Source organism: Hippopotamus amphibius, chromosome 2 (assembly GCF_030028045.1).
Source record: "Hippopotamus amphibius kiboko isolate mHipAmp2 chromosome 2, mHipAmp2.hap2, whole genome shotgun sequence".
Lineage (NCBI taxonomy): Eukaryota > Metazoa > Chordata > Mammalia > Artiodactyla > Hippopotamidae > Hippopotamus > Hippopotamus amphibius.
This window is the reverse complement of record NC_080187.1, coordinates 207,990,169-208,134,347: the sequence shown is the minus strand read 5'-3', so window position 1 is coordinate 208,134,347 and position 144,179 is coordinate 207,990,169. Positions and strand designations below refer to the sequence as shown.

Genomic DNA, 144,179 nt, shown 5'->3' with positions numbered 1-144,179 from the left:
ACAGATGGGTGATCTGGCTGGCTGACCACACAGGACATTCACTCGGGCAGGTGACCGAACTCCAGAGCAGCAGGAGAGCGTGGACGAGGGGCTAGGTTTCTTCACTACGTTCTGGTGCTGGGCCCTGGGCTGTCTCCTAGTTTTCCTCTGTGACATCTATCATGAGGGGCTTGCCTGTTTCCTGCCTTGTGAGGTAGGTGAATCTGGTGGCCGGTTTGGCCCAACACAGAGCAGGAGTGTTTGTCCCTGCTTCTGGCATGTTCTTCCCACCACACGCTGCCCTGTGAGGACACTGTGACCCCTGTAGGACTCCCCTCCCTGCGAAGGAATCCACTCCTCATCCTCCAGGTTACCGTTGGAGACTGAGGCTGAGAGACGGGTATGTCTTTCCCAGAGTCACACAGGTAATTAGTGATAGAACAAGGACAAAATTCCAGGTCTCTGGATCACGCCCTTCCACGCCCATTGGCGGGTCTTCTCAGAATGATGAAGAAAGGGGTCTCCAGAACCTGGGCCTAACCTTCCTTCAGGATCAAATCACACATATTTATTGCAGTCTTAACATGTGTTCAACTGTGCCTGGCCCTGTAAGGGATGTCAAGAGGTGCAATTTGCAAACCCTGTCTTCAAGGGAGATGAGTCTGGTTACGAGATGAGACAGAAGCCAAGCCACAAATCTATAAACAAAATGAGAGAAGGAAGGAGGGGAGGGAGGTACCATGGGTAGCCCCGCAGGTGGTTCTGGAGCTTTGGAACACAGGTGGAAGGACGGGCTCCAGGGGAAGGTGATGACTCCATTTGAGCCCTGCTGATGTGCAAGCCCCGTGGGATACCCAGGGGAAAGCCAAGTGGCCAGGTGAGAAGCTCCAGCAGGATTCTGGGCCTGAGATGGAGATTAGAGGGTTTAAAGATGGAGATGGAGAAGGACTGAGCTGAGGGAGCAGGTGAGGAGGCATAGGGAGGGTGTGCAGAAGGAGGGACCCCAGGGAGGAGGAGCTGCAGGGATGATGGAGAAGGAGCAGATGGAGAGGAAGGGGGAAAGCCCAGGGTGGGCAGTGACCCCAAAGCCAGAGTGTCCTGCCAGGAGGCCCGTGAGATAAGGATGGAAGAGGAATATCATTAGCAACAAGGAGGCACTCAGGACCTTATCAAGAACAAGTGTATGTGGTGCTGGGGGCAGAAGCCAGAACACAGCGGATGGAGGAGGGAGTGGGAGGTGAATACAGACTCCCCCTTCAGGCAGCTTCGCTGTGTGCATCTGTTTCATATATAGTAGCCATATACCTGTTAATCCCAAACTCCTCATTTATCCCTCCTTCTACCTTTCCCCTTTGGTAACCTTAAGCTTGTTTTCTATGTCTGTGAGTTGATTTGTTTTGTAAATAAGGTCATTTGTATCATTTTTTAGATTCCACATATGAGATATCATATGATATTTGTCTTTCTCTGACTTCATTAAGTATGATAATCTCTAGGTCCATCCATGTTGCTGCAAATAGCATTATTTCATTCTTCTTATGGCTGAGTAGTATTCCATTATATATACACCGTGTCTTCCTTATCCATTCATCTGTTGATGGCCATTTAGGTTGCTTCCGTGTCTTAGCAATGAACACTGGGGTGCATGTATCTTTTTGAAATAGAGTTTGCATCTTTTCCAGATGTCTGCCCAGGAGTGGGATTGCTGGGTCATATGGTAGCTCTATTTTTAGGAGTTTGGGATTAACAGATACACACTACTCTATATGAAATAAACAACAAGGACCTACTGTATAGCACAGGGAACTGTATTCAATATCTTATAATAACCTATAATGGAAAAGAATCTGAAAAAAAGTTATATATATATATATATATATATATATATATATATATATATATATATATATATATAAAACAATCCCTTTGCTGTATACCAGAATCCAACACAACATTGTAAGTCAACTATACTTCAATTTTTAAAAACAAATTTTTTTAAAAAAGAAGCTTCACTGTAAAGGAGAGGAGGGAGGGCAAAGCTTAAGGGAAGGTGGACTCTCACTTTCAAATTCCTGCCACTTGACCATCAGAGGAACTGGAAGATGGGGGAAGCCCCAAGATATTTCCTCACTCAGCGGCCAGAGGCTGCTTCCTTCAGTGGTTAATTCTACTTCCTCTGCTCCAAGCCCACTGCTGGTGCACCTCTTCTCCCAGCCATGGCTTTTCTGAGTTGGCACCTCTCACCCTGGCTTGGCTGTCAAGTGCACAGTGAAGAGGCGGCTCAAACTAGGTGATGAATGAAAGACGCCCTGGGGTTCTCCGTGTACTCAAGGGAGTTCGGATCCTAAGCTGGAACATTTTTGCCAACACCTCGTCCAAATCACCTCAAATTTTTCCAGTGAAGGATCCCTACTGGCACACAGGAAAGAGGTCCTAAGCCAGGGATCAGGGGTCAAAGTGGAGTACAGAACGGCAGCCACAAGCCTAGAGCTTCTCTAGTTTTTCTAAAGCCTCATGCTTAAAAATTCATGCAATTTTGCATTCTCTTCTGTGATATACTTGTGTGTTTTGGAGTTTTAAAATCACATTCCACGTTAAACTGACACTCAAGGAAGATGTGCCAGCTTTGTCCCACAGAGCTCCCAGTTAGGGTAGCAGAGTCTGACCGCTCTGCCTCCACCTCCCCATATTTGCATGCACACACACAATTTTACAATTGAGGAAACTGAGGCTCAGAGAGGGACAGTCACACACCCAAGGTTACACAGCAAGCACAGAAACTAGAAGCTAGGTCCATGGACTCCCTATCCAGTGCTCCTACTACCCAACTCTGTTGCCAAGGAAAGTGAGGATCACATAGCTTTCTTGGGGGATCTTGGATTTCACATTAGATTTTGGCAGATGAAATTAGGAATGGGTAGCAAGAAGTTTAGAGTTGAAAATAAGTAACTTAGATCATCTAGGCTCCACAGCTAGGTTCTGATGCTTTTAAGGCTTAACACTATTAGAATTAATAGCCATGTCCCAGGAGGGTTTGACAGATTTCAAGGAGGGCTTTCTGCTCCAAATTATCTTGTCTCTACTGGTGTTGAAAGATACGAAATCTACCTTTCAGCTAAGCATTACCTTCTCTCCCTAGGGCGTTTTTTTTGTGGTGAATTGTGTATCCCCCAAAACTTGTATGTTGAATTCCTAACCCCCACTACCTCTGAATGTGACCTTATTTGGAGACAGGATCTTTACAGAGGTAATCATTAAAATGAGGTCTTTGGGGTGGACACTAGTCTGATATGACTGGTATCCTGATAAAAAGGGATTTGGATACAGAGATACACATAGAAAGAAGACTAGGTGGGACTCCCCTGGTGGTTCAGTGGTAAAGAATCCGCCTTCCAATGCAGGGGATGTGGGTTTGATCTCTGGTCAGGGAACTAAGATCCCACATGCCATGGAGCAACTAAGCCCGTGCGCCTCAGCTACAGAGCCCACGCACTCTGGAGTCCGCACACCACACTAGAGACAGAAAAACCCACACTCCACAACTAGAGAGAAGCCTGCGCACTGCAACGAAAGATCCTGTGTGCTGCAACTAAGACCCAATGCAGCCAAAAAATAAGAATAACATAAAGAAAGAAAGACAGAAAGAAAGGAAGGAAGGAAGGAGGGAGGGAGGGAGGGAGGGAGGGAGGGAGGGAGGGAGGAAAGAAAGAAAGAAAGAAAGAAAGAAAGAAAGAAAGAAAGAAAGAAAGAAAGAAAGAAAGAAAGAAAGAAAGAAAGAAAGAAAGAAAGAAAGAAAGAAAAGAGAAGAAAAGAAAGAAAGAAAGAAAGAAAGAAGAAAGAAAGAAAGAAAGAAAGAAAGAAAGAAAGAAAGAAAGAAAGAAAGAAAGAAAGAAAAAGAAAGGAAGGAAGGAAGGAAGGAAGGAAGGAAGGAAGGAAGGAAGGAAGAAAGAAAGAAAGAAAGAAAGAAAGAAAGAAAGAAAGAAAGAAAGAAAGAAAGAAAGAAAGAAAGAAAGAAAAGAAAGAAAGAAAGAAAGGATTAGGTGAAAAGACACAGGGAAAAGACAGCCACCCACGAACCAAGCAGAGAGGCCTGGGACAGATCCTTGCCTTATAGCCCTCAGTAGGAGCCAACCCTGCTGACACCTGGACTTCAGACTTCTAGCCTCCAGAACTATGAGACGATACATTTCTGTTGTGGAAAGTAACACAGTCACCTTTGCGGAGCCTTGTGATCCCAGGAAGGGACGCATAGCTGGATTTGTGCAGCAGAAAAGCATGATCTGTTAGCAAAGGGAGCTTCTATTTTTGAACTGGACCCTTCGTGAGGTGCCTCCACATGGCATCTCATTTCGTCTTCACTGCAGAGATAATAATAACAAAAATTGTTGTCCATCTTTATTGAGCATTTACTATGTACTAGGCAGTTTTAATGCTTTACACTTAAAACCCCCTACCAGAAGGTCCGAGGCAGCATTATTCCCACTTTATAGGTGAGGAAGTTGAGTGCCAATGAGGTCAAGTGCCTAGTCCAAGGCACTCAGCTAACAGTAAGTGATTGGACCAGAATTAGAACCCACTTTCCACCCACCTTCCTATCTACTTTCAGGGTGAATGAGCTTTCCCTGGGCTTTCCCCCTGAGAGATGGATGGGGAGTTTACCCCAGGCACAGCTGGATAATGCAAAAGAAGAGAATGGAGGGATGCCTCCTGATGCCTGAAACCCTGCATCTTCTGATCTGCCCACAGCCCTCCCTCAGGGCCCCCTGCATGTCCGATGAGCTTGGCCGGAGTCTAGACTGACGTCAGTCACTGGAAATTCCTCTGCCCAGCGATCAAGGCTTGCAGAACAAAAGCTCCCACTGCAGGAAAAAACTTCCTGCTCAGCCCCTAGCGAGAGGGTTCGGGTTTCAGCCACAGCCAGTGAAGTCATCGGTCGTGGGCCAGCAGCAGAGGTGCTCCCGAGGGCACGAAGCAGCTGGGCGGAAGGCCTCACGGATCTTCCCCTCTAGGCAGCAGGGAGGGCCTGCGGATGGTGGGGAAGGGCTGCAGCCTGGCCTTGTCAAAGCCCTTTCCCATCTCTGACCTCGGCCAGTCCTCTCATCCATAGCCATGTCTTTTGCCATTGGGGAAACTGAGGCTCAGAGAGGTGAAGTCAGTGACTCAATTATTCCATAAATTAGACTTGGCGGGGAGGACTTGAACACAGTCCTTGATACCTCCTAGAATCCTTCTTAAGAGGAGCTGAGCTCCTGGTCCTTTGACTGCTAAGCAAAGGGGGAAAGAGAGGTCCTCCAATGGAGACCTGCGTGAAAAGGAGATAAATTCCAAAGACCACCTCCCCACCCACCCCAGCTGTCCATCTGCCCCCAGTGGAGCACTGAGGGCTGGGTGGGAGAACATTCACTTATTCATTCATTCATTCATTTAGCATATCAGGTACCCGCCAGACGTGTGGGTCAGGTGTTGAGCTGTGGGTGGGGTTGGCCTGGGTACCATGTGTGCCCAGCTAACTTACAAGTCAGCTCAGCCAGGTGGGGCCCACGATCAAAGCAAAGGGAGAGAAGTCACTGAGAAAATAGACACCAAGCAGCTGGAGACATGAAAGACATTATCATTAGCAAGTAATTCCTCATAGTCAAGCCCCAGCTATGAACACAGCCTGGTGTCCCAGTGCTGCTTCTACACCCAGGCTAGGCACCAGCTACTTGCCGCGGAATTTCATTTAATTTCACAACCAACCTATGAGGCTGTGGGGTGGATGCCAGGATGCACAAGCGCCTCTTTCTTTGGGACTCATACTCCTCCTCCATCCAGATGAGAGGGTCCCTGATGCCATGCTTGTATTGAGTGACCCTGCCCCATGGTCACAGATGATTGGATTGGGAGTGGACACATGACCCACGCTGGGATGATCAGATTCTCCTTCCTGAGATTTGGAATTGGGATGGCCTGTTAACGAGGCTCACAGGAGTCAGGGCTGGAAGGAGAGAGAGAGGATGAACAGGGCAGCAGGTATGCTGGGGGCAATAGAATGGTTGGTGGTGCTCCCCATCCTGTGGCCCCCAGATTTGCCTACATCCTTCTAACGCATTCTGGTTTTGCATAAGCTGGCTTGAGTCGGTTTCCGTCATTTGCATCCGAGGTGGCTTACGTAGACAGTGAGTTCCATGATGACAAAGCCCAGGTCTTATTCACCAGTGCGTCCTCACAATGTGGCACATAAAAAGTGCTCAGGAAATATTTGTTGAATTAATGAAACGTGGAGGTTCAGAGAAGTTAATTGATTTGGACCCAGGTTACACAGTAATAGCTGGGATTTGAACTGGGTTTTCCAGCTTCAGAGCATGTGTTTTCTCTACTATACCACAGCCTTTTATGATTTCAAATTGGTTTTGAAATCATAGGCCATCAGAGCTGGAGGGGATAAGAAAGATTAGAAAGTCTGACTTTTTTGTTTTATAGCTGGGAAATTGGGGCCAACGGGGGGGGGCGGTGGCGTGCCAGAAGTCTCTTGATTCCTAAGCAACTTCCTAACTGGGCCTGGCGTTCTGTCCTTGTGTGTGTGTGATACGGCTGGTTGTTGGAATTCTGAAAGACTTCCTGTTTTGCTTTGTTTTTATAAATGTATTTATTTATTTATTTTTTATTTGTTGTGTTGGGTCTTTGTTGTTGCACACAGGCTTTCTCTAGTTGTGGCAAGCGGGGGCTACTCCTCATTGTGGTGCATGAGCTCGCTGTGGTGGCTTCTCTTGTTGCACAGCATGGGCTCTAGGTGCATGGGCTTCAGCAGTTGCGGCACATGGGCTCAACAGTTGTGGCTCACGGGCTCTAGAGCGCAGGCTCTATAGTCGCGGAGCATGGACTTCGTTGCTCCGCGGTATGTGGGATCCTCCTGGGGCAGGGATCGAACCCGTGTTCCCTGCATTGGCGGGCAGATTCCTAACCACTGCACCACCAGGGAAGGCCCTGAAGTGCTTTCATACCTGTTGGTGAATAGCAGTTGCTGGGAGCCCCTAGACCCCCCCTCTCTCCCCAGCCCTTCCCTTTGGGACCCCTGGGCCTCCCATTACCCACAGCAAAGAGGTGATGCTTAGCCCAGCGAGAGTCTCCAGTGCATGGTCAGTACTGACACTGCTCTGCCTGTTAAATATTTTGAATACAGCCCTCCATCTACCTAGGGCAATCTGAGGAATTCTGGTCACCGTCTCTCCATTAAAGAGATCCTCCGCCTCTGTCTCCCCTCACAGCTGAAATTCCACCAGTCAGAGATTTCGTGTATCCATTCATTCTTGCGTTCCACAAATATTTACTGAGTGCTTCTTCTGTGCCAGCTTTCAGTCCCCAGGAGCTCTTGCTCCCCACTACCTAAAATGCAAATATGCCTGGGGAGGGGAAATCTGAAGTCATTACGGCCCCGATGTCCCAGGGATGAGTTGGCAGCGGGCTGGGATTACCCACCAGGCTGGCTAAACTACCGGAAAAAAGGCCAGTAGCAAATAGAGGAACCAAAAATTAAGCAAGAGTGAGAAAATACAGAAATAAGTGATTGTATTTTGCAGCATATGAATAAATTTTGTGGCACATCAAAACACCAACTTTTATCTTATGGACTGAGGCTGGTTTTTTTTTGTTTTTTTTTTTTTATTGGCTGCTTTGGGTCTTCGTTGCTGCACGTGGGCTTTCTGTAGTTGCGGAGAGCAGGGGCTATTCTATGTTGCGGTGCACAGGCTTCTTATTGCGGTGGCTTCCCTTGTTGCAGAGCATGGGCTCTAGGTGTGTGGGCTTCAGTAGTTGCAGCACATGTGCACAGTAGTTGTGGTGTGCGGGCTCTAAAGCGCAGCCTCAGTAGTTGTGACACACGGGCTTAGTTGCTCCACAGTATGTGGGATCTTCCTGGAAGCAGGGCTCGAACCTGTGTCCCCTGTATTGGCAGGCGGATTCTTAACCACTGCGCCACCAGGGAAGCCCGGTGCTGTTATTTTGACTCACATATTTTGGAGGTAGGTGGCATCGTGAGCTTCAGGGTGTGGGGCCATCTGAAGATCTTAATCTGATCTAAATGGCATGCAGCTGAGAGTAAATTCCATGAGCATGGATATGGGCTGGGCACTTGGGCTGGGCTGAAATTCGAGAAGTGAGAAATTGAAGGTGGATTAAGGATTTCTACACACCAAGCCCCATCCTAGGTACTTTCTTGTGCAATATCTCATTCCCCCTAAGCCAGACTAAGCAGTATATTTTGTTACTGCATTTTACAGATGGAAGAAACTGAGATTCAATATTGCTAAGCGATTTTCACAAGGTGACATCACCAATAATTAATGGAACTGGGATTTGCACCTGGATCTGGCATTGGTAAATATCTGTTGAATGAATAATCTCTTCTGTTCCAAAGCCCATGCCCTTTCTACTACAATTGAGGGAAAATGATGGGAAGGCACCCCATCTACAAATAATAACAGCTAACATGTATATAGTACTTACTATGTGCTAGGTACTATTCCAAACTATATATATATATATATATATATATATATATATACACAGACTATATATTGAGTCTCTCTATATATAGACTCATTTAAAACTCATTTGACAGATGAAGAAACCAAGACACAGAGAGATTAAGTCACTCATGGTCTTAGAAGTGGCCCTTGGTGGAGCTGGTATTATAGCATCCTGACTCCAGAGTCTCTGCCCCGAACGTCTGTATACTATCTTGCCTGTTTCCCACAGCTCTACCAACACAGGGTTTTGCCATTTTATTTTATTTTGATTAGTTTTATAAGCATGTGCTGATACCTCATAGCCAATTTGTTTGCATTTCTCTCATTTCTGGTAGAGTTATGTACTCTTTCATGTTTTGATTTACCATCTGTACTTCCTGTGTAAACTGTCTGTTCATCTCTTTTGTTGCTTACTGAGTGGAATCTGTGCACTGATTTTAGCTTTTTGTGCAAAAGCAAAAATTAATGTATTTTAGATGTATTGGTAGTTTATTTTTTTCCATGCTGATATTTTCCTCTTGCAATTAATTGTCCTATATTTTAACAAAACATTCCTATTTTTTAATTTGAAAATCTTTGTTGTTTCTGGTGAATGGATTCTCTTCCAATATGATAAATGTGGAATTATACCTTGTCTTTTTATGGTTTTTCAGATGCAAAATCTCATCTGCAATTTATTACAGGAAATGGTATAAAGTGTAACTTTTCTCTGTATTAATTATATTTCTCTCCCAAACATTTATTATATGGTAATTACTTTCCTCCTTGTTGGATTATTTCTAGTTTTACTATAGTTTTACTGAATTAATTTTGGATCATTTAATCTCTTCCACTGATCTTTTTTTCGCATTGTTACCATATGGTTTAGATAATTGTATCTTTGTAATATGTTATGAAATCTGGTAAGTTAAATTTACTATCATACCCTTTAAAAAGAAGCTTTTAACCATTTAATCTGGGTAACTAAACATCACTATTCATTTCTCAAGCTCTTGTAAAGTATCCCTTGGGAGCCCTTAATAGGTAGTGCACTAAATCTATACAGAAACTCAAGGAAAATTGTTGCCTTTGCTATTTTTAATCTTCTAGCCTGGTGTGGGTAGGCTTTCCATTAATTTTGATCTTGCTTTATTTCTCCCAATAGGGTTCTATAACCTTCTTTGAAAAAATCTTATGACTTGAAGTAAATTCATGTCTAAGTACTGAATATTTGATGTTAAATGAAGGAAACACCCTTTCCTGTGTATTTCCTATCTATGGAGGCCTGGTATATGGGCCAAAATGGGAGCTCTTGGCTCAAGGGAAGGTGTCAAGGACTTGGAAACTGGGCACTCACATTGGAGAGTGGCAGGGGCCTGGACAGCTGCAGGCAGTGGGAGGAATCTTCCCTGTGGGGGCGGGCAGATCCTGGAAGCCTGTGGGAGTCCTGCAAGTGGGAAAAATCCACTGGGGAGTGTGACCACATGAACAGGCATGGCCTGTCACAGAGGGCCCATCAGGAGGTAGGAGTGGGGAGCAGGAGGGCTCTTTGGTTGAGGCCTCAGATGTAGACTCTTGACATTAGCTCCAAATGAGATTATTTACATTATCAGTGGGTACTTTTGAGATGTCCAAGGGTATGACATCCTCAGAGTCTCTGTTAGGCTCTTACCCAAAATGCTCTCTAGTATCTCAAAGCTGGCTTCAAGGGGAGATAGGAGTCTGTAACTTCTGTTGAGTATCTACTGTATGTACCAAGTCCTGTGCTTGAAGGTCTAGTCTTGCTGTCTTATTTAATCCTCATGACAGCCTGATGAGGTAAATATCATTGCACACATTTTGAGATGAGGAAACTAAGGCTGCAGACCAGGGGCTCGAGAGGATGAAGCCCAAAGTCATACAACTAGTAAGTTTCAACCTGCCATTGAATTTGATGGTGGCTTCAAAGCCCACATTCTTTCCATTCACCATTCTGCTTCTTCATAGTGCAAGGGCTCAGTGAGTGACTGTCACTTGGGAAGGAGAGAAACACGAGTAAATCCCAAGACTTGGCTAGGACATTCATTCATTCATTCATTCACTCAGCAAGCATCTGACAAGCATCAGTTATGCCCTCCACTTCTCCTGGGGTGAAATCGTCCTCTCCACAGTCTCAACCACCAACATGTTGAAGCTACTCACATCTATCCTTCCAACCCAGACTTCCTTCCTAAACTTTATACTTGAACAGCAAACTTCCCGTTGGTAAATCTAGCATGAGGTCTCCTGCCTCAACATGTCAGAATGGAAGTGGCCATTTCTCCTTCATCTCCCAAATGTGTTCTTCTATGTTCTTTCTCAGTGAACAATGCCACCGTCTCTCCTCCCTCTAGTTCATTCCTTATATCCAATTTTTCACCAAGGCATACTGATTTTCTCCCAAATCTGAATCTGTGTCTTCCTCTCTGCCTCTGCAACTGCCCCCTTACTGAATCCTGCCCATTTGGTGTGAGTCTTCCCCTTGGCTACTTCCCCCAGAGTCTGATGGCTCTGGTATCCCTCACATGTCTCAGATGGACCTTCCTATGCCATGACTCCAAAACCTTCCTAAGCTGAGAATTGCAAATTCGATTTTGGTGTGAAATTTCCGAATTGGACTTTTATGCCAGCCACATCAATCACAGCACCTGCCCTTTAAGCCCCTTTCAAGGGGAACTGGCCTACTGTTACCACCTGCTCAAAGAGCAATTGCGTTTTAGGCCATGCCCGCTAATCGAACCAGGGTCGGCCACCTGGCCCAAAGGCAGCTGGCCGATGGCCTGGCCATCAACACGTGACATGGTCTGATGTAAAAGAAGCATGTTAGGTCAATCAGATTCTCTCTAGAAAACGTGAGCAAAGAATATTGAGAGGATGAGGTAGTGAGCCGTGGAAACTGAGACTGGTACGTCATGAAGCCACCATTAGTGCCTTGTGCAATGCAGAATATGCATAAGAAGAGGAAGCTGGTGAGTGCAGAGAGGCAGATGGAGCAGTAGAGAGCACAGGAGCCATGAAAAGATGCTGAGCATCACAAATAGGCTTCTGCAAGTGGAATACTTTCAGCTTTAGGAAAAACTCTCCACATTGTCCTTATTTTCTTGTTTTGCTCTAGGCCAGAAAAGATCACAGTGGGATGTTGAGGGGTCCTCCAGCCTGGCTCACATCAAACAAGCCCTCTTTCAGACTAGGGGCTCAAGAGAGGCGGCAGAAGTCTTGCAGAACTAGAGAAACAGCTTCAGATCTTCCCCCTGGGGAATCGAGACAATAGCAACTGCCAGCTTTTTTCTACTAAAAGATCACCACACGTGGTGAGGTGCGGATGCTCCAGTTCAATATTTAGACTTTGGTGCCGTGGAAGTCAGTGGTGTTTGTTATTCTGGGGGCTGGTATTTGGAGAAGCGCATTGTCTCCAGGGTGATGCCTGGTGCTCACAGGTTGTTCCATTGTCTCAAAGCCCCGCCAGCATGAGATCACAGGACTGGTCCAGCACGTGCTCCCTCTGATAAGGCCCCAGGAGGTTGGGCTGCTCTTTTCCCCAAGAGAAGCTGGTTCTCTGACTCTGGGGGGTCAGCCCCAAGACTGTGAGCACAATTCATATTAGTTTCTGGAGAAGGGATTCACAAGCACAGGCTCTGAAATCAGACATCCTGAGTTTGTAAACTGGCTCCATCACTTACCAGCTGTGGGACCTTGGGTAAGTCACTTAATCTCTCTATGCCTCTGTCTCCTCATCTGTAAAATCAGGTGAGTAATAGTATGAGTATATACTTCATAGAGGTTTGTTTTCCTTTTTTTGGCCATGCTCTGCAGCATGTGGGATCTTAGTTCCCCAGCCAGGGATTGAACCTGCACCCCCTGCAGTGGAAGCGCTGAGTCTTAACCATTGGACTGCTGGGGAAGCCCCCCCTTTACAGAGTTTTATCATAATTAAATAAAGTAATGTATTACTTTGAGCTATATGAATTTTCAAAATTTGTAATGGCCAAAAATGGTTTATCCTCATACAGTCGTGACTAGCACGTTGTAAGGGCTTAGTAAATGCTAGATAAAGTGTAAAAAATAGAATTAATATTTGTTATTATTTCCACCCTTCTCTGACAGTGAGTACCTGTCATTTTTGATCAGACCCTGCCCAGACTGGTACAGAGAGGGCAGGTGGTATCAATGCCCACTCTGTGTTGGAGGCACCAAGAGACTGTGGATTCCTTAGTGCTAGTTCAGCTCTGTCACTATTAGCAGATGTATAGCCTCCTCTCCAAGCTTCTTCCTCTGACAAAATTGATGATACTGGACAAGCTCGTAAAAATCCCTTCTAGCTCTGATTATCTGATTCTAAGTGTTCTCAGACTGTAGCAATCTCTCCTTTCCGCTTCTCAGCTCTTTGTGCCACTTGCAAATTAACAGCTCAAAGACCTAGTCTCGCATTTGCCCCCGGGTCACTGCCATGTCTAGCTTCGGATAGCCTCTCCAGCCTGTGACAACAAATTAAGGCTATAGTTTCTTTTGTTACCCAAGTTATAGTTTAGGCCACATTCAGCTCTGCTGTAAGAAATACAGGCTTTTTCACTTCCCCTTCCCCAAATACAGTAATTATCACTTATTCCTCATAGTCTATACAGCAGGCATGGTTCTAGAAGCTTACATGTGCATGGTTCTAGAAGCTTACATGTATGAAGCCATTGAACTCTCACAGCAACTTCGTGGAGTATGTACCTTGATCCCTATCTTACTGCTGAGGAAACTGGGGAACAAAATATCTGTCGGAAGGTTACACAGCCAGTAAGTGGCAGAACTGGGATTTAAACCGGAGTCCATGTTCTTGGTCACAAACTCTACTCTCTTGGCAGTTCCTGTAAATTCTGAGTGTTCCATACATCCCCTTCTTGGTGTCCCTTGCCACCTTTTCAGATGTCTGGCTCCGGAATCTTGTCCTACTTAGTGATTCATTTCTAGTGACTCACACCCTTAAAATCTTTAGAGGTAGTGTGACAGAATAGGACTCTCAGGCACCACCTTTGGCCTTCCTGAAGTAGTAATAAAGGGTTTCATGGTCATACCCTCCCTCAGCTTCATCTTTAGACCATGATTTCCTGAGAGATCCCTGGACTTGCTCAGAATTCACTTTTTAAAAAAATTTTTATTGGCGTATAGTTGCTTTACAATGTTGTGCTAATTTCTGCTGTACAGCAAAGTGAATCAGCCACACGTACACATACATCCCCTCTCCTCCGGATTTCCCTCGCATTCAGGTCACCATTCATTTATTAATTTTAACATTGTTTGCTGTCTGGGGAGGTGGGGATCTTTATAAGCAGCAAATTCTCTCTCCTTTTTAAAAAAGTCTTTCCTTTAGCTTATTTCTTCCCTCTAGCGTTTTGCCAAAAGCAGCAAGGAACCAGGCAGCACCTTCAACAGTCTGGCTGGAATTCTCCTTAGCCCAATTGCCCAGTTCATTACAATCATTTTCTACTTTCCATATAACCACAGGTGACACTGTTGCTAAACTTTCTCCAACCAGATATCAAGAATCTCCCTTCCTCTAATTTCTAATAACATGCTCCTCCTTTTCCCTTAATCCCTCACCAATAGTCTCCTCAAAGTCCTTTCATACCCTGCCCATTTATGTTACTAAAACACTCCCAAATTTAAAGTTTTTGTTAATAGTAGCACTCAACTTCCAGATACCAATATCTGTATTAATTATCTACCTCTTTGTAGCAAATTACCCCCCAAAACTTATCAGCATAAACAATAAACTTCTATTATCTCACGTAGTTTCTGAGGATCAGGAATCTGGAGTTGGTTGGTTCAGGTTCAGGGCCTTCCATGAGGTTGCAATCCATTTGCTGTCTAGGATGCAATCATGAAGATGAAGTGGGGATGGAGGATTCACTTCTAGTATGGCATCTTTCACATGGCTGTTGGTTAAAGTCTCAGTCCCTCATTGGCAAATGTCAGGAGGCCACAGTTTCTTGCCACATGGGCTTTTCCATAAGGGCTGCTTGGTATGGGATCTGGCTTTCCCCCAAACAAGCCATTCTAAAGACAGTGACCAAGATGGAAGCCACAGTGACTTTTTATGATCTAGTCTGTGAATTCGTACAGTCACATCCTTGCTATTAGACACACAGACCAATCCAGATACATAAAAACTAGCAAAGACATGAATTCCAGTAGGTGAGGGTCATTGGGACCATCTTAGAGATTGACTACCACAGTGATAAAACACTGAATATGTTCCTCTAAGTCCTGGAATAAGGCATCGATGTGTACTTTCACCCTTTCTATTTACATTGCAGTAGAAATTCTAGCCAGTGTAATAAAGCAAGAAAAAGAAATAAAATGCATACAAATTGGAAAGGAAGAAATAAAACTCTTAATTTGCAGATTATACAATCATCTAAGTAGAAAACTATAAGGAATCTACCCCAAAAAGCTACTAGAACAAATAACTGAATTTAGGAAATTCACTGGATACAAGATTAATTTTTTTGATAATCAATTATATTTTATATACTAGTAACAAACAAGTAGAAATAAAGATTTAAAAAGACATTGTTTAACAAAAGGAAGCACATGTTTGCAACTGAGCAGTTTTCCCAGCCTGCCCCCGCCAGTAGAATTTTAGGAGTCCAAAAAGCTTCTTTTCATTTTGTACTGTCTCTTTCCCTTTCAATCTAAACTGGAAGTATTTCTACTGATATAATTCTTTTAAAACTTTGTGTATCATCAAAAGTAAGAAATACTAAGGGATAAATTTGACAAAGTATGTGCAAGACATTTATACTGAAAACCACATGACACTGACAAGAGAAATTAAAGATGATTAAAATAAATGGAGATGGATCAAAATACTCAATATCATTAAGGTGTTGATTCTCCCAAAGCTGATCTACAGATTCAATGTCATTCCCATCAAAACCTCAGCTGGCTTTTTTGTAGGAAATGACAAACTTATTCTAAAAAAAATAAAAGATCTAAAATAATCTAAACAATTTTGTAAAAGAAGTTGTTGAAATTACATTAGCTAATTTCCAAATCTATAAAGTTATAATAATCAAGACAGTGTGGTATTGTGTCAAGACAGACAAATAGCTCAATGGAACAGAATAGAGAGTTCAGAAATAGACTTACACATATATGATAAATTGATTTTTCAAACAGGAAACATATTCACATGTCATATAATTTACCCACTTAAAGTGTACAATTCAGTGGTTTTTGGTATAGTCACAGTTATGCAACCATCACCATAATCTATTTATAGGATATTTTCATCCCCCGTAAAAGAAATCCCATACCCACTAACTGTCATTCCCCATTCCTTCTACCAACACTCAATGCCAGCTCTAAGCAACCACTAATCTACTTTCTGTCTCCACAGATTTGCCTATTATGGCCATTTAAGATAAACGAAATCATATAATATGTGGTCTTTTGTGACTGACAATGTTTTCAAGCTTCATCCACATTGTAGCATGTATAAGTACTTCATTCTTTTTTATTGCCAAATAATATTACATTGCACAGATATACCCATTTTATTTATCTCTTCATCACTGCTGGACATTTGGATTGCTTCCACTTTGAAGGATATTATGAATAATACTGCTGTTAACATTCATGTAGAAATCTTTGTGTGGACATAAATTTTCATTTCTCTTGGGACTATACCTAGGAATAGAATTTCTGAGTCATATCATAACTTGTTGAGAAACTGCCAAATTTTCTTCCAAAACAGCTGCACCATTTTACATTTCCACCAGGAATGCATGGGAGTTCCACTGTCTCCACTTTCACCAGCACTTGTTATTGTCCATCTTTTTTTATTGTAGCCCTCCTCGTGGGTGTGAAGTGGTATCTTATTGTGGTTTTGATTTGCATTTCTTTAATGACTAATGATACTATTGCCTAGCCAAAGGTAATGAGGATTTACTGCTATGTTGTCTTCTAGGAGTTTTTTTTTTTTTCCCAAGCTCTTTATTGGAAAATAATTGCTTTACACTCTTGTACCAGCTTTTGAGGTACACCAAAGTGAATCAGCTGTATTTATACATATATCCCCATATCCCCTCCCTCCCACGACTCCCTCCCGCTCTCCCTGTCCTGGCCCTCTAAGGCATCACCCATCATCGAGTTGATCTCCCTTTGTTTTACAGCAACTTCCCACTAGCTATCTATTTTACAGTTGGTAGTGTATATATGTCTATGCTACTCTCTCAATTCGTCCCAGCTTCCCCTTCGCCCCCTGCCCCCATACCCCGTGTCCTCCAGTCCATTCTCTGCGTCTGCATCCTTATTCTTGCCCTGTCACTGGGTTCATCAGTATCTTCTAGGAGTTTTAAAGTTTCAGCTTTTCCATGTAGGCGTATGGTCCATTTTGAGTTGTTGTATATGTATGACGTAGGGTTCCAACTTCACTCTTCTGCACATGTATATTTAGTTATTCCAGCACCATTTTTTAAAAAAAATAAACTATTCTTTCCCTAGTTCAATCGATTTTTGACAAAGATGTCAAGGCAGTTCAACGAGAAAAGAGTATTTCCAATAAATACTGTTGGAACAACGGAATATCCATTAAAAAAAAAAAAAAAGAGGAGCCTTGACCCTTATCTCATACCAAATACAAAACCTAACTCTAAATGGGTCATAAACCTAAATATAAGAGCTAGAACTATAAATCTTCTATAAAACAGATGAGAAAAATCTTGGTGACCTTGGTCTAAGGAGGCACAAGTGATGAAAGTAAAAACTGATGAATTGAACTTCATAAAAGCTTATAAAATTTCTCTCCAAATGACTGTTCTGTGTTAAGAAAGTGAAAAGGCAAACTACAGACTGAGAGAAAATATTTGCAAAATATATCTGATAAGGGATTTTTATTTGGAATATATAAACAGATTTTATAACTCAATATTAAAAAGAATAACAACTCAATTTTAAAATTGGCAAAGATTTGAACAGACACATCACCAAAGTTATACAGATATCAAATAATCATCATTAATCATTAGAGAAATGTATATTCAAATCACAATGAGATACTACTACACACCCATTAGAATGGCTAAAATTAAAAAGACTGATCACACCATGTGCTGGCAAGAATGTGGAATGTTTACATTCCATTAACATTCATACACTGTTGGTAAGAATGTAATATGGTAAACCACTTTGGAAAAGTTTGACAGTTACTCAAAAGGTAAACACTACTATGAACACTATTATGAACATTTATACATCAACAATTTGGATAACCTAGAAGAAATGGATAAATTCCTAGAAATATATAACCTACCAAGACTGAATCATGAAGAAACAGAAAATTTGAACAGACTAGGAGATTGAATCAGTAGTCAAAAATCTCCCAACAAAGAAAAGCCCAGGACCAGATGGCTTCGTTGGTGAATTCTACCAAACATCTAAAGAAGAATTAATGCCAATTCTCTTCCAAGAAATTGAAAAGGTAGAAAAGTTTCCTCCTTATGAGATCAGCATTACCATTATACCAAAATCAGACAAGGACACTACAAGGAAAGAAAATTATAGGCCAATATCCCTGATGAACATAGATGCAAAAATCCTCAACAAAATACTAACCAGCCAAATTAAACATCACATTAAAAGGATAATACACCATTATCAAATGGGATTTATCCCTGGGATACAAGGATGCTTCAACATATGCAAATCAATAGATGCGATGTCACATTCGCGAAATAAAGGATAAAAACCATAAGATCATCTCCAAAGATGCAGAAAAAGCGTTTGACAAAATTCAACATTCCTTTATGAAAAAATTCTCAAGAAATTAGGTATAGAAGGAATGTACCTCAACATAATAAATGACATATATGACAAACTCATGACTAACATCATAGTCAATGGTGAAAAGCCAAATGCTTTTCTTATATGATCAGGAATAAGACAAGGAAGCTCACTCTTGCCATTTCTATTTAACATAATATTGGAAGTCCTAGCCAGAGCAATTAGGCAAGAAAAAGAAATAGAAGGCATCCAAATTGGAAAGGAAGAAGTAAATCTGTCTCTGTTTACAGATGACATGATCTAATATATAGAATACCCTGGGACTTCCCTGGGGGCTCAGTGGCCCCCTCCCAATGCAGGGGGCCTGGGTTCAATCCCTGGTCAGGGAACAAAATCCCATCTGCGTGCCACAACTAAAGAGCGCACATGCTACAGCTAAGGAGCCAGTAAACTGCAACTAAGGAGCCCGCAAGCCACAACTAAGACCCAGTGCAACGAAATAAATAAATAATAAACAAATATATAGAAAACCCTAAAGACTCCACCAAGAAAACTGTTAGAACTAATAAATGAATTCAATAAAGTTGTGGGATATAAAATCAACATACAAAAAATCAGTTGTGTTTCTATAAGGGACAATACAAAAGAGAAATGAAGAAGACAATCCCATTTACACTAGCATCAAAAAATACTTTTAGAATAAATTTAACCAAGGAGGTGAAAGATCTATACACTGAAAACTATAGAACATTGATAAAAAAAAAGTTGAAGACGAAAATAAATTGTAAGATAGCCCATGTTCATGAATTAGAAGAATTAATATAGTTAAAATGTTCATATTACCCAAAGCAACCTACAGAATCAATGTAATACAGTCATAATTCTAATGGCATTTTCCCACAGAAATAGAAAAAAACAATCTTAAAATTAATATGGAACCACCAAAGACTGAATAGCCAAAGCAATCTTGAGCAAAAAGAATAAAGTTGAAGGCATCATACTGCCTGATTTCAAAATATAATACAACACCATAGTAATCAAAACACATAAAAAGAGATATATAGACGAATGAAACATAACAGAGAGCCCAGAAATAAATCCACTCACATTTATGGTCAATTGGCATTGACAAAGATGCCAAGAACATACAATAAGGACAGTTCTTCAATAAATGGTGTTGGAAAGACTGGTTATCTATGTGCAAAAGAATGAAATTTGTCCCTATTTTACCCTATCTCACTCTATATACAAAAATCAACTTTAGACGCTTCCCTAGTAACACAGTGGTTAAGTCTGCTTGCCAATGCAGGGGACATGCATTTGAGCCCTGGTCTGGAAAGATCCCATACGCCACAGAGCAACTAAGCCCGTGTACCACAACTACTGAACCTGTGCTCTAGAGCCCATGAGCCACAACTACTGAGTCCATGCTCTGCAACTACTGAAGCCCGAGTGCCTAGAGCCCATGCTCGGCAACAAGGGAGGTCACTGCAATAAGAAGCCTGTGCACAGCAACGAAGAGTAGCCCCCGCTCTTCGCAACTAGATAAAGCCTATGAGCAGCAATGAAGACCCAATGCAGCCAACAAATAATAAATAAATAAATAAATAAATTTATAAAAAAAGAAAAAAATCAACTTAAAATGGATTAAAGACTTAAATGTAGGACCTGAAGTTATAAAACTACTAGAAGGAAACATGGTGAAAAGCTTTTTGATATTGGTCTGGGCAATGGTGTTTTTGGATATGACCCCAAAAACATAGGCAACAAAAGCAAAAATAGACCAACGGGATTACATCAAACTAAAATCTTTAGCACAGAAAAGGAAACAACCAATGAAGTGAAGAAACAACCTACAGAATGAGAGACAACATTTGCAAACCATACATCTAACAAGAGGTTAATATCCAAAATATATTCAATCAACTCAACAACAAGAAAATAAATGTCCTGATTAAAAAAATGGGCAAAGAACTTGAATAAACTTTTCTCAAAAGAAGGCATATAAATGGCCAGAAGGTATTTGAAACAATGCTCAATATCACCAATCATCAGGGAAATGAAAATCAAAATCACAGTAAGATATCACCTCACAACTATTAGGACAGCCATTATCATGAATAAATAAATACAAACAACAAATGCTGGGGAAGGATGCAGAGAAAAGGTATCCCTTGTACACTGTTGGTGGGAATGTAAATGATGGAAAACAGTGTGGAGATTCCCCCCAAAATCAAAAAAAGAACTACCATATGATCTGGCAATCCCACTTCTCAGTATATATCCAAAAGAAGTAAAATCAGTAACTTGAAGAGATATATGTACTCCCATGTTCATTGCAGCATTATTCACAATAGCCAAGATATGGAATCACCCTTAGTGTCCATCCACAGATGGATGGATAACGATCACACACACATACACACACACACATGAATATTATTCGGCCTTAAAAAAGAAGGAAATCCTGTCATTTGTGACAACATAGATGGACCTGGAGGACATTATGCTCAGTGAAATAATTAAGGCACAGAAAGGCAAATACTGCATGATCTCACTTATATATGGAATCTAAAAGTGTCAAACTCATAGAAGCAAACAGTAGAACGGCGGTTATCAGGGGCAGGGAGGTGGGGGAAATGGGGAGATGTTGGTCAAAGTATACAATGTTGTAGTTATGTTAATAATAAGGTACTGAATACTGGAAATTTGTCAAGAAAGTAGATTTCAGGTGCTCTCATCATACCAAAAAAAAAAAAAGGTAACTATGTGAGGAGATGATATGTTGACTAGCTTGACTGTATGTACATGTATATTACCGTACATTCACAGCAGCACTGTTCACAACAGCCAGGACATGGAAGCAACCTAAATGTCCATCGACAGAGAAACAGATAAAGAAGATGTGGTACATACATACAATGGAATACTACTCAACCATTAAAAAGAATGAAATAATGCCATTTGCAGCAGCATGGATGGACCTAGAGATTATCATATGAAGTAAAGTAAGTCAGACAGAGAAAGACATATACCATATGATATCACTTATATGTGGAAGCTAAAATATGACACAAATGAAGCTATTTATGAAACAGAACAAGACTTACAGAGGACAGACCTGTGGTTGCCAAGGGGAAGGGGAGAGAGGAGAGAAAGATTGGGATGTTGGGATTAGCATATGCAAACTCTTACATATAGGATGGATAAACAACAAGGTCCTACTGTATAGCACAGGGAACTATATTCAATGTCCTGTGATAAACCATAATGGAAAAGAATATGAAAACGAATATATATATGTATAACTGAATTACTTTGCTATACAACAGAAATTAACATTGTAAATCAACTGTACTTCAATAAAATTTTAAAAATATGTACATCAAATCATCACATTGTACACCTTAAATACATACAACTGTTATTTTAAAATAATAGCAAATTATAACAACAAGAACTGGTTCACAGTGAAGGGGGAAAATAAAATTAAACATGCACCTACCATACAGTGCATCTCATCTACTCCTAAGTATTTACTCAAGGGAAACAAAAACATATGTCCACACATGAAATATTATAAACATAAGGTATAATTATCATGGAATCTATTTTAAAAGTGGTTAATAGATTGTTCTAAAGTAACACTATTTAGGGCTTCCCTGGTGGCGCAGTGGTTAAGAATCCGCCTGTCAATGCAGGGGACACGGGTTTGAGCCCTGGTCTGGGAAGATCCCACATGCCACGGAGCAACTGAGCCCATGCGCCACAACTACTGAGCCTGCAGTCTAGAGCCCATGAGCCACAACTACTGAGCCCGTGCTCCTCAACAAGAGACACCACCACACTGAGAAGCCCACTCTCTGCAACAAAGAGTAGCCCCTGCTCGCTGCAACCACAGAAAGCCCGCACGCAGCAATGAAGACCCAACGCAGCCAATAAATAAAAAATAAAAAATAAATAAAATTACTAAAAAAATAAAATTAAATAAAATAACACTATTTATTAGGCATGTGTGCTTTGATGGATCTTCAGCTGAACATGGCCATTTTATTCAGCCTGTGATTGTAGATGAAACTCACAGAATACATTAAAGTATTATTTGAGCAAAAACAATATAACTACACTAAGAGGAATCAAAATGAAATGGAAAATTCAATCATGATCCACTTTCTCTGACAAATCAACTCATTTATTTCTCCTTGTTCCCATCTGGTACTTGTCTGCATGCATAAAACATTTTTACATAGTTGTAAAACTCCAATTTTGCATTCAGCTTTTCGAAAACAATTGTAATATTGTAAACTGTTTTCCATATTGCTACTTAGTCTTCTCTATTGTTTTTAAATGACCGTGTTGTTTACTTTGTGGATTACTACTCTATAACATTTCCTGTATTGCTGGACATCTATATGTCTTTTTTAAAATGTTCTACTAAAAAAGAATGTGGTAATATCTTCCTGTATAAAAAATGTGCTCTCTCTCTCTATTTTTTTTTTGATAACTTCCTTGGGATAAATTCCTAGAAGTGGGATTATTGGATCAAAACATGAACATTTCCATAGTTCTCAAAATATATTGTTAAATGCATTTCCATTCCTTCATTCACCAAATATTTATTGAGCACTTTCTTCTGGCCAGACACTGGTTAAGCACTGGAGTTACAATGGTGAGGAAGAACATACAGTCTCTACTCAACGGGCCCTACCCTCTAGCTGGGGAGATGGACTCTGTCAGGTCATCACACAGATGGATGAAGTTATAACCATGTTAAGCGTTACTAAGTAGAGGCACATGAAGCTATAAAAGCACTTCATGGTGGAACCCTGCTGTGCTTGGTGGTTAATGGAAGGATTTCCTAAGGAAAAAGTGACTGAGCTGGGGAATACGGATGACTAGGAGCTAATTTGACCAAAAGGGAGGAAAGAACAGCATTCTAGACAGAGGGAGCCTCATGTACAAATGCCTTTCGACAGAGCTAAGGAGACCACAATAGCTGGAGCTCAGATCTCTGGGAGAGCCTGAGGCAAGACCGGGCAGGGCCTGTGGACCATCAGAAGGGGGTTGGTCTTTATCCTGAGAGCAACGGGACCCTCCTGAACTGGGTGTGGGCTTTGAAACACTCACTCCGGCTGTAGTACGTAGTGGGAGGGAGTTTGAGAAGGGATGGGGGTACCGATGGGCAGTCAAGGTAGTCAAGGTGAAAGATGATAGTTGCTTAGATGATGTGAATAGGGATAGGAATGGAGATAAGGGGACACATTTAAGAAACATTGAGGAGGTAAGATCGACAAGACTTGGTAGCGGATTTGATTTAAGAAGGGTGGGGAAGAGGAAGGAGAAGGGTATATGAAGGGTAACTGCCAGACTTCTAGTGTAAGGAACGGAATGAACATTGATGCCCTTCACAGATCCAGAGAACAATGGAAGAGGACCAATATGGGGTAGTTTTTGTACATGAGGAGTTCAATGTGTTTTTGAGATAAGCAAGAGGAGCTGTCAGGTGAGCAGCTGGACTATGGGTCTGAAACCCAGACCAGAGCTCGGGTTACAGCCATAAACTTATGAGTCATCAATGTACAGATGGTGACTAAAGCCACAGGCATAGGTGAGCTTGGCTGAGGAGAAAGATTGAGGGTGAACAGAGTCTAGACCAGGTGAGTGAGGAACCTTCACTTTCAGGTAGAGGCATACAGCTGGCCAAGAAGACTGAAGGAGACACAGGAGGAAAGTCAGGAGGACATGATGCCACAGAAGCTAAGGGAAGAATGGTAGAGGAAGGAGAGAGTGGTCACCAGTATCAAATGCTGCTGAAAGGTCCCAATGAGTCAAGATCAATGGTGACCTTGGCAAGACCTGTAATGATGGAGGGACTAGCATCATGAATAAATGAATGGGAAATAAGGACACAGGGATAGCATGTCTATACAGACCTTTCCAGATGCAGGGTTGAGATGAGGAACCGAGAGACTAGCTGGAGAAGATGGAGGGAAAGCTTGAGGGAAGGTTTTTGGTTTGGTTTTGCTTTGTTTTTCAAAAGGGAGGACTTGTGTGTATGTTGAACGCTGGTGGGAAAACTCAGTTGTGAGCAAGAGAATAAATTTCAAGAGAGAAGTGACAATAGATAATATAGTCCCCGAGCAGGTGGGAGGGGATGAGGTTGGAAACACAGGTAAAGGGATGGACTTTGGGTGGGAGAAAGGACACCTCTTCTCCCATAACAGGGCTGTAGTCATTTATACGACATCCAACAAGGACTTATAAGAGTCCAGCATTTGGTTTAATGCTCTGCTGCTGCTGTCCTGAAATTATTAATAATTTTTGAACAAGAGATCCCGCATTTTCAGTTTGCACTGAGCCCTGAAGATGTTGTAGCTGGTCCTGCCTCCCACAACAGTGTAACCATCTAAAGGTTTAACCGCCTGAACCTTTTTGCCATGGCTGTTAATTTAATAGGTGGAAATGTGCTCCTCAGTTGATTCAATTTGCATTTCTTTGATTACTGGCCAGGTCGACTGTGTTCCTTCATGTTTGTTTACTAATCATATTTCCTTTTGTGTGACCTGCCTGTGTCCTTGGCCCATTTATGATGTTTTCAAATGCCAAAACCCGGTTTCCTTTGTGGGAATAAATCTCCAATTTGTTGAAATATATGGAGAGTGTTTTCTGCAGAAACAGCATGGGGTTTCAAGAAGGAGGGCCCAGGCCAGGAGTTAGAATCCCACGGGCACATGTACACAGTGGTCTTTCAACCAAGCACGCTCTCCCTCAATCCTCTGTCTGAACGCAGGAACTCGCCACTCTGTGCCTTGCCTAGGCTGTTCCACCTGCCTGGAGGGCCCTCTTCCCCTTGACTTCTCGTGACCAGATGCAGCATGGACTCTATCTGTGCAGATATAGTCGAGGATGTATACATCACATTTTACTGTAATTGTTGATTTCACATCTGTTTCCCCTTCTAGGCCATAAGCTCCTTCCTGTTACAGACTGTATCTTCTCTCTTGCTTTCCCTCTCTCTTGCTCTCACTCTTCCTGTCCTCATCCTCAGTGCCTCACAGGGTGTCTGTACATACCAGGCACTCAGCTTTTGTTGACAAGTGAATGAAATCAACCAGTGAGTGATTCGTATATGAAGCTTTCTGGACTGCTTGCTTCTCCTCCTCCACAATTCTTTCACCCTTGACCACATCTGAGCAGTGTGTTCTGTCTGGGACGCCAGCTTTAAGGAGTGAAGGTCCTTGAGAGCTAGGTCCTAAGAAAAGAAGAGAGCTGGGACATTGTCATGAAATATGTGAAATGTTGTGGGTTGGAGGGACAGGTGGGTGGGACACCAGAGCTAACATGTGCTCAAATCTAGCTCAGCCACTAGCTGTGTAATCAGGGCAAGCAGCTTAACTCCCAAGTTTCCCTATCTATCAGAAGGGACTAGTTTATTTCACAGGGTGTTGGGAGGATGAAATGAGATGCAATGTGAAAGCACATAGCCAAGTGCATGGTTCATACTAGGTACTCATTCATTCCAAGTTGGTTTAGAAAACTGCCCTGTAGATACCTCTAGTTAGCACTGGAACCAATACAAGAAAAGAAAGATTTCAGCTAGAACTTTCCAACTGTCAAGGCTGTTGATGGAATGAGCTCCTTGGAGGAAAGTGAATTCCCTGTCAACAGAGATATGAACATAAAGACTGGGATATTATGGGGGGATTCAGGCATCACATCCCAGGTTGGAATAAATGATCTTTAGGGTCCCATCCGACCTTGAGGGGCCTGGATTCTGTGACTGATACTGGGAAGTCTGATGTAGTAGACATCCGTTGGGTGCCTCTGAAACATCCCTTTTCCTCTTCACCTTTCCCGAAAGGCCTCCGGCCTCCTTATTAAGCCAATCAGTACTGTCCCCTCTTATTTACAGGAGCTACTGTTGCTGGGGAAAACCTGGCCTCTGTTCAATGAGGCTGAATAGAAATACGGAGACAGAGCTCTGGAGGAGGAGAAAGAAAGAGCTTTATTACTTTGCCAGGCAAAGGGGGAACACAGTGGCTAGGACCTCAAGAACGGTGCCCCCCTCTCTGGGGAACAGGGAGAAGTCTTACAGTTGGGGCTGGCAGTCAGGGGTAGGCGATAAGGACCAAGGCAGTAACAGTCCTGCTCTCTTCTCATGGGTTGGTGGTGAGCTAAGTAGGAGTCAGCATCGTCCACCTTCAGGTCCAATTGGTCTGGGGTCTACATGCTTGTGGGCAGCATACCCTCATTCACTTCTTGCACCTGGAGGGGGTTTCAACGTCTGCAAAACAGCTCAAAGATATTGCGGTGTGCATTGTTGCTGGGGAAACAGGACCTGCCCCCAGGCTGCTCTTGCCTGTTTCTCCCAGGTCTCGTGCAACCCCACCCTTCATGAATTAACAACTGCTTGAATCTGCCCACCGGAACTCAGGGCAGGTCATGGAGGCTGAATGAAGGCTGTTTTCCTATAATCAAAGACATGGGGGACACAGAAAGGCTTTGTGCCCAGGAGCCCCACAGGGCCCTGCTCGGAATCACTACCAAACGAATGAGGGGGGACTGGGCTTAGGATAGGGTTGTCTGATAAAATATAAGACACCCTGTGAAATTTGAATTTCAGATAAACAACAAATAATTTTTAGTATAAACAGGTCCCAAATGTTGCATGAGACATATTTATACTAAAAAATTTCATTGTTAATCTGAAATTCAAATTTACGTAGACAGCCTGTATTTTTTTCTTGCTAACTCAGATAACCCAACGATTCCATGGAAGGCAGAGAAGAGAGAGACAGAAAGAAACTGGATTCTTAGTGCCATATTTGAACCACTGGATCAAGCTTTCTCTGCCGTTCACACTTCTAAAATTTTCATATAAAAAAACCTCTACATTCTTTTTATTGTTTAACTAGATTTGAGTCTCGTTTTCAGTTCCTCAGAACCTCCCTTAATCTAACAGATTGATCAGAAGCTAAAAGCTCTGATCTTATTGGGATGCAGATCTCTTTAGGAGAAGGCTTGCTTTGCACTCTTTTCTCAGTCTGGCTGCCCTAGTAAGGAACGTCTGCATGGCTCCAAACCTTCTTGTGATGTTAATTTCATGTGTCAACTTGACCGGGCCATGGGGTGCCCAGATGTTTGGTTAAACATTATTCTGTGAGGGTCGTTCCAGATGCGATTAACATTTGAATCAGTACCTAGTAAAGCAGATTGCTCTTTCCAACATGTGTGGACCATCATCCAATCCACGGGAGGCCTGAATAGAACAAAAAGGCAGGCTAAGGGAGAATTTGCTCTCTGCCTGTCTTTAAGTGGGAGATTGGTCTTCTCTTGCCTTCGGACTCAGACTTGAGCTTATACCTCTGGCTCTCTTGGTTCTCAGGCCTTTGGCCTTGGACTGGAATTACACCATAGGCTCTCCAGGGTCTCCAGCTTGCTGACTGCAAGATCATGGGACCTCTCAGCTTCCATACTGTATGAACCAATTCCTTATTATACATATGTATTAGTGTGTATATATCTATATATGTTACATGTCTATATATACATGTGTCATATATCTATCTACGTGTATGTTATCTATTTACATGTATATACTATTATGTCTGTATGTATATGTTTATGTGTACATATAAGTATATACATGCAGATATATATCAATATAACATACGCATGTATATATTCTATTAGTTCTGTTTAACTGGAGAATTCAGACTAATCCACTTCCCTACTCAAACGAGCATCCCTGCGGACCCTCGCTAGGCTAACTCTGTCTTTATTTTTAGAGACCTTTACGAGAAGCGCAGTTGTGTCTTCGACTTCCTCTCCCCCACCCAAGAGGTCTGAGCTGAGGCCAGCTCCCTCCGAGAAGTCGAGAAGCTGTTACGAGCCGGTGGGTGCTGCAGCCTCAGACCTGCACACAGACTGCCTACTGTCTGCTTGGCTCCAGGGCAGTGAAGAGCTGCCTTGGGACCGACAGAAAATTGACCAGCTTGTTTATCTTTGGGACCAGAAGAAACCAGCTCCTTTTCATTCTCAATAGCCAAGCTTGGAAATGTAGCTTGCCAGAAGCAGTCCTTTGGGGAGGCTCTGGCCAGGGCACTAAAGAGGCAGGACTTTGCTGGAAATTGTGCTCTCTGGCCAAGACCAGGTGGAAAGATCAATCTGGGTTTTATGAATGAGTCCCTTCATTTTTCTGGGTCTGCTTTTCCTCATCTGTAAAACAGATTGGGCCATCAGGCTGCAGAGTGTGGGTACCAGTCAGGGCCCAGGGGGATGACATAGAATTCCAGTTATCAAGCCTTGGGCTTGAGGCAGGGGTTGGGTCAAGGGCAGGAGGTAAAAGCCAGGTGTGAGGCAGGCCCAACTACAAGAGCAATGGCTGCAACCTTCAAATTAGGTCAACTCACGAGAACAAGCCAGGCCTAACTGCACTGCTTTCAGCAGCCCCTGGTGACCCATACCCTCCTATTTCTGACCCCACCTGGCCCAGCTCCTAACCCTCAACTTCATTTACACCCCACAGAGCTTTCATTTCATATTTAGGCACCTTGGTCACAACATCTTGCCTCCCCCCAAGGATGCCGATTGAGAAGTGCTCCTTTGGCCCTTCCTGCTTCCGTCCTCCTCAGGTGGGAGAGCCCCTACTCCGGTGTATTAGTTAGGTATTGCTGCTGTAGAAAATAGACCCCACCATATAATAGATGAACATAAAGGAAGTTCATTTCACGTCTCATCTAACAGTCCGGGGCGGTTCTAGATTGGAGTTCAAGGGTGGTGAACGGGGAAGGGGGCATCCTTCTCCATGCAGTCAGAGACTTTGGCTGATGGCAGCTATGCCATCTTTAAAGTCAGCTTCCAAATTCATGCTGGGGGATCGTTATCAGTTGACCAAGAGAAAGAGTATGGAAGGGTTTTATTGGTCAGGCCCTCAAAGAGGACACATCTATCACTTTCCATTGATTAGAACTATGCCGCATGGCCTTGCCCAGCTACAAGGATGGAGTCTAGCTGTGAGCCCAGGAAGACGAGGAACAGCTGGCTAGTCTCCACCATGCCCAACTTCAGCCCACTGGCATCTTTTGCAACCTGGGTGCATGGCTCATGCTGGCTTAGATGCTGGGCCCAGCCCAGGGTTCCTGAAAGTCCTCCCACTGGGAATGGGAGTGGGTTGGGATTTCGGGAAGTGCCATTTCTATCTCATATGGATTAAGTGGAAGGGTGTGGAGCAGTGAGCCAGGCAGGATGTGGCACCACTGCCATCACCACCTTCTCCAAACACCATCATTAACCACATGCCCTCCAGGCCTAAGGAATCTAGCTTTCCCCAGTGGTGAGGACAAGCTCGCTGGTGAGCTCACCAGAATCTCAGGAAGTGTTTCTCAGCCCATGGCTCTGACCTTTCTGGGGAAACGTGTGTGTGTGTGGGGGGGGGGGGGGGGGGGAGGGGGGAGGTGGAGAGGAAGGGTGTGAAGATGACAACACAAAATAGTCACACTAATGCAGAAGTATTATCCCCATTTCACAGATGAGAAAACTGAGGCTCAGGGAAACTGACTTTTCTAGGTGCAAATTGTAAGCCAGGGTTTGTAAACAGGTCATCTGACTCCACGATCCATATTTCTTTCCCTGTATCACACTCCTTCCTTCCTTCTCTTGCTTATGAGTCCTTAAGCTTATTCAAACGCCACCTCCACATGAAGTCTACTGCTTCTGTCTCCAAATGCCCATTGTGCTTCATCTGTGTCTCTTTTAAGTCTGCCTTGTGATAGGATTCTGTGTGTGTATCTTGTTCCCCTGTAAGCCTCTTGAGGACAGAGACTGTATCAAATTCACCTCTGAACCTCTCCCTCCTGAATTTATATACATATAAACACACACATATATATACACACACACATATAAATATTCATTCAGTGAATGAATACTTTAGTCACAGAATTCTTGAATTCAGTTAAATGGAAAATCTAAGCCAACTATGAAAGAAAGATCAAAGGACGATTTATAGTAAACCACACACTCGCTCCTGTATTTTTTCTTCACACCCTGTTCCCTTCTCTCATATCCTGGTTTTCCCAGGCGGGCTTCCATGGGGCTTGGCTCATTCACTCCGGCTCGAGAATTTCCTAACATTTTGTTTCTTAGTAGTAGTAGCAGTAGGACTATTACTATGAATAGCTGAGATTTACAGAACCTCTAAATGGTATCTTCCTTGAGCACGGGGCCTGTGTAGCCCCTCAGCTCCAGCATAGTCCTGGCCCACTCTATACTTTCTTTCCTTCTTTTTTTTTAATTGAAGTATAGTTGACTTACAATGTTTCTAGTGTACAGAAAAAAAAATATATATATGTTCTTTTCAGATTCTTGTCCATTATAGGTTATCACAAGATATTGAATATAGTTCCCTTTGCTATACAGTAGGTCCTTGTTTACCTATGTACACACTTTCCATATGTGGGAGGCTTTTTTGGATAAATAGACCCATTCGGTGCCAGGCATTTGGGTAAAATTCTCTAAACACATTACCTTTAATTTTCAAAACCACCCAGCAAGGAAATTATTATAATCATTATTTTACAAATGAGAAAACTGATGCTCAGTGAGGTTACGTAATTTGCCCAACATCACACAGCTAGGATGCTGTCGAACCAGTCAGGGACCATCCAGCCTCAGGGTGCACCCTTTGTTAAGGAATCACACTGCCTCCCGGCACCCTTTGCTGGTTGCATCCCAGTCTGTCTCTTTCCTTTACCTATTTACTCACCCAGGAAATATTTCTGAGAATCTATTACATGGGAGATGCGAGATAGGGATGAACAGTGCAGACGTAGTTTTTGCCCTAATGGAACTCATGGTCCAGTGGTCAAGGTAGATACTAAACACGTGAAGGCATAAGTAGAGACCCACCTTCAAGTATGGTAAGTGCTATGCGGAAAGTGGAGAAGGCCATGAGGGACTTCCTTGGCTTGGATGGTCAGAGAAAGCCTCTCTAAAATTTGGACTTGATAAAGAATTACAAAGAGCCAGCCTAGTGAGGAGAGGGTGTTCCAGGCAGTGGGAACAGTACTGGGGTGGCCCTGAGGCAGGAAAGTGATGGGCACAGAGAGAAGCACAGATAAGGCCAGTGTGGCACGCCGTGGTACAGAGGACTCCGGGTGAAGATGAGCTATGAGCAAGGACAGATGTCCGGGTCATTGGCTGAGAAAGGCTTTAAGCAGGGGAACTACTGTGCAGTGAGGGGGTTGGATGAGACCAGAGTGGAAAGAGGAGGGAAGCTATTGCAGTAATCCAGCAGAGAGAAAGGTGGTTTCAACCAGGGAGAGGTAGTAAAGGTAGAGAGGAAGGGACAGATTGGCAATGGAATCAAGAGGGCTCAGTATTGGAGCCTTTGCAGAGGAGTCAGGATTTCCATACAGGCCTGGGAGGCTGAATCCAGTCTGTATGAACAGGGAGGCCCTATGTAGATTTTCCAAAAAATCCTGATGAAGGGGCTTGACTTTATCCTATCAAGTCAAAGCAGTTGAGTCCTCATTTTGAGCATCTGTGATAGAAGGCTACTCGAGTGAGTGCTGGTTCTGCCTGCCAAGGTATGATTATTACAGAGTAAAGGCCTCACACTGAGACGCGTAGGATCACCATGTCCCATCAGAGGAAAAGACAGGTCAGTGGGTCTGCCCCACAGAGCTGCCCATTTGTTCAGGATGAGCTGGACCAGGATGAAGGGTTGGAAAGAGAGGTATTTTTATCCTGGCCCAGGGGAGGGGTCCAGATATCCAGACAGAGTGGCCACATGTCAGGAAGCAGGCTGAGCCTGCGATGTGGAGATAAGCAGCGAGTCAGGGGACAGAAAGCCCAGCCTGGGGTCCCTGGCTGATTGGAGTCACGATGCTGCTCAACGGAGCCCAAGGAACTGGGAACGTTTTCATGATTCATTTTCCAACTTGAGAAAGTTTGAGTCCCTTCTACTTCCTTTCCCATAAATTCCCCAGTGGATACCCCAAATGCCAGTCATATTTGGGGGAAGACTTGTTAGGAATGCTTTCATTTAATTTCTGGGTTTAGCCAAACCCACTGGATTTGCCCAGCTGCGGGGTGAGATTGGCTGTCTGTGGCTTGGTCGTCCCTGGGTTCCAGTTCAGTGAAAATAATGGGAGTTCTTCAACTAATGTCTGCCCTCAACCTCCGTCTCTTCTCCTGGCCCCTTCACAGCTCCCTGACTCTGGCTACACCCACAGCCCAGCTCTGAGTGGGATACATTCCCTGCCAGACCCCTCCCCAGCCCTGCGCTGCCCCAGCCTCCCACCAGGGAAGGGGCTTGGACACCCACCACACTCTCCGAGTCCTCCGTGGTCAAGAAGCAGGTCCCGCTAGCCCACACTCTCTCTCCTGGGGAAGCCAGGCCCTTTGAGCAAGGCTGTGCTGGGCCACATGTTTCCCTCTCCTTTAAAAATAAGCACTCCCTGTGGCTCGAGTTGGCCTTCACCCTGGTGAGGTGAGTCCCTTCCAAAAACCTGTGTCAGAGCATCCTTTGTAACACTCGGGAAAGCGTGAAGGTGGAAAAAAAGGCTTCTATTTATCCGGATGTTTGACATCCAGAGAAGGAATATTATTGTTTCTCCAGTCAAATACTGGGGCTCCATTGAAAAATATTTTCAATCTGCCAGACTGAAGCCCAGCGTCTTTGTGAATCTCAGCCAATACACGCAGTCCAGGTGTTGGATGCAGGCCCATTTCTCCCAGGCGGCCACATTCCTGTCTGATGTCCTGAATATGGCATATCTGGTCTTGGTCCCAGAGGCAACTGCTGTGACATTCTCCCATTCTATCGGTGGATAGGGTTAAGGAATTCTCTCCCAGTCATTACAGGGAGGCGAGGGGCTGCCAGAGTAAGGATGGAGTCATGCCAAGGAAGGGCCGTGCCCTGAAGGTTACAGAAATGATGTGGCTGAAATCTGCTTCCCGCCAGCCAGTATCCTCCCAGATGTAGGAGAAGCCTGCCTAGGATGGGGAATGCAGAGCTCACCGAGTCTTTCCCTCTGCCTCTCTCCATTAAAAACATTGGGGTTTATTTGGAGGAGAGGTACGTTTTTTTACACTACAAATGCAATACAAAGACACTAAAACAAATTATTAGAAACTATAGGGACTTCCTTGGTGGTGTAGTGGTTAAGAATCTGCCTACCAATGCAGGGCTTACGGGTTCGAGCCCTGGTCCAGGACGATCACACATGCCGCGGAGCAACTAAGCTGATGCACCACAACTACTGAGCCCACGTGCCACAACTACTGAAGCCCACATGCTCCAGGGCCCATGCTATGCAACAAGACAAGCCACTGCAATGAGAAGCCCACTCACCGCAATGAAGAGTAAGCCCGCTCACCACAACTAGAGAAAGCCCATGTGCAGCAATGAAGACCCAACATAGTTAAAAATAAATAAATTAATTAATTAAAAAAAAAGAAACTATGGACAAGCGAAAAGAGAAAATGAAATTCACCAATTTCCCACCTCTCAGGGATGATAATAACTATGTCCATTATACTTTACATAATTCAAGCATTATTTTTATGCATGATATATAGCTTTTAAAAAACAGTGAAATGGGAACTTCCCTGGTGGTGCACAGATTAAGAATCCATCTGCCAATGTAGGGGACACGGGTTCATTCCCTGGTCCGGGAAGATCCCACATGCCACGGAGCAACTAAGCTCACGTGCCACAACTATTGAGCCTGCGCTCTAGAGCCTGTGAGCCACGACTACTGAGCCCACGTGCTGCAACTGCTGAGGCCAGCACGCCTAGAGCCCTGTGCTCCACAACAAGAGAAGCCACCACACTGAGAAGCCCTCTCACCACAACAAAGAGTAGCCCCTGCTCACCACAGCTAGAAAAAGCCCACGCACAGCAAAGAAGACCCAACACAGCCAATATATAGATAAATTTATTAAAAAACCCCACAAAAAACACTGAAATGAAATCATCCAGCATATACTATGTTATAACTTGCCTTTTTCACTTAATACTGTATTGTGAATATCTATTTAACAAATACTCCTCTAAAACATAGATAGCTACAGACCATTTTATCCAACTGATGCATAGGAATTTTTTTAAACAATTCTCAGTTAATGGATATTTAAGTAGTTTCCAGTTTTTTACTACTATAAACAACACTACAATGAACATGCATGCAGCTGAATCTTTGGGAGCACCTGTAATTATTTGTTAAGAATGATGATGATATACCACAGCAGTGGGAACAAACCAAAAAAAAAAAAAGAGGGCTGATAATAGCCACTGTATTTTTAGTGTTCACTCTGTTTGGAAACAGACGTGTAGCTTACCCCATCCGCGTACATGTCAGAGTCAGAATGCACACCCAGGTTTGTCTGAGTCCGAGTCCACACCTCCAAACGGCATTCCCCCTGTCCTGTTAGGCTGATGCTTTAGAATGACGGGGAACACGGTGAGACCAGCCACTTCTACACGCACAAGCCCATGGGTGCACTTCATTAGCTGTGAAATGAGTTCCCCGGTCAGAAGCAATGCTGTGTGAAATACCAGGACAGTAAATAAGATATTCTGTAAGTCTACAGATGGTGATATGGGCAGAAACCCTGTGGGCAGGGAAGACAAACCCATATCCAGAATATTCATCTCCCCCAGTGGAAGAAAAAAAAAAAGTGCTTCCAAAATGAAAGTGTTCCAATGTAACTGACCTGCCACCAGGTGTTTGGCTGGTCTCTCCAAATACTGGTGCCATATTGGGAGCTCTGTGTTGGTTTCTGCTGTTGTAGGTATGCTGGGGACTCAGAAGTGATTGTAGCCAGACTGGTCTTGATAAGTGAAAGTCCATGTTGCTGGGCAAAATCTCCATGCATGCTGTCATGGCTACCTTGTGTATGAAGATGTTGACATACACAGAATGAGTCATCTTGTCGACCTGATGATTAAGATCATTCCATGCCGAGCTTGCTCTTTGGTGAGTATTCACTTGGTGTGCAGATATCTTCACCTCTGAGCCTATTTTGAGAGGCCCATCCAAATACCTCTTTCTCAGACCTCCCTGCCATCAAATTTCCAACTGTGTTCCTTACAAGTCCCTGAGCAAACCACTAGCCATGTCCATGAGTGAACATAGATCCAAACCTCTAGCCATATTTCCTTCCAGGCAAGATAAACGTCTAGGTGTTCTGCTCAAAGTCCTGCCCACTGGGAGGACTTCCCTTCACTACTGTCCTTCAGGGAATCTCTGAGTGGAGCTATAATGCTGGAGAGCTGCCACCAGTGGCCTCAGCACAGCTCTTATGTCCCTTACCCGTGGACCTCTCTCCACATGCCCTCCCAGTGGGATTCCCAATGAACTCCCTAAGGGCAATTATAACTGAATAATAGAAAGTGCCCAAACCCCTCAGATTTGTCTCTGGGAACAGCCCCTCAATGACCCAGACGTTGGGCTGCTTTCTCAGCTTCATCCTGGTGATCCTAAGGCAGAGACCATGTCTACTGACCTCTTTTACCTAAGAATCAGCTCTTTTTCCACCAGGGATATTCCCCAAGGGGGGCAGGGACAAATCTACCTCCCTATCCTGGTAGCATCCGGTTTCCAACACTCAGAGCCCTCAGCAAAAAGCTCAGGTCCCTGTTCACATATTTTTCTCCCTAGGATACAAAGGCTGCATGCAAATCAAGCTTCTCAGCAGGAAGGGTCACAACTAAGATGTCCCTACCCTCCAGGGCAGAGAGTTGTTTGGGCTAGTGTAGCTTGGGGAGTTGTCTGAATATTTCTAATTTTCTCAGGGCTAAGGACAAATCCCACCCACCTGCCACTTTATCAGTTCTGAAATTGATGTATGTCTTAGTCAGTGTCTGCATTTACTGTAGGTTCCCCACCCCTCCCCAAACAAAACAAAACAATTATATTAATGGTGAATATTTCTTTCAGTCAAGTTAGTTCTTGCATTGAGGTATTAGGGGAAATGATAGCCAAATTCATAGCAATGGGTGAAGTTACCTAAGGCGAAGATGTGAGATAGGAAGAGAAGAGAACTAGGAAATAAGATAAAATAAAAAATTAGCAGTATTGTAACATTGGTTAACTATTGATTGAATGCATACTGTGTACTAGGGACTGTTTTAAGGGCTTCGCAAAGATTAAGTACTTTAATTCTGATTATAACCTTATGAGCTCGGCATTGCTATCATCCCCGGCATCCCCATTTTACAGATGAGAAAATTGAGGAAATTGCCCAAAGCATACAGCTAGTCAGTGGTAGACGTGGAACCTCAGCTCTGGCAGTTCTGGTTCCAAAGTCCTCTCCCAAGTTCCATGCTCTGCCCACATCAGGGGTAGGCACTTAATCAGGCATTTTCCAGCACCAGACTGGGTACCCTGGATTGATCTCTCAGAGTTCTTAGTTTCAAGCAATAGAAACTGACTTCTTTCTTTAAGAAGGCAAGGGATTTATGAAGAGGCTGTTTGTCTAGGCATCAATCAGCCACAGCTGCTAATGTTAACAACATGTCAACCCCTGATCAATTTCAGTTCCATGAAAGGTGGGATGTCTGGACATTTATGTGTTCTGACCTGATGCACCACCCTGCCAAAATAATGAACCCAAATCTGACCAAGCTTCTGACGTAATTACCAGTTTCCAGGGAATGCAGAGGCCAGAGACATTAAACAAAACTATAAGGTGGCAATCAGCCACGACCAGAACACAGAAAAGTCTCTAGGAATACTGAGCCTAATTCTTCAGGAAATAAGAGGCACAAAACCAAGAAAGAAGGAAATCTTCTATAGGTGGAAAGTCATTTAATACCATGTTAGCCAAATACAATGGGTGAATATTGTCTGGATCCTGATTTAAATAAGCCAAGCATAGAAATACTTTTTCAGACAATTAGGAAAGACTGAATATGGCCTGGGTATTAAAGGATATTAAAGAATCATTGTTGGTGGTGTAGGTTGGCATAGAGGCAATGTAGCTGTTTGTGTGGTTATTAAGTCTGTATCTGTTAGACACATTTACTGAAGAATTTATGAGTGAAATGATAGGATGTCTGGAAGTTGCTTTAAAATGAATTACCTAGATACTCCACTCGAAAGAAGGAGGTACACAACTCCCCACTGTTTAAGTGTGGGCTGCGCAGAGTGACTTTCTTCCAAAGAGTACAGTGTGGAAGGGGTGAGTGGGGAGAATGAATAACTCTACAGTGGAGAAACCTAACAAGCTCTGCTTCATCCAGGTGATCAAGGCCAACATCAACTACAGTAAGTCATGTTGATGGTATGTACCGGTAATATGGAGTGATGAATAGCCCTTTACCTAGGACATCTTCCTCCCCAAAACCCATCACCTCAGTCGAATCATGAGGAAAACAGTAGACAAATTCCAGCAGAGGGGCCTCCTGCAACGTACCTGACTGGTACCCCTCAAAACTGTCAAGGTCATCAAAAACAAGGGCAGTCTGTGAAAGAAAAACTGTTTCTCTACCCACAACACTTTGGACACCAAGTGTGTGAATTTTCCACACCAAGAAATTCCCCAGTCTTCTGTGGACACCAACTAGGTGTACTACAATTTAATTCCGTTCTGACATTAACGCAGGCCCCGCAGGTTAAGGGCTCAGTCCCACAAGACTGCCCCCACTTCAAGGCCAACCACAAGTGGTGAGTGGAGCAGTAACCCACATTCCTGTCTAATTTGGGTACAAATCGAGGGTATCCACGATCCTCTCCTCAGGTTCGATAATCTGCTGTAACAACTCACAGAATTTAAGGAGACACTTAAATTTACTGGTGGCATTTAAAGGAACAGTCAGTTGAAGAGGTACATTAGGATAAGGTCCAGAAGGGTCCCAAGGGCAGGTGTTTCTGTATTTTTCATGTGGACATCCCAGCACATGGATGTGTTTACCAACCTGGAAGCTCTTTGCACACCAAGCCTGGCTCCTGAGAGGTGTTCATTCAAAACTGAACAGTTGAGAGGATGTAGTTGTAGAAATGATCTTGCCCCTTAGGGAAAGGTGGTGAAATCCTGGAGTTGTGAAGCCGGGGTTCTAGCCCTGACTCTGTATCCTACTGGCTGTGTGCCTTGCAGGGAATCCCTCTCCCTCTCTGAGCCTGCCTTCGTTCCCCCTGCAATAAAGGAGGTGGAGCAAATGGTTTTTTAGCTTGCCCATTCCTCAGCCTAGGTCAAGGTCACTGCTGGACAAAGAGTCCAGTCCATTGGGTCTTGCTGCCAGGAAGGCTGGCTGAGAGCTGACTCGGTGACTCCCCATGCCGACCCCGCCCTCTTTACTGCTGGAGGGGAGGCAGGTGTCTGCCACACACTGGCAATGGGACCTTCAGAAGGAGCTCGAGGGCACTGGGGACTCTCTCCAACACAGGAGAGATGAGGGTTGCTGACCAGTCCCCAAGGACTTTCCCTGCGCTGGGATTCTCTCGGTCATTACTAAGCCCACCTGTGAAGGCCTCAGTAACAGATGTCCTGGCCCAGGGACACCTGGAGAGAAAGCCCAGCAGGAAGGGCCAGGTCACGGTGCTGTTTGTTCCAGACCTAGGGTCCGTCCAAGGCGAGCCCCTCCTGGCCCAGGCACTGGCTCTGTGGGAGCGCAGGAGAGCCAGGGTGGATGACACATGCTTCTCTCCAGGGGGAGGGAGCCTCAGAGAGGAGCGAATCCACGAATGTAAATCAAATGAGGTGTAAAATTGTTCTGAGCCACGCTTCGTAAAGCTGCTGCAACATGTCTTTAGCAGCGGCCCCAGAGCCAAGGAGACACACAGGCAGGCACCTGGCGGGCAGATAGGGTGGCAATTAGTCCAGGAGTGATGATGTGGGGGCTCACAGCTTATCTGGGGGGCACTGTTGACCCACCCTGGACCTCATTAGCCCTCTAGCAGGATGTGAGGAAGGGGGCTGAGGGGCAGATCCTAAGGCTGGCTTGTGCTCACCAGCCCCTCCTCTTTGAATTCTCTGAGAATCTCACTGTGGGCACCTTAAGAGTCAGAATGGGACCTGAGGTCACCCCCACCTCCAGCTCAATCTACAGAAGGGCTGAGGCCCCAAGAAGGGCTGTCAGCAGGCCATCAGCTGTCCCGAATGTGGCCAGGGCCCAAGGTGCCCAGTTTGCCTGCTAGGCTGAGGTCAGCAGTCCGCGAATCCTCCCCTGTGATCAGGCATCTCGGCCAGAGGCACAGGGAGCGGCCTACTTGGAGTGATTTGGGACCTGTTGGTGGTCCCCAGACCTAGATTTCCAGGATGCAGAGCTTCTTTTGCTTGCTCTTTTGACAAGTAAAGGTATTTTTTAAAACCCCACAATCTGTTATCAGCACTATGTAGTCACTTTATTCGCAAAAAATTACAATCAGCATAATCACGTCCCTAAATTCACTGTATCATCCCAACTTTTCTCATTTCATTGTGAATTGTGAAAACTCCATTGCCACCAGCAGACGTCAGTGGTTTGACCAGCACCTTGGTGGACCACCAAGAATCCGGTCGCTGCTGTGCATAAAACGCGGCTGAGGGCTCTCAGGGGTCTTCTAGAAAGAGGTGTGAGTTAGGGCATGTAGCTCTTCTCACCTTCCAGCCTGCATTTCATCCTTTCTGCAACTCTAACGACTCTTATTAGGAAAGCCGCCATCCAAACTGGACTGTATTTCCAGATCTATAGGGATCTGAGCCAGGTGTTAAAGGCCCTATTTTTCAGGGATGGGTGGTTCAGGCCCTGGGGATTGCATTCTCTATGTAACAAGGATAGTTGTGTTAGCAAGATAACCCTTCTTACTGTACAGCTTTTGCAGGCTGGGTTCCCCTAAAGCAGTTGGAGGTGGAGTTTGGGGTGCAAGATGTTATAAAGACCATCAACAAAATGAAAACACAACCTACTGAATGGGAGAAAATATTCGCAAATGATGTGACCAATTAGGAGTTAACATCCAAACTACATAAACAGTTCATACAACTCAACATCAAAAAAGCAAATAACCCAATTGAAAAATGGGCAGAAGACCTGAATAGACATTTTTCCAAAGAGGACATGCAGATGGCCAAGGGGTACATGAAAAGATGCTCAACATCACTAATCATCAGGGAAATGCAAGTCAAAGCCGCAATGAGATGTCAACCTCACACCTGTCAGAATGGCCAGCATCAGAAAGAAAGCAAATAACAAACGCTGTTAGGGATGTGGAGGAAAGGGAACCCTTGTACACTGTGGGTGGGAACGTAAATTGCTGCAGCCACTACGGAAAACAGTATGGGGGGTTCTCAAAAAACTAAAAAGAGAAATATAACCCTGCAATTCCAATCCTGGGTATATATCCAAAAAAAAAAAACCTGAAAACATTCATTCAAAAAGATACATGCACCCCAATGTTCAGAGCAGCATTATTTACAATTGCCAAGCTAGAGAAGCAACCTAAGTGTCCATCAACAGATACGTGGATGAAGGAGATGTGGTATATATATACCATGGACTACTACTCAGCCACAAAAAAGAATGAAAATTTTGCCATTTGCAACAACATGGATGGACTTGGAGGGTATTATCCTAAGTTGGACAGAGAAAGACCACTTATGTGTGGAATCTAAAAAAAATACAACAAACTAGTCAATATAACAGGAAAGAAACAGACTCACAGATATAGAGAACAAACTAGGGTTTACCGGTGGGGAGAGGGAAAAGCAGAGGGAAAATATAAGGGCAGGGGACTAAGAGGTATAAAATATTATGTATAGAATAAGCTACAAGGATATATTGTGCAACACAGCGAACATAGCCAATATTTTATAATAACTATCAATGGAATATAACCTTTAAAAACTGACTCACTGTGTTGTACATCTGTAACATACTGTACATCAGCTATACTTCAATTAAAAAAAAAAAGATGTTATGAAGGATCAACACATGTGAGAGGAAAAGGGAGGAAGGAGACCTCGATGCAGGTCTGATGAGGAAGGCTTTGACAGTGCCCATCACAGTGTCCCAAGAAGACCCACTTGGCTGGATCTTTATGCCCCCGGGTTGCTCCATCCCTGGCTGCAGCCTGCCCCTGGGGAGGGCATGACCTTGGGTAGGGCAGGTCTCTGCAGCTGAGACCAGCTGAAGGCACTGACAGTTGGAGGCCACCTGACCACTGACTCCACTCCTGACAGCACCCTGGAAGGGGAAGTGCGTGGTCATCTCCGTGTCCACCAGAATAGTTTTCAGCACATACACATCTCTTGAATCTTGCAGTCACCTTGGAGTGTAAGCAGAGCAGAGGTTAACTTACCCAAGTTTACAGATGGGCAAACTGAGGCTGCACATCAAATGAGACAGGGCTGAACAGGTCCTCGAAGCCAGGTCTTCAGAATCCTCCTCCAGTGCGTCTATAACCAAGAGCAAGGACTCAATGAAAATAATAACTATTATTACTGTAAATGCTAACAGTATTACCAATTTAGCATTAAGTGAACACCCAGGCACTATGTCATAAAGTTTGCATTTTAGTTCATTTAAACTTCCCAAAATCCTAGTGTTATCCCCATTTTGTAGACAAGTAAGCTGAGTCTCAGAGAGTTGAGGACTCTTGCCCAAGGCAGCGTCACAGACTTAGATCCAGGACTGTCCGGTCCCAAATCCTGCAGGGGCTGTGCTCTCAAACACTGGGGTGATCCGAAATCTCTGGGGGGCTTTGAGGGCTGCAGGCTGGCACTCCAGGTGTGGGCAGGCTAGAATGGAAGAGCCCTAGAGACAGACATTGCTTACTGGCAGTGCTCAGACTGGGGGCTGGAGCAGCTTCTGGTCGTGGTGATGTGGCCTGAAGCAAGTCCCTCCCACTCAGGGTGTCCGGGAAAAGTGAAGGTCTAGCCCATGTGCATTCTGAAAGCTCTTCCCTAGAACTCCTGATGGTCTGGGTTTCTAGTTTGAATTCACATCTGAAGCCACCCGTGGTTTCGTAGGTTTCTTAAGAAACCCCTTGTGTGGCCTGGCCCCTCTCTCCTCCCAGCTCCCTGTCCTTAGGTTGGCCTGGACCGTGTGTACTATATCTGGTTCTGGAGGGTGACAAGTCAGTCTCTGCCGTCTCTCCCTTCTCCATCACACTTGTTGTTTATGAAGCACAATTGGCCCTGGGCCTGGCGAACCCTGCCTCCCCCAACCCTCCTTACTCCTGGGCTCTAGTGAGCCCTTCGGTCTGGGAAGATACAAAGAGGGGTGCGGGGAGGAGGAAGCAGGGAGCGGGATGTGTACATGTGTGTAGGGGGAATGGGGGTCCCTGCAGGGGCTCCACGTTCCTCAGGGAACCTCCTCCAAGAAATTTCATGCTCCAGCGAGAATCCACAAAAATCAAAGATGTGCTTCCACATGCAATAATTTACCCAGAACAAGTGATGAAAGCTTCCCTCCCATTAGTCACTGGGCAAGAGGCTAACTGATTTACAGGCATGTGGTCTGTGCAACGCTCTGGAGGGTTACGTGTGGCGTGGATATGGATGTGACATCATCCACTCTCCAGCCTGGCCTTCCAGGTTCTCCCCAGGCACGGCCGGGCCTGGCTCTCCCCACCTCCACCTGCTTACCCACGTCCCCGCAACTCGCCACGCTGCACCCCAACTTCTGATATGTTCTTGAAGCTGCTCTTGTTGTTGAAAAACCAGAGTCAGGGGTTCTGACTGTGCCAGACAGGTTTTGGCTGCTTTAAACCAGTCACAACAGGCTCAAACCACTTATAACCAGTCCAAGCAGGTTCTAGCTAATTCCAGCTCTGACTAGATCAGGATGAAAACTGAGATGAAAACTGAATTCTAAGATGATCTGATGGGATCACTCCAATGGAGACCTTTTAAAGTAGATGCTGGCTAAATCTAACTAGATCAAACCAGCACTGTTCAGGCTGAGCAGTCTCACTGAGCTCAGGTAGGGTTCAGCTCAGCCTACTTCTTCTGCTCTAAAGCTGTGACCATTGAAACAGGCTCTCTCTTGGCCTACTCTGGGAAGCTGTGACCCTGCTGATTGTTCTTGAACAAACAGGGAGTTGGTTATGTGTTCTGAGACCACCTAGAGAGGGAGGCTGTTCTTTTACTATTAACTGTTTATAGTTTGCTGGGTGCCTTTGCACACACTGGTTCACATGACCCCGACAAGAAGCATCTGGGCCAGAGGTTCACAGCCTGTGACCACTGGGTCTTTAGTGGGGCTGAGAGAGAGACTGGAATCTCAACTCTCCACTCAGCTTTGTGACTTCAGTTTCCCTTTTCTAAGCCTCAGTTTCATCCTCTGTAAAATGGGAGAATAGTAGTGTCTACTATTGTTGTGGTAAAGACTGGGAAAGATAACTTAGAACAATGCTGGGACGCACAGCGAGAGCTACTTATTTCTCTTTTTAAAATTATAATTGTTGTTGTTACTGTACTCATTACGGTCATCATGCAAACAGAAGACTATCTGCACTGGTCCTGCCTTTCAGTCTCACTTGAACTCTAACCCCGCCTGGGCCGCAGCCTCCACGGGAAGTCAGAGAATTGATTTCCACAGTGTTCTCCACTCTGCCCCACCAGGTGAGACCCGGGGCTGTCCTGGGATGTGGTTTTCAATACTGCCCCTGGGAATTCATCACTTCTAAGTTGCCTTCTGACAACTGGCCGAGGCTTCCTCTTCACAGAGGGCTTCCTGCGGTTGGGTGAACTCCCCTGGGACAGAGGAAATGGAGCGAGCTGGCATCTGCAGGGATGCGCAGAGCCAATGCCCCCGTGTGGGGAGTGGGCCTTGAGGGGCCTCTCCTTGGGCTGACGAGAGAGCCCTCCGCTGAAGACTTGGGTGCTGGGTGTCCCTGCCCGCCTCCAGGCCTCTGTATGGGGTGGGCGGGACTGGTGGAAGGCGTAGGGTGCTTTGTGGGCCCTGGGGGGTCTGGGGAGCTGGGTCTCTGGGCCTCTCGACCCTGCTCTGACAGGGGTCGTGAGTGGGAGTGGAGGGGGTGAGGGGGACAGGGTGTGGAAGGCACCTCACTGCAGGAAGGAAGTCAGCAGGACCCCACGCCTCTCTCTCTCTCAGTTCCTCTACCTCAAAAACAGATTATACGCACTCTACTAAACACTCAAAAACCAACAGTTCATATGAATCACCTTTCTCGAGGGTTCACTGTGTTCCAAGCACTTCCCTGCACCCGTCACTTACTATCCCACCAACCCCGCCAGAGAGGTGCTGTTATCACAGCCTCTTGGGAAGGGTCACATGGGAAGACACGGGCTCAGGGAAGGGAGGGCTAAGCTCTGGCTTTGACCTTAACCCTCCACTGCCCTTCTTTCCCACTCGTTCCTCCTCTCCCTACGTGCCCCGCCCCCCACCAATGCCGCAGCTTGCCAGCTGGTTCCTCCATTGCTTACCTGAACCCATGAGAAACTCCTGCAGGGCGAGGGCCTCGCCCGGGGAGGCCCGTGGCCCGTGCTCAGGACCTGCCTGGGGCAGAATGACCAGGACGTGAGCACAGCCGCTTAAGATGCTGGTGGGACAGGGCTCCGATACTGTCCGAATCCCTGGTAGAGAAGGGAGCTCAGAAGCCACCCCCACAGCAGCACTGGGCCGCCAACCTCCGCTTGCATACCGTCTTTGCCAGGAAGCTCACCACCTCCCACCTCGGCCCTGACCCCACGAGCAACTCCACCGGCTACAGCTGCATCTAATCTCCACTGCCGCTTCAGCCCCAGGGACCACCCTCTTATGAAAAGGGACAGGAAGGAGGGGTAGGATTTATTAAGTGTCCTTTTTACTTCACACACAGAGCGATGACGGTGATCACCTTATTTAATTCTCACAACAACCCCATGAAGTAAGAGCTCTTGCTGGCTGCATTTTTGTTTTTAGATTTAAAAAAATTTAATTGTGGCAAAATACCCGTAAAGTACAATTTACCATCTTAACCATTTTTCAGTGTACAGTTCAAGGGCATCCAGAGCATTTACATTGCTGTGCAGCCAACCTCTAGAACTCTTTTATCTTGCAAAACTGAAATTCTGTGCCCATTAAACACCCACTCCCCATCTCCCCTCCCCCGCCCCTGGCAACCACTGCTCTACGTTGTCTCTGAATGTGCTGACTCCAAGCACCGCATGGACGTGGAATCAGGTGGTTTTTATCTTTCTGTGATTACCAGCACCATTTTATTTTATTTTATTTATTATTCTTTTAAGTTGAATCTTAACTTTAATAAGCATTTTTTTTACTTTTTTTAAGCTCTTTATTGGAATATAATTGCTTTACACTGTTGTGCCAGTTTCTGCTGTACAACAAAGTGAATCAGCTGTATTTATACATATCTCCCCATATCCCCTGCCTCCCGTGACTCCTTCGCACCCTCCCTATCTTACCCCTCTAAGGCACCACCAATCATGGAGTTGATCTCCCTGTGTTATGCAGCAGCTTCCCACTAGCTATCTATTTTACATTTGGTAGTGTATATATGTCAATGCTACTCTCTCACTTCATCCCAGCTTCCCCTTTGCCCCCGACTCCATGTCCTCAAGTCTGTTCTCTACATTTGCATCTTTATTCTTGCCCTGTCACTAGGTTCATCAGTACCATTTTTTTAGATTCCATATATGTGAGTTAGTATACGGTATTTGTTTCTCTCTTTCTGGCTTATGACAGTCTCTAGGTCCATCCACCTCACTACAAATAACTCAATTTCATTCCTTTTTATTACCAGCACCATTTTAAAGCAAAGAGATGGAAGCCAGAGAGACTAAGCCACTCACCTATTGTCACCAGCTACTGCGTGACACAGTCAGGACCTGAGCTCAGGCTGCCTTTGTCTGCACGGGCCCATGCCATCCTTCTGATTTAGCTGGGCCTCGCCATCCCTGCTCAGGTGGAATAGCCCAAGGCCTATTCCACAGGTGAGGGCAGTTGTGGGGAAGCCCCGACACCTGGGCCAGGGCCTAGAAATACCAAGGAGAGTGGTTTTTATGATCACGCCCTTGAATTCAGCCTGAAGGTATTCAGCCTGTCCGGGCAGGGGGAGTGCCCTAATCTTCCTCAGCTACTCCCTGAGGCCCAACCTGCTTTTCCAGGCCCTTTTCCTCCAGAGATGGTTAGACAGCCTCTCAGAAAGGGGCATGGGGAGACTTATGCTCCCGAATCTCCACTTACAGCCAGACGCTTATTGTTCACTCTGAGATCTTTGTGGGTCCCCATCAGTCAGGATGTCTAAGTCCAGGGCAGTCAGAGAGCCTCAGGAAGAGACCCTGGCCTCAAAGACCTCCCTGAACTAGGAGGGGCGGTGTCACAAGCATAAGTGACTGCAGGCAAGCGGGGCTAGTCCCCACTCCACGAGAGGGACAATTATAGCACTAAGGGAGTCTGTGGGCCGAGGCCATTTCCAGGTGGGGCAATCAGAGAGGCCTTCCTGGAGAAGGGGGCACTGAGCTGGGAGGATCCAGACGGGGTGAGGAAGGGAAGGGAGTGGAAGTGTAGCCCAAATGGTGGAAACAGCCTGAGCATAAGCACAGAGGCCTGCGAGTGTCTTGTCCCCACCATTAGGGCAGATGCCAGGTCCTCACCGTCTGCCAGGAAGTGCTCAGTAAGTATGTACAGAGCAGGAAGTTTCCTGGAGGGGGGAAGGGAGGGGAGGAACCTTATCTCCTGATTGGCCTGTCTTCCTCTTCTCCCTCCCTACCCCCTCAGGGCGCAGACTTTGCAAAGGTGGTCCCCCTTCAGAACGGAAGCTACCTCTCAGGTGCCTGCAGCCCTCCCTGGGGGAAAAGAACACGTGAGGGCACCAAGAGCCCCTCTTGGCTCCCTCAGCACCTCGCACATAGCAGGTCTCAGAAAATGCCTTCCTTATGACTTCTATTTGGACGGAAAGGGCACAGACCAGGTGCTGCTCCTGTTTGTTGCAGAGTGCTGGCTGTGAGTCACCTGGAATTTCCTAAGTGAGTGAGTCAGAAGGTGGAGGAAGGGGCAGGGACAGGCATGTGGAAAGAGAATAAAAAAAAAACAAAACGATGCACTAAACTACAGAGGAGGCAGAGGGCACCCCCATGGTGGGGAACTGCGAGGTCGTCGAGGAGGCAGGAGGCCTTTGAAGAGAGAAAAGGTCTTGAGAAGTTGATTTGGAGAGTGGAGGTGAGGGCAGGCACCCCACGTGGAGGCAGCCGGGTGGGCAAAGGCCTGGGTGGGACAGTGTGGGCCCCATGGGGAAAACACACGTTCACCTTGGCTGAAACCCAATGGGAGTGAAGAGGAGTCTGGAACTCGAGTCTGGAGACGAGCAGAAGGGCCAGATCACAGACTCTCTGAAATTGGACTCTCCTGGGAAGCCTGCAAAAGACTTTTAGAAGTTCTTGAGCTGAGAACTTTAGGAAGAGCACGCTGGCAAGCTGCTGCTATGCACTGGAGCCCAGAGAGGAGAACCGTATGGGGTCCCTGCAGAGCTAACATGAGACAGAGCTAACACGAGGTGGTAAAGGGAGCAGAGAAAGAAGAGAGACCATTCCACAGAAACGCAGGACTTCTAGTCTATCTTCCTGTTTTTCGGAGGGGAAAACTGACAAGAATTGTCCCAGGTTACCCAGCTGTGTAGGTAATTGACCTCCCTCCATTTCAACAGGGATGGCAATCATCAATCGATCGGTAGTGGCTACTTGACGGGCTGTGCAGAGAAAGATTCTGAACTGGAAAGAGTGATGTGATTGATTAATGATGTCTGCCATGAGCAAGGGAATAGAGGAGGGCCGCTGAAGAGAAGGTGGTTCGCTATCTCTGCACTCTTAAGCCTCAGGGTGAATAGTTCTGCTCTCCCTCGCTTACAAAATAGCTGCAGGAATCAGTAAGATCACATGCACAGAAATGTTTTGAAGCTTTCAAGACTGCATAAGTAGGAGGGGTTGTTCCTATGGTTATCCATGCCTCTCTTAGTCAACCTGATCCTGGTGCCAGAAAAAACACACAGCCCCCCGATATCCTCGACAGCTTTCACCCACCAAATGTCTCCAGCATGTTGACTTGCTTTTTTGACTAAGGCGGAGTTAGTCACAGGTGGCTGCACAGGGGCTGAGTTTGGGGAGCATATGGAGGGATGACATATTTAATAACCACAGACCAAGGGTGCCATGAGTCACCTAGCTCCCTGGAACATGGAATTGAGGGTAGAGTCCCTTCTGTGATCAGTAAGGGCCCAACCCCGCTAGGATGTACAGCCATGTTAGCCACTTCTGCCACATCTTGTCAGCTTCCAGCCTGAGCTTATCATGGGCTCCACTCTGTCCCTGAATTCCAGTGTCAGGATGGATAGAGGCTCATCCTTGAGTTTGTACATGTGGGTGATGTCCCCTAACCTGCTCATTTGCTCCCAGAACAATGCATCCCGAGGCCTGGAGAAGTCCGTTCCTGTAGGGTGGAATCCAGATGGATTTTCTTTTTTATGGGGGTTTTGTAGAGAAATGGCCTGGTGAAGCAGAGACTAGATTCAGATTCACAGGATTCAGACTCTCTGCCACTCATTGCTTGTGGGATCTTGGATAAGTCACCTAATCTCTGTGTGCCTCAGTTTCCTCATCTGTGAAATGGGGATAAAATTATCTTCTCTGCCTAGCTTCCTAGGAAGGGTAAGATTTAATTCTGAAATAAACTTGTGTTCTTAAAGGACTGCCAAATTTGGAGAGGCCTTTCGTACCCACTTTCATATTTGAGCCTCACAGGGCTCCTGTGGGGTAGGCAAAGAGAGTGTTTATCACCCGCATTTTACAGACAAGGAAACCGAGGCCCAAAGTCACATGGCCAATTAGTGGTGGAGCCTGGACTTAAATCCAGGTCCTGTTCTCTTATCACAGTGGTGCCAGGAGGAGGAGAGACATCAAGATCCCATCACAGGTGGGAAGGGGCATTGCAGAGACAACAGGGCCACAAGAATGGGATGTAGGGACAAATGCAAGCACCTGCCACAGCCCTGGGTGGAGGAATAGTGGGGAGGCCCTGCCTGAGAGCTCCAGGCCAGATGCTGGGACTGCCACATACTCCAGCCTCTGCAGCCACCGCCGTCCTGCTGTGGGGCCCTGCCCAGTGGTCCCCACAATCTGCCCTGTGCCTTCACATGCCCTCTCTTGCCCACATTTGGCCCCTCTCTGTGTTTTGGCTTCTGCTGGTCCTCCTGCCAGAAACACCTTCCCTCTGCCCATCTTTGACTCCATGAGAGCCTCCTTTCCTCTCAGAGGGACTACCCTGGAGTTTGAGGCTAGAAGCAGGAATGCCATCAAGCCTACTTCCACGCTTATCCCTGTTGTCGATTTGTCACTCACACGTCTGGTCCTGGTGATGCTCAGACCTCCCAGTGCCTGCCACGGGGCTAGGCATGCAGGAGCCCGTCAGGAAAAGTTTGACCCATTGAACCAAATTGAGGATATTGCTTCCCTCCTTGGGCCTCGGTTTCTACCCCCTTGGAGTCGGGTTCTCAGCAGCTGCTGTGCCCATTCCCCAGCCAGCATCAAACTGAGTATACAGAAACGCAGGGGCTTATCAGACTGACAAGTAGTGAGTGAATTCAAGGTGATTCTTCCCTATGCACAAGCCCCGCTTAGCCCTCACCTTTGAATTCCCCCCAAACCCAACCCAGGATCAATGTTCCCAGAGGCCAGTGCTCTTTACTTGGGGGGTGAGTTTTCTCCCCCATGCCTAGACTGAGGGTTCCTGGGGACAGGGACCTGGGCTCTTAGCCCCAGTGGCTCCTGCATAAAGAGCCTTCCCCAAGGCCAGACGGGGCCAGGTGCCTATCAGCTGCACAGGCCTCTGGGCTTCCCCTGCACAGGCATTTTAACCTGGGCCTGGAACCCCCAGAAAGTATATGCAAAAAGAGGGTGTGTGTGTGCAGATGCTCATGTCTGCCTTCCCAGAAAAGAGGCCCATAGCGCTTGCTGGAGTCTCCAAGGGGCCCAGCACCTCCAAAGTGTCAGAGCTGCTTCTGTGACCTCCTGTCACTGTCTTATCACGTAAGCTGGTCCCCTGTGTCTGTGACCCCAACCAGACTATGACTCCCTGCCTTCATATCATGAGCACTGGCCTGCAGGCCTGCCACACAGTGGGGGCTCAATACACAGAATTGGAAGCTGAATAACTACATTTATTTGCCCCCAAGGGCGACCATGTCAACCCTTTAGGGACCTTTGCTTCTTGTGTCTGGATGTGGAACAGGCTGCCTGAGTCATATGCTCCCTCTCAGTTCTCCTTGAGTCACCAAAGAGATCACATATGTCGAGTACTTGCTGAATGCCAGACAGAGCCTGTGCACATTCACACATATTGCCACACAATCCTCACAACTCTATGAGGTGTATCAGTCAGGGAAGCTAGGTTATGCTGCAGTAACAAAGAGCCCCTCACCTTTCCATGGCCTATACCAGGTGTGTTTCTCACTTATGACCTTGCAGGTTGGCTGGGACTTCTGTCTGACTTCATCCTTGTTCTCACTCTGTGACCCATGCTGACAGAGCAGCGACCACTGGAAATACTACTAACCAGGGCAGCAGAGGGGAAAAGACTCTGGAGGGCCTTGCATCAGTGATTACACAATCAAGCTGAGAAGTCATCATCGAGAACTAGTCCATGGCCCCACCGAAGCACACAGATGCTGAAAAACATCTGGAAGCAGGAGGAGAACAGCACTCATCACCCCCATCTTACACTTGTGGGCATGGCAGTTGGAAGCCCACCCAAGAGAGTGCAAGGGAACAGCTGGGCTGGGAGCTGATGCAGTCATGACCACTGCAAAGCTGGGCCCATTCTTCAGCACCATCCTGCCCCTGAGGGGGGTCTGCCCAGGGTCTAGGAACGGCCTGGAGCTGGTTGAAGAATCTCCAGAAGGCAGGATGAGGTCAACAGGCCCTTCGGGTCAAAGCCCTGGTGGGGATGCTCTAATTTGTGGAGTATTGAATGAATGGTGGATGGCAAGATGTCACAGATCCCCTCTTGGCCAGACCTTTGCAAATATCTGTCCACCAAAGGTGTACTGCATTTCTCCCAGATGTCCAGCTAGAGTCTCACAGTCTAGCTGGAGAGCTGGGATGGACACAGATGACAACTCAGATGTCAGTCTGTTGTAGGGAAGAGGGAAGGGGAGTGCGTCATTGTGGCAGATTAGACACACATCCCCTTTTGCTGCCCCCTCAGTCCTCACCACAGTAACCAGAAAGGGTGAGTTTTTTAAAAAGTATAAAGACTGGGGGACAAAAGAAGAAACTATGGCAACAAAACATTGGAAGATGGAAACCCAAGAAAATGGAACAGTAACACAGTAGTGTTACTTGGGGAAAGCCAAGCACCAACACAGCTTGGACTGCAGAATCTTTACAAGGCTCAGGACCTGGAGGCTCCAGAAGCTCTGGAGGGGCAGAGAAGAGAGGAGCTAACATAAGGAGAACTGAGGGAAAGTCTAAGAAAAAAACATTCCCGGCTTCTCTCTCTCCACATCTAAACAGCTGGGTTATATTCTTGAGGGGGCAACGTCGGTGGGTCTCTGATGGGTGAGCACCAGCAGAAGTGGAGGGCAGGGTACATATCTCCTGCTGGAGAACTGAGTGAGCATGTCATATTGTGCCAATACCACACCCACCCTAGCCCACTGCCCCTATTCAGCCCCTGGAGCCCTGGCAGCCAGGCTTCCCCCTCCAGGTAGAGACGGAAAAGTCTTTTCTGCAGAATCTAAGCTGCTCAAGAAGAGTGGTCTAAGGTCCAGACATCAGGAGTTCCCCAAACCAAATGATCCAGAAGCCCGCCACAGGGATTCTCATAGCTGATGAGCTCTCAGAGCTTCCAGTGAGCTGGTTTATTCCTCACCATGACATGTGAGCCTGTGGCCAGGGATTCCCGGACACTGAAGAGAGCCCCTGACCTGAAAGACCTCTATCTACCTATTAAACAAACAAAAAGGCAGCTTGGAGGAATCAGACTCTGCAGTTAGAAGAAACTGTAAAACAAACAAGCAAAAGCTGTCAATACCCTCAGAAATATACAAGATGAGATTACTATCATGAAACAAAAATAGGATATTATAAAAAAAACCAAACCGTTAATAAGACATAAAAGTAGCTCTTCCTCTTCACCTTCTCCTCTGCCCCTCCTCAACAGTTCAAAGGTCATCAGGTGGAGCTGCATAACAGGTGTCTTCTTGGGGTCAGGGACTGGGGTAGCCCAGAGAGAGGGGCTGGAGCCTGTGTGGTGTGAGGAGGGCACCCATGTGGGGATGGCGGCTGCACAGAGTGTTGAAAACCACGTGAGGTGAGGTGGGTACCCCCACTGAGGGGCAGCCTGGTGAGCTGGGCAGGACAGCATCCCTGTGGAGGAAGGTGGCTGCAGTGACCTGTAGAGGGGAGTCAAAGCCTGGGTGAGATGAGGGGAGCATCGGTGGTGGGAGGTGGCAGAGGTGGGAGATTGGTTACATAAAGAAGGATTAATCCAACACGTATATATACAAGAGTGAGTCGAAAATTATCTGCACTCTGTAGAATTATTTTAATTAACTTTTAGAAAAGACAAATACATCATTTTTGACATAATCTCCTTGATTTTCAATACACTTTGTCCATCTGTCAGCAAGCTTTTGTATTCCCTCATTAAAAAATGTTTTAGGCTGAGTTGTGAGCCACAAATGCACATCCATCTTCACTTCTTCATCAGAAGTGCATGTTCATCCTCGTAGCACAGCCTTTGGGGGACCAAGCAGGTGAAAGTCCAATGGAGCAAGAGCAGGACTATAGGGAGGATGCTTTAACATCTCAAAAAGAAGTAATGCATGACAGACTTAGGTTTCGAAAAGTCTGTGTGAGATGGGTACCAAAACAACCCATGGAAGAGCATAAACAGAAGTGTTTGGATATCTGCAAACAAAATTTGGACCCATACTCTAAGGAAGGTGAAAGTTTCTTAAAGAGAATCATTACTGGTGATGAGACATGGATTCCTCACTACCAGCCTGAGAGTAAACGGCAGAGTATGGAATGGAAACATCCTCAATCACCGACCAAGAGAAAGTTCAAAAGTCAACCATCAGCTGGAAAATTGATGCTTAGAGTTTTCTGGGATTCTCAAGGGCCAGTATTGGAACATTATCAGGATAAAATTTCAACAATCAACAGTGCTCGTTACAGTGGGATGCTTATTGAAGAGCTGAAGCCTAAACTTCGGACAAAACACAGAGGACTGCTATCCAAGGATGTTGTGATTTTGCATGACACTGCAGGTCTGCACACTTCTGCCCACACTATCTACACTCTGCAAAAACTTCGTTTTGAGGTGTTAAAGCACCCTCCCTGTAGTCCTGATCTTGCTCCATCAGACTTTTACCTGTTTGGTCCCTTGAAAGCAGCCCTACAAGGACGAAGATTCACTTCTGATGAAGAAGTAAAGATAGTGGTGTATTCGTGGCTCGCAGCTCAGCCGAAAACACTTTTTGATGAGGGAATACAAAAGCTTGTTGACAGATGGACAAAGTGTATCGAAAAGCAAGATTATGTCAAAAAATGATGTATTTGTCTTTTCTAAAAGTTAACTACATTCTACAGCCAGAGTGTGGATAATTCTTGACGTACCCTTGTATTAAAGATAATGGGAGGTAGGTTCCTCACCATCAGAAAAGGGGTTACAAATATGGAAAGGGACAGCACTGGATGGAACTGTGGTGGTGGGACTGGGATAGGAAGTTTCAGGTTAAATTCATGGGTGGATGGATGGATGGATGGACAGAGAGATAGGTGGATGTAAACACATTATGTATTGATATAACTTGTAAACACACGTAAATACACATATACCCCTGGCCCCAAGCACGGACAGGGCCTGGGAGCAGCGGCATCCCAATAGCAACAAGTGCACCTAGCACCCAGATCTTGGCTTCTAAACACATTCTCCACTCTGGGATCCAGGGCTCCTTGGAGAAATGGCTGATTCCAGAACTGGGGCAGAGGAAGTACCAGATGAGCCTGAAACATCTTGTAGTGCCAGAAAGCAAGGACATGCTCAAAGGATGAGGGGGATGTGCCAAAAGGACATAGGTGCCACCTGGAAGGGACTCCCACTAGGCAAATCTGTGACAATTTGAGCATCAAATTATGTAATGTTGGTAACAGATTACAACCCATTGTGCAGAATCAGAAACCTTGAATCCACATTTACACAAACAAACAAATTGAACAGAATAGTTACATGATGTCAAAATACCTCCCACAAAATACTTATCAATTACAGACAGCAAGAGAATAACACTGCAGTGAAGAAATCTAGCAGACACCACCCTAAGTAAGTAATCAAAGTGGATGTCATCAGGAATTGGACAAATTGAATCCTGTCCATTGGTAGGATGCCATGAGAGGACAGCATCAGAGAAGAGCATCGAATTCCTGCCAAAGACACAGGATCTGAATCCAGTCATGAGAAAGATCAGACAAGCCCCAACTGAGGGACATCCTCCAACAGCACGGTGGTCCTGAAAGTCAAAGAAATACGAGGAGAGACGTGACAACTACACGCAGGCATGTTTCTGTTTTGGTTATTTTGCTACGACAAATATCATGGCAGAACATGAAAGGAGGCTGAAGATTAGGTGACAGAGATGCTTCAATGTTAATTTGCTGATTTTGATGGCTCCCGTGTGGTGAGAGTATGCCCTTGTTTGTAGGAAATACACACTCAAGAATTCAGTGGACTTGGCGAATCATTGCAGCAACTTATTCTTAATGGTTGGGGGAGAAAACAACTTGTACTGTACTTGCAGCTTTTCTTTATGTATGCCACTGTTTCAAAATGAAAAATATCAAAAATGAGAAGAATCAAATAAGTAACAAAAAGTGATAGGCCTTTCTTGGCTCGGTAGCTGTGGGAGAACTTTTTAAGGCATCTGTCTTTGCTGGTGCGAGGGTGCCCTCTTGTGGTTTTTATGGTACAATACAGCACCCCACACTAGGTTGGGTCTGGGCTTTTGCTAACTCTTTCCCAGATTTAGATGTCCTCAGAGGCCATCTCATCCAGTCTCCAGTCTCAGGCCATGGTTGCTCCTTACCTAGACCATAAGGATACCTGTGTCCTCTGGCTTCAAAGTTCCAGAAGTGTCCTCTTCTGGCCCTGCTGCTGGAAACTGCCCTTAGCATTGGACTACTTGAAGGTTCTCTGGATAGATGGGGAGATGTGAACTGGCGTGATGAGGGGCTGGGCCAGTGACAAAGGCTACAGAGGATGGCGCCCAGCTGGAAGGCCTGAAGCTGCTCCTAATGGTCCAACTGGCCTTGGGTCATCACTTCCCTACTCTCAAGCTCAGCTTCTTTATTTCTGTATTGGAGACCATGGACTTGCCCAGATTTTCACAGGAGCTAATGAGATAAAAATAATAGATCCCAGTTCCCAATTAATTGGTTACCACATGTCCAAGGCTGCCTGGTAAAAGTCTGGTTTACACCTGCTGCCTGGCATAATCACTAATGATCTCTCTCTCTCTGTCTCACACACACACACACACACACACACACACACACACACACACAAGCATTCCAGTTTGAATGATAAATCATTTGGTCACTACCAAGTATAGATAATCTACCAAGTGGATGATAAATTATATGGCCACTTGCCGCCTGTGGGCTCACTTCTTAAAGGATTTTCAAAATCCTTCAGGATTCTGAGCCTTTGTGGTTTCTTCTCACCCCTTCTACTAGCTATGATGCTTGTAGGAGCAATGGGTGCAAACTCATGCTTAGAGAATCACGGAAAGCAAATCCTGGTCTGAGCTGAGCCTATCTTAAGTGGCTGGGTACTGGCTAGCAGGGAACTGGCTCCTTCTCCAGAAATCCAGGAGTCTGGGCAGGTAAGTGGGCTCTAGGGGCCTGGGAAGTTAGGTTACATGTAATTTATTGAAAAAAAAAATTTAGTATCATACTTTTGTGATGGAAGAAAATGAAAGCATCTCTCACCATCTCCCCAGGAAGGGGAGTCCAGGACTTTGAGTTCCAGGGTTGGGGAGAGGTGGGAAGAGTAACCGCCTTTGTACATTTCAGGTGCTATGGTAAGTTTTGGTCCATCCTGAGGGTGGACCTGGCTTTCCCCAGGGTTGGAGGTGGGGGTGGGGAGCCTGGGGACTAAAGTGCCTTAAGGGTCAGAGAAGCAGTAACCTGGTACCTAGAAGATGGTGGGTGCCTCCCCACCCCCTGCTGGGAGAGGAGAGGAGGGGGTTAAGTTCCGAGGTAGAATCCTGGGCCTGCTCCCCGTGTGGAGAGGACCTTGATGGGCTGGTGGTGGGAATTAGGGGGCTGGACGGGGGTCTTTCAGTGTCTGTAAGTGCGGCCAGCGCCACGCAGCAGGAGACAGAGGAGAAAGACCATGAAATGATCTGCAGAGGAAGGGGCAGAAGCAACGTCAACAGCCACAGCCCAGGCTACGGGCCAGGCCCTGCCCTACGTCCCCAGGTGCCACGTGATCCAACTTCCTATAGGCTCTGAGAACGGGGTGGGAAACAGGGGGCTATAGAAATACACAAATAGGCCCTTATCAACAGGTTCAGGCGGTGTGTGGATTCAGGCTGAGCTTGATTTAGGAACGCAAAGAACTGTGAGGTTTCTGAGACCCAAGCGTAGAGGAGACCTCAGACCAGTCACTAAACGGGTTCCTCAGAGAGGGACTGGGCTCCGAGGGAGCTAGGGATGGGGTGCAGCAGATATCTGAAGTTAAAACTTCAGCTTTCTTTATTAAATGTACATTCATCTGAAAAGGGTATACGGTCTAGAAAATAAGTAATATGAACGCTCCCGTAAGCGGTAATCGTACCGTTGACCATTGCAGGGGTAGCTTCCACGGCCAGGCGCTTTAGGACGTGATCTCAAACCCTCACAGCCACCCTGTAGAGAACTACTATTACCTAAATTTTCCAGATGGGGAAACGGAAGCTCCGCGGGGGGCGGTGGCTCTGCTGAGCTCTCACGGGTGGGTCAGTGACGGGCTGCGGCGAGCCCATCTGTTCTGGCCGCTACACCCCCCAGCCTCGCTGGCAGGAACCGTAGTCCAGCTCTGCCCCTCACTCCCCGTGTGTCTTTGGGACTCGGGCCCGGGTGTGGTGGGCAGGCCCCAGCCTGCAGGAGAATTGGAGAAGTGGGGCCGTGGAGAGAGAGTTCGTGGAGAGGTCTGCGGAGGCTGCTGCCCTGTGGAGGTGACTGGTGGTGTCCTGGGGACCGCTGATGGCTGAAGCTGTCAGGAAGACAGGTCGGATGCAGGACAGGAGGGGTTGAGGATAAGCGGAGGCCCACCAGGCACCCCCACGTGTCTGGCCCGACCCCCAGCTCTGGACTCCACGTCCATCTTGCAAATCTTACCAACTCAAACCCTGCAGGGAAGGGGATTCTGGGAAAGGCAGTTCTGAGCTTTATGGGAGGGAAGCAGACGTGCCAAGCTGACAGCCCAACCCAGAGCAGTGAGCCAAGGGCCGCGCCTCGCCTCCGGAGGCACCAAAGTGGGGGAGGTGCTCTGGAAGCTACACATCTTTGGACCTCTCTCCCTGCCGCCCGCCTCTCACACATGAGACACAGACACAGCCAGCCTGCGGGGCCCCCCCGCCCCAGGGTCTTGGGCCAAAGCGGATGGCCTGAGGGTCAACGGTGGTGAGGAACGTGGCTGGGCCTCCACTGTACCATCCAGAAGGGAAGTGAGGCTGGAGGTGAGATCCTAGAGAAGTGTCCTCCTCCCGCTGGTTCCCTAGCCTCTGCTCTGCGTTCTGACTGTTGCGGAAGGGCCCTCCACACCGCCCAGAGGGTCACAGAGTCCGCCTTCCCCGCAGGCCCCACCCTGGGTGAAGGACAGAGAAGGGAGGCCCCCGCAGGGCTGGCCCTGCCTGGGGACGGGCTCCAGGGGTCTGGGTGTCTGCATTCTCAGAGCTGGGTCTGCTCACTCGGCCTCCTACATTCTCTTCTCGGGGAGAAGCCAAAGTCCATCCCCCCTCTCTCCTGCCAATGCCTCCCTCGCTCCACGCACACTCCATGACTTTCCCATGAAATTAGCCAATTGGAAAAAGTACCTTTTCCACGTGGCCCGAGCGGGCAGCCCTGGGTAGAAAGTGCTGGGACAAGAGTCACGATCCAAGGGTGAGCCCAGCCCCCACGGCTGGGTGGCCGGGAACCTTCAGGTGTGTCCCCCCCAAGCCCTGGACTTGGGTTTCTGCCTGGGATGAGCAAGAGGGTAGCTGCCTCGTCCACCTGTCAGGGCAACAGGAAGAGCCCGCCCGCAGCAGAGCGCTGGGCACGTGGTCCACACACAAGAGAGCATCGAGGATTATTAAAGAAAGAAAACGCACTCAGGGCTGGCGGGGGGGCCTGCTGAAGACGGAGAGACTTGACAGGCTTCCCGTGGAAAGAGTGGTGGTGGAAAAAATGGTGGCTGGTCCCTGTGCGGGCCCTGCAGGAGCGAAGGAACAGGCAACCGTGGAAAGATGCTCCCAGCGGGCGGAGGGGCAGGTCTGGGAGCCGTGAGGGAGTGAGTAGGGGCAGAGCAGCTGTGAGCCGTTAGCACACCATGAATGTTAAAGAAAAAGCGAAGTTCTGGGCTCTGGAGTGGGGAGAGGGCACTTAAGGACAATGAAAGGCCTCAAGAGAGAAGCTGGGACGACAGAGGAGAACATTAGTGATCCATGAGTGTCGCATGTGGTCAATTACAAACATTCACAGATACGTTTTTGTTCTCCGTCTTTCTCGCAACCCTGTGAAGCAAGTCTTATCAGCTCCTCACCTTCATTTTCAAGACCATGCATGGCAAACCCCTTTTATAGAGGAGGAAATCGAGGCTCAGAGGGGCAAGGATTTCCCCCAAGGCCCCCGCAGCAGCATCAAGATTCCACCCCACGTCTGTGGTTTGGACCTCGTGATCCCGGGAACCCGGCTGGGTGAAGGCTGGGAGCTGCAGGGAGCTCTGCAGGTTTGGGTGACAAGGCGACCACGTGGGCTGGAGCAGAGGTCTGCCCCGGGGGGCCCCTGGGGGAACCCAGTGGTGACCCCCGAGGAAGATGGAGAGGTGGGCTGGGAGGCAAGGCGGACATCTGACAACGTGAAAATGCCAAAGCCATCCTGCCTGACTTCCTGCACTGAAATGTTCAGTGTGTATGCAGCCTTCTGGGATGGGGGTGGGGGTAGAGCTGGCCCGCAGGGTCTGGTGGACAGAGCTCGACTCAGATATTGCCTCTGACATTTGGTGAGCCTTCCCTGTGCCAGATTTTTCACACAGCTCAGTTTCCCCAAGAGGACGTTATAATCTCTACTCTACAGTTCAGAACACGGAGGCCATGAGAAGTGAAGTCACTTGCCCAGTGGCTCAGAAGAAAGTGGTAGAACCATTCCTCAAGTCAGGATTTTCTGTCTCTAATGCCATATTCTTTCCAAAACATGATCCATTGTTAATGAGAATTGCTGACAACTGAGTAAGAACCAGGTACAGTGCCAGGTGCTTTATCTGGATTACCTTTAATCTATATGACCCTTCCTCATCTTATGGAGTAGGAATCTCTGGCTCAGAGAGGTTAAGTACCATGCCTAAAGCCACACAGCATTCAACCCAGATCTTCCTCGACTCCAAAGCCCATATTCTTTCCTCTATAGCTTGTTTCCCAAAGTGCGTTCCATGGGATGTCCGTTGGTGTCCTGGAAAGGGCGGGGGCAGGGGGATGTTGGTGGACGTACATTTTGGAAGCATTATGTTAAACAACCATCTTTACATTACGACTTCTCAGAGGCTGTAATAATCCTTTTTTTTTTTGAATCTGTGACAGTGAAAACTGGTGTGCTCACACTTACTTGGTCCAAAGTCCCCTTTTATCACAAAACATTGCAATAGTTAGGAATGTGCTGAGCTGCAGATAGAGAAACAGCTCCCCAATACTAGCCGGGAAGCAGCACAGAGATTGGCAGTCCAAGGCTGATGTGGTGGCTCAGACATGGCACTGGGGACTCAGGCTCCTTCCAGCTTCCTGCTCTGCCATCCTTAACACGTAGCTCCTACCCCCACAGTGGCAAAATGACTGCAGCCCTTTCAGGCACCACAGTTACATTCCAGGCAGGAAGAAGGAGAAAGTCAAAGAGCAAAGGTGAGTTGAACCTTCATATCCCAGAAGCTCCCCCCAGCAGACTTCTGCTACATCTCATCAGCCAGAAGAATATCACATGAGCACCCTAGCTGCAAGGGAGCCTGGAAGGTTGAGTAGTTTTAAGAGCCCATTATCATGCAGATGGAATTGGGTGAAGAACAGGAGAGTGGATACCATAAAACTGCTGGGACTGGTGTTCCATGAAACTGCTTTGGAAAATGCTACTCTCCCCTCATGCCATCTTCTCTTATTTTTCTGCCAGTGACAGTCAACTCATTCTTTAAGGACTACAAATGGCCCTCTGTGACCAAGGCCTTCAGATGCCTCCATCTCCTACTCCCCACCCCTCGCTCACAGACAATGTGGTCCTAATCAGTCCACTGCAGGTTGTGCCAGGGTGAGGAACAGGGATGTCCACCTCCCCTGTGGATAGGCTACCTACCTATCGGCCACTGGAGGGCAAGGACATGACACGCTCGTGTCTGTATCTATCACACGGCAAGCCCTGGCACAAATGTCCAAAAATTGCATCAGTTGCATGAATCAGATGAAGAAGTAGTTCAGGATGCTTTGCTTGGTTAGTTGAAGCAGGTACCAGTCTGAGCTGCCATAAACAGAAAAGCATTATAATAAGGATTCAGGGGGCTTCTGGGAACAGAGGGTGGGGATGTGGTCAGGGCTCAGGAAAGGATGCTGCAGAGTCCAGAAGGGCACTGGGATCCCAGGCAGCCTCTCTCCACATGGGCTGCTTCCGCCGCATGCTCTGAAGCCCAACCTTTTCTGCTTCTCTGTCCAGGGGACAGAAATAAGACTCCACACTTCAGCTCCCAGTGAGATGAGCTCCAGATGCAAGCTGACCCTCTTAGCCCAACTGCCAAGTCAGGGGGAAAGACTCTGATTGGCTCAGCTTGGGTCAGGTGTCCCCCTGGTCCAATCAATTGTACCCCTTAGCAGCTAGGGGAGGGGAGGTGGGGCTCAGGTAATGCAGTGGGTGGGAGGGTGTAAACGCAGACACCGCAAGATGCGACGACCTGAATCTAGACGCTAGCTAAATTCAACCTGCCACCACTTTTATAAATAAAATATGATTAGAACACAGCTATGCTCATTCATTGAGGTACTGTCCACGGCTGCTTTTGTGATACGACTTTCAGAGTGGAATAGCTGTGCCAGAAACTGTGTTGCCTGCAAAGCCAGATATTTACTATCTGGCCCTGTGCAAAACAAGTTTGCCAACCCCCGTATTACAGGGAGGAGCTTGTTGGCAACTTGAGGGCAAGGATGTGTCATTCAGATCTGCACCCCCGAAGGCCACAGAACAGGTAGCTGGGGGAGCGAAGGAAGGAAGGACAGAAGGAAGGGAGGGAGGGAGGGAGGGAGGGAGGGAGGGCAAAGGCAGAAGCGGGTGCCCTTGCTGGTTCCTCTTCTCTGGCTTTAGAGCAGAGCGGAGGGATGCTGGGGAAGGGGGTTTCTCCTTCTTGGTTCGTTCAGCCCCGCATCTGCTCCTAATTGAGGCGTAGTGGTACAAGCCTGATTGGGAATGGCAGGTGCTGGGACGCGGGCTCTGGAGCTGCCGAGACGAACGTGTGCCGATGGGCCAGATGTGCACTCATTACCATCCGCTCTTCCTCAGAAACGTTTTAAGGGAACATTTGTTTGTGGAGGAAACACAGCTGTTCCCAGGGAAATGGGTTTCCCTCCTTTGGGCAGAGAAGCGGGGGAGGGGAATGTCGGGCGAGGGACCCCGGGGACGTCTCGGGTGCGTGGCAGCTACAGACTCTGTCCACTCAAGGGCAGGGGTCTGTGAGGACAGCTCTTCAGGGGCTGGACCGACCTAGTACGCCCATGGTGACCTTCTCCACACTGGTGTGAAAGAGAAAGTTAGCCCCATTTCTCAGAGAAGGAAGCAGAGGCCAAGGGAGGCCAGGTGACCTCAGCCAAGGCCACACAGCCACTTAGGGACCCATCCCAGCCCTGAACCCAGCCTCTGTTTTCCAAGACCACTGCTCTCACACAGGCCCATCTCCATGCTCAGCTCCATCTGCAACGCATCTCTGATCTCAGTCTTAGAATCTCCATTTCCCAGCCTACACGTGTTTCTGTCCCTGCATCTCATTGCTAATTTCCTGTCTCTCTGTCTCCAACTCCCCATCCCTGGGACTCTGTGTTTTCCACTTGATTTCACCTGTCTCCTTCTCTGCCCTTCTCGGAGTGTCACGTTGGCATCCGTGGGTGAGTGGCTTTGTTTGGTCCTTCCTGCCCATCTCTCTCCCTGCTTTTCCCTCTCCATCTCTTTATGCCTGAGGCACCTTGGTGACGTCTGTAACATCTCAGGGTCTGAAGCCAGGTCTGCGTGATTTTGTCTCCTTGGAATTGCTTGATTCTGTCCCTCTAACTCTCTCTCTCTCTCTCTCTCAGGCATCTATTTCTGTATATTTTCAGAATAGTGTTTTTCAAATTGTGTGTCATGACCGTTGGTAGGTCATGAAATCAATATATTAGATAGTGACCAGCAATTAAAAAAGCAAACAAAAATAAAATAGAAAATACCAGAATGTGTTGCACGTACTATCTTATGAATTGTTTGTTTCAGTTTTCTATATGACTGTGTGTACTGGGTTCCAATGTAAAATGTTTTCACTACGAGATTTGCTAAAACAACATCTGAAAACCACTGCGTGGAGATGCTTTGGCTGCAAGTGCAGAAATCTCTGACTCAGATAAGCTCAAAGAGATTATCACCACTATAAGAAGTCCCAGGGCAGGGTACCTCCAGGGCTGGTTAATCAACCACCAGACAACATCATCAGGAGTCAGGTACTTTTCCCCTTTGCCCATCCTCAGTAAGCCAGCTCACTGTCCTCATGGTCACAAGGTGGCTGCTGGGGCTCCATCCACCCCTGACAAGTCCATGAGAGAATGAGGGACTGTCTGGTCCCATACACCCTTTTTAGAAGCCAGGAAACCTTTCACATCTCATTGGCCAGGACAGCATCCCATATCTACCCCTTAACCAATCACTGGCAAGGGAGACAAGGCTCACCATGTTTGGCTTAGGCTACTCTAGAGGGAGTCTCCTCCCTGCACAGAGGAGGGTGGACATCAGAGGACTTAGGCCTTCTCCCACCAGGATGAAGTGAGAGAAGTCTATGAGCTAGACTGTCACCTACATCTGCCACAGCCTCTCACTGTCGCCTCTGCCTGGGTGCCAGCCTCAGTTTCCTTCCTAGTCCTGAGGGGAGGCCATGGTAAGTGTGGGGTACCATGTAGGGTCTTTGTTTTCTAGGGCTGCTGTAACAAATTACCACACAATCTTGGTGGCTAAAAACAACAGAAGTGGATTCTCCCACCGTTCTGGAGGCCAGAAGCCCAAAGCCAAGGTGTCTGCCAGGGCACACTCCCTGTGAAAGTTCTAGGCGAGAAGCCTTCCTTGCTCTCCTGGCTTCTGGTGGCTCCGGCTCTTCCTTGGCTTGTGGCAGCACCCCTCCTGTCTCTGCCTCTGTCTTCACATGACCTTCTCTCCTCCCCATGTCTCTCCTCTGTGTGTCACTTATAAGGACACCTGTCTTTGTATTTATGGCCCACCTGAGTAGTCCAGGATAGTCTCAACTCAGGATCCTTAACTTAATTACATCTGCAATGACTGTTTTTCTCAAATAAGGTCACACTCACAGCTTCCTGGACGTGGACATATCTTTGGGGGCCACTATTCAGGCCACTACAGGGCCTCTGCTCACCCAGGCCCAGCCCAGCCCAGGCTCTTACAGGGGCAGGGCCTGGAGTCAGGGACAGTCTCCCCCTGGCCCCCAAGAGGCTTGACCTCTGAGCTGCAGCATCCTCACCTGCCAAACAGAGACCTGAATGAGGGAGGCGAAAAGGCCTGGCAAAGATCAGGAGGCAACATGTTTTCCCAGTGCTTCTTGTCCCCTAAGAGAAAAAGCTGGTTGCCATTCCCACCCATTTTCCAAGGAACTAAGGCCTTTTTGGAACGTGGGCTGAGGCAGTAGGGCCTAGTGAGCTGTTAGCAAAACACCCCCAAGTCCCCTCTGAAGGTCACAGGACCTTATTCAGCCTCCAGCTCCCAGTCGCTCCCTTGAGTCAAAGCATGCGGTCTCTAGAAGGCTCCTCTGATAAGGCTGCACCTGTTACCTGGGAGGAGCTATCCTGGCCCCAGCCACAGCTGTGGTAAGAGTAAGACGCACAGCCCCTCAACCCTGCCTGACACCTCACAGCTCCCCAAGGGCCCCCATACATTGGACTCTGGCAACAATTCTCATGGATCAAGTAAAGTGACTGAAGTATACTCATTCATTCAACAAATATTAACTGAGCACCTCTTTTGTGCCTGCCAGGCACTGTTCTATGCCTTGATGATTCATCAGTGAACAAGACAAACATCATTGCCCTTGTGGAGCTGATGTGTTGTACAAAGAGCTTAATTAATTTGCCCAAGGCCACATGGAGCTACATGACAAGACCAGGCCCAGACCTGGGTCCCCAGGCAGTTCACCAGTGGATGGGTCAGTGGTCTTCTAGGAAAGCCTCTGGCAGTAATGTTGGGAAGATGTGTAATAAAGAACTTGTCTGGCCTTTGTCCCCTGTCCCTGGGAGGTAATCCTAACCCCTTGGAGTTTCCCCAGTGATAGAGGTGTCTTCATTACTCACGGTGGGCCCCCCGGACCACACCTGCTAGTTGGTGCTAACGAGGTGATTCCTGGTGGGCCTCTCCATACTTTATGCTACTGAGATGGCTCAGGGTAGGGGCGGGCTAGATCAGAGCGACCAACCACGTGATTGGAGGGTCGGGGCTTTGAGTCAGTGATGTCAGCCTGACCAGGGGTGTGGCTGGGGCCTGGAGATGGAATTCAATCACGTGGCCAATGATTTGACCAATCACGCCTGCATAATGAAGCCTCAGTAAAACCTCTGGACACCAAGCTTGGTGAGCTGCCCTGGTTGGCAATACGCTTTGTTTGTCACCCTTCCATACAGATGGCAATGCATCCCTGAGGATGATAGCACTTTGCTTTGAGAACCTTCCCAGACCTCGCCCTATGTGTCTCTCTTTTAGCTGGTTCAAATGTGTAACCTTTGCTATGATACAACTGTAATCATCAAAAAGAAAAATACGTACGATCCCAGGTATGAGGTACCTAGAGTGGTCAAATTCACAGAGGCAGAGAGCGGAGGGTGGTTGCCAGGGCCTGACGGGGAAGGGAGGAATGGGGAGTTAGTTTGTGATGGGTACACAGCTTCACTTTTGCAACAGGAAAAGAGCTCTGGAGATGGGCTGCATAACAGTGTATGTTAGTGAACTGTACACTTAAAAAGGGTTCCAAGGGTAACTTCTAGGGTATGTGTATCTTACCGCAATTTTTGAAAAACTATAATCATAACTATAGCACTTTCCTGACTTCTGTGAGTCTTTCTATCAAATTATCAGCCTGAGGGTGGTCATAGGAACTCCTGAATTTGTAGTCACTTGGTCGGAGTGAGGGTGGCTCTGGGGACCCTTGAGCTTGCAGCTGGTGTCTGGAGTGAGTCTTGTTGCGGACTGTGCCCTTAAAATGTGAAATGTGGCCCAACTCCAGGCAGATGGGGCAAGGGGAGGCAGAAAGTGGGAGCTGGCTGGTGAATCAAATGGCTTTTGGTGTCCCGTCCAGCCCCAAGTTTCTGTGATACCCCTATAAAGACCCGCAGGCCCCAAGCACCTGCCCCCCGCCCCCACTGTCTGTTCCACTCACTCGCCACTTGACTCTTTCCTTTTTGTGTCCTTTTCAGGGTGGTTGTATGTGTGTGTGTGTGTGTGTGTGTGTGTGTGTGTGTGTGTGTGTGTGTGTGTGTGTGTGTGTGTGTGTTCATTCCCCATCAAGGCTGTGAGTGCCTCTAGGCCTGGAACTACACTTTCTACTATTTTGCTGCTTCCACCACCAAAAGGTTTCCTTGTGGATGAACGGAACAGCCTTTGTCTTCGCAGCCCGAAGCACTGGCCTCCACGGGGCCCCTAGGGTGGATCAAACCCCATGGCCAGAGTTTGCTTCCTTGACTTGGTGCTGGGTTGTTCATTGAAGGCACCTCTAGTGGTCGGGCACAGCAGGAGGAGGAGAGTTTTCGGCTGTAGCACATTGCCATCGCTGCCTCCCAAGCTCACCACCCCACCTCCGGTCCTGAGGCCGATGGAAGAGATCAGACCCTCCTTCCCGAGGATGACCTCGCCCCCCTGGGGATGCGGACCGTTTAATTAGAACACCTTCAGTCGGAAATGCTCATTTATGGGAGTACAGACGCCGGCTTTTAAGGACATGCCATAAGTTTTACAGTTATTGGATTTTTCAACTTGTTTACAAAAGCAATATTGTTAAATGGCCAACAGCCAGGCCCAGTTGTCTTTCCTCCTGTGCCTTCTGACGACAGGAAAGCGTATTATCTCCCCCAGCCAGCTCCCAGGAGGTGCGGGGAACAGCATTCCATTTTGCTGTCTGTTTAATTATCCATTCAGCCGGGCTTACACTAAAGCTCTTCCTCGTTTGTTCACAGCCAGATCTGTTCTGGAATGCAGCAAAGAGCTCCTTCCCCTTTCCACACCTCCTGCAGCAGCTCCTGAAAGCAGCTTCACTCAGAGAGAATGCCAACCTCCTAAGAACCTCTCCCTTTGGAACAATGCAACCAAAAGGGGATGCAGGGAGTCTGGATGACCTTGACACTTGACTTCACATCCCTGGGTCAAGGGCTCCTCCTTGTTCAAAGAAAGAAGATTGCTTTGGAAAAGGCTTTCCGAACCAGGCTGATGGACACCAGAAGCCACTGGGGAGGTTTTAAAAATAAAGCTTGCCATGCCTGGCACTTTCACATTTAGAGGGTCTGGGGCCTCAAATCTGGATGTTTTTTAAAGCCCTCCAGGTGATTCTGATAAACTAACAGCTAGATTTAGAGGCTTTTGGACTGGAAATTTCTGCCTGCCTTTGATGCTGAGGTTCTGTGATGCTCTGTCCTGGTGGAGGGAAGTGGGGGAGATCTGGCTTTCCTTCTGCTCTTCATGTCAGACCAAGTAGGAGTCCACAGTCACTCAGCTGTCTGAGCTTGAAGAAGCTCACACCTGGTGAAAAGTCATCTCGGGGAAGCATCCAGCTGGACAGGGCTGTAGAATCATCCAGTAGCTATAAACTGGGAAGTGCCTACGAGCTGATGCAAGGCTTTTGCGAACGACCTTATCATGGACTACCTGCACTGGTTTAGCAGGGGTCTGAAGGGCCTGGGAAAATGTATCCCTGTCCAGCTTTCATGGGGAAAGTGCCTCTGGATAAAGGTGGACGCCACACCTGAGGCGGGCTTGGCTGCGGATGCAGAAAGGAGGGTGAGGGGCGGAGAGCTGGAGGTGGGACCCCTCCCTACTCCCCAACCTCCCCCCTCAACACCCCAACCCCTGCCGTACAGGTTTGTCCCCAAAGAAGTCGCAGACTCAAACTTCCCCACCCATCCCATCTAGAGCGGTTAGAGTGCGGACAACCACAAGGGCCGTCACACTCAAACTAAGGCTTAACCTCTCTACGGCACTTAATCTATAACATACTCGCCACCAGCCATTTCCCTCCATCCTTACAACACCTCTGTAAGGTAGGCAGGGCAAGCCCATTTGATAGTCAAGGGGCTAAAAGGTCCAAGACAGGACTGAGTGACTTGAAAAAGGTCACAGGGCTGCCAAGTGGAGGAGCCAGAATCTGCCTTCAGATCTTCTAAGTCCAGAGTCCAGAGCACTTACTTGCCTCTCACCTTTCTCAGAGTGCTTCCATATACAGGACTCTGACTAATTGAGGAAAGTGGGGAAGGTTTCAGATCCTCAACCGACAACTGAGGAAACAGAAGGTCCAAGAAGTTAAAGGGACCACACAGCTGCATCCCTTGTAATCCGGGATCCATAAGCTGGTAAAGCTGGCAAATGGGGGTGGGTAGCGCAAAGAATGTAAGGTTTTATGTAAGTACTAGAAGAAAAAAATAAAAAAAGAATGTAAGGTTTTGAATTGCATTGTAGCTCTTACAAGCTGTGACCCTGAGCAAGGTATTTACGTTTTAAGTCCCATCATCTATGTTCAAGGATAATTTTTAAAATGTAAAATAACCACTTGAATACAAATGTAAAGAGGAGCAAATGTCAAAAAGATTTTATTTAACTAATCAATGAGGAAGCCAGTAAGGTATTAAGTACTGGTTCAAAGGAGAATGCAAAGACCTTACCCACATAAGGCAATCTGAAATAAATTTATAAACCGTTGCAAAACCAGTCAATATCCTCAGGGCAACAGTCATTTGCATTCCAACAGGCAAAATTTATTTGCATCCCTGGACAAGAATCGTTTGCATTATCAGTTTGCTACAACTTCTAGAATTGTAAAAAAAAAGCTTAAAGACAATAAAATGAACAGATCACCCAGAAAGGGGCCATCCAAGACATTAAGCAATCTTTTTTTGCTCATTTCAGAGACTTTCACAATTTTTCCTTACATTGTAAAATAGGGATGATGCAAAAGGGCTGTTGGGAGGATTACATGAAATGGCATGTTTCCTGCCTGGTGTGATGTGGATGCCTGACAGGGTTCCCTTCCCTGCCCACGTCAAGGACCTTCCCTTCTAGGATGGCTTCCTGATTACCCAAGCCCAGGGGCTTTCTCGCTCCACTGAGTCTGGTACCCGGGAAAGGGACTGGGCCTTGAAGTCACTCAGACTCGGGGTCTGGCCCTGGCCCTGCCGCATCCTCAGGCAAGTCGTTCCTCTGCTCCTCCCGCTTCAGCTCACCAGCAGTAAAAACAAGCAGCTGGACCAGATGACCTCGAAATTTAGCTCGATAAATCTTGGCTGCACATCAACTTATACAGCACAGCCGGAACTGTGGATTTTCTGAGACCAATTCACAGGATAATTGACAAACATGAACTTTGGAGCCACACAGATGGATGTCTGAATCCCAGTTCAGCTCCTACTATCTGTGTGACCTTAAGTAAGTAGCTTAACATCTCTGAGCCTACACTGCTTACCTGTCCTGAGGTTACAACAGAGGCTCCAAAGGTTACTCTGAGGATGGAGGTGGATAATATGTTACGTGCTACCACATAGTTAATGCCAAGCATCAGTTTTCATTCTCCACTTCCCTATACCCATCCCACCCTGCTTTGTGTCAAAGGGTCAGATATCCCATCTCTGCCCATGGTCACTCAGTCGGTCCAGGAACAAACCCTCACTGAGCGCGCCTCTAGCCATGCATTGCAAGAGCGACTACACTTGACTCCTGCACTCGGGCAGTTTTAGTCCTGCCATGGATCTAGGCTGAGGACACGGCTAACACCAGGGGAAAGAACTCAGTCCTTAGAGGGGGCAGGCAATGGGCTGGAAGAGGTCCCAGGAGGTAGAGCTCACTTTGGCAGTGGTACTAGGGTGGGCTTCCAGGAGGAGGTGACCCTTGAGTGGGCACTGCAAGACTCAGACTCAAGAAGATGCTTCACGGGCACAGGGTCACTCAGACAAAGACTCGTCGACCAGCACCGCCCTGATGGCCGGCCTCCCCAGGTGCACTGGGAACTGCATGTGGAAAAGCACTGTGAAGGATACACTTGACACCCCTGGCGCCAGCCACGGGGGAGCTGCTTCACAGCATTTGAGAAATGAACAAGGGGCCATATGCAGAGCCCACACCCATGTATAGATCAGTGGTTCCTAATGGGGCCATGTTGCCCCCAGCGACACCAGGGATGTCTGGAGACATTTTTGGTTGTCACGCCTGGGCTGGAGGGGTGAGAAGGGGCTGCTGGCATCTGGAGGCCAAGGATGCGGCTGAATGTCCTCCAGGTCCCAGGACAGCCCCCACACCAAGGTTTCTTCAGCCACAAGTGCTGAGACCGTCAGGGTTGAGAAAACTTGGTGTGGGGGGACAGTGAGTCCATAGAGACACGGTAGTCCCAGGGGATGTTGGGGGGGCACTGACAGGGTTTACTACAGAAACCGAGACCCAAAGGGGGTGAAGTGACTTTCTCTGGGTCACGTCACAATTAGCAACAGCCTGAAAAGAGAGGCCCATCTTTGGACGCATCAACCAGGGCGCTTTCTGTCACCACACCCTTCATAGCCTCTTCACCCCTGTTGTCACGTCTCAGAATCATCTTTGCCCCACCTCCCCGACACAGTTTAATACGACTGCTTCAGTAGCAGTGTCTTGAAAAACACCAAAATGGTTCAGATCTTTGAGACTTTGATGAACACGTCACTGACAGCAGGACTCTGAAACCTTTTCCCAGGCCTGCATTTGTGGAAGCATTCCCACACTAGAATTAACTTCAGAAAAATTTAAATGTTAACCAATAAGTAAACGCAAGCCGCAGTGAGCTTGGAATAAGACATCTTGGGATGTTCATTATGCTGGATTTCTGGACAGTTAAACTGGTTGATGCACGTCCCTTTAGCCTGTGGATCGACCTTGGCGACTGTTGGGGACACGGCAGCCACCTTATTATACGTTACAGCTTAAATGCCTCGCTGACACTACTGAGGTCCTGCTCCCCAAGTAGGAGCCTGATCCATGGACAGCAGAGTGGGAGAAACAGATGACTCTCTGCCCACCATTCGAGCTGCCTGGCAGGCCTCCCTCTCTCTTGCACTCTCATTTGCATGCAGAGCTCTCCCAAACAAGCAGTTACATACATGCAAGTGAAAGTGATTTACTCAACTAAATATCACCTGTCATTAATGCATTAATTCCCATAATCAATTATTTCCTGTAATTCATGGGCATGGGAAAAAAACCTCATGTCCTCTCTCCATGGGGAGTTTCATTTGAGAAGCCACAAGCGGTTGGCACGGCCTAAGGAAAGAATGCTCAGAGTGGGAAAGTGGGATGGTCACTGGGCAGAATGTGTGCAGCCGACATCTGAAGCCGGTGGTATCCTCTCTCAGGGGCAGGAGTGAAGCTCAGAGCTCAGAATCATCATGAAAACCTGGCCCGGGCGGCACCTCTCTGAGTTGAGACCTAGCTCCCCTTTCAGTTGCCTTGTCTATTAAACAGGATATTAAATAACCATCCTTCCACCCATTGTCTCTTCCTTCCTGGTGTGTGCAGACTCTGGGCTGGGCACAGGGAATACAGCTGCAGAAGAGGAAGAAAGAAGAGGGATGGAGAAGGGGGTCAAAGATGGTGAGGCCCCAGAGAGAGGGTGCAAGCTGGGTGAGTCAGGTGGGCATATTATTCAATTGGGACAAACCCCCAGGTCCAGGCCCCAGCTGTGAACTCATGGCCTTCCCCCCTGGCCCTCAACACCCATGACCTGCCACTCTCCCAACTAGGCAGTAACCAAGGCCAGGCTTTCCCCTGAGGTCCCTGCCTCCTGGGATGTCATGTCCTCCTATATCTGAGGCATCCTTCACACCTCACATACTCCTCTTTCTACCATCTGCATGTTCCCTGCCTCCTCCTCATGGTCGTTGATGTTTCCACTATGTTATTATTGGCTAATTTTCACAAGCACTCAAAAGCTAAGCTGTACCACTTCACACCCATTAGGATGGCTATTATAAAAACAAAAACAAAACACCAGAAAATAAATGTTGATGAGGAGGTTGCAGAGATTGGGACCTCTGCATTGCTGTTGGGAATGTAAAATGGTACAGCCACTGTGGAAAACAGTATGGCAGTTCTTCAAAAATTAAACATAGCATTATCATTTGATACGGCAATTCTACCTCTGGATATATACACAAAAGAAGTGAAAGCAGGGACTTGATACTTATGCACCCATGTTCACTGCAGCATTACTCACATTAGCCAAGAGATGGAAATAAGCCAAATATCCATTGATAGATGAATGGATAAACAAAATGTGGTATACACAGACAATGGAATATTGTTCAGCCTTGAAAAGGAATGAAATTCTGGGACTTTCTAGGTGGCGCAGTGGTTAAGAATCCACCTGCCAAGGCAGGGGGCATGGGTTTGATCCCTACTCCAGGAAGATCCCACATGCTACAGAGCAACTAAGCCCATGTGCCACAACTATTGAGCCTGTGCTCTAGAGCCTGAGCCACAACTATTGAGCCTGTGTGCTGCAACTACTGAAGCCCATGTGCCTAGAGCCTGTGTTCCACAACAAGAGAAGCCACCGCAATGAGGAGCCCATGCACCACAATGAAGAGTAGCCCCTGCTCACCGCAACTAGAGAAAGCCCGTGTGCAGCAACGAAGACCCAATGCAGCCAATAAATTAATTTTTAAAAAAGGAACGAAATTCTGATACATGCTACAACACAAATGAAACTTGAAGACATAAGTGAAATAAGACAGACACAAAAAGACAAATATTATATGATTCCACTTATATGAGGTACACAGAATAGTCAAAAACACAGAAACGAAAGTATAATGTAGGATACCAGGGGCTGGGAGGAGAGGGAGATGGGGAGCTACTGTTTAATGCAGGGATCCCCAACCCCTGGGGCACGGACCGGTAGTGGTCTGTGTGGCCTATGAGGAAGCGGCCGCACAGCAGGAGGTAAGCGGTGGGTGAGCGAGTGAAGCTTCATCTGTATTTACAGCCGCTCCCCATCACTTGCGTCACCACCGGACTTCTGTCTCCTGTCATATCAGCGGTGGCGTCAGATTCTCACAGGAGTGGGAACCCCCCTGTGAGCTGTGCACAGGAAGGATCTAGGTTGCACGCTCCTTATGAGAATCTAGTGCCTGGTAATCTGAGGTGGAGCTGAGGCAGTGACGCTAGTGTGGGGGAGGGGCACTATCAAATACAGAGTATCCTTAGCAGAGAGGTTCGACTGCACAGAGACCATAATACATCAATTGCTTGCAGACTCACATCAAAACCCTATCCATGAGTGGCAAGTGACAACAAGCTCAGGGCTCTCACTGATTCTGCATTATGGTGAGTTGTATAATTATTTCATTATATATCACAGTGGAATCATAATAGAAATAAAGTGTACAATAAATATAACGCATTGACTCATCCCCAAACCACCCCCTAGACCCCCGTCCATGAAAAAATTATCTTCCACGATACCGGTTCCTGGTGCCGAAGTTTGGGGACCGCTGGCTTAATGGGTATAGAGTTTCAGCCTGGGAAGATGCGTAGAGTTCTGAAGATGGATAGTGGTAACCGTTGCACAACGTGACTATACTTTATGCCACTGAACTGTATACTTAAAAGTGGTTAAAATGATAAATTTTATGTTATGCATATTTCACCACAATAAAAAAAAACCAGAAAAAAATAAACCTAAGCTTTGAGTTCCTTGTGGGCAGGGTCTGCATTATTTACTTCTTTGGATTCTGTTCCGTGATACCAACAAAGGCCATGCCTGTACAGAGAGAAGGGGAGGAGAAACGGAGGGGCATCTCTGGGTTACCGGCCCACCAGGCTCAGAGATGGGAGCTGTAGGGTCCATCCAGCTCTCTGCCGCCACAGCACGCATCTCTATGGGCCCTTCTCCCAGACCCGCAGCCCTGGCTCCGTCCTCTCCTGGTCTCAAGCAGGCACTGTAGCCACACATCCCAGGCCTCCTCGTACCCTAGCAGCCTTTCCCTGCTCCATTCCTGCTGATCTGGAAGGCCACATTACTCACCACTCCTGTGCCTCCCTGTGCTCAAATCACACCCAAAAACGTTGTTCCCAGTTGTGCCATATTCTCTCCACCTCCATGTGCCTTTGCAAGGACCATAACTTTTGTCTGGAAAGTCCTGCCTCACCTGCTACTTGGTAACGCCCACCTCATCCTCATGTCTTGGTTCACACCCCACCTGCTCCCTGATGCCTCCCCTGAACTTGTGTGCCTTCTTCTGTGCTCCCAAAGCGCCCTGTTCAGCATCTCAGCACCTAACACCCAGATCTGTAATTGGCTGGATGGCAGGATGGTGGAACAGTCAGCACTGTTTGGATCCATCCCTCCATTTTCTTCCTTGCTTAGAGCCTTGTTTTTGTTCAGCTGATCCTTTTCTGCCTGGCCATGTCAGTGATGGCAGCAGGAACCACAGAGCAGCTCCAGCAAGATGAAGCCTGATAAGTTTACACCGATCATAGTATCTCATTCCCCTCCCCAGGTATTGGCTGGAGAAGGGGCATGTGATCTAGTTCTGGCCAATGAAATGTGAGGGGAAATTTGCATGTCTGTGCTTAAAAAGACGGGACAGGAACAAGAGGAAGAGGTCCCTTTCTGTCTGGGCCTGCTCATCAGTATTTGTCAACCGGAATTACAGCAGCCACCCTGTCACCCTGAGGAGCACCATCACCTAGACATTGGGGGTGGCAGTGCAGAAAGCTGTGTTATCAGGCAGGGTCCAGGCAGGAGGTAGGAACCATACCAGTTATGTTAGGGAGAATTTATGGTGAATAATTGTTTACTAGGTATAGAGAATGTTAACCAGGTAACAGGGTGAAAAGGGAGGTAGCAAGATACTACTTTTAGGGTTGGGCGAACAAAGAAAAGAGGCTGGAATCGTTAACACTTAGAGGAGGGGTGCGTGGAGCTGAAATGCCGACCTCTGGGAAGGGGCTGCTGCGTGGCTGGTGCTGGCATCTCTGAGCTCGAGGGAAGAGCCCACTGGGGCTTGGACCCAGGCTCTGAGGAGGGGATGCAATGACGCTGTATCTATGAGAGTCGGAAGAACAGCACATTCATTCGGTCTTCAGAGGAATGGTCTCTGCACCATGGGAAGTGAGGCCGGCAGGAGCGGGAAGCCCCCAGGAAGTCCTTCCTCCAGCCTCGCGAGCGCCCTCCAGCGCCCCCTATTGACCGACCCTGACAGGGAGCCGCGGGCAAAGCAGAAACGGGGTTGGTGGCGTTCCAGCCCCGGAGTCGCCAAACGGAGCGTAGGAGGGTGAGTTCGGACCTGAGACGACAGCCTGAGAACGGATACAAACGGAGAGCACCTGAATCCTGGCAGACAGCGCGAAGACACTGACGTAAAAAGCCAGGGAGCTGCCCTACCTCAGATTTCCTGCCATGAGAGACAATAACGTCCCCGTGCATACGCCACTCCTGGTCCTGTAGCTGACCCAGCATCTGCACAGCCACAGCCCTGTCCCCCCACAGATCTGCTACGGGGCCCCACCGTCTGGAAACATTGATGAGGTTGAACTGAAGCCCCCCTGCAGCCAGTGTGGTGCCAAGGGGCCGGGACTCTGACTCCTGGGTTGAATCTCTGCTCTCAGTATGCCATTTCAGACCTGCTTTCACCTCTGCCAGCCTCCATTTCCTCATCTACACGATGAGGGCATGAAGGACAGGTGTCTCACTGGATCCTGGTGCAGACCAAGTGGGAGGGTCTGTGTGGGTGCTGATGCGGACTCCCTCACATATACTAAGCCCTCTGTTGGCTGCTGTTATCAGTCATCCGCTCACATGCTGCTGTTTTGACAAATGGGCTTCGAATTGGCTCCCAAAGAAGCCGGTTCCACCCCATGCCTCACAGGTAGAGCCGGGCTCCGTGCCTGACCTCCCTGGGCTCCTGTCCGTGGCTCTGTAACCTGCCTAGTGCCTGCCCCCAGGCCGCCCCCAGACCCTGTGTCTCCGGGTCAGGGAGACACCCTCCTGTTGTTGTGGCTCTGTCACATGTGCTACGTGAGCTGCAGATGCCATGCCTGCGGTCAGCCTAGCCTTCCTTTCCTTGCAGCCACATCTGGTCCTGTTCTGTATCCTGCTCCCTTCCTGGCAGCTTGTCCTCTCTCTGTCCCGGGATGCTCGGTGGCCTCCACGAGAGGGGTCGGGGTGCTTACTTCCATGGAGTGCTCTTCGATAGCGTAATGATTTCTTAGGGCTGTTGTAACAAATAACCACAAACCTGGTGGCTTCAAACACCAGACACTTCTTCTCTCACAGTTCTGGAGGCCAGTCTGAGATCAAGGTGTCAGGAGGGCCACACTCCCTCTGAAGGTCTTAGGGGAGAAGCCGTCCTTGTCTTTTCCAGCCCTGGTGGCTCCCATCATCCCTTGGCTTGTGGCAGCTTCCCTCCATTCTCTGCTCTGTCTCCTCCTGGCCTTCTCCTCTGTGTCTCTGTGTGTCTGTTCTGTCTCTAATTGGATTTAGGGCCCACCTCAATCTCAATCCTCACCTTAAGCACACGTCTACAAAGACCCTATTTCTGAATAGGTTACACTCTGAGGTCCCAAGTGGATATGAATTTGGGGAGTATTCAAAGTGGCAAGGTCCAGATCCAGAGAGGAGAGCTGAAGATGAAGCAGTGGCTGCCCCACCCAGACACAAGGGCTCCTTCTGGAACCAACTGTCACCTGTGAGGCAACCCTGACATTTCAGCCCCTGTAACCTCCCAGGCTCTGGGGATCAGTGGTCACTGCTAGACGCTCTCAGGAGGTTACATGATGTCCTCCCTTGCATCTCCCCTACAGGTTGTTGGTAAGGTCTGTCAAAGCACACACTGTAAATAAAGCCTTTTCCATTTGGGGCCTGGTGGTAGAGCAGAGAGAAAAGGAAAAGAATTAAATAAAGGCAAAATCTTCATCACCCACAAAACAATACGCAAAAACCAGGGCATTCCTCTGGACCATCAATAAATAATCCAGACCACAAAAATAACACATTAGACAGCTTGTGCAGTGGTAGCATGTGAAAGACTGTGGAACTTTCTAAAATTAATTTTCTTCATTTTGGTTTATTAAAATTGCACTCATCTATCTCCCCTGTTAAATATTTTATTTTTTCATATTAATGGCTGCAATTTCAGCTTGTGCCTGTTTCTGTCATTAACACTGTACAAACTTAATATCATTAGTAATTTTTCCCTTAATTATGTGACTAGAGAAGAAAAACATCAAAGTTTCCGTGAAATTGGAATAGTATATCTAAATTGCCTCATGTTTATTTTAACATTAACAGTAAATGAAGCTAATGGGCTTTTATATTATTAAAAGCACTCATTTGTGTCCTGCCTGTTCTAATATATAACAAAGCTTTAAAAGATGTTAAATAATTAGTTATTTAATAGGGATGGGTAGGATAGATCAAGCAAAAGGAAAAGTTGAGGGTAACCCATGCACACAGTTGAGGGGTCTGTCCCTCTTAGGCCTTTCAGATAGGATTCCCTCTCCGCAGGTTCCCTGCCCTGCTGTTAATGTGAGAACTCTAATTTATAACGACCCTGGAGAGTTGAAGCAACAAAATCTATGGCCGCAGCCTCGCGGAGGACACACATGTGGGGGACAATAATGTCTGCAATTATTTCTGGGCAACTTCCATTCATAATTCAATACCTGCAAAGGCCCATGTTAGGCTGGGGCTCAGGAGATCCTCTGCAGGAGGAAGCCACGTAGCTACTGCTACTGGGCCACCTCCTCCCTTACAGCCTCCTCACTGCCTCCTGGCAACTGGGTCTGCTCGGCTTTAGAGGATGCTGCTGGATGGAGGTATCACTCTGCACAAGGAGCCCAGTGAGACCTAGGGAACGACTCTGGCTGGTGGGTCTAAAAGAGGTGCCAAACTGTTGTCACTCTCCTGCTCAAAAACCTGCAAGGACTCCCTGTGGCCTGCTCATCCAAGGCCAAGCTCCTTGCTCGGCACTTGAGGCCACACCTATCTGACCCTAGCTCTTGCTCCTTCCAACATCGGTACTCTGTACCATCCAGTTGCTTTCCCCACTGGGCCCAGGACGTGCCAAGTTGTCCCACCTTCTTGCTTTTGCTCACGCTGTTGCCCTTACCTGAAACCACTTTCACCCCTTCTTCTGTCTGTCCAAACTCTAGTCATTCCTAAGGATTCAAATTCCAGATCCTCCATTAGTCCTCTCCTGGTCCCTCTGTCTCCCCAACTCCTAGAGCAGGGGTTCTCAAACTTGAGCGTGCATCAGAATAACCGAGGGGGCTTGTTACAACACAGACTGCCAGGCCCCACCCCTAGAGTCTTTGATTCCACAGGTCTGGGTGGGGTCTGAGAATCTGCATTTGTAACATGTTCCCAGGGGATGCTGATGATCTGAGGACCACACTTTGAGAACTCCGAGGGCATATGCAGCCACACCAGACATTAGGCACTATGCTTGTACGGGTTTGAAAGGTTCTCTGATAGTACATGTGCCCAAGATTTGTCTCCTCAAATAGACAGCAGGTTCTTTGAAGGCAGGGACTCTGGGCTACTTCTCTATATCCCTCGAGACATCACTAGCTCAAGGAGGGGCTCATGGTGTTTGAGCCAATGACTCCTGATGAACAAACTGACCGATTGCCATGAGTTTCATTCAATCCTTGATGAAATATCCATTTTATAGGTGAGGAAGTTGAGGTTTAGAGAGATGAAATAAGTCACTGAAGGTCACATAGCTATTAAGTGACAGACAAGATTTGATCCCAGTTTCATTTCCAGAGCCCTGGCCAGTGTTTCTTAGTTGAGTGATTTCAGACATGAGGACTGTTGTGCTAAGGATTTGGGGCCTCCAACAGAGTTATACCTTGTAAGGGGGAAAAACTGAGATGATTTTCCCTTCCCTTTGCAGATTTAGTGATCCCCTAGTCTAAGGCAGAGTACACATGGTAAACAAGCTGCTACTCTCCTGCCCTCCTCCAGTCAACTAATGCACTTGGTCACCCTGATGTAGGTGCAAGACTCAGAATCCTTCACACTATACCAACTGATTGGCATTTCTATGGCAGGATGAAATATATTTGCCACTCATAATTTAGTCCAATTTCTCTACCATGTTGGTGAGAAAACTAAGACCCAGAAAGGAAATGCAACTTGGCTACACTGCAAATTAGTGATGTGTATTAGTTATTCCTTGCTGTGTAACAAATTATCCCCAAACTCAACAGCTTGAAACAGCAGGCATTTATTGACTCATAGTTTCTGTGTGACATGAATTTGGGATCAGCTCATATGGTTGGCTCTGGCTCAGGGTCTCCCATGTGATTACAGTCAGGATGCTGGCAGGAGATGGAGTCATCTAAGTCTTGCCTGGGGCTGGAAGACCTGCTTCCAAGGAAGCTACTCTCTTAGCTGTTGGCCGAAGGCCGAAGTTCCTCATCACATGAACCTTTCCATAGGCTGATTGAGCCTCCTCTTGACATGGCTTCCCCCAGAAGAAGAGATCCAAGGAAAACAATGAGGAATTTACAGTATTTCTTGTGGCCTGGTCTCTGAAGTCACGTATCATAACATCCATTTTATTCTATTTGTAAGAAACAAGTCACCAAGTCCAGTTCACATTCAAGGGGAGGAGCATTTGGTTCCATCCCCGAAGGGAGCAATGCCAAGGAATCCATGGACATCACATGATGGAACAGGGTCTAGAACTCAGATTGGCCCAATTTTTTTCAGTTTGAAAATAAATCATGCAAACACACATTACATATACATATACAGTGTAAATCATAACTATAAAATGAACACCTGAGCAGCACCACCCAGACTCCTAGACTTAGAACTTCGTCACCCTGAAAAAAGGGTGCCCCTTTTTTATTACAACTGCTTTCCCCCCAAGATATAACCTCTAGGCTGACTTCTATGCTTTTTATTTTCTTGCCTTTCTTTATCATTTCACCACCAATTGTGAACCACTAAACAAAATAGTTCAATTTTTTCTGTTTTTTGAACTTCATGCAAATGGAATTGTACCGTAATGATTCTTTGGTGTCTTGCTTCTTTCACTCATCATTATGTCTGTGAGTTTCATACATGCTTTTGCATGTAGCTATATTTTGTTCACTTTGGGGGGTTGTCCAATGGCCCTCTTTATCTTTAAAATTTCTTTTTGCCTTAAAGACTATGCTGTTTGATATTAATATAGATATACCCGCTTTCCTTCCGCAAGCATTTGAAAATGATTTTTTTCATCCATTTGGATGTATCCTTGCATTTTAGATGTTTTTCTAGTATTCTTTAAAGTAACCTAATAATCTTCAGTTTTTTAACTAGAACATTTACTCCACCTACATTTAATGTAATTTCTGATATATTTGGATTTATTTCTACTACATTATTTTGTGCTTTCTATTTACTCCACTTTTTCTATATTTCCTTTAGTCTCCTTTCTTACCTTTTTTGGATTAATGGAATATTTTTGGCCATTCAGAATTGCTCCTTTAATTAGCTTGAAAGGTATATTTTGTTTCTATTCTTTTAATAGTTAACCTAGAAATTACAACATGTGTTCAAAATTTATCAATAGCTACCATTAATCAATACCGTTATCCTCCTCCTAGACTATACAAGCATCTTAGAACACTTTAAATCCATTTTACCCGATTTATGTGTTTTTATATTTTAGTCTATTTTTTTATATAAATTTATTTATTTGTTTATTGGCTGCATTGGGTCTTCGTTGCTGCACACAGGCTTTTCTCTAGTTGCAGCAAGCGGGGGCTACTCTTCATTGCAGTGCATGGGCTCCTCACTGCAGTTGCTTGTCTTGTTGTGGAGCATGGGCTCTAGGCATGTGGGCTTCAGTAGTTGCAGCACACAGGCTCAATAGCTGTGGTGCATGGGCTTTAGTTGTTCCATGGCATGTGGCATTCTTCCCAGAGCAGCGTTTGAACCCATGTCCCCTGCATTTGCAGGCAGATTCTTAACCACTGTGCCGCCTAGGAAGTCCCCTAAAGTCTATATTTTAAAATCTCACACAACACTATTATTATAGCTTAAAGCAGCTGACGTTCATTTAGCCTTATCTACACAGTTACCAATTTCTGTGCTCTTGATTTCTTTATACACTTCAGGTCCTTCTTCTGGGATCATTTTCTTTCTCCTTTCAGTACAATCTTTGGCCTTGCCTTTAGTGAGGCACTGCTAACAAGTTTCTTTCTTCTTTTTTATCTGAAAAGCCCTTATTCCCTGAAAAAAATTTTCACTGACTACAGAATTCTACATCAGTGGTTATTTTAAATCAACATATGCTAAGCTATTCTATCATCTCTGGCTCCCATAGTTGCTGCTGAAAGTCAGCTGCTAATCTAGATATTTCTTTTGAAAAGATTGTAATCTAGTTTTCCCCTTCTCTGGCAGCTTTAGAAATCTTTTCTTTGTTCTTGGTGTTCTCCAGTTTTACTATGATTAATCTACATGTGAATTTCATTTATTTGATTTTCACAGGATTCATTAAGCTTCTAAAGCTGTGGATCAATATCTTTATTTAGGTCTGGAAATTCTTAGCTATTATTTCCTGAATTATAGCCTCTTCCCCATTCTCTTACTCTTTTCCATCTGGAACTCTGATTTCATGTGTATTAGATCTTAGATTTTATTTCCCATATTTCTTAATTCTTCTTTTTTATTCCCCATCTCCTTTTCTCTCTGTTGCATTCATCTAGTTCACTGGTTCTCTCTTCAGCTATATCTAATCTGCTATTATACACATCCATTGAGTGTTTACTGCAATTGTTGTTTTTTATTTCTAAATGTAATATTTCCTTCTTTTTAGAATCTGTTTCTCTTTTTTAACATTTTTCTGTTCCCTGCAGACATTATCTTTTCTTTTGACTCCTTTCAAATAGTAAGCATCATTTTATATTTTGTATCTGGTAATTCCAATATCTGAAATCATGTAGATCTGTTTCTGCTGTTTTGTCACAAATTCATTTCTGGAGCCTCACTTCCTTGTATATTTGGCTATTTTATTTTTGTCTGAGTTGTTCATTTTCCTTGGAAAATTATTTTTGGTAATTTTTTGAGATCTGGGATGAAAAGATCTGTGTTTATTTCTGCCAGGTACCATAAAGACATTACCAATCCAAGACACTTTGAATTAAGTTCATGGCTATAGTTATTCTGACCTTTCAGGTGATAGACTTGGGCTGCAAATCCACTTTTCAGGAATGGCTCTTTTCCCTCCTGCCCTGCTCAGAACCAAGGCAACTCCTCTTACAGTCCCTGGGTGTGCAAGGGATGAGGCAGTCTTCCTTCTGATTCACACTTACCCTGAGGGTTTCCCTTTGGAGTCTCACTTTTTTGAGAGAGGACATCCTATTAGATTCCACATCTTTGCTGAGCCCTGAGTTTTATCTTCTCTCCCCAAATACCCTCAGCCACGTCAAGACTGAAACTCAAGTTTGCTGGTTGGGCAAATGCCCACAGAGTACAAGTATTATAGCTTTGGTGTTTGTGGAGTTCCCACTCTCACTTAGCTTTTGGCCTTGTAGCTTCTTATTATCTTGTTGGCTCTTTAATGCTTTTAGGAAAATATTTTTCATTTTATTCAGCATTTCTAGCTGTTTCTACCATGAGGATTGATCTAAATAACCCAACCTGCCATTAGCAGCTGTTTTCTAAGTTAAAGAAACCAAAACAAGAAATGGGATGGTCCAGTCCAGTGGGTGGTGGGGTGATAGGGTGGTGGCTGTTGTGCAAAAAGTCCCCCTGGGCTGGCCCTAGGGGCCCTGTCTGCAGGTGCCAGGCCTGACTGCTCTGCTCAAGTTTCCTCAAGCACTCACCCTACCTCTTGCCACCACACTCCAGCCGTTTCTAATCTAAAACCCCTGCTCCTAGGGTTCCCAGAGGCTGCCTTCAGCAAGGGCAGCACCCAGGCAGCTGGTCACAGGAGAGCGGGGAGCTGGAGGGAGCCTAGTTTTCAAGGCCAGAGCCAGGCCTGGGGGTTGCGGCCCTGCTGGCCTTGACTCCAGCCTGAGTGGCCAGGAGAACAGGACTCTGCCAAGGTCTGAGAAAGCACCTGAAAGCCCCCCTGGAGCCCCAGTTCAGGAGATTAGCCCTGGCCGGAAGTGGAGAGCCAGTGCCGAAGCCCGAGGGTGGGCCTGAGGTGCCACTGTCACTGAAGCAAGAAGCACAGACTGGGTACCAGCACAGTGTCAGCCGCTGGCTCTTACCACATCGATCATCCAGTCCTTAAGACATATTAAAATGGATTTAAAAAGACATTTTGCATTTTCTCTCCTTAACACCCACATTATTGCCACACATCGGCTTTTGTTTTAATTAAAATCGGTTTTGAAATCCTCCATGAAACTTCAGTGGGATTGTTAAAGGCAGCAATTTCCTTATCGGCAGTGCGTCCCCACAACATACTGTAATAGTTATTTTGCAACAAAGCACAAGTCTTATTAATTTAGCTCAATCAAATCAGCACCATGTTAATTTATGGGGCTGTAAAAATCTGGCAGTGCCGCTCTAGATCAAGGAACTTAGGGCAGGCAACACACCAAGTGGGATGTTTATTTTGTACAATGGTCCCTAACTGCATTTCTGTGATTTAAAAGCTTTCCGAGGCGTGCGATGATAATATTACATGCATACAGAATTGTGTGTTTGCTCTGCCTCATTACTCCCCACAGAGACCCAAAATCATTTGGTATTCAACTCCTACCTAAAATATTTCCTTTTACATACAAATATTTTTTCTGCTTTAAATGGCTTCTCTATGTTAAATTATTTTTCTGGGGCTGTGAAGCAAGATCGTTTCCTACGTGGGATTCTATTTTGGTCCAGTATTGGTCTTTAGTGGTGCTTATGAAGTGGGGCTGGCTTTTCCTCCTTCTTTCCCTCTGGCCAATCCCTCCAAATTCGAAGCAGGTGAAGGTTTCCCCGGGTTTGATTTTGCATTTTCTGCCCTTTTCCCCCATTTTATTTCCTGATTCCTGCTCCCTGGTTTACTTTCACTGAAGTCTACTTCGGCGATTAGGAATGCTTCTCTTTTGCTCACATCTTAATAACAAAGATTCACAGTAATCATTATGATTTGCCAGGAGATGCAGCATAGCAGCCAATGGAGGATTTGAAAAGCAGTGTGGAACTCCGTGATGGGTGATGCCTTAGAGGGCCAGGACAGGGAGAGTGGGAGGGAGTCGCGGGAGGGAGGGGAGATGGGGATATATGTATAAATACAGCTGATTCACTTTGGTGTACCTCAAAAGCTGGTACAAGAATGTAAAGCAATTATATTCCAATAAGGAGCTTTAAAAAAAAAAAGGAACAAACAAAGGGGAAAAAAAAGGAAAAAAAGAAAAGCAGAGTGGGATGGGGAACCGCAGCAGCTGTGGGGTAGAAATGGGGCGATGGAGGCTCAGAGAGGGCAAGTGACCTGAGCAAAGTCACACAGCAAGTTAGGAAGAGCACTGGAGTCTGGGACTCAACCCAAACCCTCTGAGTCCCAATTTTCTCCTTAGAATAAAGACCCTAAGAATTGGAAGGAGGTCACTCATGAGAAGGGCCTAGTACAGGGCCTGGCACCGAGCAGGCTCTCAGCAGTGTTAGATACGGATATTATTGTATTGTCCTTCCTCCGCAAGGGGAGGTCCTGTCTTTCAAGCACTTGGCTCTGAATTGCTGGACGATGCTCGGATGTAAGCTAAGGGCAAGAGACATCTCACATGCTTATGCCTACAGAGCTTCTCCAGTGTACAAAGATGCTTCCACCTGCTCCAGGAGGGCACGCACCTGCTCTGGGGATACAGACTAGGCGCTGAAACACAATGCTAACTGTTGGACTCAAGACAACCTGTCAAAAGACAGGCGTGAAACCCCATTTAACAGAGAAAACTGAGACTGGCAGAGAGTTTGGGTGACTGCCCTCAGGTCACACAGCTGATGACCAAGGAGAGATTCCAACCCAGGGCCACGGACTCTAAGGTCAATGCCCTTTCTAGCACACTGGACACCCTGGGCTCCCTGGCTGGTCCACAGGAGCCCAGGGAGATGGCAGCTGAGGCTTGGGCAGGAAGCATGTTGGTGGTATAAACAGCTGCTGATGGAACAGCATTTGAGAGGCCCCAGAAAGCACCCCTGGTTCCCCTTGTGACTGTGGCCAAGCCTGAGAGAGGAGTGTCCTCTCGGTTAAGTCTGGTCTTTTCCCCACATACGTATTTATTTTAATTGTATAACCCACACTGTCCATCAACATTCCTTCTTTGTCCCATTAGTGAGCACGAATTTCTGGTTAGTCTGGACAGCAGGAGAGCTCCCAGTTTCTGGCAGGAGCCTTTGTGTTGGGGGTGGAGACTCTGATGTGTGACTCCCAGATGCCATCATGTCTTTAGTGACAATGACATGGAACTCACTAACTTCAGACACAGTCCACGCCATTGCTGGACAAAGCTCTGGTTTGAAACTGACCTTGCCTGGTGGAACCCAAACCAACATTGTCAGTAAAGCATTATCATTTCCTTATGAACGGCCAGGCATGTGCTCTTGACCCAATGCCGAGAGCTTCCAGAGTCACCTGGAGAGGGACAGTGTGACAGCCAGGCCAAGCGCCAACCCACGTGAGTTAGTTGAGGCCAAGAGAGCCGTCTCTGTGGACCTGGGCGAGCAAGGTCCCATGTGCTAGGAGGGTGGAAAAGCAGAGGTGACGTTACAGGAGAGGAGAAGACATGGCAGGGGTGCTAGGCCGAGGGCAGACACACGTGTGCTGTGTACACGGCCCGGAGGCCTCCAGTGAGGAGTGGAGCCAGAAGAGTCACAAGGCGCCAAGTTCTAGGCAAACCCAAACCCTTTGGTTAAATTCCAGAAAAAGACCATCAGGAAGGCGAGCGGCGAGGGTCTGTGCCACGAAGCTTCAGAGGAGGCTTCCTGACTGGGCAGCAACGTCAAGACTGAAAGCTTCGCTGTTGGCTTACCTCCACAAACACTTTGAAAAACCTGCTATGTGCCAGCCCCGGGCGGGCTCTGGAGAGAAGAGGAAGCAGAGGGCCTTCTCCATACAGACCCTGTCCCCCCGGGGCAGCCACTGGCCCCAAGTCTGCAGGCTCGGGGCCCACCAATTGTCCTGCTGAGAGAGTCAGTCCCCACTCCTGCCAAGGTTGGCGCCTCTGTCTGCGCTGGCTCTGGCGGCTGGGCCCAGGAGGAAATGGAAATGTTTGCAAAAGAGGCTGCTCTTTGGACATCCTCGCTCAGCCTCTGCAAACATGCTAAGTCTGTGCAGGGCTGGGTCCCATGCTTCAAACAGCCTGGGAGGCATCCGTCACCACAGAAAAGAGGCAGCAACTTGATTGCTTTCGAAATGGCTTCTCTCAGATGAGGCCACGAGGTCACAGAGTGCCTCTGTGTAAATTCAAAGAAGGCACTCCCTTGGGGCAGACACAGCCCCCTAGGACCTCAGACTGCAGCATGGATCACAGGAGGGACTTCAGCCTTCACAGCCCCCTGGGCTGGGCACACGTGTGCAGTGAACAACTTGAACAACTGTAGTTGGTGGCTTTGCCCCAGACCCCAACCGCATGGCCAAAATCCCCAGACCTCTGCAGTTGTTGGTGAGAAGATCCAGGCCTATGCTCCCCCTAGATCACCCCAGATCTCAGCCAGGACTCCCCCCAAAAGAGGAAGAAAGCTGTGTTCTAGTCCTTCCACCATCCACGACCAGCTCACTCAGAAACTCAGCATCACTACTTGATCCCTTCCGTCATTCCTTCATTCCTCTCACGGAGGGACAGGTGGACATGGCTGGGAGGAGAGGAAAGACCCCCGAAGCCCCTTCCCGCAGTCAGGGCCAAGCCTTCCCCTTCTTCTTGCGGCTCTTTAAGAAGCTTTGTAAAGAAGAGGAACCTCCCGTGGTAGCAGATGGCGGATAAGTAGGAATGGTAAATAGTTTTAATTACTGCATAATGTAAGTGAGACAATAAAGGGGAGACAGTGGAAGCAAGCTGCTGCCGCCGAGGCCCTGAAACTGTTGTGGGGCCCAATTTGTCTGGCATGTGCTGTTCTCAGTCTTGGGAGGGCTTTAAAGAGAACGCCGAAAATATTAATTGCCCGCCTCACTGGTCCATCCATCTTCACAACCGAGTAACACGCTTTTTTAATTTCAGGGGAATCGTTTTCAAATGGGAATCATGCAAATGAGTATTTTAGCTATTCATTTGTTTTACTGCGAGCGCTTTGTGAGCAAATGGCCTACAGCTTGCAATGAATTAAAAGACATGGGCACTGGAGACCGATTTTTAATACAAAGTCTTGACTCGGAGACGACCCCGACCAGCAGCACAGAAAATGTTGGCATAGCAACTTTGGGCATTTTCATGCAAATTGGCTTCTATATAGATGATACGAATGCAATGTTTTCCTTCAACTAATCATCATAAAATTAGTTTCACTATATTTAAATGCCTCCACTTAATGCATTATATCCATATGCATGAAATTGCCTCCGCTAATGCAGTACATAAAATGCCAAAGATACAATGAATAGCCAAATTGCAAGCAGTTATGTTACCTCCCATAAAAGCGACTCCCCTCCCCCCTTCTTTTTTTTTGTGAGTGTGGGTGTTATTGAATGTGTGGGCGCCAAAGGCATCTATCACAAATTGCTATTAACACACAGACTCACATACACACACACATACACACGTACGCATCCCAAAGTCCTCTACAGTTAAGTAACGTTAAGGTTGTAACACAATCTAACAAAAGCCTGACAAGGTCGGGGCTGGGCAACCTCCCTTCACGTGGAGCCAGCAGTAGCCAGAGGAGACATTGGAGCAAAGAGCACTTGTCTTATCTTGGAATAAGCCCCAACAGGGGGTGGTGCCCCTCCTCACGTCCCAGTCAGTCATAAATTGGGAGGCTTGAGAGGGATGTGTCTGAGCTACTCTGGAGAAGACCAGTTGGACCAAGAATTCAACTGGAAATAATCAAAGGGGGGGCCAGTGTTGGTGAGGACAGCCCCCCAACGCCGGCCCGGGTAGCTTGGAGAGATGCAGACTCCTGGAGGAACATGAACAAAGTCCATAACCGAGAAACGACTAGCAAGGAAGGAAGGAAGACGGGTCATGTCCATGGAACCCCTGTGTTCTGCTGCACTTGGTACTCGACACCTCCTGTGTCATGTCATCTTTACGGCAACAGTGAAAAAGTCAACGTGATCATCTGGTCTCGCGCACTCTGAAATGAGTCTCCGTGAACCTGAGGAACATGTCTGAGGTCACATGACCAGTAAGCACCAGAGGAAGGATTCAAACTCAGGTCCCTCCGATTCCAAAGCTGCACTTTCCCCTGTGCCAGGCTGCCCCCTGCAGGGGGCACTGAGTAATGGCAGGAATGGGCTCTTGTTTGGTAATAGTTCTGTGAGTCTTTTCTTCAACACTGAGGCTTGAGTCTCCTTCTGTTTCTGATGAGCCATCAGTATGGACCCCAAATTCCCCAGAGTCAAGAGGATTAGGCTTCATGTGGACAGAGGGCATCACTCTCCAACTCACTAACTGGGCCCCTACCCCTTCCAATCTGCCAAGAAAGTCAGGGTTTTTCTCTGAGCCAGCCTTGGTGGATCTGAAGTTTGGTTTAAATATACGGGTGCTCATCAGGTCCAGGGTGGGGGTTATGAGGGAGGGAAGCAAGAGGTGAACTTGGAAAAACACAAGTCCTGCCTTCCCACCCGGAGATGGAGTTCCACCTGAGGGGTTCTCCAATTCTCATTCCTTGGGGGACTTTGTATTTGGCTTAAGCAGGGGTGGCATTTTCTCACAAAAATGCGTGAGGTTGTGGTGGAAACAGTATGGTGGTTTCTCAAAAAATTAAAAATAGAGGGACTTCCCAGTGGTTAAGACTCCACACTCCCAACGCAGGGGGCCTGGGTTCAATCCCTGGCCAGGGAACCCCACACGCCGCAACTAAGAGTTCACATGCTGCAACTAAGAGTTCACATGCTGCAACTAAGAGTTCACATGCTACAACTAAGGAGTCAGCAAGCCGCAACTAAGGAGCCTGCCTGCTACAACTAAGACCTGGCACAACCAAATAAAAAATATTTTTTTAAAAATAGAATAACCACATGATCCAGTGATTTCATTTCTGGGTATACACCTAAAAGTACTGAAAGCAGGGCCTCAAACAGATATTTGTAAAGCCATGTTCACAGCAGCACTGCTCACAATAGCCAAATGGTGGAAACAACCCAAGTGTCCAACAAGGGATGAATGGATAAATAAAATGTGGTATATCCATACAACAGAATAGTATACAGCCTTAAAAAGGGAGGAAATTCTGACCCAAATTATAACATAAGTGAACCTTGCAGACATTGTGACTGTTAAGTCAGCCACACACACACACAAACCTGTATGATTCCATTTATATGACGTACCTAGAATAGCCAAAATCATGGAGACAGAAAGTTGAATGGTGGTCACCAGGGGCAGGAAGGAGGGGGGATTTGTATTTAATAGTTACGGAGGTTCAGTTTGGGAAGATGAACAGAGTTCTGAAGATGGATGGTGGTGATGGCTGCACAACGCTGTAAATGTACTTAAAATTACTGGATTATACACTTAAAAATGGTTAAGGTAGTAAATTTTGTTATATGTATCTTACCCAATTTTTTAAAAAAAATTTTTAAATGCATGAGGTAGAACGACATATTCCCCAAGACCCCAAGCATGTCCAGAATTCAGGGGCTAAACTCTCTGAGCAGCTTGAGGAAGAAGTGAGGACAGCTCTTCCTGATCACTCAGGACTGCCCACCTCTTGTGAAGCACTTCTGTGTTCAATACAGGCTTGTTGAATGAAATTAAGTTGAATTAAATTAAGTGGTAAAGTGAGAGAGATCCTTAAGAGTAACAGGATTAACTGAAGTCTAAGGCATAGATCAGGAACTCCTCCAATCTCATTAAGTTGGTCCATCTTCCTTTCCTTCTAAATTTCTCCCTCTTGTCTTCTGTCTTGTGTGGACAACCCCCTCCACCCATCCCCAACACACACAGATACTCTTATGACATGTCTTTCCATCAGCCTTTTTCCTTTGTTTCCCCTCCACAAGTGGTTTTTCTCACCACCTGAAATTGTTTATGGCTACTGTGACTTTACAAACACTAAGGCAAATTGGCATGCTTGCTTGTAAATGGAATGTTTTATCCTTTGCATTGTTATGCTTACCAATGCTTTTCCATAACATTGATCCTATGATTCTGACAGCAGCCACCAGATGGCACGTTTTGGAAAAACCTAACCTCTATCAATTATGGCAAATACCGCCTCTGGCGGTTGTAGTGAGATTTGCAGGTAAGATGTCTAGGTGGCAACTAACCAGGACTTGAGGGGGCACATCTGTATTTAAAAGCCAGCTCCTTTCAGTGACAGCTAGGGGAGCTGCTCCTGAAGATGTCCCACAGCTCTGGCTGCTGTCATGTTTCCTCTGGTACCCTTAGCTCCCAGAAGAACCAGTGCCACATGATTCTTCTTGTGTATAACTTGCCTTAGGACTGTACACTTCAGTCCTAGCAATCCTGGATGCGCTGGATCCTGAGATGAGATCAAATGTTCCAGCTCACTCTATTTCTACTCTTTTCCAGATTCGGTTTTTAAATTGTGCCCTCGTGGAAAACATCTTGTGGTGATGTTCTTGGCACACTCTCCCTGATGTAGCTTCCTTTGCTAGTTTCTTCCATGTCTGTACTTCCTCCTGCTGCCCATGGTGGAAGCTGGGTCTCCTGCTGCAATGGAAACATGTCATCCTTGGTCTGTGAAGTTGTTGCTTCCCTTTGTAGAACTTCCTTTTGCAACTGATAGTATCCCCCTATTTCATAAGCTATTAGAAAAAAAGAATTGGCAACCACTAGGAATTAGTGGGGATTCACTAGGAAAAGCCATGCCAAGCTTACCTGATTTCCCTTCTGATGGAATGCTTCACACATAATGCATTTTGATTTCTGCAAAACATTTTGCAAGTCTTTCTTGTTAGCCTTTGAACAAAAGGGAAAGATGGGGCAAGATGAGAGTTTCAATATGCAGATTCACAGCTGGTTAATCAACCCCACACAAAGAATATGGTGCAACTGATTGGGAGGAGGTCTGTGGTGAAATGTCACAGGGCCCATCCTTAACTCTGTTCTATTCTGCATTTTACTGCCTTGAATGAAGACTCTTAAAAGCAGACTTTCCACATTACCAGGCATTGCAGAAACACTTGAGTGACAAAATATAGGTTGGAAAAATATTTAACAGGCTATGAAAAATAGGCTGAATGCATATGGTGACATTTAACAGACAAAAATGTGAATATTTCCATTTAAGTTCAAATAGTCAATCGGCTAAGCATAGGTTGGGAAATAATTGGTTTGACAGTGGGTTCTTGTTGAAATTCTCTGTGGTTTTAACAATACATCAACTGATTCCTTACTAAAGATGGTGTCTAGCTGCTAAAAGAACTAGTGCCAGATTAGGTGGTATCAGTGCAAGTGTGGTAAAGATGGTGGTGGTGCTGGACCCCCTAAAGACTCTAGGATGAGCGACCAAGATGTCAGGATGCTGTAGTCATTTGATATGAGTAACCTTCTAACTTGAGCTACAGAAGGAAACAGTGACAGATCTAGTCCCTGGTGGACAACTCCGAGGGAAAGGACCACATCCTTTTTACTTTTACATCCCTAGCATCTACTACAGCCTCCTTCACAGGGTCATTGTGAGGATTTTAAACAATGGCATCAGTAAAAAACCTGGCACATAATAAAGGCTCCCCCAAAACTGTGCAGAATGAATGAATTTCCTCTGAACACTTCTCACGCACCCACTGGTTTCCATGGATAACAAAGACCCCTCTGCCCATTAATTCTGCTCTTTTTTCACGGGCAAAGCCTCGCCTCCTCCAGGAGGAAACCTCCCTGACCACACCCAGCCATGATTCTCCTTGCCTCTTTTGGTTCCCCAACTCACTGTCTGTTCCACACTCTGTTCCCTGTCTCTCCTAGGAACTAGGGGGGGCACCTAGGGCAACTAGGGACGGCCATCTGGCTCTGACCCTCACTGCTCGACACCCTGCTGCTGTGAGCTGCACTGGACAGAGTGGAGTCGGGAGCAGGATCCCGACTGGGGGCTCAGGAGACCGGGACGCTAGCCCTGGCTGCTACAGAATGGGGCACTTCCAGTCCCCTCTACAGGCCTCATGCAAAGTCCTCCAGACTGTCCCTCACACATGGTGCTTCTCTGTAATACGCTGGCTCCATGGTGCTCTCCGTGAGTACAGGTAAGGACGGGTCCTTGGTAGAATGGGGTACCCACGTGGTGCCAGTTTTACCTTCCGCGGAAGACTCGGGCACTTGGAGACAGTGACACGCGGCCCCTCCCATCACATTTGTCCACATATTTTCTTAACTAAGGAGGAGACTCAGTTCTTTAAACCCCTTCAGGATGCACTGATGGCCCATGTCAGAAGGCCATCCTCTGAGGCTCCTTGAGTCTCCTGCTCGTTTTCTCAGAAGTAGCAGCACCCTGGCTTTGAGTCTCTAATCTCTGGGGACCTTGGGGAGGTCCTTCCTCTCTCTAGGCCTCATTTTCTTCGCCTGTAAAATGAAAGGATGCGGGTGGAAGGGCTTCGAGGCGCCTATCAGCCACAATGTCAAAATTATTCTTATTGCCCTACCCCCAGTAACTGAGGCAGAGACCCCAAAATAGGATCTGGGGTTAGGAAACAAAGCTTCTTAAGTGGAACCTTCAAACAATTATTCTTCCAATCTCAATCAAGAGACCCAAATAATCTGGCATCTCAATTTGCTCTAGCAATTTCCCTGAATGTCTGCCGTTGATTAGTTCGGGTAGCCAGTTAATGGGGTCCGGCATGCCAAACCCATTCATTTTGCTTTCTTTGAGGCTCCATCTTGGAAATCTGAACCAGGAGGTAATGGCTTTTGATGTACTGTCAACAGGAGAGTCAGGCGTTCCCAGGCAACATCATCACTGCTTGTGATCCCACAAGGACAATGGCACTGCGGATGAGGAGGATGAAGGACAGGGAAGAGGGTGTCTGCCATCACTGGCGATGGGCAGGGCGGGTGTCCCGCGAGACATGGCTGGCAGCAGCACAGCCCAGGGGCAAGATAGTTGGGATCCAGGGTGCCCAAGGGTGTCCTGACACAGGAGCAGAGGGGTCAGTGATGGGAATTCATGTTGGGTTGTTGTTTTTTTTTAACTTTTGGCTCATTGGGTCTTCATTGCTGCACATGGGCTTTTCTCTACGTGTGTCGAGCGGGGGCTACTCTTCATTGTGATGCGTGGGCTTCTCAGTGCGGTGGCTTCTCTTGTTGAGGAGCACTGGCTTTAGGGCGCGTGGGCTTCAGTAGTTGCAGCACACAGGCTCAGCAGCTGTGGCTCACAGGCTCTAGAGTACAGGCTCCGTAGTTGTGACGCACGGGCTTAGTTGCTCCAAGGCATGTGGGATCTTCCCAGACCAGGGATCAAACCCGTGATCCCTGCACTGGCAGGTGGATTCTTAACCATGGCACCAGCAAGGAAGTCCCCATATTGGTTCTGAGAGGCTGAGCCAGAGAGAAAGCAGAAATCCTAATTCCAGAGACCAAGTTGACTTGTGACCACCGAGATGTCAGAGGCAAAGGCTCAGGGCCTGACTGGCTCAGAGAATGTCCATTCATTCTAACAATATCGATTGAGGACCTACTATGAGCCAACCACTGTTCTAGGCACTGGGGATATAGCCATGACACAAGGCAGAAGAGCCTGACTTGCACGGAACTAATTCCAGTGGAGGAGACAAAAATAATTACATAATATAATGTCAGGTAATGATTGGATAAGGCCCATAAAAAGTAACATAGGGCAAAGGGACGGAGAGTGATGGGAGCTGCTATGTTAGACAGGGTGGTCAGGGAAGGCTTCTCTGAGGAGGTGACAGGAAGCAAGGACCTAAATGAAGCAGGGAGTGAGCCACGTGAATATCAAATGAATTTCACCAAAAGCTGCTCTTTTCACCATGGGTGATGGAGCTGCTAGGATTGCATTCAAGCTGTGAGCATCAGAAAATCCAGCTAATTGTGGCTTGAGCAGAGAGCATTAATTTCAACTCACTGAAAAAAGGATGTAGTAGGCAGCCCATGGCTGGAACAGAGGGTTAAAGGAGCCTCAGAACCCAGGCTCCTCTTTTCTTTCTGCTCTTACATCCTTAGCATGTGGCTCTTGTCCTCAAGGTCATGGGGCAGCTGCTCATCTCCAGACACAGATGGCCAATTCAAGACATGAAGGGAGAAGAGGAACAGGCAAAAAATGCCAATGGGACATCAGCTGGGTTTGTTCCCATTAGCCCCCCTCAATGACTTCTGTGTCTTAATGGCCAGAACTGGGTCACGTAGCCACTTCTGCACCAGTCACTGGGAGAGAGAAGGGGCTGTGCGTGGGGACTGGGTCAGCCGGTCAACATCATCCACCCTGGGTCATGTTATTAGGGCCTCCCATTGTGGAGGCTGCTCTTTGCTTTAATGGTCCAGGGTGCCAAGTGCGCCCCCGTCTCAGCTACCCATAAAATCTGCCACTTCGACGCCCTAAGAACCGAGCTGCGTCCCGGAGTGGCACACAGAATGGCCATCTTACCAAATAAGACACAAACTCTGAGGGACAACCCAGCTGGCAGGGCTGGGACGAGGGTTAGGAGACTGAGGCCCTCGCCTCCGGGAACAGAATTTAAGGAGGCATCGAAAACCACAATAATCAAGATATGTGATATTTTAATGCAATACTTTTAAAAATCAAAGTCAATGCAACAATGTTCACAACGAACAAAATCTCAAACTTTTAAAGACAAGATCAGTGTTACTGACTGTCCCCTCAGCTCTAGACTCGGATGCAGCTCAGCGTGGCATGACACTGACACTAACCCCATCTTCATTTCAATTCTGTATCTGTGTTTATCATCATGTTTTGCATTCACTTCCATTTTTTTTAAAGAAAGTGGAAGAATTACTTTTATTGTTAACACTGTTTATTAAGAGATGTTCTTTTTTTAATTAATTAATTTATTTTATTGGCTGTGTTGGGTCTTTTTTGCTGTGCACGGGCTTTCTTTTAGTTGCTGTGAGTGGGGGCTACTCTTCGTTGTGGTGCGCGGGCTCCTCATTGCCGCGGCTTCTCTTTTTGCAGAGCACAGGCTCTAGGCGCGTGGGCTTCAGTAGCTGCAGCACATGGGCTCAACAGTTGTGGCTCATGGGCTCTAAAGCGCAGGCTCAATAGTCGTGGCGCACGGGCTTAGTTGCTCCGCGGCATGTGGGATCTTCCTGGAGCAGGGATCGAACCCATGTCCCCTGCATTGGCAGGCAGATTCTTAACCACTGCGCCACCTAGGAAGCCCCTCACTTCCATTTAAAAAAAATATATATTGCATTAAAATATTATTTCAAGGCTGAGTATTTTGGCACCCATTTAAATTTTGTACCCAACGCCAAGGCCTCACCCACCCTACCCTGGTCCCGACTGTGCCCCTGGAGGGCTTTAGGGAGCCCTTGCTGGACAGTGGCCAACCTGCCCAGCCAGGCATTTACCACATCTGGGGACTTCGGGGTCACACAGTGCACATGTGTAATTTTTAGCCTTTTGCCATGAGGTGTTTGGATTAAAGGCCCTGGTATTTCTTTAATAAGAAAAACCGGCTGTAGCCATTAAAAATTTAGTCCCACAAATTAGTAGCTCCTCTCTGAGGTGCTATATTTATTTAATCCTAGTAGATTTGGGCCAAATCCTCTCCTGGGGCTTCCAGCACCTGCCTCCGTACCCCTAAGGAGTTTGTCACTAGGACCGTGCTATCCGCACAAAATCCCTCTGCCTTTGGCTCCCCTGGCCCGCCGGCTCACAGGGAGATAAAACACCTTAGCCTCATTACTCAGATGGCTAATTGCGAACTGATTTAATTAAAGTATACAGATATTTCCCCAAGTTAGTTACATTTCATATCACTCCATTAGGAGTAATTGGCTGGAATGAGGAGCTGCAGAGACGGAGACTGGCCAGGTGGGTGGGGAGTCAGGAGCCCCCTCGGTTGGTGGGAGTCTTGCCGCCTGACTACTGGGGCCGTCTGTAGGTGTTCCTGATGGTACAGGGTCCCCGAGAGAGCCACCTTGACTCAGCAGCCTACTGGGGATGTCCCTGGGTCATTTCAATCACATGCTCTGAACTGCCCACAGCCAAGGTTGGGAACCTGGGTTTCAAGCCCATTCCAACCCTTACGAGCTCTGGGACCTGGAGCTCAGCCTGTAAAATGGGAATAATAGTAAGGCCCACCTTAATGACGGTAGCAGATTGAATGGAACAAGCCTGGAAAGCCGTTAGCATAGTATCTGGCACATAGTTAATGCTTGATAAATAATAATAACCTTATTATTCATGAACAGGTGTGGCTACAGAGTGAAGCAGTAGAGACAGGGGAGGAAGCATCTGTCTCAGGGTCAGAAACTTTGGAGTCTGGTCTCAGGCATGCCCCTAACTTTCTGTGTAATTTTAGGCAACTTCTTTCCTCCCCTGGGCCTTAGTTTACACAGATGGCAAATTAGGGGAAGGAGGCAGAGACTGAGGTTTAGCCACCCTATATCCATTCTCCCCTTCTTCCTTGCTAGCACAGCCCTGATTGGGGCAGCAATTGTACTACATCCATATTTCCCAACTTCCCTTATAGCTAGGGCTAGCCCTGTGACCAATTCTGGTCAATGAGATGAAAGTCAAAGTTGTTCTCTTCTTGGATGGGGTTCCCAGGAAGTCTCTTTTAAAAGGGTGCTGACTCAGCTGGCAAACACCCCCTTCCACCCATCTCCTTCCCAACTAAAACGTGACCCTGATGGTTGGCGCTCCAGCAGCCATCTTGTGACCATGAGGTGATCTTAAGGGTAGAAGCCACTTGCAGAGCCACTTGGGCAAGCAGAAAGAAGACGCCATCATGAAGTTGTTGCCCTAGCCCTGACCACCCTGGATTTCACAGCACATGAGAAAAAAAATAAGCTTTATCTTTTGTTTTGTTTTGTTTTCATTAAGCCTTAGCTTCCCCCCAAGTCTTGGTTACTTGCTGCCAAATGCTATTCCTCACTGATATAGGGTTTCCTTCTCTTTCAGAGTGTTAAAAGCTTGATTTCTGAGTGGGTCAGAACTGCTTGCTCATCCCCTTTCTGCACCAGGAGGCACCCCTCAGACTGCAAAAATGTCACCTCACCCTCACCCTGATTCCAGCCCCAGTCTGCTCACCCAGCTCAGGATTCACTACAGAACCAAGGACCCCATATTTCTAGCCTGTAAGTCTCAATACCCAAGGAGATAAGTAGTAGCTGCTTCTCACAGAGAGAAAGGCCCCTGGTCTACATGCTTGCCAAGGCCTGTACAGGAGCCCATTTGCTGATTGCCCATGGCAGGAGGAGACAGACTGGGGAGGAGGTTTATTTATGACAGCTCTGGTGTAGTGGAAAATTCCAGGATTTGCTCCTGAAATACCTGGTTTGAATCCCTGTTCTGTCCCTTACTGATTGTTTGACTTTCTAGACTGAATTTTTGTGTCCCCCCAGAATTCATATGTTGAAACCTAAGGGTTAACATTTTGGTATAGGAGGCAGGGCCTTTGGCAGGTGATTAGGTCATGAGTGCAGACCTCTCATAAATGGGATTCGTGCCCTCAGGAAAGAGGCCCCAGAGAGCTCTCTAGCCTTTTCTACCCTGTGAGGTTACAGTGAACAGACAGCCATCTATGAGGAAGTGATGCTCTTTCCAAACACCTCATCTACCAGCACCTTGATCTTTACTTTCCAGCCTCCAGAACTGAGACATGAATTTCTGTTGTTTATAAGACACCCAGTCTACGGCAGCCCAAACAGACAGAGACAGTGACCTTTGGAAAGTCGCTAAGTCTCTCTGGACCTTGGTTTTCTCATCTATACAGAGAGAATAATAATAATAATAATAACAATAATAATAATAACAATAATAATACTGTTTCCGTTCTGTAGGGATGGGGGCAGGAAATGAGACGGATGTAAAATGCACTGAGTCGAAAGTGCAATACACTTACCAGGAGTTGTGGTTATTTTCAGAGACCATTTTTTTAGCCAATCTGCATGTCTTTCCTGAGCTCCTTCTCTGAGCCCAGCCCTAGTAGGTATGGTGAGGGGAATACGCAAAAAATCACAAGCCAGTGTCCTCCATGTTACAGAGGAGGAAATGGAGGCTCAGAGAGGGGAAGTCACTTGCCTAAGGCCACACAGCTAAAGAGTGGAGGTGCTGGGATGTGAGCCCAGCTGTCTGATTCCAAAGACTGCCATTCCAAACACTGCCTCACTACACAGAGGTCAAGAGCTGTGGCCAAATCCAGCCATCACCTGATTTTATAAATAAAGTCTTACTGGAACAGAGACACACTCATTTGTTTATACCTTGTCTATGGCTGCTTTTGCATTACAGGGACAGAGTTGGGTAGCTGCAAAAGAGGTTGTATGGCTTGTAAACCTTAAAATATTTACTACCTGGCCCTTTACAGAAAAAGTTTTCTGAAACCTCATCTAAAGCATCCAGTCTACTTGCTCATCATCTTACCCCCACTGAACAACTCTTGCATGCCTGACACTGCTGGGTGCTGGTGATTAGGAGATGAATTAGTTGTGGACCTGGCTGCTTCCCAGGTTAGCAGTGAGGCTGGCCCCATTTCACAGATGAGGAGACTGAGGTCTGGAACCACTGTGCTTCCTGAGATTCCTGAGACATCTGTGGCTGAAATGGACCAAACTCCAGTCTGGCATCTCGCTCTGTCCCACTCTACCACGTGGGAACTCCACAGGCTCCAGGGAAGGGCCAACACACCCACATCCGGGCCCAGCAAGGGGAAAGGGATAGAGAGTGTGGAGGGATTCGGTCTCCCTCTCCTTCTGTCTCTTATAACCCCCTCCGCCAATTCCCACTTATTGGAAAGCCAGGGTAGGTTATAGCACCTTGTTTGGGAAGGAAAACAAACTATTGGCCACTAATTCATGGACAGTTGCCAAGTGCTGCTGTGTGCTAAGCATGGTAGATACTTTCTTCTAATCTTACAGCCACACTGACAGGTGGGTGTTGAAATTCCCCTCCCCATTTTCTAGCTGGGGAAATGGAGACCACAGAGATCAAATGACTCATCAAGGTCACAGAGGTCACAGAAGTAGGAAGAGGTAGAGCTAGAATTAGAATCCAGGTCTGTCTGCTTCTGATGTCCAGAAAGGACACTCCTCCCATCTTTACACTCAGGGTTCAGAATTGGGGAACAATGAGAATGGCTTTGCTCACTTGGAAAAATTTACACAGGGGGAAGAGTTTGTTCCTGGGTCCCTCAGTCATGCTGTTTGGAGGATCTGACCCTCAACCGTGAGCTCTCCTGCCCAGTCTCTCACAGGTCACTTCTGCACTCTGGGAAGGCAATGACCAAGAACAAAGCCCCCTCCCAGGAGCATCTGCTCTTTAAAGGGGATTAAACTACAAAGGTAGCCGGTTTTAAGGGTGGAATCTGAGGCCTCTGCTGGCCAGGCACGTGCAGCAAAGCCTTCCTGGGTCCCTGAAGAAACACCTTAGAGGATAGTCTCTGCGCTTTCTCATAAGGCAGGCCTCAGGCTTAAAGCCACAGGAAGGCAGCAGTGGTGTTGGGAGCCAGGCTCCTGGTTTCCCTCTGCCTCCAAGACCTTGGCTAAGTCCTTCCACTTCTCTGAACCTCAGATTCTTCTTCTAAAACAAGAAGATGTTGGGTTAGTGAGCGTTTGTGTGGCTGTCAGATTGTGTGGCCTATCAGCAAGCCGGGGGACGGAGAGAGAAGCTAGGTTTCAAAGTTGTTACAGGTGAAAGTGTTAGGAGAGGAGCAGACTTCAGGTGGTAACTTGCTTGCCCAAGCATCCTGCCTTCCCACCCTTAGTCTGCACACGTGGGCTGTCCCTCTCACTCCTGCATCAAGACAATCAAAGGTAGTCCTTGATTGGGAAAACAGTTCACAGTCCTGGTCCGCTGCCTCTCTCCTCCCTCTTCCATCAACAGACGTCACCTCCACTCGACAGCCAGGCTGGGCACCAGCGCTGTGCACAGCCTGGGATGCCTGAACCCACATCCCCGCCCTGCCTCCATCCCTCAAGTACCAGATGCTCCACCTTGCTCACCACCCAACCCCCCAGAGCCCTTCCCAGTGCCCCTGCCCCCACCCGCCTCACTGGTGTGTTTACTTAAGGCTGAGTTCTATGTCTGGAAGTTCATTAATTTTTTTGTGGGTGCCAAAATGCGGATCATTTGTGCTTATCCTCAACTAAGTAAGTCAGGTCATAAGAGGTAATGCCATGGGTACTGGAATGTAAACAAACACATTCTACCTCAATAAACATGCTAATTTCCAGCTATAATATTCACAAGTAAAAGATCCATCACGCCGACCCTATTTGGCAAAGGCAGCGGGCCTCATCCGTCAACGAGGGAGGCCCCCGCCAGTTCTCTGCGGGAGGGAAATAGTACAACTTAACTTGCTTGATGACGCCCTCGGGGGGGAAACATGAGCCTCATAAATGAGTCTGGAAATGTGATAAAAGGATAATCTTGCATAAATGAGCCTATATCATCATTACCTGCACCGACCAAGGCCAGGCGCAGGCTTTGAGTGATGGAGTCCCATTTCATATAAATGAAGGCCGAGGAGTCTGTGCGCCAAGCCAGCGGGAGATCCCCGTCCTCACCATGTTCCACTGGCCACCCTCGCCCAAGGCTGCCACCTAGGATGCGGGTGGGGCCAAGCAGCGGCTTCAGCCCTGACTGCGGATGGGGGTGCTGGGGTGGGAAGAGCAAGGGCTGCCCAGGCCTTGCCTGAACACGAGGGCAGCCTTGGCAAATGTTGTCCCCGGAAGGGGCCTTGGCCCTTTTCACCACCTCGTAGAAAAATTAAGGAATCTATTAGCCTAGTTACTCAATAATATTTATTGGTCACCTAGTAAAATGCCACGGCACTGAGATAGGCACTTGGAAAATCAAAAGAAGATGAAGGCTGCTTGCTTTAGGTGTATATTTCTCTTCTTTTTTTAGTTCCCGAAGGTGAAAGCTTAGATGTTTGGTTTGAGATCTTTTTTCTTTTCTAATATGAGCATTTAATACTATCAGTTTTGGGACTTCTCTGGTGGCACAGTGATTAAGAATCTGCCTGCCAATTCAGGGGACACGCGTTCGATCCCCGGCCCAGGAAGATCCCACATGCTGAGGAGCAACAAAGCCCATGTGCCACAACTACAGAGCCTGCGCTCTAGAGCCCTCGAGCCACAACTGCTGAGCCCGTGCTCCGCAACAAGAGAAGCCCCCACTCACTGCAACTAGAGGAAGCCCGCACGCAGCAACAAAGGCCCAACGCAGCCAAAAAAAAAACCAAAAAATTAAAAAATAAAAAGATGAAGGCTTTGCTTTTAAGAATTTACAGTGGCTCAAGGAGGCAAAGAAAGTCCTCACAGCCTGCTTGGTCTGTGGTCAAGTGCAGAGCGTACTCAGAGGATGGAAAGATCCCATGGGCCTTGGTGTGGCTGGGAAGGTCAGGGCCACAGGTGCACAAAGGACAGCAGGGCACTCAGGAGGCAAGGTGAGGGGTGACGAGCCGGACCCGCCCTCTCCTCGCTGCCCTTCTCAGGCCCCATCCCATCCCCAAAGCTCTGAGATACTGGCCCTGCCCCCACCCATAAGTGTGCACCTCTGTCCTTGCCTGCGAGTCCTTTTAGCAAACGACAAAGAGAGCACAGGTGCACAGAACTTGTACGCCATTTTGGAAAAGACCTGGTGGAGATCTTGATGCTCCTTCCTGATGCTCCCCTCCCCCCCCTCCCAGAACCATGCTGTGGGTGCCCCATGCAGGCCCCGATACACGGCTCAGGCACCCATCCCCCACTGCTGGGAGTGTTGGCAGCTACAGCTGACAGCCACCCTCTTCCACAGAGAATTGCCTTTGACCAAAGAGGAACCACCTCACCTGGGAGGTTACCCCCGCCTGTCCCTCTGACATTAGACAAAGGGACTCAGGGGTACAGAGGCTGGCCCCTTGACTGAAGGGGTTGCGGGGTCACGCTCTGAGGTGCAGTTCCCGCTCCAGAGCTCCCCGTGGACCAGGCTGAGGCTGGACTCCAGCTGAGCCCACATCCTTGCTGCCCCCTCCTGCTTCCCTCACTCTCTTCTCTGGAGAACTTGCCTTTAATAAGCTGTGCGTCCAAACAACCCAATCAAAAAAATGGACAGAAGATCTAAATAGACATTTCTCCAAAGAAGACATACAGGTGGCCAAAAAGCACATGAAAAGATGCTCAACATCGCTAATTATCAGAGAAATGCAAATCAAAACTACAATGAGGTATCAGCTCACACCAGTCAGAAAGGCCATCATCAAAAAATCTACAAACAATAAATGCTGGAGAAGGTGTGGAGAAAAGGGAAGCCCCTACACTGCTGGTGGGAATATAAACTGGTACAGCCACTATGGAGAACAGTATGGAGGTTCTTTAAAAAACTAAAAATAAAGCTACCATATGATTCAGCAATCCCACTCCAGGGCATATATCCAGAGAAAACCATAATTCAAAAAGATACATGTTACCCAAAGTTCACTGCAGCATTATTTACAATAGCCAAGACACGGAAGTAACCTAAATGTCCACTGATGGAGGAATGGATGAAGAAAATGTGGTACATATATACAATGGAATATTACTTAGCCAGAAAAAAAGAACAACATGGATAGACCTAGGGACTGTCATACTGAGTGAAGTAAGTCAGACAGAGACAAATATCATATGATGTCACTTATATGTGGAATCTTAAAAAAAAATGGTACAAAGGAACATATTTACAAAACAGAAATAGAGTCACAGATGTAGAAAATAAACTTATGGTTATCAAGGGGAAAAAGGGGGTAAGGATAAATTGGGAGATTGGGATTGACATATACACACTACTATATATAAAACAGGTAACTAGTAAGAATCTGCTGTATAGCACAGGGAACTCTATTCAATACTCTGTAATGACCTACACAGGAAAAGAATCTAAAAAAGAGTGGATATATGTATATGTATAACTGATTCACTTTGCTGTGGAGCAGAAAATAACACAACATTGTAAATGAACTATACTCCAATAAAAATTAATCGTAAAAAAATTTTTTTAAAAAGCTAAAAATAGAACTACCGTATGATCCAGCAATCCCACTCCTGGGCATCTATCCAGAGAAAACTCTAGTTCAAAAAGACACATGCACCCCAATGTTCACTGCAGCACAATTTACAATAACCAAGACATGGAAGCAACCTAAATGTTCATCAACAGAGGAATGGATAAAGAAGATGTGGTACATATATACCGTGGAATACTACTCAGCCAGAAAAAAAGAATGAAATAATGCCATTTGCAGCAACCTGGATGGACTTAGAGATTGTCATACTATGTGAAGTAAGTCAAAAACAAATATCATATGATATCACTCATATGTGACCTAACTTTTAAAAAATGATACAAATGAACTTATTTACAAAACAGAAACAGACTTACAGGTATCAAAAACAAACTTATGGTTACCAAAGGGGAAGCATGGAGTGGAGGGATAAATCAGGAGCTTGGGGTGAACATACACACACTACTATACATAAGACAGAGAACCAACAAGGACCTACTGTACAGCACAGGGAACTCTACTCAATATTCTGTGATAACCTATATGAGAAAAGAATCTAAAAAAGAATGGATATATGTATAACTGAATCATGTTGCTGTACACCTGAAACTAACACAACATTGTAAATCAACTATACTCTAATAAAATTAAAATTTTAAAAAAAGATTTGAAATGATTGCCCTAAGTAGATAAAAACAGCTGTGTATTATGGGCAATGCATATTCCTACACTCACACGGATATATACAACTTACTTCCTATAAACATTTGCCAACATTTTTTCTAGTTATGAAAAAAAGAATGGTGATTAATATTGCTTTTTCTTAAGAACGTAAAAAAAAAAAAAAAAAGAAAGCTGTGTGTGTCCAGATCTCCATCTCAGGCTCTGCTTTTAGGGAGCCCAACCTAGGCACCCCCTTTTCCCTTTCAATACCCAGTACTTGTGTGCTGTCACCTCACACACAGACTTGGAAACAGTCCATTACAATGCAGTGCACAGTGGGCAGTACCCCCATTATGACTAAATGCTAGGGGTTCAGAGAGAGAGCAGTTACATATGCCTCAGGGAGTCAGGGAGGGTTTCTCAGAGAACAGGTAGGTGAGCTGGGAAGGGTGTTCTAGGCAGAGGAAACAGCATGCTCTTGAATTTCCAAAGCACTTTCAAGTTTCACGTCACAGCAAATAGAACCAGGGATGTAAAGTGGGAAGAGCTTGCTTTAGATGCGCCCATTACCACCAGCAGGGGCAACCGGTGGCCAGGCTCTCCTCCTGCGGTAAATGCTTATTGCAGGAATGGGTGAATATATGTAAACAAGTGAGCAAAATCATTGTGACTCTCTCTCTCCCGTGGACATTTTATCCACCTGCCGTTTTCCCAGTGATGTCCGCTCCCTCACTAGACCAGAAATTCCTTTACAACAGGGACAGGGCTTGGACATCAGGGATGTTGCCACAAGGCCTAGTTCTGCTCTTTGCCAAGAACTGATGCTCAGGAAATACTTGTTCCAGGGCTTTCAACTGTTGCCTTAAGAGGAGAAGAGGGTGTTTAGGTGTATCAAGACCTTCATTCATCCACCAAACAACTTTGTGATGAGATTTTAGAATCAGTGACCAAGAAATAAGGAAGAGAGGAAACTACTGTGCACTTACTGTGTGCAGGAATTGTATTAGGTGCTTTCCTGTGCTGCCATTTAAACATCGCGATAACCTGGAGGTGGGTATTTTACAATATTATTGCCATTTTACGGATGATGAAACCCCGTAGCAGCAGGTGTGTAACTGACATGTAGGTGTACCTAGGTTCAGAGTCTGTGGTCCTTCCATCTTCTCTCCCTCCCTTCAACCCTATGAGAGGATATTTTAAAATCAAAGTTGCAGAGGCCTGGGACGGGTTAACCAGATCTCTCTGGAGGCAGAAGATGCGAAAGTCCTCTGAGATCCGTTTCAGCAGAGAATCCTCTGATTCATGCCACCTGGGCCCGAGGAGCCCTAATGGGCAGGAGATCCCCCTCCCAGGTGGAGGCCAGCTCTCCTGAGGCCCATCCAAAACCATGCCTCTAACAAAGAGAGCCATGCTTCCAGGTATTGTATGATTCAGAACCGACTTTAGGGTTAATGCTCTGAAGGAGGGAAAAGAACGTATAAATGCTGTTGAAAAATTGAGCTTCTGGGAAACCTGAGCCATACACGTCTTAGTCCAAAGCGCTGGCTGAGAAATCGCCGGCCCCTGCCAAGCCTGGCGAATGGAAGCCTGCACATTCCCGGGCTGCGTGTTTCAAATACTTTCCGTGGTTTCGCCAGTGGAGGGCCAGGAAAGAAGAATCTGTCATTACCAACTTGGGTCTGCAAAACAGCTTGGCTCAGGGTGGCGGGCGGCTGTGAAATTGCAGGAGGCGGGAAACCTGACTCAGAGCGTCACGGACTTGGGAATGTGTAGAGCGGAGGGGGCAACCTGACCCTTGACCTCGGGGACATGCAGAAGGGGGGTGGTTTGCTGGAAAGGGTGAGGGAGGGATGCGATCCTTTGACTCACATGGTTTGAGCTGGCTCACCACCGTGACTGCCCCTCCCTCTGGGGTGACAGCCTATGCAGTTTCCTGAACATTCTTCATCAGTCCAAGCCACTGTTGAGCACCTACTAGGTGCCACGCGTCATGCTGAATATCTCACACAGCAAGCCCAGGATGTTAGTACTCCAGCACCGCATGCCTATTTTTCACACAAGCAAACTGAGAGCCATAAAGACATAGGCATCACCCCATACCATACGAATGGCCCAAACATACAAATGCCTCCTTTGTGTATCAAGAGCCTATCATGTGCAAAGATGGGGATGCAAAGATGGGGAGAAGGCCTTTTTCAGAGAAGGGCTCAAGTGTTCCACAGATTTAAACCAATTGATGTTTTTCAAGATATCTTTGCTACCAAAGTTTTATTAAACCACGTAAAGGAGGAGGGACAAGGATTATTGACAGACCTGACAACACAGAGGTGGGGGAGGGGAGGGGTGGGTGGCAGAAAGAGCCCTGGGTGACGAGTCTCAGTCCAGCCTATCGCTAACGCAGTGTGACCCAGGGACAGTCATTTCCAGTCCCTTTGGGTCTTGGTTTCTGAAGAATACGCTGTCCATGCATGGACAACCTTCTTTTGTAAGTGCTGTCTGCTACACACCGTTGTCATCACGCCACTGGCTTCCTACTGCAGCCCCTGCCACTCTCTGCCTGTAGGCCTCCTCTGGCTGCAGGCGAATGCTATGCCCACGGGTGGGGCAGGCCAGAAGCGCCAGGAGTTCAGGCCCCCAGGAGCAGCCCTCGACAAAAGACAGAGAGGAGTTGGGGGATGAAGACCCGGCTTCCTGTCCCCCTGAACAGGACAACTCTGAAGGTGGTACACGGAGCCCCGGTCGTCTGCAGGGTCCTCTGTTCATCAAGCATCCTGTGTTCTCTTCTTTCCTTCCCCCTCTCACATCCCCACAGGTGTGTCCTGAGATCACCTCCCAAATAAACTACTTGCTCTCAAATCCCGTTCTGGGCTCCACTTCCTGGGAGGAGCCAAACGGAAATACTTTCCTTGTCTATAAAGGAGGAATCCAGGCCAGAAGAGGCTTCAGCCATCATCTGTGACAAGCCCATTACTGTAGAGCAGGAGTGACGGAGGCCTGAAAAGGAGGCGCTGCTATCTCACCAGCTGTGACTCGCCCCACCTCGTCCCCAGGTCTCAGGAAAGCAGCCATGAGCCTCACTGGTCCTGCCTGCAGCCAGGAGCAAGGCCTAGGAGGTGAGGCCCAGGGTATGGGGGCAGTTGAGCACCACTGCGGGGGCGCCCCTGGGTCAGGAATCCCATGTTGACCCCTACCCACAGCCTACGTGGCCCCCTGGGGAGCCCTGAGGACAGGGGCCCTGTGGAGGGAACTGCAGAGCAGAGCAGGAAGCAGCAGGCTTGAGCGCCTCGGCCCCCTGCTTCGGCACCTTCACCTGGTGGCCGCCCATCCTCCAGGCCCCACTCCTCCGCTCTGCCGCATACGAGTGGGGGAAACCACACGAACTGCCCTCTGCTCTCCCGCCTCGAGCCCCGACACGTGCCACCCCCTCTAGCCAGACAGTGCTTCCCTCCCTCCCGCCTCGGCCAACTCCTCCTCCACCCTGAGAGGAGCCTGGGCTTCTCCAGCTACGTGTGCCTCCCCTGACATCCGCCACGCCCTCACCAAGAGGAACCACCCACTCCTCCTGCCCCTCCACGGGGTCTGGAACACCCTCCAGCACGGCGCCCCGCGTGTCGTCCCTGGAGAACCACTGTGATGAGTCTGTACTGTCTTCCCACCAGCTCTCCGAGGGCCAGGCTCGGGCTCGGGAACCTTTTTATCCTCAGATGTTGGCTCTTACAGCTCTAGAAATGTTTGTTGAGTGAAGAAGGGTAGGAAAATCACTCAAAACTTGTGGAGACGCAGAATCGTTGTCCTCTTCCCATTTTCCTTGGTTGCTCATAGAAACGATGGAGCCAAGGAGACGTTCTTACAGGGTAGCGAGAAGGCTGCTGGCGGGGCAGGGGCGCAGCGGGCCAGCCAGGTTCGGTGCGGGAAGGAACGAGCCAGAGGGGCTGGGCAGGCAGCGGGTCCCAGGCTTACCTGCAGTGAGCTTCATGGAGAGACCAAGGCCAGGGATCTGGGACCCCAGAGCAGAGCCTCAGAGGGCCAATTCTGCCACATTACACAGCACCACAGGCCTCCACTCACTGTCAGAGATGTACAAAGAAGTGGTCCTGTGACAGGTCCCTTCCTGGGACAAGTTTCTAAAAGTGCAGTGATTTGAAAAGCTTTTCTAGCTGTGGAATCCAAACAAAATCCCACCTAGACGTCCAACATGTAAATAATTGCCCTGGCTGATGTGGCGGACACATGGGGTAAAGTGGCCAGTCCTCTCAATGACCCTTTATCCTGAGGCAAGCCACTCGGAGAGTCCCCTGGGGCTTCACAGAGCTGTTTAGAAACCACTGGCCAAGTGGCAAGAGCTGGATTGTGTCTGAGGACCCAGGTTCTAGTTCCCCTCTGCTATTTCAGGCTGTGTGACTCTGGACAAGTTACCTCACCTCTCTGGGCATAGTTTCTTCATCCCCACAATGGAGAAGTTAACATCTGCCTCACAGGTTTGCTGAGAGGCTCAAAGGGGTGATAACCAGGGAAGCTTTGCACCTTCCTGTGGCCACACATATAATCTGTTGTCAGAAAGCCCAGAAGGACATGAGAAATTCTGTGTCATCTTGAAAGAGGAGCTCTTGGAGGCGCTAGGACCTGGGCTGCAGAACAGATACATGGCTGTGAAACTCTCTGTGAAACTCGTGGCTGCCTTTCTTCCTGGAGTTTCAGGCCCCAAGTGTTCACAAGGTGCCCCTTCGCCCCAGACCTCATTACCCAGCCAGCTGGGGCCCTCGCACAGTCATTGTTTCTCTTCCCTGGCTGTGGGGCTGGGACACGTGAGCATGGAAAATTCTTCCCCTCACTGCTCCACCAGCCAAACCCCAGCAAACCTCAGTCCCAGCCCAGGCCCGTGGACCCCTAAAGGGAAATGGAGGCAGTGTTCTGGCTCCAGGAATCAGCTAATGGAACCTTGTTAATTACTATGTAAATTACTTTAATAGCCTGGATCCCCCCCAGACAATTGTTTAGGGGCTTCAGGCCCTAGACTGGGAAGATGGGGTCTCCGTTGAGGGGAAGGAGCAGCCTTTCCTTGGCCCAAAACTCCCGTGTGTGGTTTCCCACTGGGCAGGCATAGATGCACAGATGGGGAACTGGAGGAAAAGATGGATTCACATCTGCCCCTGGTCCATGGGATCCTGAATGTGACACTGAGATGCAGGAACCGAGCCCATCGTTGAAGGCTGGAACTGAAAAGGTCCTCGGATGATCTCTAGTCCACCCTCCCCTGCTTGCTGCTTCCAGGAGAAACAGAAGCCCAGAACAGGTGAGTGACTTGTCCAAAGTCGCACAGCAAGATGACTGGACAGGCAGTGACTAGTCTCCCACCTCCAGCCCAGGGGTTCTCAAACTGGCACCTGTAGGATGAGCTGGACCAGGGTGTCCTGCCTAAAACATCATATAGTGAGACTTTCCTAGTGTACAGGAAAAAATAAAAATAAAGAGGTGTTCTCTTGATTTTAAGTTCAATGTATACTTTAAAAAAAAAGATACACTATCCTACAGACATGATATATAGTTATATTTTCTTCCATAAACATGCTTTTGTATTTTGGAATTAAGTATGCCAGAATGTCATATTGTCTAAGAAGAGTACCATGACCTTATGATCCTCTGACCTGAAGGAAAACCTCAGTCCTGAGGCACTTATTTTTATCTCAGTTTTGCAGATGGGGGAAGAGACACAGAGATGCTAAAAGACTTGCCTCAAGACTTCTGACTGATCTGTGCTCTTTCTACCACACCACTTATTAGAAGCACGTGTAAACTAAGAGCGAATAGGTTCTGGGAAAGGAGGTGGGGAGTCGTGAGGATGATAATACTATGAGGCTGGTGCCAGGATGCTGAGCTGGTGAGGAAGGCATGTGAGTATTAAACAGGCTTCTCCTGGCTGCTCGGGGTACACGCTCCTCCCTGCAGCACAGGCTGCGTTTCAGCAGGTCTGCTGGAAAGATGAGGGTGGAACTTGAAGTGGTTTTACTGTAACTATGAAACCGAGTTCCCTTACTGAGTTTAGGATTAACCTCTCCATCCAAAACTTTATTCCCTTTCTTGTCCTGCCCCTGTTCCCCTCAGGACTGAGGAGTATCACAGAAAAGGGGGAATTGAAACCAAGCAGGGCCCTCGGGGCCCTCCTGGGTACAAAAGCCCCTCCGTGTCCCCTGTTTCTTGTTTGTGTATAAAAACCTAGGTTTCCCTGAGCTCCAAAGAGCAGACTCAAGCATTTAACTATTAGGACAATAGAGTCGAAGGCCTCCTAGTTCCTCTTGAGTTCAGGGACAGAGATAACAATCTGATGCGTATCTTTGAGTTGTTCTACAGAAACTGAGACCCCCACCCAGGCGGAGGGTGGTGACTACAGGCTGACCACAAGCACTAGGGCCCAGACTGGTTGGAACCAGAGGCTGAGGTTCTTCAAACATCACTTTGCTACCTCACCCCCAACCAATCAGAAGGTCCATGAGCTGATCAGCTTCCTATGACCCTTTCCTCTCACACTGTCTTTAAAAACCCTTGCCAGGGGACTTCCTGGTGGTGCAATGGTTAAGAATCTGCCTGCCAATGCAGGGGACACGGGTTTGAGCCCTGGTCCAGGAAGATCCCACATGCCATGGAGCAACTAAGCCCGTGCACAACTACTGAGCCTGTGCTCTAGAGCGCGCAAGCCACAACTACTGAGCCCGTGTGTCACAACTACTGAAGCCCTCTCGCCTAGAGCCCGTGCTCTGCAACAAGAGAAGCCACCACAGTGAGAAACCCATGCACTGCAATGAAGAGTAGCCCTTGCTCGCCGCAACTAGAGAAAGCTCGCACACAGCAATGAAGACCCAACCCAGCCAATCAATCAATCAATCAATAAAAAACTCTTTCCTGAAAGCCACTGGGGAGTTCGGTTCTTTGGAGCATCTCCTGGCTTGGCTCCCTGCAAACACCCTCCCGTTGCTGCAAACCCCACTGTCAGAGTTTGGCTTTCTGCACCTCAGGCACACGAGCCCTTGCTCAGTAACAACGTGGCAGCTCTGTGGCCACTAACTATACAGTGTGACCCTGGCATGTGGCATCACCTCTCTGAGTCTTGGCTCCTTCATCTGAAAAATGAGAATAAGAATACTTGCCTCACAGGATGGTTGAAACAATGCAATGAGATGGTACTCGGCACCTGGTGCACGAAGTAATCACTTGCCTTCTCCCTCTTTCTGTCTGAGATGTAGATATAAATATTTTTAAATTAGGTCAGGCTCACCGACTTGGGGTGTGTCACTGGGGACATGCAGTAGGCCATCAAAGCTCCCCCAGGCCCTTCCTTACACCCCCAGTGCAATGCCTCTGACCAGAGGCCCTTCGTGCCCAGAAAGGCTCCCCTAGAGCCTCCCTCACATGCCCTGCAGTCCCAGCTCCCTCTGCCAGCCTCCAATCCTCCCCTCAGCACTGTTACCACACCTCTGGACACCCCCCAACCCCGCTCAGGAAGCCTTCTGTTGCCTCCGGAACCAGGGGCCCTTGTCCTTGTCACCTCTGATGAGGACACAGGTACCTCCTCCTCCGCTTCTCTACAGCCTCAGAGGCTGCCTCAGCACCACCTCAGCCTGGGGTTCTAGGTTCTGAGTACTTCCAGGAATCTACTGGTAGAAAAGGTAGGGCTGTCTGAACCTTGGGCTCTACCCTTAGAAATGGGGGAATAATACTGTCTCCACCACGACCACAGGAGGGGAGAGGCACGGGGGCAGGGAAGCAGCAGGGATTGTTAATGTCTGTGATCCGGATAAAGACAGAGATACGGATGTTCTGTATAAATCGTGCCAGGCTCCCTTTAGGGTGTCTGATGAGCTGTGTTCCCTGCTGCGGCTGCCGTCACCTCCCTTCCTCACCCCAGAGGACATTTTTGTGGAGAAACCCCTTTCCCCGCAGCCAAGCGTGGCTCTGAGTCCCTCCCCCGTCCCAGCACTTTGCAAAGGGTGGTCGTTTCCTGTTCGCCTCCTATCTCTGCACCGGGCGGGTTGAGCTCTGGGAAGGGAGAAGCCACGTCACGTTCACCCAGCTTTGGCTTCATGTAACAGAATCCCTCTAAAGCTACTTAATCGGAAAGGGGAATTTGCTGGAAGGTCATGAATGTGGTTTAGGAGGGGCCCAAGGAGCTGCAGCTGGCCCCCTCTGGTCTTCCCCTTCATCTCTCAGCACTGCTCCTTTCTCCTCTCTCTGCAGGATTTTGTAACCGAAGTGAATGCTCACCCCTCTAACGTGACCGATTTACCATTTCCAAAATGAGAAACCAACAGGCCACGGTGCACAGTTTAAAAGTGGTCAAAAGCTGCTTAGAAGACCACAGGCCTTCCCATTAAGCCCTTCCCCACGCAGAGGTTATAAAAAGGTAGGAATCAGAGTATAGGAGTTTGAGGAGGACGTTTGTGGCACTGGTCTGTATGGTGTACGTCCTCACCACCATAACGAGAAATGCTGAGAGCTACCCCTGATGGCGTGCTCATCACGTGCCAGGCTGCCACGCTTAGCACTGTACATGGATGATCTCATTTGACCCTTGCAGCAGACATCTGAGGGAGGGTCTATTATTACCCCATTTTACAGATGAGAAAACGGAGGCTTGGGAAGATTAATAACTCCCTAGTTAGTTGCAGAGCTGACTCCGAGGACCTGAGTTATGCTATGTCATGTCAGCCTGTGGGTGTGGCACACATAGTGTTCTTGTGTGTGTTAATACACTACGAATCAATCCATCTGACAGTGTTGATAGGCATACACACACATCTGTACCCTCGAGGGGCTCTATGCACACATGCGTGTGTGTGGGCCAGTGCACGCCTGCAGGGGAGACTTTGGAGGGAGGCACCCCCACTTCTGGGTCTGGCCGGTTCACATCCCAAGCAGTGCTTGTGAAAATTTACCCAGCTGCCGCTCTCTGGTGACCATTTTTCTTAATGAAAAATTCAGCCAACAGGAATGGTTGTCAAGCACGGGGGAGGCCTGACTGCTTGGCGGCTTTGGCAGATGAAGCCCCACAGAGAGGAGCGGCGCCCACCGCACTCCCTGTTCCCACCCTCGTCAGGGGGCTCCCGGGAGCCACCACCACACAGGGAGAAATACGAGGCTTCAAGAGCCCCAGGAGACTTCAGCAGCTGCCTTCTCTCAGCCTTTCTCACCCACCCGGCAGGCTCCCCCCAGCCTTGTTTCCAGCCCGGCTCCTCCACGTTACTGCCAGAGCTGCCTTCAGAAGAACCCGCTTCAGCCCCATCACGCGCTGCTCCACAAACCTCCGTGGCTCCCTACCACCCTAAACAAAAAATGCCCCTGTACCCAGCTTCCCTCCACCACCGGGCCTCACCCAGCCTTTCCAGAAAACCCTTCCAGGAAGGTGCCAGAGGCGGCCCCAGGTTGAGGGGAGAGCTGTGCAGAGCACAAAATTTAAGAAGGCCCTTGCTCTCAGGGCCAGCTCACCCCACTTTCCCTGGGTATCCTCCACCACCCCGGGAACAGGAGCCGGCGTACCCGTGGGCTGCTCAGGCTGAACTCAAGGTGCTGCAGAAAATTCAAGTCAGGTCCAGCAAAGCCTCAGAGCGCCAGCGCAGGGCTGGACTTCCCCAGGCATCCTGTCACTCGGCCTCTCAGCAACCCCGTTCTGAAAGCAGGTACCTCCCCGCCCTGAATCTGACGCTAAAGCCACAGAACCAGCGAGCAGCAAACAACAAGCTGCAAGACTCCCTGGGTTGGGGCCCCACCATGGGGAAGCTGCTGAAGGCCTCTATTACCTTGTTAACGCTTGCGACGACCCAGGGACGTTGGCCTCCATCCTTATGGTTCACAGATCCCGGATTCGCCAATGCGCCTGCTCAGTGAAATGTACTTTAACCCCCAATCAGCGCTCACCGCACCCTCAGCGTCGCTGGCGGACATGCGCAGAGTGGCCCCACGTGCACACGCGCAGCTGAAGTCCAGCAAGCCAACCGACACTCCGCCTTCCTGAGTCAGCTCACACTGTTAACTTGTCCTTTCCGTAGTGCGTCTAGTGCCATGCTCTTCACATTTCTGTGCTTTTTGTTGATTTCGCTATTTTAAATGGCCCCAAAGTGCTGAAGTGCTTTCTGGGATTCCTCACTGCAAGAAGGCTGTGATGTGCCTTACAGAGAAAACAGGTGTGTTAGAACAGGTGTGTTCGCTTTCAGTAGTATACATTAAATAAGGTATCTGAACAGAAATGCACATAAAACAAGGTTAAGTATTGATCAGTTGAAAAAATGTGACCAGAGGCTCACAGAAACCTAATCCTGTATTTTCCCTAGGAATAATGGCTCAGTATTCAGTGTTCCTAGCTACTTTACAGAACATAACTATCACCAATAACAAGAATCAGCTATGTTTTCATCCTTGGCTGGTGAAGAAACTAGGGCTCAGAGAGGCTAAGTCACCCATCTGGGCTTGCACAGCTAGTGAGTTGCAGATCATTCCGAGAGGAGTCAGAGGAGCCCTCTTGTCTTTGATGAGGTGGGAGTAAATGCTGGTGGCCTGGGACATAAGTGAGAGGGGCAGACGCAGACTTGGCATTAAATGGCATTATCTAAAGTGCTTTTTCATTTATCTTTCCATCGCTATGATTGGATATAAGGGAAAGCCTGGGAGTGGTGTGAGTAAGCCTTAACACCCCTCAAATCTTTCCGCTAATTGCCCTTTTTAATAAAGAAAGAACAGCCCTCAGGTCCAGAGCCTCCAGTAGGTAGTAGGATCTAGCTGGAATTTAGTAACAATTATTTTTATACTTGCCCTTAAATAGAATACTTGTCACAAATAATGGGTCATTATAATGGTTTTTAACTTTCAACAAAGTGATAGAAAGTTTTTTTTCCAGTTAACTAGAGGTGTAAATATTTAAAGAAAAATGTTAATAATTGTAAGAAAAATGCCAAAGGTAGCATGTAGTGGTACCTAGATGAAGCAAAAATCAGGAAGGTGATCTGTGAGTGACTGATATTTTGGGGGTGGCAACATTCTGTTTCTCAGTCTGGATGCTGAATATAAAAGGTGTATTAAAACATTTAATGATCTAAATCACAGTGGCTTAAACCAACAAGTGAATTATTCTACAGCTCTGGAGGTCAGAAGTCCAAAACGGGTTGGTAGGGCTGTGTCCTTCTGGAGACTCTAGAGGAGAATCTGTTACCTTGTCTTTTCCAGTTTCCAGAGGCTGCTTGCACTCCTTGGCTTGTGGGCTCTTCCTCCATCTCCAAAGCCAACAGAAAATCTCTCTCTCTCCTGCCTCCTTCTTTCCTTTATAAGGACCCTATGGTTACCTTAGTTCTACCTGGATAATCCAGGATCCTCCCCCCATCGCATGATCCCTAATCACATCTGCAAAGTCCCTTTTTTGCCAAGTAAGGTAGTATCTTCACAGGTTCTGCAATTAGGATGTAAAAAATCTTTGAGGGCCATTATTCTTCCTACCACACACGGAAGCACGTGTAGGGAGGATGAGAGTCTGTACATGTCTGAATGTGTGCAGCGCCTGTGGAGCTGGGCACTTGGTAACTAAGGCTCCTCCATCCACACAGCATTCCAGGACAGCCAAGCGTGCAGCTGCCATCTGCCATTGTCCCCTCAAAGCCTCCCTCTGCAGCCTAGCTGCAGCCAGTGAGGTCATCTTTCCCTCCCAGCTGAGACCAGGGAGGAGGGGAAGGCTGGGGAGCCATGTGCTTGGGGGGCCGGGCAGTGCTGGCAGCGGATGGCCTGGGTGGGAAGGCGGCCCCAACCCACCCTCACCCATCACTCCTTTCAGTTGCTCTTTAATGAGCTCCCCCAGCAAACCTGCAGCAGGTTCGTCGTCTGAATTCACAGGGAACCATTTGGTCAAAATTCTGGGCACCACCAGCCTCCCCCATCCTAGTTTGGCTGGGTTTGGGGGGTTTACAAACTGCCAATCCATCTGCCTTGGTGATCGCATCATTTACTTTTAAAACTGAGGGGCCCCTTGGAACATGTCTATTAGCAATAATAAAACACAGTAACAACAAGCTATTGTTTACATGCCACTTACCTGCCGTGTCAGAATGATAAACCCTTTACACACGTGAGAGCCTTTAACCCTTATGCCAAGCCCATAAGGGAGCTATTATTACTGCCCGTATTCACAGATAAGGGATCTGAAACTCAGAATGGTGAAGTGACGTGCCCAAGGTCCTGAAGCATGTGAATGGGGGAGCTAGGGTGGGGGTGCAGGCCCTAACGGTAACCCATGTCACCTTGTTCCTGGGAAGGGAATACCTGGGTGAGGCTGTGACTGGAGATCTGTTCCAAGCAAACACAGGCCTGGCTCTCCTGGGATTTCTCCTGTAAAATTCCCCTTGCCCTGGGGAGGGGAAGAAAAGAGACCCAGGTTTGAAGCCCTGCCTCTGTCAGTTTCAGTGTGAGTTTCGCGGTGTAATGGATGGCTCGGGGAAGGCCTGGGCTGGCCCCTGTGACCCTGAAGAAGCAGTTTGCCCCCACGGAGCCTCTGCCCCTCATCTCTGGATCGTGGGGAGCTGGACTCAATGACCTCTCAGGGCCTTCCAGGGCTGGCCCTACAGGGCTCTCACAGGAACTGCGGCCAGCCAGAGGGCTGCTGGGGGCTTGCTGAACCCCTGGGGTAGTCCTAGAACCTTGATGACATCCATGTATCATCCTCCTCAGCCCATGGGCCCCAGGTCCTGGAGAGGGCACTACCCTGCGGCACTGGTCTCCAGCCACTTTCAAGGATAAGGATAAAATCTTAGACTGGAGATTTTTACACTTAATTCTCCTTCCTAAAAATCAAACGGGACTTCCCTGGTGGTCCACCGTGTAAGACTCCGTGCTCCCAATGCAGAGGCCTGGGTTCAATCCCTAGTCGGGGAACTAGATCCCACATGCATGCCACAACTAAAAGATCGCACATGCTGCAACTGGGCGCAACCAAAATCAATAAATCAATAAATCTTAAAAAAAATCCATCAGTATACAAAATATAATTGCCAGGTTGTCTAAAATACTACAATCCAAATGCTCCCACAAAAACCGCACAACAGGACTTCCCTGGTGGCGCAGTGGTTAAGAATTCACCTGCCAATGCAGGGGACACGGATTCGATCTCTGGTCCAGGAAGATCCCACATGCCGTGGAGCAGCTAAGCCCCGTGTGCCACAACTACTGAAGCCCATGCGCCTAGATCCTGTGCTCCGCAATAAGAGAAGCCACTGCAATGAGAAGCCTGTGCAATGCAACGAAGAGTAGCCTGTGCACAGCAATGAAGACCCAAACAAACAAACAAACAAAAATGCACAATAAGGGCTATGTCAGAAAGATACAGGCGCCAACCAAGAGAATGGCCAGAGCTGGAACAATGTAAGCAAGCAAGAAAAGTACTGCATTGTAACCCAGAGTACAAAACATACACCTATGAGTCCATAGTGCTATAAATTAATGATTGATTAAATAAATAAATAAATAAATAAGGGAGACAAGACAAATCTCTGGTGCAAAAGAATTCCAAATAATTTACGTAAATACTCTCCCTTTGAGGAAGGAGAACATAAGCCCCCAAACCTTAAGTGTGGGCTGTGCATAGTGACTTCCTTCCAAAGGATGCAGGATGGGAAGGGGAAAAAAGTAACTTTACAGGGGAGTCACCTGACAGATGCTATGTCAGCTCGTTGATCAAGGCCAATATCAACCATGATAAATCAGGTTGATAGTAAAAAAGATGGTAGGTCAAAACTAGGGAAATCTGAATAAAGTAGGGACTTTAGTTAATAAGAATGTATCAGTATTGGCTGATGAATTATAACAAGTGTAGCATATTCATGTAAGATGTTAGTAACAGGAGAAGCTGCGTGGGGAGCATATGGAATCTGTACTATCTTTGTAAATTTTTTCTGTAAATATAAAGCTATTCTAAAATTTAAAGTTGTTTTAAAATTATGTATTAAATTGGTATTTAATACTACATTAAAATTTTTAAAACTTTTGTGTTTATTATCTGAGCATTAAAAGCAACATAAAAAGAAGAATTTTGGTGATACATTCATGTACTTTAATCAATTTCTTAGCCATATCTGTTTCTAATATTCTGTCACTGGTATTTTTCTAAAGAATATGTGTTTTTTAGAAATATGGTCTCTTTTCTCCTCCTCAAAGAATTGCATGCAATTATCTTCAAAGTCACTTCTATGATTAATGAAATGTAAATTGTCGACACCCTACATGGACTCTTCTCTATAGATTACAACATTGTTAGTAAGAATATGGTTTTTTGGACTTCCTAGGTGGTGCAGTGGTAAAGAATCTGCCTGCCAATGCAGGGGACACGGGTTCGAGCCCTGCCCTGGGAAGATTCCACATGCCATGGAGCAACTAAGCCCATGTGCCACAACTATATAAAAAAAAAAAAAAAAAGAATATAGTTTTTCGACAGAGGAACCTGATAAGCTCAGAGCAGATTCTGCTGATTGGAGGATATTCTCAATTCTAATTTCTTTAGGTAGGAATGGTTAACTATTTCAGCACCAATATGTTCACAGGCAGTATATTTCCATTTAGAATACCCTTCTTTAACAAATATTGTGAGAAGATAAAACTGTCATGTAAGTTGACTTTATAATTCTTTTTAATATTTTGCCAGTTGTAAATGCTGCAAAACCATAAGCCTCTGTCTTCCCTTCAATCCAAGTACAAAATATAAATTTTCCCAATTTAAGATAGGAACTCCATCAAAATATTCTTCCCACAAATCAAGGCATTCCAAAGAAAAATTCGAGAAGCTCTCAATTAAATCTTGGCCCCCATTTGCGTTCTCATTACTTAATTTGTTCAGCACCTCCTTTGCTTTTGAGGGACATATGAAAATGTTTTCTAGTGTGAAATAACTGAAATTTGATGACAGTTGTGTTTACAGTACATTACATTTGATAAAAGTTAAAGTTGATTTTGGCACACTTGTTGAACACTGATTTAAAGTTTTCTATTGCTTTTGTACAAAATTTAGAGGATTCATTTACAAAATGTCCAGTTCTGTTGTAAACACTTAATGATTTACAATGCAATTCTTCAAAGGCTCAAACACTTAAAAAATGTTAACTGTTGATAGGCAGCAAAAAGAGAAAACATACTGCTGAGCAGGGCTCTGCCAGGTCATGCTGGAGCCTGAGGCAGAAAGAAAATTAATACTGGTCCTCTCATTTAAAATTTGGATATTTTGTTCATGGTTTTTGCATTTATTTTGATTTTTAAAATACATATAGCATTACAATACTATTTGTCTTTTTATCACTGAGTTTTTTGCTGCCCCTTAAACTTTGCACCTAAGGCGGGTGCCTTATTCCCTTCTCCCTAGTCCTGGCCCTGTGGCCATACTGAAATATGTCTTATATTAAACACCTTTGCCACGACAATATTGTAGTGTAATTACTCTTTATGTAAGTGTGTGTTTACATACAGATAACTACAGTTTCCGTTTCAACTGATATACCATCACAGCTTGTTTTATCCCAATTTTCAATTATATTTGCACCACACCGATTCCAAGTTCATTTCTGCTCCATGAATTTCCTAATTGGATATGAATATTGTTTTTACCATGCTGCTGCGTTCTACTAAAATTTATATTCATACTTGCAAGCACAGAGAATTCTATCTTCTATGCTGAACTTTTTAAATGAATTTCCCAGAATATTTACAACAACGTCATATGTTTCACCCTCCCCAGGAAGAACTCCGAAAAGCTTGACTTTGATTCCATTACTGAAATCTACTGAAGTTCTATAGGAAGCACTTGACGATCTTGATTTAAAACTGTTGAGGGCTGGTGTGTTTGGTTGCAAGTAGCGGAGGCCCTCTAGCTCAGCTGGAGAGAGTTGGTGGTGGGGATGACTCTACCGGGAGCTGGGAAGGAAGCTCATCTGAGCTGGAGCACCGTGGGTCAGGCTGCTGAGAGACCACGAGGAATCCAGGACAAGACCAGGCCCCCAGGGGCAGAATGTTGCCCCCGTGTCTATGTCCCTCCGTTCTGCTCCCACCTGCAAGTTCTTTCCATACAGTCAGGTCAGGTTCCTAAACCAGGCAATCTGAATGGCTAGATAATTTTTTGAGCAAGGTCATGGATCCCGGCCTTCCTGTGGATTGGCTGCTCATGGGTTAGGTGCCAGGCTTAGTCCAATCAGTGGAGCCCAAGGGGCAAAGGGTGGCACAGGGTCACACAGGATAGAAAGAGGTTACCTGGAGCACATGACATTTTCCTTGGGTGGGGGGTGCTGTGGCTATGGCCTCAGTCGGCACTGACTGGTGGCCCTGGCCCAGTCAGCACATACTGCTGCCAGGCCTCAGGGACTCCTCCTCCAGGCAGCTCTTCTCTCTCCTGATTGCCCATCTGACGTTCATGCCCTCAGCTCTGTTACTGGAAGCTGCTCTCCATGTCCACTCAGCCAGACATCTTGGAAAAGAAAAAAATGTCCTCAGTAGTGATCCACTCTTATCTACTCTGAGACAGACAATATTCCCAAAATTACCCAGAAGAAGCTGCCAGCCTCTGTCTGTGTGGTCTTGGAACTACCTCAGGACCATAACAGTGAGAATTCCTGAAGCCTTTGCAGAGCAGTTCCCAGCCTCTCTCGCATCCTTCCCATGGGTGCCCTGTGACACAGTCAATGAGATGTGAGGGCAGAGAGTTGCATGAGACTTTCAGGAAAGCCCCTTAAAAGGGTCAGTCTCAGCATAGATCCTGCAAGTATTTTCTAAGATTTATACCTAATGATTTCATTTTTTGGTGCTATTGTAAATATAAATTTTAAACTTATAAAATTATATATATACATAAACTTTTAAAACAAGTTTCCAATTGTTCATTGCTAGTATGCAGAACTATGATTGATTTTTGTGTGCTGAACTTGTATCCTGCAGCATTGCTAAAATCTCTTATAAGCTCTAGATTTTTGTGTAGATTCCTTGGGATTTTCTACATAGAATCACATCATCTGCAGATATGGGTAGTTTCATTTCTTCCTTTCCAACCTGTATGCCTTCTATTTATTTGTCTTGCCTTAATGTACTGACCAGGAGTAAGTATTCAGTCTTTACCATTGGGTATGATATAGCTTTTTTGTATATGCCCTTTATCAGTTTAAGGAAGTCCCCTATTCCTCTGAGAGTTTATGAGAGTTTTTGTGGATGTTATAAAAGTATTTTATGGGTGTCCATGAATGGATGGTGAATTTAGTTAAACGCTTTTTCTGCATTGATTGATACGCTCATGTGGTTTCTCATCTTTGGTCTGTTAGTACAGAGGATGACATTGATTCGTCTCCAATGCCTTGTATTCCTGACATAAGACCCACTTGTTTTTTATGTATTGCTGGATTCAATTTGTTAAGATTTTGTTGAGGATTTTTGTATCTATGTTCATGAGGGGTATTGATCTGTAGTTTTGTTTTTGTTTTTTTGGTTTTTTTGTATTATCTTTGTCTGGCTTTGGCATCAAGATAAATTTAGCTTCAAAAAATGTGTTAGGAAGTATCCCCTTCACTTATATTTTCTGGAAGATAGCATATGTGAAAAGATTAGTTTGATTTCTTCTTTAAACACTTGGCAGAATTTGCCAGTGAAATCTTCTGGGTCTGGGGTTTTCTTTTTCAGGCGGTTTTCAACTATAAATTGAGTTTCTTTAATAAATATAGGACTATTCAGATTATCTGTTTCTTCTTGGATGAGTTTTTGGTAGTTTGTGGCTTTCAAGGATTTCATTTATTTCATCTAAGTTGTCGATTTCTTTTGTAGAATTGTGTTATTATTCTCTTACTAGCATTTTAATACATGTGAGGTCTATTGTGGTAACTCATCTTTCATTCCTGATATTGGTAATGTGTTTTCTCTCTTTTTTCCTAGTCAGTCTACCTAGAGGTTTATCACTTTTATTCATCTTTTCAAAGAGCAAGTTTTGGTTACATTGATTTTTCTCTATTGTTTTCTTGTTTTCCATTTCACTAAATTCTACTCTGATCTTTATTGTTTCCTTTATTTTTTCCTTCTGCTTGCTTTAGGTTTATATTTCTCGTTTTTTAGTTCCTGAAGGTGAATGCTTAGATGTTTGGTTTGAGATCTTTTTTCTTTTCTAATATAAGCACTTAATACTATCAGTTTTGGGACTTCTCTGGTGGTGCAGTGGTTAAGAATCTGCCAGACAATGCAGAGGACATGGGTTTGATCCCTGGTCCAGGAAGATCCCACATGCCGCAGAGCAACAAATTCTGTGGGCCACAACTACTGAGCCTGAGCTCTAGAGCCTGTGAGCCACAACTGTTGAGCCCACATGCCACAACTACTGAAGCCTGCAAGCCTAGAGCCCATGCTCTGCAACAAAAGAAGCCACCACAATGAGAAGCCTGCACACTGCAATGAAGAGTAGCCCCCATTCTCCACAACTAGAGAAAACCTGCGCACAGCAATGAAGACCCAACACAGCCAATAAATAAATAAATTTATTAAAAAATATAAATATATACTACCAATTTTTCCTGTAAGCAATGCTTACACTGCATTTCGCAAATTTTGGTATGTTTTATTTTCATTCAGTTCAGAAGATTTTCTAATTTCCCATGAGACTTTATTTTCAACCCATGAATTATTTAAAAGTGTGTTAAGTTCCAAGTTTTAGAGATTTTCCAGTTATTGTCCTCTATAAATTTCTAGTTTGATTTCCTTTTAATCACATAACATAGTTGGTATGATTTCAATAAAAATTCTGTTAAGACTTGCTTTATCACCCAAGATATGGTCTTTCTTGGTGAAGGTTCTCTGCACACTTGGAAAGACTTTTTCTGTTGGTTTTTGATGGAATGTTCTATAAATCTCAATTAGATCCAGCTGGCTTATGGCTCAGTTCTTTTATGTCCTTGCTATTTTCTACTTACCTGTTCTATTAATTACCAAGAGAGGAATGTTGAAGTCTCCAAATCTAATTGTGGCATTTTCCATTTCTCCGTTCAGTTTGGTCAGTTTTTGCTTCATGCATTTGGAAGTCATGTTATTCTATGCATACACACTTAGGGTTGCTGTGTCCTCCTGGTGAACTAGCCCTTTTCTTGTTATGCAATGTGTCTGTACATCCCTAGTAATTTTCTTTGCTCTGAAGTCTACTTTGATATCAATATAGCCACTCTGGCTTTCTTTTGATTGGTGTTTGCATGGTATATCTTAATCTTTTTTAAACAGCTTTATTGAGACATAATTCACATATCATAAATTCACCCACTTAAAGAGTACGGTTCAATGGTTTTTAGTACATGCATCTTAGTCTTTTATCTATATCATTGTATCAGTATAATTATAGGCAGCATATAGTCATATCTTGGGGTTTTTATCCATTTTGATCATTTCTGTGTTTTAATTGGCATGTTTAATCTATTTAGACTTAATGTAATTATTGATACGTTTGGACCTAGCTATGTCATTTCATTATTTATTTTCTGTTTGCTCTGTTTTTTGTTCCTCTGTTTCCCCTTTCCTTCTTTCACTGGGTTACACACGTTTTTAGTATTTCATGTTAAGTTATCTATTGCATTTTTTTTTACTATAGTCTTTGCTAAATTTTTTTGTGATTGCAATATACATACTTAACTTTTCACTGTCTACTTAGAAGAAATACTTTGTCACCTTAAATGGAATGTAGGAATTTCACTGCCATATAAGTTCCTTTGTACGCCCTTCCTTTATATTATAGCTGGCATATATTAGATCTACATTGAAAAGTTCATCTACCAATGCCATACTTTTTGCTTTCAACGGTCAATCATATTTCAGATAACTCAAGAGAAGGCCAACAGTCTATTTACCCATATACTTACCATTTCTGTTGTTCATCCTTTATTCCTGGTGTTCCAAGTTTCCCTATGGTATCACCTCCCTTCCATCTGAAGAACTTCCCTTACTTAGTGTTTATTTTGTCAATAGAACAGGTGTGATGGCAATAAAGTCTCTTAATTTTCCTTCATCTGAGGATAGATTTTTATTTTACCTTAATTCCTAAAGGATATTTTCACTGGATATAAAATTCTGGGTTGGTGGTTCATTTCTTTCAGCACTTCAGAAATGTTGTTTCACTTCCTTTTAGCCTCCATGGTTTCTGATGAGATAGCAAGAGTCATTCAAATAAATGTTCTGCTATAGGTAATGTGCCTTTTTCTCGATTTTCAAGATTTTTTTCTTTGTCTTTAAAGAGGTTTGATTCTCATGTATCTGGAAGGTGATTTCTTTGAGTTTATCCTGTTTGAGATTTGTTGAGTTTCTTGAACCTACAAATTTGCAAAGTTTTCAACCATTATTTTTCAATTGTTACTTCCTGAACTACACTCTTTCTCTACTCCTTGTAAGACTCAGATGAAATGAATTTTAAGAATTTTTCAGTCTTGTAATTTCCATTTGGCTCTTCTTTATGTTTTCTATTTCTTTGTTGAGACTTTCTATCTTTTCACTCAAGAGTGTTCGCCCTTATTTCTTACAGTTATAATAGATGCTTTAAAGTCTTTGATAATTTCAACATCTGTATTTTCTCAGGGTTGACATCTATTGATTACCTTTTTACTAAGAGTTGAGATTTTTCTAATTCTTTATATCCCAAATCATTTTAGATTTATACATACATAATGTATATTTATACATACACACACACACATACATATATACTGACAATTGATCTAGGTTAGGTTCAGGCCCTACGTTTCAACCCACTTTCTGTGGGCTCTGGTTCCAATACCAGTGAAGTTTTCAAAGCCTTTTGCAGTGTTGTTCAAATGCATCCTACATGTGCAACATCAGTGGCCAGTCTGGGACCTGGGTGGTGGTCTGCCCCATAGTTCAGTTCTCAAAACCTTTCATATTCTGTTTAGGATCAGATCCATGCATCCATAGTTTGGAGGTGATCCTGGAAGTTCATACAAAAAGTTATGGGATCACTCTCTTTTGCTCTCTCCTCTCCGCAGTCACCCCAACACTTTCTGGATCCCTGGGACCTCCTTTCTCAATCCCCCAGCCAGAAATCTGGGGCTTTAGGTTCCCAGTTCTGCTATGCACTTCTTATGACTGCATCTGTGTCTGGGGCTAAGCAGTGGGAGGACAGAGAGTGGGAGGAAAAGCAAAAACAATTTGCCCACGCTCTTGCAATCACAGGTCTTCTGGCAGAGAGAAAGTTTTCTTTCCATCAGAATTTTAGGTACCTTCCTGGCTGATGGTGTCATCACCATTGCCACTACCACCACTGCAAGACTGCCTGATGGCTGGGATGGGAGAACTTGGGAAAAAAAGAAAAAATAAACAGGGAAACTCTCCTTCTGATCCTGAGGAATCCCCTTCCTACGCTTCAGACCAAAAGCTCTATCTTGAAGCTCTTTCTGCCTGTACCTGGTACACCCTTCCAAGTTTCAGGCTGCCTTTGAGTTCAGGTCAGACAATTCTGGAGAAAAAAAAAAAAAATCAGATACTCAACCCAGTTCACTTGTGCTTCAAATTCTTGTTTTCTTCTCTAATCTATTGGATACCATTTACTTTTCAAGTCCTCAAATATTTGGTTCATACATTCTATCCAGGGTTTACAACTGTGTTCAGTAGGAGACAGGTATAGTGTGTTTACTCCATCTTTCCCAGAACTAGTCTGTTATCCACCAGGTTTTTTGAAAAATTATTTTATTCCGTTATAGTTGATTTACAATGTTGTGTTAACCACTGGGTTTTAATTTCGATTATATTTGTCATTTCTAGAAGTTCTATTTGGTTCTTTTTTCAAATTCATCTGATCAGTTTTGATACTCTCATTCTTTTGTCATACATTCAATCACCTCTTTAGTTTCTTTAAGCAAACCACACATAATTATTTCATATTTTATAACAGACAGTTCCAATATCTTCAATTGTTGGTGGTCTGATTCAGCAATGTTGTTTCTGCTGACTCTCATTTCATGTAGTTTCTGTTTAATGATTTTTTTTATTTTTTTATTTTTTTTTACAATGACCTCCTGTTCCTTGGAAGTTTATCTGTGAGAATTCTTTGAAGCCTAGATTTAAAGTGTGTTTCTCCAGGGAGCATTTTCAATTGCTTCATCAGGCATCTGGGGAACACTTTAAGTTGCATTTTTAGTTAATTTTTTTGGAGGAGGGGCGCTCGGGGAGCAATATTGGCAGTGTGATTCTGGCACCATACCCACTTGAAACTGGGCTTGTCCTAGAGATTCTCAGGGAAGACCCTGCTTTCCTCTGCTCCAACCCCAGTGAAGATAGAGGCAGACAAGTCTCTGCAGACACTTTTTTCTCTAGTTTTACTAGCCCTTTAGGATCCTAGCTTTATACAGGAGCCCTATTTCTCACCTTGGTTGGGCCCCAGGAATTATCTTTTGTTCCATGAGCTGGGTAGCCTGTTAAAGTCAGACTCTGGGGCACCAGAGATAGGCACAGAATGCGTTCACCTCTGTGGACTCAAGATTTCCTGATGCTTCTAAACCTCAACATTTCCCTTATTTTCTGTCATCTAAGCTATGTTTTTAAAAAGTATTTTTAAAATTTATCCAGCATTTTAGGTGTTATGTCCTGGGGAATTTTTCTCTATATATCTATTAAAAATGACATCTTTGACTTCTGACAGGGGAATTCATCCAGATCACAGTTATTGTGATAGCTAATGAACTTAGTTTTATTTCTTCCACCTAATATCATATTTACCATTGATTATATTTTTCTCCCTCTTTCTCCTTTGCCTTTTCTGGCTTGGTCAAGTTTCTCTTTTTTCCTTATGTCAAATCCCATCACCGCCACCATCACCACTTGCTTATTTAGAACTTCTATTCTGCTTTTCAGTTTTGCTGCTGGTTTTGCCTGTTCACTTCTCCCCTATCCTTTTAGAAGATCTTTAGAATATTTTTATTCTCTACTCTCCAGAACATCCTTTCCTCTCCATGGATTTGCTGATCGTTCAGACCAGCAACGTCCAAAAAATTTTCTGCAGTAATGGAAATGTTCTATATTCAATGTCCAATATAGTAGCCACTACCCATGTGTGGCCATTAGACACGTGAAAAGTGGCCCGTACAACTGAAGAACCGAATATTTGATTTTATTTAATTTTAATTAATTGAATGTAAAGAGCCACCTGTGACTAGTGGCTCCCCACTGGACACTGCAGACTTTATTTCATTTCTGACTCTTAATAAGTTTTCCCTCACAGCATGGCTTTCCTTGTTTCAAGAATCCCTACTTTAAGAATTACAAATTATTAATCACATCATCATTCGTTTAGATTTAACTATATGTAGCCATTTCTCCCTATTATTGCCTGTACACTTTCTCATCTCATGTCTTGAAATGTTTCTTCTAACCCAGTTTCATTTGGCTTGAGTACTTCCTTGAGTATTTTGTTCAGTCTTCATGTGCCCTGAAAATGCCCTGACAGAAATAATAGTATCTGGAGTGGGACAAACACTTAGATCACTAATCTTTTCCCTAATAATCTGTGGAAGTTTTGTTGTCCAGTGTTACAGATGTAAAGACTAATGTTAGTTTGATTATCTTTGAAAGCCACCTGTCCTCACTTGTATGAACCTTTATCATGTCCCCTTTATCCTTGGGTGGCAGGTACAAATCTCAGACTGCAACCTGAGAAATAGAACTTTCCTTGTCTAACTGATTGTATTCGTATTTTGAGCCCTCATTTCACTTGGACGGAGCACACTTCATCTTAGTCAAGACTACATCTCAGTTCTTGGGTGCCTACCTGGGGCTTCCAGGCTAACGGGAAGGCAGATCCCAGTGTTCCTACCCTGGGGTGGCGGCCATCAGGTAGGCGTAGTGCCTGTCCCAGCCAGCAGAGCTCAGCCCTTCAGGGTGGGCGACAGCAGGGCAGGCCAGCCCACACCCTCCTGGGGGGAGGCAGCGTGCAGGCCCCAGCACCGAGACAAACGAAAGTCCAGCTCCTGGCCTCTGGAGCCACCAGCTGTGTCACGCTGGCACATTCAGCAAGAGAATGCCACCAACACCTTGCGCTCCCTCACCTGCCCTGCCGTGCTCCCGCCCTTGCCCCACAAAGCACACCTGCACTTCACGGGGGCGGCCCATGGAATGGGCAGCCTGGCGAGAGGCTCCACCCCCTGGCCATGGCTGATTGGGCCAGAGCCAGACACCTGACCCAGGCTGGACCAATCAGCTTCTCTCCTGGGTTTCCAGGGTCCCAACTTCTCCTTCCCTCCAGCTGTGGGCACCTGTGGCTGCCAGGCTGATGACAGAAGGACCTGCGGGGCCAGTGCGGTGGCGGTGAGAAGGCCCCTTCAGATCTCTACCTGGGGAACTTAACCGACCAATGGCTTCAGCAGCTCTGCGCGCTGGGCCTTAAAGACCATTTTACATGTGTGAAAACTGAGGCTCAGAGAAGAGGATGACTGGTCAAGGGAAGGGAGGACCATCTCAACAGCTGGACATGAACAGATGGCTCTTAAACTTCAGTTTGAAAGTCAATAGTGTTAAAACTGAGAGAGAGGGACCCCCAGGCTGGCACACACAGCATTCACACCAGCACCACTCCAGAAAGGGTGTTCTCACCATCGCTCAGGATGCCTGCCTTTCCAGCACTAGGCACACCTTGAGTTGTGCCTACAGAGGCCGTGCTTCCCACACACCAGTGACTGCGCCCAGCAGGAGTGCAAAGGAGACCCATTTTGGGGAGAGGTGGGACCCCTCTGACAGGTATCTTGCCTAGAAGACTCTCACTGGCCTCGTACACTTTCTTAGAACTGCTCTGCAGTCACAAATGCTTGTGCTCAGCCTTCCTCCCTTCCCTTTCTCCCTCACACAGGGGTCAGATCCACATCAAGGTCGGAAGCTCTCCCAGCCTCCCCAGGCTCCTCCACATTACCCCCTACAGATACGTCCCCTAATAAGCCTCTTGCACATCTCATTCTGCCTTGGTGTCCGCTCCTCAGAGAATGTGCATTAATTCCAGGTCCTGAGGCCAGTCCTGGCCACAGGACCATTCTGTGCCTTCTGAAGGAATGCAACATCCAAGGGCCACACACCAGCTGGGCCAGTGGGCCAGCAGGTGCCAGTCCTCTCCATGCCCAGGACCTATTACCCCTAAAACCCACATGCAGGGAATTCACCCCTCCTGGGATCCAGGCACCACCACCCCTTCAGCCCCTGGAACCATTCCCCTCTTGGACAATCCCAGTTCTGGGACTCTTCTCACACACAGAGGTGAGCATGTGGGCCTGAGACAGACTGGAAGACGAGCAGAAAGGGATAACTACATGTCCAATGTGTCTGTGTTTTGTTACACAGGAATTCATTAATCACCTACTATGTGCAAGACACCATGACAGCAGAATATTCCAGGAACGGCACAGTATTTGGAAATGCTTGGAAAGCAGAGACAGTTTGAGCAGTCACACTCAGAGCTGTGTGACCTTGAGCAAGTTACTTAGCCTCTCTGATTCTCTGTTGCTTCATCCACAAATGGGTTGAATGAGAATTTCATGTTAGAGAGCACAACAAACTGAAAATAGCAGACTTCTACAAATAACCAGGAATATTATTGCTACGGCCGCACTTATGACTTCTGTCCCTGAAGGAAAGAGCTGGGCAGTGACCTGGATCTGACCCTTCATTCACCCAGAGACCAGCCTTCTACACACAGCTCAGCAGCTGGAGCCTGTGTGCTGGGCAGCTACTTGCCTTCTGAAGGGCAGGGTCCAATAGGAGTCTAGCCCAAGGCTCACATCTTTCTCTTCTACCACCAGACCTACTTCCATGAGAGCTGCCCCTTCTGGCTAAAGACAAGGGCTCAGAGGAGGCGGAGGAGAGGATAGGAGTCAGGGCTCTGCGGAGGGCAGCCTGGATACCAATGGGGAGGGCTCAGTGTTTGGAAGGACTCAGATATGGAGCAGACATGGAGTCAGTCCTCCAGGAGGGGCTACTGAACTGGACATCTTCAACCCGAGTTACTTGGGTAAACCCTAATTATCTGTATACCACGAGACAGTAGGTACTGGGAAGTTCAGAGGAAGGAGAGCTCAGACCCAAGTGGAAAAATCCAGGAGGTCTTCCTAGAAGAGGTTGCATTTAGCCAAGTCTTAAAAGATGCTTGGGGACTTCCCTGGCAGTCCAGTGGTTAAGACTTCACCTTCCAACGCAGGGGGTGCGGGTTTGATCCTTGGTGGGGAAGCTAATATCCCACAAGCCTCACAGCCAAACAACCAAAACATAAAACAGAAGCAATATTGTAACAAATTCAATGAAGATGAAGGAAAGAAGGTGCCCTGGGGACTAAAGGAGAGAGTAGGACACTGGGAAAAAGAACCAGCACGAGCAGAGACTAGGAGATGGGAATGGGTTGGGTGGTTTGCCTGGAGTGGGACAGGAAAGAAGGACAAGAGTGAAAAGTGGGGCCACAGCGGCCACTGGTGACAAGCAGGGATCAGCTTCCGAAGGGCCCTAAATGCCCTGGCCGAGAGTGTGATATTTACCCTGTTCATCAGAGGGACAAGGATGAGATTTTGAGCAGAGGAGTGATGTTCTCCATGTGTGTTAGTAAGATGAGTGCCTCAAGGAATTTTGCAACCCTGGCTGTTCCCTGGCAGGCCTCAGAAAAGTTTTGCCAGCTTTTGCTTTTGCTTTAAATGGCCCCACCTCTCTGGGTTTTCATCAGAGAGTTAGGAAAGCTCTGAATTCTATGTATCATGAACCTATCACACACTCCCTGTATGCCATTCCAATACACAGGCACAGTCACACACACACACACACGCACGCACGCAGGCACGCACACTTAAACCCACTCAGAGGGCCAGGCAGGTTGCCAAGCCCATTTCTGGATGCATGGCCAATGTTGGCTGCCAGAGGGCGCTTCCATCATCCCAGCAAAGGGAGAGCCCAGACTGGGCTTTAAGAACCCACCCCAGGCAGAAGAGAGGGTAGAAACCAACAAGCCCACCTGCTGCATTTTGCATATGAGGAAACCCAGGCTCAGACAGCAGAATGATGTGGTCAAGGGGAGGGAGGAGGGAGTGGCCACCTCAACAGTTGGATGTGAGCAGATGGCTCATGAACTGCAATTTGAAAGTCAACAGGATTAAGACTGAGACAGAGGCACTCCCTGGGCCAGCACACGCAGCACCCACACCACCACTCCTCCAAAAAGGAGTCAAAGAGGGGCAGTGATGGCGGCCAGACCAAGCACATCAGAACTCCCGTGCTCCTTCAAGCTTCTGAGCCTTCACCAATGCTGTTCCCCTGCCTGGACTGCCCTCTCCCCAGGCTTCCAGTAGCAAAGGTCCACTGTCCTAACTTTCAGCGAAGGGATCTCCCTAGCAGGCCTTGCTCACACTCTGTCACCAGGGTGCTTAGTTTTAGGGGTGGGAGTGGAACACCCCCTCAGCTGCTCCCGTGAGCAGAGAGGTTCATTAAAGTGTTATTTGCAATAGAAAAGAATTTAAATGTCCACAACTAGGCAATAATAGTAATAATAACAATGGGAATGTCTAACACTCCCTGAGTGCTTACCATGCATAGAATCACAATTAACCCTCACAAGGAGGGTGTGTGTGTGTGTGTGTGCGCGCGTGCGCGCACATGTATATGCAAATATAAAATATGTAAAAACATAATATGTAAAATATGTAAATATAGAATATGTAAAAATAGAATATGTAAAAAAAGAAAGCTGAATGAAAATTATAACAAAATGTCCACAGTGGTTTACTCTGGGTAATGGGTGATTTCTGTTTTCTTTGTTGTACCTCTCTGTATTTTCCACATGTTTTACAATAAGCAGACATGCTTTCAAATCATGAAATGAAGTAGTATTATATGTTGGCTGAGAGCAATTTGAGAGTAGCAATTCTGACCCAAGTTATACCCAAAGAGAAAGTGAGGGGTTAGGAAACCTTGACCCTGAAGGTACTTTTCCAAGCTCCCCTCTGACTTAGCTTCCTGGGCTGAGAGGCTGTGTCATCCTCCTACGAGTCATTCATTCACTGACGTGCTGTTTCTTCACGCCCTCCCTCAATCACCTGCCAGGCATGTTGGGGGAGATAGAGAGACACTCAGTTCCACTGCTGGCCCCCACTGAGTGCAGACTGGGAGGTGCTGAGGGCCTGAGCAGGGCAGGACTGAGGAAGGGTGGTCACTGGGCACCAGGAGGGGGGGCAGGGGGCAGAAAGGACAGCACAGGGAGGGGGAGGGGCAGGGGCAGTCCAGGATCCGTCCAAGGTTCTGGCTTGGGCATCACGTGGCAGTGGAGTCCCTCAGGACCACCCTGTTCACAGCTGCTGCCTCCCCAGCATCTGGTGGCTTGAGATTGATGAATGAATGAATGAACAAATAAGACCAACGACCAAGTGGGGGAAATAGCTGAACCTTTATCATAGACATGGGATTAATGTCTCTAATTTATAAAGCGCTTCTAAAAGTAGAGAAGGAAGAAACCAACAGCCTCCTAGAAGAAAACAGGCTAAAACTATGACCAGACAGTTCACAGAAAAAGAAATGCAAATGGCCCTTAGCCATATGAAAAGATGATCAATCTCGACCAAATGAAAGAAATGCAAATGGAAACTACTCTGAGAGGCCATCTCCCACCTATCAGATGGGCAAAAATCCAAACGTTTGGCAACACATTCTGCTAGGGAGGCTGTGGGGAAACAAGCCCTGTGCAGAAATGGTGCAATCCCTTTGCGTAGGAATTGGGCAAAAGCTAGCAAATCACTGTGTGTGTTCAAGCTGTGACTCGGGGATTCCACTGCTGGGAATCTACTCCAACTGGTATGCCGAAAGATGGAAGCACAGGTTGTTTACTGCAACTCTATTTGTAACAGCAAAAACTGGAAAGAAGGGAAATGGCCACCAGCAGGGGACTGTGGTTATCAGCGCAAAGGGAGACTCTGGAGGCAAAGAACAGAGGAGATCTCGACAGACCACTGTGGGTGAGATAGCCGGGCAAGAGGTAGCATGAATCACACAAAGTGGAGGAAAGTGTGGCTGTTTGGTCACACTTAACTAAGAAAAGGAGGGAGTGATACGAATATATGTGTGTACATCTATGTATGTTATATATACACACACACACGTGTGTGTCTCTTCAAATTAATGTAAGGAGTACACATATGTGTGTATATATATAAATCAACGTAAGGATAAAGCATAATTTTTTTAAGTTAATAGTTCTAGGAAGCGGGGATTGAAAGAGGAGGGCATAAATAAAAGTGAGACCTTCGTAAATATATTCTGTGTGATAGAATTTGGAACCATAAATAAAATTGTAAATTTTAAATAAATTCAGAAAAACGGAAAGTAAAATGAAGCAAATAAATCTATACATTGAGTTAGTGATGTAACCACAAAAAGAACTGTTCCAAATGACTTCCAAGCAAAGTAACTTAAAGACACACGAACCAGTCACAATGTGCGGACCTTATTTGCATCCTGATTCAAACACCCAAGTTGGAAAAGAAAAAAATCATGACATTCAGGAGACAGTCAGGAAAATGTGAGCCCTGACTAGATATACGATGATGTTAAGTCGGATAATGGCACGCATTTTAGGTGTGATAACGGTACCATGGAAAGATAATACTGGATATTTATGAATAAAATGATATGACATCTGGGATTTGCTTCAAAAATAATTTGGTCGTTGTTGGGGAGCGGGGAGGAAACCAGATCTAAGGCTGACGGGGAGGGAGCTGTGGAAGGCTGCTGATGAGTAAGTGGAGGTTCATTGAAGTGCTAGTCTCTCCACTTTCTTATATGTTAGAAATATTCATAATAAAACATTTAAAAAAAAAACCAAAAACCAAAAAAAAAAAAAAAACCTGGCACTCGGTGAGGATGTGGAACAATTGAAACTCATACATTACTGGTGTAATGCAGGATGGTGCAGGCATCTTGGAAAGCGGTCCAGCAGTGTCTTATGATACACTTAACCTACGATGCAGCAATCCTGCTCCTGGGTATTTACCTGGAGAAATGAAAACTCACATTTGCCCCGAAAGGGATGCTTCCAGTTAGGAATAGAATTCCTGCCAGCGTTTATTAGTCTTGACGACTCAAGTTAGAGTTTACACTTTAAAAGCTTATTATTACTTTGAAAATAGTAGAGCCATTCCAGATAACAGTTGGGGAGATTCCTATAAAGTTAAACATACACTTGCATGTGACTCAGCAATCCCATTTCTAGGTATCTTCTCCAGAAAAATGAAAATTCATGTCTGTACAAAAACCTACACGTGAGTGTTTACAGTGGCATTATTCATAACTGCCAAACATTCATCAATGGGTGAATAGATAAATACATTGTATATATCTATGCAATGGAAATACAACTCACTGGGCAATAAACAAGGAACCAGCTGGACTTCCCTTCCCTGGTGGCCCCGTGGTTAAGAATCTGCCTGCCAGTGCACGAGATATGGGTTCGATCCCTGGTCCAGGAAGATCCCACATGCCACGGAGCGACTAAGCCTGTGTGCCACAACTACTGAGCCTGCACGCCACAACTACTGAAGCCCACGTGCCTAGAGCCCATACTCCACAATGAGAAGCCACTGAAACGAGAAGCCCATGCACTGCAACAAAGAGCAGCCCCCGCTCACTGCAACTAGACAAAGCCTGAGTGCAGCATCGAAGACCCAAAGCAGCCAATAAATAAATAAATAAATAAATAAATGATTTTTTTAAAAAAAGAACCAACTAATAATACACGGAACAACACAAATGACTCTCGAAAGCATTTATGCTGAGTAAAAGAAGCCGGGTTCAAAAGGTTACCTGTTGTGTGATTCCATTTACATGGCACTCTGGAAAAGGCAAAACAATAGAGACAGAAAATAGATCAGAGGCTGTCAGGGACTGGGAGTGGGGAGGAGGTGCTGAGGACAAAGGAGCAGGAAGGAAGTATTGATGGACATATCCAATAGCTTAACCATGGTGGTGTATACACTCCTGTTAAACATTTGTCAAACCTCATACACTGAAAAGGGGTGAATTTACAATATGTAAATCACACCTCAGTAAAGTCTCCCCCAAACAAACAAAAACCTGGCACTTGGTAGATGATCAATTAAATGTTGGTTGAATGCTGGATGAATGAATGAACGAAGGGAACCCAGAAAGAGGAGTAGGTGAGAGCCGGAATGTGCCTATTTGAGATGGAGGCTGGCGGACCTATGGGAGCCTGGAGTAGGGGTTACCGAGGGCAGTAGAACGTTCAGGGTGGAGTCCTGGAGACCACAGGGCCTTTGACATCAGCTGACCTTCATCCTCCCTCCCTCTCTTGCCCCCGCCCCTCCCCCACAGTGAATGCCAAGTCCCTGGCCACTACCTCCAGGAACAATAGCTTCAATCCAAATGTGCTCACTCTTGGAAGGATTCGGTCTCACTGCTGCCCAAGTTCAAGTTCCTCTGGGTTCTGAGATGTGTGGATGCACAGAGAGAGCCCCAAACTGGCTCCCTACCAGGTCTTTCCTGCCCTTCCTCAGGAAACACAGGGCTCTCGTCCTCCTGCTTTGGACCCATGGGCTTGGTGGTGGGCAGAGCCCAGAGACACCTCTCCCTACCCACTGTCAGTCACTGCTCTGCAGGGCCTCGACCCAGGACGTGGGGACCCTGGGAGAAACACCGTCCCTTCCCTGGAAACAATTAGTCTAATCTGATGGGAGAACACAGATCCCACCCCAAAGAGCTCTCAAGTCGGTGGAAACCCAGATTCACTTTTATGATTCTCAAGGCTGACAACCTCCCTAGTTTAAGCCTTTGTAATATCCTCGTTTCTTGAAGACGGAGTTAAAGAAGTTAAAGGTGTTTTAACTATTACTGAACAGGGGGACCAAGGAGGGACAAGGTAAGTCCAAACTTGTGAGGGGATGTGGCAACCAGATGTGGCAACCAGGGGAGGTATTGACTTAAAAGGGAAGACTTTGCAGAAAAAGCTTTCTACATGGCCCAGCAGGGTGAGTCAGTGTCTCTTAAAGGCTGTAGGGGGCGCTAGAAGAACGTAAGCATCCGTGGACAGATCAAGGGAGCAACTCAAGCCTTGGAGGAAGTTTCAGGAAGTTTCAAAACACAGCCTCCCTGGAGACATGTGTGGCACTTCACCTATAAAAGCCACTCATCGTACCTGCCTCTCACAATTATTAGAAAGATCAAGTGGGATTACATAGGCAAAACTAAGAAGTTATTTGGGGAAGAAGAAAAAGGCTGCTGGAAGCCAGGACAACAAAATGCCACTGGGTTACTGTTCTGAGCCAGTTCCTCGCAATGCAGTGGATGGAGCACGTGGGGCCAGAGAACTCTGGTCTCAATGCTGTCTCCACCACGGTGGGGCTGTGTGGCTTTGGGCAGGCCACTGCTTCTCTCTGGGCATCAGTTTCCACATCTGTAAAATGGGCATAACACTTCACTCAGTTGCTGTAAGAATGAAATGAGAGAAATGTGTTGGTGTATCTGGTGTCCATGGAGTCCAGCCCTCGGCAGGGCTCAGTGAGTGAAAATGATTGGAATAGGAAAGTGAGTTGGCCTCCCAGTTTCACTGTGAAAAGGCTGGGAGAGGCACCAGGCTTCAGGAGGCTCTGAGGTGGCAGAATGGCCAGAATCTGGATCAAACTAGAGGAACTGCGCCTGCTGAGGAGGGAACTGCGCCTGCTGAGGAGGGCCCTGCTTGGGGGTGGGGCCTCAAAAACCTTGGGGGCACTTGGGCACCAATGCTGAGCATTTGGCCTTGGACCCAAGTCCCAGTCGTGCTGCCTACAAACTAGGGGATCCTAGTCAAGTGTCTTTACTTCTTTGCCCCTTACTTTCCTTTTCTGTAAAGTGGGGCCGCTCTGCCTGCATCACAGGGTTCGAAGTGTATGTGACTGTGTCCGAAGTTAGCATGTTCCCAGCAGCCTCTCCCCAAGTCCAGCTTTGCCCCTCAACTCTCCCCACCCCAAGGACTTTGGGGGAGCAGAATCAGAGAGGAGGGAGAGAAGGTAGAAGCCCTGCATGACCAGACCCAGAGAGGGGAAGGAACCCATGCAAAGTCTTCCAGTAAATTAGAGGTAAAGCCAGGCTGCTTCCTGGAGGGGGTGGCCTTCTGAAAGTAAAGACCCTCCCTGAACTTACTAGGATTTTGACGTCTAAACCTGTGTCCCTGTCCCTCACCCTGTGACTTCCCGGTGCTTTCCTCACTTTCACCCAGAATGCCTGCATTTCCTGAGTTCGCACGGAGTGATCGTCTGTGAGGGCCTTGGGAGCCTCAGATTCAGACACTGTACAGTCCTGTTATCAAGAGACCAGGAAGAGGAGAGGCTTCGGGCTGCTGTGAGGTCTGGGGAAAAGGTGGGAGATTCCAACGGGGAGTTCTTGCCAGCAACCCAAGACCCCAGCATCACACTACGAATGCACACAGACAGGAGAGTGGGAGACAGGAGGCCTGAGGAGGAACATAGAAGAAAGCTTTAGGAGAGGTGGTCCTAAGACTGGGGAACTAACAGCCCAGCAATGGGTTTCACGAGGTCAGGGGCCTCCTCTCTCTTAATAGCTGCTTGAGGTCTTGGGGCAAATTCCTGGTGGCTCCTGCCTCAAAATATATCCAGGCCTTATCTTTTAGTGATACACACTGACATATTTATGGATGAAATAATATGATATCTGGGATTTGTTTCAAAATAATCCAGTTGTCAAGAGGGGTGAAAGGTTTGCATGAAACAAAATTGACTGTGAGCTGATGATGGTTAAAGTGGGTGATGGGGACATGGGAGCTCCTTGCATTATTCTGGCTATTTCTGTACATGTTTGACATTTTCCATAACAAAAAGTTCCTGTCCAGAATCGGCTATTTCTCTCCAGCTCCACGCCCACTGCCCTGGTCCTCTAGGCTGGATGGCTGCAGTCACCTCACAGGCCAGCCTGCTTGGGCTGGACCCCTCCAGACTATTCTCCACACCACCACCAGAGGGAGCCTGTTACAACATCTGTCCCCTGCTCGAACCCTCCTGTGTCGCCATCTCAGAGAACCCCAGCTTCCAAGTCCACACTCCATCTCGCCCCTGCTACCTCTCGGGCTCCTCTCCAGCCACACTGGCCTCTCTTCAGCCTCCCACAGTCTCCTTTATGACCCCTAGGGCCCTATGTGCTGAGGGAGATTTGGGGGCAGGTCTGATGTGACCAGACTTCATTCACCCATTACACTCAGACATTACAATATTGCATGGGACACAATTATACCTTCTTAAAAGTATTTGTTGTTTTTCTGAAATTCAAATCCAGCTGGGCATCCTGTATTATATCAGGCAAATCTATCTATGGTAGGGTAACAGCTCATATCTATGATATGAGCTAGTTCTACCAAAAGAATCAAGTTGTCATCCTAAGGTCCCCAATGTTCAACACACAGGTGTGCCCTCTCCTAGTGGACAGCTGCAAAAAAGCGCCCTCTGGGCTGATGCAGCTCCTTGCCCAGTTGCAAGGATTTCAGGTCCACTTGCTTTAGTGACAAGGTGTCCTTTTGCAGTGCACAACCTGCCCAACCATTCGCAGCAGCCCTGCAGGAAGCCAGAGAAGCAGGTGCTTCCAGAATGAGAGCAGCGGAACCTGCCCTCCCAGCTCTTTTTCTTGCCAACAATAGGTAGGGACTGGGAGGGAGTGACAATGCCAAGGCCTAGACTGGCAGCACCCTCTGGGCGCTTTTGGATTCGAGCCCATCTGGGATGGGTTTGAACTCTTGCAGTGCCCCATGGTGGTGGGTAGAAGGGCCCCGTGCCAGACGCCAGCTGCCCCCGTGGCTGGAGGGTGCCCACTTGAACCGTTCCAAGTAAACATTTGACCAGCTCAGCCCCGGCCATCATCCCACACCAACACTTGGCCCTTGTTCCTGGACAGGCCCCCCTGTGTCCCGTCCTTTGTGGCTGACATTTCGGCCGGGCCCTGCAGGGGCTGGGGTGACCCAGTGGCCCATCCGAATTCTGTAGACAGGCTCCAGGGAGGTGGTCCCTGCGGCAGCGGGGACGTGGCGGGGGAGTCCCAGTAGACGGACCGTCGCCAGCCTGGGCCAGCCACCCCCCCCCCGCACACCCCACGTGGGCCCCAGGGCTGCAGAACCCACGGTCTAACAGCGGAGCCATGGGGCTGCCAGCTGACTCGGCTGCTTTGTTCCAGGCCTGGAGTGGTCTGAGGGTGGCTGAGGACTGTGGCTCCTTCCGTGCTGAGAAGCCACAGATAACACCGGCGACAGGGCCTGATAAAGCGTCTGTCGGAGGCTCCCTCCCAGACAGGCCCTGCTGTTCCCCGCCAGCCCCAAGGGCCCCAGCAGCCCAAGCCTGTCTCCAGAGGTCCGCCCCTCCCTGGGGTCTCAGCCCTTGTCTTGCAGAGGCTGAAGAGCAGGCTGGCAGACCCCTCCCCACCCATATCTTCAGTCTGGCTCTCAGAAGCTCCTGGGGCCTCTGGGCCCAAGAGCAGAATAAACTAATCCTCTGATTTACTCCCATGAAGGGAATGTCAAGGCGTGTGCCTCTCTCAGTGGAATTCCAGACTGTGGCTCCTGGGGAGTGGGGCAGGGGATTGGGGGGCCTGGAATCTCTTCCTAGAGCCCCTCAAATGACACCCCGAGTTACCTCTTTCACGTCACAAGAGCCCACTCTATGCCAGGCTCTAGGATGGGTGCAGGGGGCATGGGAACAAATAAGACATGGTCCATGACCACGGGAGCTGCCAGGAAGAGGGGGCTAGAAATCTACCCCGCCCTGACCTGACCCGGGCCTGCACCCCCGGCCTGCAGAGGGGCCTGGCCCGGAGTAGGAGGTGTGCGAGGGGGGTCCTAGCCAGCCTTGGGCTCCCTTGGGTGGGATTCAGCGCCAAAGGGCTAGAGAATTGAGAGCATAAGTCTTGGATCTGGTGGAGGAGGCACAGGCCCCGCCCTAGGAGTCAGAAGACACCTTAACCAAGGCCCAGAGAACAGGTATTTCTGACATCAGCCCTCACCATGTCCTGAACTTCGATCAGGTGAGCAGGTGTGGGCTGCGGGCACTGCCAGAGAAGATGCCACCCGACGGCAGTAGCCCTGCCCCTGCATGAGGCCACTGGGCTCCCAGTTTAACTGCAGAGAGAGTGTGGGGTCCTGGGGTGGGGCTGCCTGCTCTGTGCTGACCAAGCTGAGTAAGACCCTTACACGTGGTAGACCGTGGGAGCGGGAGACCCCAGGCCAGAAGTAAGTCTCAGCGCTGCTTCTCCTCTCTGTGTGACCCAGGGCAGGCCTCTGGCCCGCTCTGAGGGTTGGGCTAGAGGCCCGCGAGGGCCTCCCAGGGAGAGAAGCCCCAAGGGAGAGTCCCTGTCCAAGAGCCAGTGTGTCCAGAGGAAGAAGGCCTGGGCTGCCCCCCCCCGCCCCCCCCCCCACCGCGGGGGAGGAATGTCTCTCCAGCTCCGCTTGCTTGGAGTGCTGTGGACCCAGGTTTCCTGCATCCGTGGATGCTGGTGCTGCCTTTCCCAGATGCAGGGACTCCACGCAGCTTCACAGGGGGCCTCTGGCTCACAAAGGAAGGACCTGAGTTCCAGGTGTTGAGGTTGCAAGAAAGGCCTCCTGCCCTCCTCCACCTACGGCAGCTCCCTCTGAAACCCCTGCAACCACACAGGCTCCACACACACACACACACACACACACACACACACACACACACACACACACAGAACGAACCCTTCCTTCCCTGGCACTCCCTTCCCTGGTGTCTATATCCCTGCCATGGCAGTTCTTTCTCATGCATTCATTTACTCTTCCCTCAAACATCTACTGTTACACGTATATGCCAGGCACCAGGGCCCAACGGAGAATGAGACAGACCCAGCTCCTGCCCTGAATAAGCTTATAGTCCTGTGGGGGAGACAGAAGAGAGAAGAACTACAGGTGACTGGTAAGGGTGGTGAAGAAACAGAACAGTGTGTGAGAGAGGGCAGGGAGTGGGACATGAGATCAGGGAGGGGGGGCCCTTCTGAGAAGGTGACATTGAAACTGACACCTGGAGGCAGGTGAGAAGTGACAGATGAGTCCCTGGCTGGTCCTGGGCTGGGTCACATTCGCCTCTGGAATCTCCCTCCGGGTGTCTCCACCTCACACCTAGTGCAGTGCCTGTGTCAGTTCACACTCATGCAGGTTGCAAACAGGACCAGCCTGTGACATTTCTGCGGGAAGCCAGCGGAAGAGTGGCACCCAGGGGCGGTGGATCCCGGATGGTGACCCCAAGATAAGAAGGGCTGAGGGGCTGGGGTTCACCCTCCACGGTACCTGCTGGAGAAGCCCCCCTCAGGCCGAGTACTCCCACATTAATACTATAGATGCAGCCCCTCTTCAGAGCAGGGGGACCACACACCCCCAGCCTGGGCTCAGGAGGGCCCACGCCCCCTTGGGCATAAAAGAAAAGCTTGGTTGGTGGCCTAAATCTTCAGCCTGTCACGCTCCCCTCCGCCCACGGCCTTGCCTGGCTCTGCTGCAGACTTCCTGTGTGGCCTGGGGGATGTCACTCCCCTCTCTGGACTTGGAACAGTGACTTTGGGACAGGGTAGAAGGGTGGCAGCGGTCCAGCGGTCCCCAGCCAGTTGATTCTAGGAGCACTTTGGAAGTGGGCCAAAGAGAGGTGGGAGTGGGGCTCTGCCGCCCCATTGCTGCATGAACCCGGGGTCCTCAGGGCTCTCTCTGGGGAATCTTGCCCATCTGCAAATAGAGGGGATGCTCCCAATGCCACCTCATGGGCCCCTGAACTATAAAGCCGAGCACTCCCCACTTCAGGGTCTCTGCTGCCCAGCAGGCCTGGGGACCTGAGTGCCAGTGAGCTATCACAGTTAATGATAACCTCATCACAAAGCAAAGCAACCAGGGAAAGAAGTCCCTTCCATCCCTCAATTCTGACAGCACGGCATCAGCTGATGCTAGAGAGTGCTTGGTCCACGGCAGGACACGGGTGCCGCAAGGCCGTCCTTGCCCCTTAGAATGGCACTGGGACGCCGGGAGTGACCCCGGGTGCCAATTCTGAGACACGCACAACGACACTCTCTCATTTACCCGTCACCAGCTTTCCATGTCGTGCGCTTTTTCCTTCTTACCTTTTAATTGAAATATACACAGCACGACGCACATGAATCTCAAATCATTCACGGAGCTCAAGTTCAATGAACTTTGACATGCGTATCAACCGGTGTGACGACCAGATCAAGACAAAAAACAGTTCCAACATGCCAGAAGTTTCCCCAAGCCCTCTTCCAGTGCATAACCCCCAAGGGTAACCTCGATCACAGCCTCTCTCACCATAGATTAGCTTTACCTGTTCTTGAACTTCTTATGAATGGAATAACACGTACCTATACTTCGCGCCTGGTTTCTTTCACTCAACAGCATGTCAGTCATTCATGTTGCTGGATCCGTCTAGCTGCAGTTTCTTTATGTTGTTGTGTATTATTCCACTGCACGGCCACACCATACCCCATTTACCCATTCTCCTGCTGATGGATGCCAGACTTGACTCCATTTCCGGGCTACTGTGACCAGCCCCAAGGGTCACCCTGCCCGTGCCTTTTGGAAATGTGCATTCACCTCCCTAAGTACCTAGGTGCACACTCGCAGGGTCAGGGGATGAGTGGACCCTTAGCTTTCACAGCTATTTAGGCAGTAGGTATGTCTAGCCCCATTTTACAGACACAGAGGCCAAGGTTCAGAGACTTTAAATTGCCCACCAAGCTCACACAATTACTAAGTCATGGAGCCTGGTCTGGAATCCAGAGATTTCTGGCTCCAAATTCTTTTTAATCCTGCTTTTTAGAAAAGGTGAAGGGGGTGCAAGTGTGGAGGGAGCCAAAAGAGAGGGGAAGCAAAGGGGTGACTCCCACAGCCTGCTCTGTAATCAGTCGGCTCCTGGGATGTCCAAGCCGCCTTGGGAGGGCACAGCTCCACTCCCAGGCAGACACAATAAGTGCAGCAACTCAGAGCTGTAAAGAACACGCACAGTACGGCCCCTCCACTCTCTGGTCTCATCCCCTCCCTCTCCTTCCCCACTCACTCCAGCCACACTGCCTTCCTTGCGATGCCCTGAAAATGCCAGCTGGGTTCCTGCCTCACTGGCCGTTCCACCTTCAGCTCCCGCTTTTAGAATTCTTCCAGCCTGAGACAGCCATGTGGCACCTCCCCTAGCTCTTTGGGGTCTCTGCTTCATTTCCCAATTGAAAAGAGCACCCCCATCACGCACTGTCCCCTCCATCTGACCTGATATTTTGCATATGTTTGTTTATTGTCTGTCCCCTACCCTAGCATGTGACCTCCAGAGGGCCAGGCCTCACAATCTTGTTTGCCGCTCCATTTTCAATGTGTGGGAAAGTGCCTGGCACCTGAGAGGCCCACCAGAAATACTTGTTGAATGAATGAATGAATGAATGAATGAATGAGCAAGCCCCTGGAACAGCTGGTGGCAAGTCACAGGCCAGGAGGGGCTTTTGGTGCCAGGCCCAGCTGCCGTGTTCATGTTCTGAGACAAAGCTCCCGCAGGCCAGGGCATTGGTCTAGAACCACTGGGCAGGGTGAGGTGGTAACCAGCCTGACCATGGAAGCCTCCAGGCACTGCGGCAACTCAGCCATCACAGCTGGCTCGCAATGGAGTCAGATAGACAAGGGCACCAATGTGCACGTGAGTACCTGTCGGGCTGGCCTTTCAGGATGGGGGAATTTAGGATTCCTGGGTAAGGAGAGGGAGCCAGTGGCCACAGATCTCCCCAAATGACTTTCCCCTTAGAGATCATCTTCAAAACAGATGGGCCTGGGAATGATTTGAGGAGACCAGGAAGGTTCCCACCTCCCTCCACCCCTGCCAAATACCTGCTTCATTCCCTACCGCCACTTGCTGGTCCAGGAAGCCTTTGCTGATTCACACTGCAACCCCGGGGCCTCATTTCTTCTTTCTATACAGTGGGTGGAATTTGGCCATGAAGTACAGTGAAGAACTAGCCCTAGATCAAAGGTCTGCTGGCATGAATTCTCTTACCTTAGGACTGCTGTATGTTCTCTGGCAAAGTCCTGCTCTCTCTTGGCTTCAGATTCCCATGTGTCACATGGGGGACTGTGGCAGAACTATCTCCAATGAAATCCTTGCTCCAATGACTGAACTCCTATTCTTTCCCAAGGAAGAACAAGTTTATCCAGGGACACAGGGAGAGGGAGCCAGGCAAGAGGGTGACAACATAAAATATGAACTTTGCCAGTGTTACAACTTTGCTCTGACCTGAGCTTGCTGGAGGTCTTTTCTCTGAACCCCACTGAATGCCTGGCTGGGCTTTAGATAATCTGGGCAGGTGCCTGGGGAGCTGTGTTCTGCTTCTC

The 144,179-nt window shown here is 47.2% G+C and overlaps 1 long non-coding RNA gene across 2 annotated transcripts; it reads right to left on the bottom strand.

Annotated features, from left to right (window-relative positions):
* Positions 1 to 90,853: 90,853 nt before the first annotated feature.
* Positions 90,854 to 143,946, bottom strand: LOC130846356 (uncharacterized). Of its 2 annotated transcripts, none has more exons than XR_009051552.1 (4): positions 143,845 to 143,946; positions 120,053 to 120,266; positions 113,587 to 113,954; positions 90,854 to 90,935 (listed from the first exon to the last, which is right to left on the bottom strand). It is a non-coding gene; the product is annotated as an uncharacterized LOC130846356 (long non-coding RNA). The 2 variants fall into 2 exon arrangements; XR_009051553.1 differs by lacking the exon at positions 143,845 to 143,946 and adding an exon at positions 143,679 to 143,758.
* Between the last annotated feature and the right edge of the window lie 233 nt (positions 143,947 to 144,179).